The 120,763-nt window shown below is 53.0% G+C and overlaps 1 protein-coding gene and 2 long non-coding RNA genes across 3 annotated transcripts; 2 read left to right on the forward strand and 1 right to left on the reverse strand.

Moving 5' to 3' along the window:
- The first annotated feature begins 15,249 nt into the window (after positions 1–15,249).
- On the forward strand, positions 15,250–26,170 carry LOC140910919 (uncharacterized). The gene is made up of 2 exons (XR_012158795.2): positions 15,250–15,688; positions 24,944–26,170. It is a non-coding gene; the product is annotated as an uncharacterized LOC140910919 (long non-coding RNA).
- A 4,329-nt stretch (positions 26,171–30,499) lies between these two features.
- Positions 30,500–58,699, forward strand: LOC140910920 (uncharacterized). Its single transcript, XR_012158796.2, has 3 exons — positions 30,500–31,110; positions 56,913–57,384; positions 58,016–58,699. It is a non-coding gene; the product is annotated as an uncharacterized LOC140910920 (long non-coding RNA).
- A 6,810-nt stretch (positions 58,700–65,509) lies between these two features.
- On the reverse strand, positions 65,510–83,199 carry SPEF1 (sperm flagellar and cilia associated 1). The gene is made up of 7 exons (XM_073343071.2): positions 82,928–83,199; positions 80,416–80,527; positions 79,700–79,856; positions 72,227–72,275; positions 70,856–70,922; positions 69,383–69,494; positions 65,510–67,156 (listed from the first exon to the last, which is right to left on the reverse strand). Exons 1-7 carry the CDS (start codon positions 83,157–83,159, stop codon positions 67,049–67,051), a joined length of 837 nt encoding a protein of 278 aa, XP_073199172.1. The 5' UTR covers positions 83,160–83,199; the 3' UTR covers positions 65,510–67,048.
- Between the last annotated feature and the right edge of the window lie 37,564 nt (positions 83,200–120,763).

A 120,763-nucleotide genomic window follows, 5' to 3' on the forward strand; every position in this document is an offset into this window, starting at 1 on the left:
GAGAACCGCTGGCCTTACACATTCGTTATGTAGAAACTGATGTTCATCTCATTGTGATGACAAAGAAAACCCACGGAGAATGAACTAGTGCTGCGTAGTGGTTCTGTGTCTGCAAGGCTGCTGCTTGTATCTCTCCCAAGGCGCGGCACTGCGGAAGGAGCAAGACCCTGGGCAGTTACACTGCAGCTGTGAGCCCCAGGGAACAGTCAAGAATCCTGTCAGTTGCACTTAGCGGCTGCTTGGGCTAAAGCTGTGATCAGCAGTAAGGAGCACTTCAGCTGTTTGCGCGGGGTGGAGGAGCTGAAAACAGAGGCAGAGGAGGGATAGGGTACAGGGTAGACTATCAAACCTCTTTTACCCCGTGTCTATTTCCTACTCCTCCCACATTCCAAAAGTACCAGGGAGTCTTTTCTTTGGGGGTGGGGGAAGAGCCTTTTTCTCTTCCATCAACAAAACAGGAGCCCAGGGCTGAGGTTGTTACTTGCCAGAGGCCGATAGGAAAGGTGGAAGCAGTTGTGCACTGTCCTTTGAGAAAGCCCTGGTAGGAATCTCCGCACCCTCTCCTTTCCCAGGAGTAGGGGGGCACTGGGCTTCCAGGTCCCCTAGAGGTCCGTGCCAGTTCCTTCCATCATGTCTAATATTGGTCTTTGCTTTGCAGGCATCTTGCAATTTTTTTTGGGCCATGGACTGACATGTCCGTAAAGTGTGCAAGCTGTTTAAGCAGAGGTGATTGTCCCACAGGGAGGTGTGTTTGTGAAGTGCCTTGAGGTAAGGGGGGATATAGAAAGGTAGAATATTGCTCTTATTGGCTAGCATGTTTCTAAACACAGGTGATTGTCCAGGGATGTAATGCCAGTGATGTGGGGCAAGGTTGGGCCCCCGTAGTTCAGAACACAGAAACGCAGTGAAACACATTTGAATGGACAGAGTTTAGATCTTGTTGTTTATGAATAATGATGACTGTGTTGGCTGAAATAGTCATCTTATCTCCAGTCTGGGAAAAGCTGACACTGGATCTACTGTGAGGTTATCTAGAATGGGGAGGAGTCATTTAGTTTTTGTTCATCACCATACTTACCTGCTCATTATTGCGCTCAGCTAAACCTCTGCTCCCTGTTTGGGATACAACAGTCTCGTTCCCCTGTAAACGTTAACACTGGAGGCAAGTCCCAGGACAGGATCACGAATGAGCCAGCTAGCTGGGCCGCTGGGCTAGGTGGTGGGGGTCACCTGGTCAGAGTGCTTGAAGCAGGTTAAGGTGAGTCTCTGAGCCAGAAAGGGGAACCTGGACTTCCAGGGTACATCTACATTGCACTAAAAAACGTGCAGAACCAAGACTCAGCCCGGGTCAGTGAGCTGAGGCTCTGCGGGTTAAAATAGCAGTGTAAATGTTCAGGCTCAGGCTGGGCCTAGGCTCTGAGACCCTCCCCCTGTGGGTCTCTTATTGCAGTGTAGACATGCCCCTGGTTTCCTAGCGTTAAGGATCGGATGAGGGCTGCAGAGGGTCATGATGTTTGGTTTCTTACTGAGGTTTTGAATGTGTCCATTTCAGCCTTTTGAGATGCCGGGGTACCATGGTGATGGGCGTTGGTGGTGGGGGTGAAAGAGGTTGTAACAATAATATTAAAAAGGCAACACAATAAAATTCGAAAGATGGTGTGCAGGAGGTTTGGGGGAGGGAGGCCATGTCTGGGCAAACGGAGAATGAGTGAGATCTTATTTTAAAGGACACTTTGTAAAACTGCCTCCCCGTGTGAAACAGCGCCACTGAGCGGAACGGCGCAGGCCAGCTTGCCGTTCCAACAGAGCACATGGGACGGTGGGATTGCTTGATCAAGCCATCCTCAGGCAGCATGGTGTTCAACAGGTGCCAGATGCTCCACGCAGCCTGGATGCTCCATAGCAGAGGAGCGGGGAGGGGTGATCAGCACGTGCAGTATATGGCATTTGCACAGTTAATTGGCGGCTCACCTTGTCCCTCACTCCCTGAGCAAAGCTGGAAACGGGCCAGTTTTACAGAATTAGACGAACACTATCAACGTCTTGAGGCCAACATAGGGAGTAAACTCCTAGTGTCCCTCCCCGGAGCACGGTCGCTGCATCAACACAACTCTTTGGTGCTAAAGCTCCGGCAGTGGTCCCCAAATTGTGGGGTGCGTCTCCCTAGGGGGGGTGCAGAGGAATGTTCAGTGGGGTTTGGTGGGGCCTTGCCAGCACCCGTGGGGAGTGAGTGTCACCCAGCCCCCCTCCGCCCCCAGCTCTGCTCCGGCCCCGCCCCCAAATGCGGCTCCGCTCCGCGCTCCAGCCCCTGGCTGCAGCTCGGTTCCCAGCCCTGGTCCGGCCCCAGACCCACCCCAGCTGCAGCTGCAGCCCCAGCCTCAGCCCCCTACCGCTGTCTGCACACCCTTCCCCCCCAGAGGTATGGTCCCAGCCCCGAGGGGGTGGGGTGCAGACGGGTGAGGGGGGCACAACCGTGAAAAGTTTGGGGACCACTGCACTACGGCTAAGCAGGAGATGCCCGTTCCATTCTGAGTCACATTTTCACTTGCTCACAATGTTCTCAAACAGAATTCCTTTGGGGTTTCACTTCCCCGGGCTTGGTTTGGCCCACTGGAGATTTTTGTGAAGGAAATTTGGCACAAACTTGGTTGTGCTTCTTTTTCTGGGTTTATTCCAGCAGGACGAATGTGCGTTTTGGAAGGAAACTGTGCCAGCATTTTTCATATGGAGAATACTTAAAGTTGGCTTTATTGTACATTTTCTTCACTGACCTGTCAGCGAAAGGTCTTCCTTTAAGACCTCCTTAGGTAAGGGCACCTCAGCCAAGGCTGGCCATATCAAGACTATCTCAGCGGAGGGCCCTGTTGTAGTTATTTAGATGGATTAAATGAGCCAAAGCTGTTAATATAACCCAGGCACTGTCCAACCTTAAACAGTGGTAAATAAGGTCTGAGGTTTGGTACACAGACTTCAGCCTGCTTCAGAGCAGGGCAAACACATTACTAAAAGTCCTTCTGCCCTTTTATTATACAGAAAAGAAAGAAAACCAGAGAAAGCATTTGAAATGGAAAGTACTGAGTCAGGCTTTGATTTTAACACCATCCCTTGCTCCATTTGCCTTTAGCTGGAGAGAGTTTTCAGAAGGAAAAAGCCCCTTGACTGACAGTCTCTTAGTACTTACCAAAGATGGTAATAACGATTCTTGAGTGGAAAGAGAAGTGAGTTGAGATGAATTGGAGCTGTTGTTAAAGTCAGATCCCGTTTCATCACAGGTGGTGGCTGGGTTTCAGTTGGAGCCGGCAGAGGTGGTGATTCATCTGGGTCCCTCTCTCTGGCCCAGTCTGGCCAAGACATCCCTCCAGATCAGGAGGACAAAGGCCCAGGGTCCCAGGAGACAGTGGGGGTGGCAGCCATGATGGTGACACTCACTCCAGCAGCCTCCATCTGTTCTTCCCTAATCTCTCCCCAAAGTCTCTTTCTTGAAGGACTCACAAAGGGAATGGTGGGTGGAATAGCCTGGCCCCTCATTATTTTGTCCACGCGTGAAGCCTAATATCTGACACATCAATGCTGGTCTATTCATTTCCAGGTCCATATCTTCTCTTTTTACCCAGCATGGTTTCAACACCACTGTCCTTGAGTTATCATAATGTGGTCTCTTTTTAATCTGGGCTAATCCAGTCTCTCTAGCCAGTTCTTGTGCACCTGCTTATAACACAACACTACTGGCCCTACTGTCCATCAACACTTGCCTTTATAGGTTATGGTGACATCTCGTGAACTTTCATAGACTTTTTACAACTGAGCTCACCATTAGGGTCAATTTGTTAGTCCAATTATCACAACAGTCCCCATGGAAATATGCCTCAATCCAAGCCCTCCCTGTTAAGGCCACTGCCCTCAAGGACATGTTTCTTCAGGGCTCGTGTGCTCCAGACACCTCAGAGAAAAGTGATCTGCTAAAGAGGCTGAAGTGCGCCTACAGCATCTTTGATTTCGGACAATGAAATCTGGTAAACCAGTGGTTCCCAAACTTTTCAGGGTCATGGCCCCCCTTACCCCTCTCAATACCCTTTTCCTCTCCCCACCCCCTGAGACACAGACAGGGGTAAGAGGGCTCAGACTGGGGCTGGGAATGGAGCTGCGGCCAGAGACTGAGGGCTGGACTGGGGCCAGGGCCAGGGCCTGGTGCAGAGCTACAGCCGGGCTGTGGTCCGGGGCTGAGGCTATGGGGCCGGGATTGGGACCGGGAGCCGCGGATGGGGCCACAGCAGAGCTGGGAGCGGAGCGGGGCTGGGTGGCGCTCCCTCCACACCCCCTGTGGGGGCTGTCCCAGACCCCGTCGTGCCCTCTGAACGTTTCTCCATGCCCCCCCCAGGGGGGCGCACCCCACAGTTTGGGGACCTCTGTGCTAGATTGTGGAATAGTCCCCCATCGCTTGGGACGCTTAAGGCTGGACAAAGGCCTGGATCCTGGATTGTATGGAAGGATCCTGGCCTGGCCCGGCCCTGGGGAATATGGTCCAGACAGGCTCCAGCAAGGCATGCTCTGCTCTGCCACAGAGGAATACGCCAGGGGGTGAAGTTCTGTCATTCTCACCTGGCAGCAGCTTGCCAGCTGGCAAAGGGCTGGGGCGATGGAAACAAAGCCCCTTTCGGCTGCGGCCCAGAATCGATCCTGCCCATTAGCGAATTACAGACTCTGATTGAATTACCAGAGCTACCCTGGGATGCTCTCACCAACCAAGCTGATGGGTCTCTGGAAAGTGGATAGGTTTCATCCGTGGTCATAATTACTCCCAGCACCTGGTGGGGTTCTGGACAGTCACATGAGCTGACAGGCCCTGAAGCACAGAGAGACAAATACAACATGTCAGTAACAACCAGCCAGGAGAAAGATCACCTCGTTCCTGTGCCAAACGGCCATAAAGTCGCCTGGGAGAAGGTCGGGGTCCCAGGTGAGGGCTTTGGGCAGTGAAATATTTTAATGCCAAAACCAGCACATTTCAGAGGAGGGATTCTATGGTCATTGTTATTCCATCAATTCTTAGCATGATCGTCACACAAATCTTTCCCCACATGGTGTGTCAGAAACGTAAAGGTACCTCCCCCAGCTCCGAAAAGCCTGTCTACGTTAGACAAGACACAGGACAGCCATTCGGGAGGGGGATACCAAGGAGGGCTTCGAAGGACAGGAGAGCAGCATTCGGGGCTGCAGGACAGCAGGCGAGATGCTGAGCGCGGGAGAAGGAGAGGAACAAAAGTCGGGAGCAGGAGGGAGGGGATGGGAAATAGCAGTGGACACGTAGGTGTGGGGTAGAAAGCATGTGTGGGTGTGGATCCGACACAGGCAAAGAGAGGGAGCCCTGCAGCCAAGCACTCATGGCCAACCCTACGCCAACGAACCAGAAAGGGCGGGGGAGTAAGAAAATCAGATCGACTAGCCCCCTTGTTTCCAGGGATGTCAGCATTCACCTGCTGCGATAAAGAAGCAACACAGGGCCCTGGCTGGTGCCGGGGACGGGGGAGGTTCTCAGCCCAGTTCCGAGCAGGCAAACAGCCACATCACGTGCTAGTGTGTTTCCAGCCAATGCCTCTTATCCACCAGCAGCGACATCCTCCTGCACACGTGGGTGCCCTTTTCTCATTTGACTCTTCTTCCAAATGCCGTTTCTCCTCCCTCCAGCTAACATGACCAAAGGCCACCCCGGGAAGAAGTGTCTGGAGAGCCAGTCACAGCTAATTTGTCTGCAGGCCTCCTTGGGAACCTCCGACTTCAGAGACGGCCGCCAGCTGCTTCCTTCTGTAGCTTGCCGGACGGATGTCCCGGAGGGGCAACCGGAGACGTGGGGTTTATAGTCGAGCAAAGGGCAAAGCGGCTGCATGTACCATCAGCGTCCCTCGGTTACCATGGGACGCGTGGGCGTTCTCGCTGCGATGGCAGGACCTGGTGTGGAAAACAAGCAGTAGGAGGGATAAAGCGGGCAGGGAAAGAGACGCTGGTCAGGGTCGGGAGGCTCAACCCAGTTTTCTTCCACCCAGCTGCGGGATCTGTAGGAGTGATGTCTCCGTTCCCGCTCCCCACCCTAACAGGGAACAATGCTTTTTCTTCAACAAGAAATGGCGAATCAGGGCCCTACACACACGGCCCAACACACACCCCCTCCCTGTGCTATATTGCCCCGCCCCAGAGCGCCCTCTTGTGGCTTTCTAGACTGGCTCCTGCCTGTCATGTACGGCTGGTACAGGGCAGGTTGCTGATCAGGCACTTGTACCAGATGTGGACTGGCTCCCGGGCTTCCTTCCCCGAGGGACACACCGGGGACGTTTTCTCTGTATGGTCATGTAATGTACTGCCAGGAGTGGCTGTTGTGTGCTGATAAGGCATGTTACACTGAGCAGCTGAACGTATAGTCCAGCTTAACCTTCTATTATACTGCCACTGGGACCTGGCCCTCTGGCTAGAGACGCCTAACATCCGACCCTTCCTGAGTGACAGTGTCCTCCTTCCAGTCTATCGCGATGTCCTGCACCAGTGTTCAAGCCAATGTAGGAAATCCCAGCCAGTTTGCTGCCCCGTTAGATCCTCCCTCCAGAATTTGGCTACCACCAGACCTGTTTCTCTGCTGCTGTGTTTAAGATCTCCTCCTCCTCTGCCGTGCTCTTCGTCCTTTCCTCAGGACCTCTCATTCCTGGGACACCAACTGCTCCCCTTGAATCTGGTTGCTGTCCTTTCCTCCGGTCCCTAACTCACAGAGACTGCTTCCCTTGAGTTATGGGCCCATTCCAGGCATTGATCCTATCCCCTGCAGCCTCCTTTCTCAGTACTTCTGGATAGGGTCTGTGACGCTAGCAGACCAGCTCATGCCAAGGTCCCCATGTCTCAGCTGAACACTGACAAATACATGGCTGAAATCAGTCTGGCTCAGCTGTACGTTAGAATTGTTAAAACGGGGATTAGGGTTATAAGAAGGTGTTTAGTGCTGAGACTTTACTGAATACTTGTGAGTTGCTCTCTGCATTAGGCTCATATAACATCTGTATTCCACATTGTAAGGTACTATTTGAGCGGTTGTATTGTGAGCCTCTGTGACAGTGTAAATCATCAGACAGGAGAGAGACAGTAACTGGTGTGAAGTGCTGGTCTCCAGCAGAAGGTGTTACGTCCTGCCCAACAGGGAAGGGGCATTGACACCAGACAAACCATTGTGGGACATTAAAGAGGACAAAAGACATTGGCTGTTCTGCCCTCCCTCCATGAAGATGAGTTGTGCAAGTGGATTCCTTCCGTCAGCTGAGTTCTCAGCTCAGAGTACATGGGGGGAAGGGAATAAAAACCCTTAACAAGAAGGAACTGGATCTCTATGATGCCTGGACTCTGGAGTGGCAAGGTTTCTAGGCATAAGCAAGAGAACCCCAATGTGTAGCCTGAGTTAGTCCTAAAAGACATACAAAGCTTGCTTATCATAGAAGCTTTGTATTATCTTTTTAAATTTAAGATTGAACTCATTAGTGTATCTATGTTTACTTGCTTTAACCTTGTAAATGACTCTTTCCTTTTTAATAAATATGTATATAGGTTATCATAGGTTATCATAGGATTGGCTGCAAGCATTGTCGTGGGTATGAGATCTACAGTGCAACTGACCATTCCTTCGGGACCGGGAGTAACCTGGATGTTGCTGTGATTCTTGCTGTAACAGACCAGCTGTCACAAAGGCAGGCTCACCATGGGGACAAGAGAGATCAGCGAGGTTTTTAAGGTCAGGCTTGACAAAGCCCTGGCTGGGATGATTTAACTGGGAATTGGTCCTGCTTTGAGCAGGGGGTTGGACTAGATGACCTTCTGGGGTCCCTTCCAACCCTGATATTCTATGATTCTATGATTCTACCCAAGGGGATGTCTGTGACCCCACCGTTAGCTGTTATAGTGCTTGAAGCATTTACATTGGATAACTAGTTGGAATCTAAGTCCTGAACTGACAACCAGCTGGGTTTGTGCTCTGCTTCCTAACAGTCTGCCCCAAGGTTGGTTCTCATGCTCTTGTGCCCCTGCAGGACAGCATGACAGGGTCTGCTCTGACCTCATCTCCTAGGTAAGGACCCAACACTTCCTCACTCCTGGGCCTTCTTACCTTGACTGCCTCCACTTCCATCCATTTCCTAAATCCCCTCTTCCACCTGACCACCCCCTCCCCAGATGGTACAGACCAGGTGGATCAAGCACTCCAGATGGTCCACAAGCATCAGTTCCAAGCCGGGATTCCCTAATGAGCCCCAGCCAAGTCTAATTCCCCCATCCCTTCCTGTAGATGGATGGAGGCCCCTGAAAGGGGCCAAGTCACCCCATGACACTACCCAACAACAACAGATTGGTGCACACAATCCCGCACACGCAAGATAGCCTATAACAACAAACCGCTGTGTGCAGCCCACGGTCGCTGAGCTAACCAGCAATCCCCTGGCATCTATTTAAACCCTGCAAGCATGTTAATACATGCAATAGCCACCCTTCCCCTTCCCCTTCCAAGTGTAAAATATACCCAAAGGCTGAGAATTGGGTGGTTATGAGAGCAGGAGACTTTGCTGTTATAGTAAAAGCTAAAATGTGTTTGTTTGGGTAAAGTAGGAGGTGCTCGTGTCAATAACAGCAAGCGCTGTGTGAACTAGAAACCTGAGAGACAAGCTGAACTGTCGCATGACTCAGCAGCTCTGGGTTCTGCACACCGCTTTGTTCTCGCGGGGTCACTCACCAGCGCTGAGATGTACGTTCTTTGTTATTGTAGGGTCACTCCAAGCACTGGGCTTTGCACACTGGTTTCATAGAATCATAGACTATCAGGGTTGGAAGGGACCTCAGGAGGTCATCTAGTCCAACCCCCTGCTCAAAGCAGGACCGATCCCCAATTAAATCATCCCACTGTTGACTCATATCCAGCTTCTTGTCTACTCTTATCGTAGGGTCACTCCTGCATGCTGGGTTCTGCACACTGCGTTGCTGTTGTTGTAGGGTTGCTTATGAGTCCTGTACTACAGAATTTAAAGATAGAAAAAAATCCTCACAACCCCCCAAACTACCTGGCTAATGCAACAGGCGTTTATAGTCACTGAGGCCAGTCCACAGGAGGAGACATGTCCTGCTGTCTGGAGTGGCTCACAACCTCAGGCCAGGCTTCCAGAAAAAGACAGATCCCCCAAGCTGATGGTGAGTTCTATAGTTAGATTTCACCAAGCCAGTGACAAATGTGAACACCTGGATCCCTCTACCAGTCTTACCCTGGAGTCACAGACAGTCCTCTAAGACTCTCCAGTCTATCTTGCCACCCCGACAAACCGGACATTGTGATAAAAGGCAGTGGTGCAAGTAGAAATCATTTCTTGCCGGTACTGCACTCATGGGAGGGACACAATGGGGGGCACGTGACCTCCCTAGGTGACCCTCCCTGTGACTCCTCCCACCCTACCCCAACCAGGGGCCCCCACACTCTCCCCATCCCCTCCGACACCTCCCTTTGTATATACAAACATCAACATGCTTAACAACTCACTTTCCCCCCACATATGTAGTATTTCAGTCTGTTTATATGGAATATGGGGAGCTGGGTGAGGAGCCATTTCAGTATATGTCTGACTTCTTAAAAGACAAATTTTAAGAAGAACTGTATCCTAAACTGCTTTATGGTATTGTACCTAAACATTGCATTTCAATGGGGGATTCAACTTCCTTTATAGGAACAGACTCCTGAAACGCTTACCAGTCCACAAAAGTGGTCCATAGTCATGCAGATAGTCCCATTGTCTTCCATGGGATTGATCAAATGATGAAGGGTTTACAGTGTTAGGTTCCAAGTTTGTAAATTGTTCTGGATGAAACTGCCAATGCCTGGGCTCTCAGATCAGAAGGAGTGTCAGTCACGTAAAGGTGGGCAGATGTGTGATACGTCTTAGCTCCGTTGAGGGACATATTTTCAGCAAAGTTCTTGGCAGATTCCTGAGGCAGCCGGTTTAAGGCCCTCTGTGTCCGGCATTATCATCTTCACTTATAGTTCTCTCACCCACAAAGCTGGAAAAGGAGGCATTTGTTTTGCTGCTCCAGTTCCAGTTCACAAAATGCATGTTAGACTAGTTTGGCTGCAAAGAAGAATTCTGTGTACACTGAGGACAACACCTGATTCCCGTTGGGCTGCAGAACTGGGCTGACATCAGAATCCAAACATCCGCTGGTCAGTGCAGGCAGAGGCATTCCTCTGCTGATTTGGACTGGATGTGATGCAGTATGGGTGTCACGGATAATTCAGACCAATGGGGAGAAACAGAATCAAAACCACTATTTAAACACCTTCTGTCCGCCCCACCCCTCCCCTCTTGAGGACTCCTGACCAACTTAACAGCACAATACATATGCTAGAAAACTTAAACAAAGCCTTTGTCTAAGTTTGATAGCATATGTATTGTGCTCATAAAGCCATTTAAAGAATGAATGCCCTCCCTAGCTGTGTTCTGCTCCTTCAAGGAGCGGAGTGCAGCCCCCCCTAGCCTGCTCCGGAGCGGGGCCTAGCCCCAAGTCTTTCCCGTACCCGCTAAAAACTCTTGCGGTACTGCGTACTGGACGGTATCGCCCTACCAGAACTCCTGATAAAAGGTCACTTAAACAAAAATCCACACTGCGTCAGGTTGCTCCAAGACCCAAGAGACCAGTCACTTACCCCAGAGCAATCGGTACTCTAGATCTTACACCAAAGACAACGCTGACGGCCAATTCTATGGTAAACTAACTCAAGGTTTATTAGCTAAGAAAAGGAAATGAGGATTATTGAGGGGGTAAAACAGGTAAACTATATGCACAGGTGAGTCACAGTGTGTAATTCCAAATGGTGGCCGTGATAAAATAAACAGCCAGTTTCCAAAAAAGTCTTTTCAGGATACCCGGATTGGGTCTGGGGATTTCCACTTTGTATCTAGTGCACTTCCCTGTTAGAGTCCAGAGAGGCAGGATATTCTTATAGCTTCTTCTCACAGAAAAAAAGCGGACAGTGTCACTACCCACGTGGGCTTTCCCTTTGATGATGGTGAATGAGGAATGCACCTTGAGTCTCTGACCTCCGGTCATCACACACAATGGCCACTAGCTTTGAAATTAGCTCTTTTCTGTTAAAGCTCTTCATTTGCATTCAACAAGGCTTCTTTCTTGTCTGATGGGTTATTTAGTTACAGGGTCTACACAGTGTAAATGTTTGCTCCTATGTTATAATGGGATACAGATAAGTGAAAACAATGCAGGTAACATCCCACTCGTGTTCATGGCATTTAAATCCCAAATACACTCATACACATTTAACAATCCCTTTGAACTACACTAACACACAAGTGAATTGGCCTGGGGCTCTGGCCGGAGCTGGCACCCAGTCTGCCAGTGTCACAGGTGAGGCCAGCCCCTCGGAGACATGATCACAAGCACTATGCCAGTCTATTGCCCACGTATTGAGAGGATCAGGCTCTGAATGGGGACGCAGGAGCTCGGAGCTCAGGTTCTGACTCTGCCACAGACTCTCCGTCTCCGTCTTAGGCCAGTCATTTCAGCCCTTGTTACACTGGAGATGATAATCCGTCCTTTCTCCCATCTCCTCTTGGTTTAGACTGTAAGATGGCTGGGGCAGAGACTGTTTCATAGAATGTGTCTGACCCTGGCTAGGGCCTCCAAGAGCTTCTGGAACACAAGCAGTGGATAAAATATCTCCCAGTGCAGTCCCCAGAGCTGCTAGCAGACCCTCCTCCCCCTCAGCTGTCTGCCTTGTTCAACAGGATGCTGCCAAGTTGGGCCCTGAGCCTAGTGTGTTTTAAAGAGCCAAGGAATCAATAATCATTTGTGTGCCAGACTCTCAATTAACATCAGCTCTTGCTGCGAGCTCCTGAGGGAAGCTGAATATTTAAAACCTCCCCCTGGTTTTAATCACATTTCAGAGGCAGGCAGATACTGTTGGGCTTGTGCTGTTTATTGGAACAGACCAATGCAGATCACTCCTGAGCGGGACAATCGTGGGCTTACGGAGAAGCAATAATAACATTCTGCCCATCACCTTCCAACCAACAGCCTCCATGTGCTTTATATTCATGAATGACTGAAGCCTCACAGTGTCCCTGAGAGGTATCTACAGATGGGCAAACTGAGGCAGGGCGAGTGGCTGTGACCTTGCCAAGATCATGGTGAGTTGGGAAGAGACCAGACCTCTTGACTCTTCAGCTGCTGCTCTAGCCACAGGGCCACAACTCGACGCATTTGATAGTCCTCTTCATCCCAGCCTGCAGCTCTCCCCCGTCCGTCAGAAAGGACCCCGGCCCTCAGACCCTCTCCTTGCTCTTTCAGCATCAGATCTAAGCTGTGTCCCGACACAGGCCTGGGCATAAAGAACTTGCCTCATTTCTGAGTGGACACGATTGGGAAGGTCGCTGGCTCGGCAGGCTAGAGACAGGATGCCTGCACTAGCTGAGACAAGGGGTACCATTTACAAGGGACAGGCTAAGCTTGGGATGCAAGGCGAGGTGAACAGCAGGTGGTGCATGGCCAGAGCGTGCTGTGCAGAGATTGCGTCCTCTGGGTTGACCAAGCCAACCCCGAAGCGTGTGATGCAATGTGTAGTGAGCAATGTGGGTGGCGATGGTAAATATGGCTAGAAGTTGTTATGCTGGGTAACTCTGGCTGGGTGGTACGCCCTGTACCCACCCCCTGCGCTGGAGTGGGTCAATCCAGGATGGGCCTTTATGCCAGGGACTGTTTCCTGGCCCACTCTAGGGCCAAAACTTCCACCACTTCACTCAAGAGGCTATTTCCCAGTCTAGTAGACCTCCTGGCTGGGAAGTGATTCCTGACATTCAGCCGATGTTCTCCCGTTCCGAATGTCACCCCCTGACTCCGAGCCACAGCCCCTTGGAGTGCCCTAGGGAATTGCTCTCCCCCTCAGGCCTTCCAAAGCATGTGGCACTGGCGGTGGCTACCGTGATCGGGGGTCACAGTGGCCGAACGAGAGGCGGGAGGTCTGATCTTAGCTCAGACTTGGTGGTGCGTGACCTCGGGGAAGCCTCTCGAAAGGGGATAACGATACTTTTTGCTTATAAGGTGCTTTAGAAAAGGGATCTGGGACACACTAGAGTCCACAAACTATGGCCCTAGCCATAGAGAAACGGCAAGAGGCATGTTCGCCGGGTCTGACTTGCCGGGGAGGGAAGTGGGGGAGAGCCACTTGGATACCTAGAATTCAGCATCAATAGGTGCATCTCTCAGACACCTCCATGCTGACTGAGAAGAAGAGGGGTTAGGCAGAGATTAGACAGCTCAGTGCTGAGCCAGGCACCTTCCTACCTCCTCCTTTGCCTCAACCGGCGTTTCGGGGACTCACAGGTATTTTGGTGAGTACCCGCCTTACCCAGGCAGTGCCTTCTTGTGGCCTGCCAGGGCACAACTCACCCAGCGGCATGTCTCTGCGAGGTGTGAGGTGGCAGTGGGCCAAGGCCCACTTCCCACCAACGTCCAAAGGGAATCAGGAACCAAAACAATCCCACCGCTCCAAGCAGGCTCGTCCAGCGAATGTTCGCTGGGACCCCGCCCTTCTGTTCAGGGCTTGTCTCCAGGGTCCGGTTGATCCCCCTGGTAGGAGCTCATCAGGCTGGCAGGCGAGTGCAGGCTCAGGGCTGCAACCAGGATTCTCTCCCACCAAAAGAAATGGAGCGCTGCTCTCCTTCTGGGTCAGCCCTGACCTGGGATAGGTCACCGTCTTTTAACACCCATCTCCGTGGAACATAATCGGGTCCCAAGGCTCTCCCTAGCCCTCTCGCTGCCAGTGTGGAGCCAGAACCAGAGCCCCCCAGGGCGCGGGGCCAGCGGGCAGCCGGGGGACCCTGGGCGCGGGAGCTGAGGGAGGGCGGCAGAGCCAGGCGGCAGCCGGGGGACCTGGGGCTGGGAGCGGAGCCTGAGCCCCGGGCGGCGGGTCCTGCAGCCGATAATCAGCGGCAGGGCCAGAAGCGGAGCTAGGGGACCACAGGAGCGGAGCCCCGGGGCAGAGGGCGCCGGCGGCAGCCGTGGGGTGAGGGGCCGGGAGCGGAGCCGGAGCCCCCCAGGGCGCGGAGCCAGCGGGCAGCCGGGGGACCCTGGGCGAGGGAGCGTAGAGAGGGCGGCGGGGCCAGGCGGCAGCCGGGGCACCTGGGGCTGGGAGCGGAGCCTGAGCCCCGGGCGGCGGGTCCTGCAGCCGATACTCAGCGGCGGAGCCCCCCGACTGGCTGCCGGGGCCAAAAGCCTGAACCGCCCCTCGCCCCCACAAAAATGTTCCCCCTCCCCCGCTAGGGGGGGCCGCCGCACAGACTGGGGGGGCCTCTGCTGCAAAGCATGTTGTATGCTTCTGACAGCAGCTCCAGCCACCTTCCCACAGTGACACCTGCGGGTGCTGCACCCCCAGTACCCCACCCCTGGGTCCCCCAGTGAAAAGCGGCAGCCATTTTCTCTTGAGTGCAAACCAGCCCCCAGGATCCAGCCCGGCTCCGACCGGCCACCAGGTCAACCCCAAGGAAAAGTCCCAGGGAAAAGGTCTGGAAAGTTTCTCATTGCAAACCGGCCACCAGGTCAACCCCAGGGAAAAAGCCTGGAAAAAGTTTCTCATTGCAAACCGGCCACCAGGTCAACCCCAGGGAAAAAGCCTGGAAAAAGTTTCTCATTGCAAACCGGCCACCAGGTCAACCCCAGGGAAAAAGCCTGGAAAAAGTTTCTCATTGCAAACCGGCCACCAGGTCAACCCCAGGGAAAAAGCCTGGAAAAAGTTTCTCATTGCAAACCGGCCACCAGGTCAACCCCAGGGAAAAAGCCTGGAAAAAGTTTCTCATTGCAAACCGGCCACCAGGTCAACCCCCGCCGAGGAAAAGAGCTGTCGGACCCCACCTCCCTGGCGGTGGGGAGCAGCAGTTTCGCTCAGGTCCGTTGCCCAGGGCGGACCAGGCCCGAGGGTAGAGCGAAGGAGGGAGTCCCCCTAACTGGCTCCAGCGAAATCTGGGGGCGCCCTCCGCTGGCAGCACAGTTGAGGCCCTTCACTTTACAACTGCTGGTCATGATACTCCGGCGGGTGGACCGACGGCTCCACCATGGCCATGAGTCACCCCTCTAAGGCCCTGACGGGCGCAGTAGTGAGGATTACACCGCAGGGACCGGAATGTCAGCACGTGGGCTCTGCACTCGAACACACGCGCACGCGCAGTGCGTTACCCTCGAGAGCCAACACGCAGGCCGCCGGGAGCCTACGTGCCATTGACTGAGTCTGACCCCACGAGACCGAGGCCCCGCACGACAGGCCCAGCAACCCCACGCTGCATCCATGGTGGAGAAACCCCGGAGGTGTTTCCCCGACCACCTGTCCCTGCGGGAGGTTCCAGGTGGCCCTTAGCTGGTCAGCTCGGTGAAGGAGTGAGGAAGGGGGGGGAAGGGGAGGTGGACGAGGAGCACTCTCGGGCCCAGAAGTAGCTCCATCCCCTTCCTCACACCAAGCTCAGCATGCCCGGGACGCCGAGCCTGTCCCTGCACTGACCAGCTCGACAGCATCATGACAAGAACCCGCAGGAACCCGCACAAATGAGCCAGGGGAAAAAGGGCAGCCGCCGCTGGCCCCGGGAGAAGCGGCTTGTGAGCCCCGCCCTGTGGATGCTGTAGCTGGGTAAGAGAGGCAGGATCGAGCCCTTCGGGAGAACCACCTTCCCCGTTCACCGCAGCCCGGGTACTCTGCCCCCCGACCCCCAGTGGCCACCAGTCTGTATGGGGGCACAGGCTGGCAGGGGGGTGGCGGGGGAAGGTTCGGGAGGAGCGGGGCGCTGTCTGTATGGGGGCACAGGCTGGCAGTTAGGGAGGGGGCGGGGGAAGGTTTGGGAGGAGCGGGGCGCTGTCTGTATGGGGGCACAGGCTGGCAGTTAGGGAGGTGGCGGGGGAAGGTTCGGGAGGAGCGGGGTGCTGTCTGTATGGGGGCACAGGCTGGCAGTTAGGGAGGGGGCGGGGGAAGGTTCAGGAGGAGCGGGGCGCTGTCTGTATGGGGGCACAGGCTGGCAGTTAGGGAGGGGGCGGGGGAAGGTTCGGGAGGAGCGGGGTGCTGTCTGTATGGGGGCACAGGCTGGCAGTTAGGGAGGGGGCGGAGGAAGGTTCGGGAGGAGCGGGGCGCTGTCTGTATGGGGGCACAGGCTGGCAGTTAGGGAGGTGGCGGGGGAAGGTTCGGGAGGAGCGGGGCGCTGTCTGTATGGGGGCACAGGCTGGCAGTTAGGGAGGTGGCGGGGGAAGGTTTGGGAGGAGCGGGGCGCTGTCTGTATGGGGGCACAGGCTGGCAGTTAGGGAGGTGGCGGGGGAAGGTTTGGGAGGAGCGGGGTGCTGTCTGTATGGGGGCACAGGCTGGCAGTTAGGGAGGTGGCGGGGGAAGGTTTGGGAGGAGCGGGGTGCTGTCTGTATGGGGGCACAGGCTGGCAGTTAGGGAGGAGGCGGGGGAAGGTTCGGGAGGAGCGGGGCGCTGTCTGTATGGGGGCACAGGCTGGCAGTTAGGGAGGTGGCGGGGGAAGGTTTGGGAGGAGCGGGGTGCTGTCTGTATGGGGGCACAGGCTGGCAGTTAGGGAGGAGGCGGGGGAAGGTTCGGGAGGAGCGGGGCGCTGTCTGTATGGGGGCACAGGCTGGCAGTTAGGGAGGGGGCGGAGGAAGGTTCGGGAGGAGCGGGGCGCTGTCTGTATGGGGGCACAGGCTGGCAGTTAGGGAGGTGGCGGGGGAAGGTTTGGGAGGAGCGGGGTGCTGTCTGCATGGGGGCACAGGCTGGCAGTTAGGGAGGGGGCGGGGGAAGGTTTGGGAGGAGCGGGGTGCTGTCTGCATGGGGGCACAGGCTGGCAGTTAGGGAGGGGGCGGGGGAAGGTTTGGGAGGAGCGGGGCGCTGTCTGTATGGGGGCACAGGCTGGCAGTTAGGGAGGTGGCGGGGGAAGGTTTGGGAGGAGCGGGGTGCTGTCTGTATGGGGGCACAGGCTGGCAGTTAGGGAGGTGGCGGGGGAAGGTTTGGGAGGAGCGGGGTGCTGTCTGTATGGGGGCACAGGCTGGCAGTTAGGGAGGAGGCGGGGGAAGGTTCGGGAGGAGCGGGGCGCTGTCTGTATGGGGGCACAGGCTGGCAGTTAGGGAGGGGGCGGGGGAAGGTTCGGGAGGAGCGGGGCGCTGTCTATATGGGGGCACAGGCTGGCAGGGGGGTGGCGGGGGAAGGTTCGGGAGGAGCGGGGCGCTGTCTGTATTGGGGGCACAGGCTGGCAGTTAGGGAGGTGGCGGGGGAAGGTTCGGGAGGAGCGGGGCGCTGTCTGTATTGGGGGCACAGGCTGTCAGTTGGGAGGGGCGGGGGAAGGTTCGGGGCGCTGTCTGTATGGGGGCACACGCTGGCAGTTGGGCGGGACGGGGGAAGGTTCGGGGTGCTGTCTGTATGGGGGCACACGCTGGCAGTTAGGGAGGTGGCGGGGAAAGGTTTGGGAGGAGCGGGGCGCTGTCTGTATGGGGGCACAGGCTGGCAGGGAGGTGGCGGGGGAAGGTTCGGGAGGAGCGGGGCGCTGTCTGTATTGGGGGCACAGGCTGGCAGTTAGGGAGGTGGCGGGGGAAGGTTCAGGAGGAGGCGGGCGCTGTCTGTATGGGGGCACAGGCTGTCAGTTGGGAGGGGCGGGGGAAGGTTCGGGGCGCTGTCTGTATGGGGGCACACGCTGGCAGTTGGGCGGGGCGGGGGAAGGTTCGGGGTGCTGTCTGTATGGGGGCACACGCTGGCAGTTAGGGAGGTGGCGGGGGAAGGTTTGGGAGGAGCGGGGCGCTGTCTGTATGGGGGCACAGGCTGGCAGTTAGGGAGGTGGCGGGGGAAGGTTTGGGAGGAGCGGGGCGCTGTCTGTATGGGGGCACAGGCTGGCAGTTAGGGAGGGGGCGGGGGAAGGTTCGGGAGGAGCGGGGTGCTGTCTGTATGGGGGCACAGGATGGCAGTTAGGGAGGGGGCGGGGGAAGGTTCGGGAGGAGCGGGGCGCTGTCTGTATGGGGGCACAGGCTGGCAGTTAGGGAGGGGGCGGGGGAAGGTTTGGGAGGAGCGGGGCGCTGTCTATATGGGGGCACAGGCTGGCAGTTAGGGAGGGGGCGGGGGAAGGTTCGGGAGGAGCGGGGCGCTGTCTGTATGGGGGCACAGGCTGGCAGGGAGGTGGCGGGGGAAGGTTTGGGAGGAGCGGGGCGCTGTCTGTATTGGGGGCACAGGCTGGCAGTTAGGGAGGTGGCGGGGGAAGGTTCAGGAGGAGGCGGGCGCTGTCTGTATGGGGGCACAGGCTGTCAGTTGGGAGGGGCGGGGGAAGGTTCGGGGCGCTGTCTGTATGGGGGCACACGCTGGCAGTTGGGCGGGGCGGGGGAAGGTTCGGGGTGCTGTCTGTATGGGGGCACACGCTGGCAGTTAGGGAGGTGGCGGGGAAAGGTTTGGGAGGAGCGGGGCGCTGTCTGTATGGGGGCACAGGCTAGCAGCTAGGGAGGTGGCGGGGGAAGGTTTGGGAGGAGCGGGGCGCTGTCTGTATGGGGGCACAGGCTGGCAGTTAGGGAGGGGGCGGGGGAAGGTTTGGGAGGAGTGGGGCGCTGTCTGTATGGGGGCACAGGCTGGCAGTTAGGGAGGGGGCGGGGGAAGGTTTGGGAGGAGCGGGGCGCTGTCTGTATGGGGGCACAGGCTGGCAGGGGGGTGGCGGGGGAAGGTTCGGGAGGAGCGGGGCGCTGTCTGCATGGGGGCACAGGCTGGCAGTTAGGGAGGGGGCGGGGGAAGGTTTGGGAGGAGTGGGGCGCTGTCTGTATGGGGGCACAGGCTGGCAGTTAGGGAGGGGGCGGGGGAAGGTTTGGGAGGAGTGGGGCGCTGTCTGTATGGGGGCACACGCTGGCAGTTAGGGAGGTGGCGGGGAAAGGTTTGGGAGGAGCGGGGCGCTGTCTGTATGGGGGCACAGGCTGGCAGTTAGGGAGGTGGCGGGGGAAGGTTTGGGAGGAGCGGGGTGCTGTCTGCATGGGGGCACAGGCTGGCAGTTAGGGAGGTGGCGGGGAAAGGTTTGGGAGGAGCGGGGCGCTGTCTGTATGGGGGCACAGGCTGGCAGTTCGGGAGGTACTGGCGGAAGGTTCTGGAACAGTGGGGCGCTGTCTATATGGGGGCACAGGCTGGCAGTTAGGGAGGTGGCGGGGGAAGGTTCGGGAGGAGCGGGGCGCTGTCTGTATTGGGGGCACAGGCTGGCAGTTAGGGAGGGGGCGGGGGAAGGTTCGGGAGGAGCGGGGCGCTGTCTGTATGGGGGCACAGGCTGCCAGTTAGGGAGGTGGCGGGGGAAGGTTTGGGAGGAGCGGGGCGCTGTCTGTATTGGGGGCACAGGCTGGCAGTTAGGGAGGTGGCGGGGGAAGGTTCGGGAGGAGCGGGGCGCTGTCTGTATTGGGGGCACAGGCTGGCAGTTAGGGAGGGGGCGGGGGAAGGTTCAGGAGGAGGCGGGCGCTGTCTGTATGGGGGCACAGGCTGTCAGTTGGGAGGGGCGGGGGAAGGTTCGGGGCGCTGTCTGTATGGGGGCACACGCTGGCAGTTGGGCGGGGCGGGGGAAGGTTCGGGGTGCTGTCTGTATGGGGGCACACGCTGGCAGTTAGGGAGGTGGCGGGGAAAGGTTTGGGAGGAGCGGGGCGCTGTCTGTATGGGGGCACAGGCTGGCAGTTAGGGAGGTGGCGGGGGAAGGTTTGGGAGGAGCGGGGTGCTGTCTGTATGGGGGCACAGGCTGGCAGTTAGGGAGGTACCGGGGGAAGGTTTGGGAGGAGCGGGGCGCTGTCTGTATGGGGGCACAGCCTGGCAGTTAGGGAGGTGGCGGGGGAAGGTTCTGGAGGAGCGGGGCGCTGTCTGTATGGGGGCACAGGCTGGCAGTTAGGGAGGGGGTGGGGGAAGGTTTGGGAGGAGCGGGGCGCTGTCTGTATGGGGGTACAGGCTGGCAGTTAGGGTGGGGGTGGGGGAAGGTTTGGGAGGAGCGGGGCGCTGTCTGTATGGGGGCACAGGCTGGCAGTTAGGGAGGTGGCGGGGGAAGGTTCTGGAGGAGCGGGGTGCTGTCTGTATGGGGGCACAGGCTGGCAGTTAGGGAGGGGGCGGGGGAAGGTTCGGGAGGAGCGGGGCGCTGTCTGTATGGGGGCACAGGATGGCAGTTAGGGAGGTGGCGGGGGAAGGTTCGGGAGGAGCGGGGCGCTGTCTGTATGGGGGCACAGGCTGGCAGTTAGGGAGGGGGCGGGGGAAGGTTCGGGAGGAGCGGGGCGCTGTCTGTATGGGGGCACAGGCTGGCAGTTAGGGAGGGGGCGGGGGAAGGTTCAGGAGGAGCGGGGCGCTGTCTGTATGGGGGCACAGGCTGGCAGTTAGGGAGGGGGCGGGGGAAGGTTCGGGAGGAGCAGGGCGCTGTCTGTATGGGGGCACACGCTGGCAGTTAGGGAGGGGGCGGGGGAAGGTTTGGGAGGAGCGAGGTGCTGTCTGCATGGGGGCACAGGCTGGCAGTTCGGGAGGTACTGGCGGAAGGTTCTGGAACAGTGGGGCGCTGTCTATATGGGGGCACAGGCTGGCAGTTAGGGAGGGGGCGGGGGAAGGTTCGGGAGGAGCGGGGCGCTGTCTGTATGGGGGCACAGGCTGGCAGGGAGGTGGCGGGGGAAGGTTCGGGAGGAGCGGGGCGCTGTCTGTATTGGGGGCACAGGCTGGCAGTTAGGGAGGTGGCGGGGGAAGGTTCAGGAGGAGGCGGGCGCTGTCTGTATGGGGGCACAGGCTGTCAGTTGGGAGGGGCGGGGGAAGGTTCGGGGCGCTGTCTGTATGGGGGCACACGCTGGCAGTTGGGCGGGGCGGGGGAAGGTTCGGGGTGCTGTCTGTATGGGGGCACACGCTGGCAGTTAGGGAGGTGGCGGGGGAAGGTTTGGGAGGAGCGGGGCGCTGTCTGTATGGGGGCACAGGCTGGCAGTTAGGGAGGTGGCGGGGGAAGGTTCGGGAGGAGCGGGGTGCTGTCTGTATGGGGGCACAGGATGGCAGTTAGGGAGGTGGCGGGGGAAGGTTCGGGAGGAGCGGGGTGCTGTCTGTATGGGGGCACAGGCTGGCAGTTAGGGAGGGGGCGGAGGAAGGTTTGGGAGGAGCGGGGTGCTGTCTGTATGGGGGCACAGGCTGGCAGTTAGGGAGGGGGCAGGGGAAGGTTTGGGAGGAGCGGGGTGCTGTCTGTATGGGGGCATAGGCTGGCAGTTAGGGAGGGGGCGGGGGAAGGTTCAGGAGGAGCGAGGTGCTGTCTGTATGGGGGCACAGGATGGCAGTTAGGGAGGTGGCGGGGGAAGGTTCAGGAGGAGCAGGGCGCTGTCTGTATGGGGGCACACGCTGGCAGTTAGGGAGGGGGCAGGGGAAGGTTTGGGAGGAGCGAGGTGCTGTCTGCATGGGGGCACAGGCTGGCAGTTCGGGAGGTACTGGCGGAAGGTTCTGGAACAGTGGGGCGCTGTCTATATGGGGGCACAGGCTGGCAGTTAGGGAGGGGGCGGGGGAAGGTTCGGGAGGAGCGGGGCGCTGTCTGTATGGGGGCACAGGCTGCCAGTTAGGGAGGTGGCGGGGGAAGGTTCAGGAGGAGCAGTGCGCTGTCTGTATGGGGGCACAGGCTGGCAGGGAGGTGGCGGGGAAAGGTTCGGGAGGAGCGGGGCGCTCTCTGTATTGGGGGCACAGGCTGGCAGTTAGGGAGGGGGCGGGGGAAGGTTTGGGAGGAGCGGGGCGCTGTCTGTATGGGGGCACAGGCTGGCAGTTAGGGAGGGGGCGGGGGAAGGTTTGGGAGGAGCGGGGCGCTGTCTGTATGGGGGCACAAGCTGGCAGTTAGGGAGGGGGTGGGGAAAGGTTTGGGTGGAGCGGGGCGCTGTCTGTATGGGGGCACAGGCTGTCAGTTGGGAGGGGCGGGGGAAGGTTCGGGGTGCTGTCAGTATGGGGGCACACGCTGGCAGTTAGAGGGTAGGGGTAAGGTTCTGGAACAGTGGGGCGCTGTCTATATGGGGGCACAGGCTGGCAGTTAGGGAGGGGACGGGGGAAGGTTTGGGAGGAGTGGGGTGCTGTCAGTATGGGGGCACAGGCTGGCAGTTAGGGAGGTGGCGGGGGAAGGTTTGGGAGGAGCGGGGTGCTGTCAGTATGGGGGCACAGGCTGGCAGTTAGGGAGGTGGCGGGGGAAGGTTCGGGAGGAGCGGGGCGCTGTCAGTATGGGGGCACAGGCTGGCAGTTAGGGAGGGGGTGGGGGAAGGTTCGGGAGGAGCGGGGCGCTGTCTATATGGGGGAACAGGCTGGCAGTTAGGGAGGTGGCGGGGGAAGGTTCCGGAGGAGCGGGGTGCTGTTTGTATGGGGCACAGGCTGGAAGTTAGTGGTTTGGGGGGAAGGTTCTGGAAGAGTGGGGCGCTCTCTGTATGGGGGCACATGCCGGCAGTTAGGCAGGTACCAGGGGAAGGTTCTGGAGGAATAGGGCATTATTTTTCAAGTGGCACAGGCTGGCAGTTAAGGAGGGGGTGGGGGAAGGTTCTGGAGGAGCCATTGAGGCGTAAGCGTTGCAGTAAGAGGCCGTGAGTGTGTGTTGTTATTGTGTGTGCTGGTTGTATTGATTTGTGAATAGGGGGTTATGGGTGGGTTGCGCTGGCAACTTTGTGTTGGGTTGTACAGGTGGTGAATCAACCTTTGAAGAACTGTGGCAGCTGGACTAAGTAATCCCCACTCTGAGCAGTCCCCTTCATCGCACTGACTCCTTAGAACCGCTGAAACTGGTGCGTGCAGATTCGGTGTAATGTCAGTGTGGTGGTTGGTTGAGATACCTCTGTTAGCAGAATGGTTGAGGACTCTTGGCATGGCATAGATACAGGTCTTTACTTTTTTATTATACGGAGATTCTGTTATCAATTCAGGGAAGTCCTAGACTCTGTTATACTGGATGTCAGACACTATGATCACATTAGTTCCTTCTGGCCTTGGACTCTATAACATATTTATACTGGGACTGTCAGTTTCTTGGGACAAGAAACCTCTTCTTGTTCTGTGTTTGTGCAGCACCTAGAACAAGGGGCCCTGATCCATGATCGGGATTCCTAAGCACTACCACAGTATAAATCACAGCTTGTATTTACAAGGATAAATGTCTCCATTTCTAAAGCGTCTCCCTCCAGTATACTTCGGTACCCCCTGGAGTTTAAAATAAAGTAGCAAGAACACCACTCCATTCCAGGCACTGGTAACTTTCCTGTTACCCCAAGAATGGCTAGAGTCAATACCAACTGCTATAGAGGTCTTGAAAACATGCCTCACTGTGATAGACTATTATCCAAGAGAAGGTCAACAGGTGACTTGATCACAGTCTCCAAGAACTTACATGTAGAAGAGATTTCTGACAGCAGATGGCTCTATATTCTAGCTGCAAAAGGCAGAATGAGATCCAATGGCTGGAAGGTGAAGCTAGACGCATTCAGACTAGAAATAAGGTACTCATTGTGAACAGTGAAGGTAATCAATCATCACAACACCTTACCTAGGGAAGTGATGGATTCTTCACCACTTGGAGTCTTTAAATCAAAACTAGATGTCTCTTTAAAAGATATGCTCTAGCTCAAACAGAAGCTATGGGCTTGAAGCCAAAATTGTTGGGCAAGATTCTCCAGCCTGTGCTGTGCAGAAGGTCAAACTAGATGATCGTATCGGGTCCTTCTGGCCTTAAATTGAAAAGGATCCCAAAGAGTGTTCAACTCTCCAATGACTAGCTCAGTCGGCTTTCTAATGAAACAAGCAACTCAGTGGTCCAATTTTAGAGCCTAACCAGTCCCTCTTGCGTTAGGCCTCCTGGCAGACATTGCTGCAATGCACAAGACTCCCCAGAAGGCACACGTGGTTGGTATCGGCAAGCCCATCAATTTGGATATTATCCTGATTAGTTTAGCAAATTCTGCTCTCTTTTCAGAACATGTGCTAGTGCTCCTCGCTGATTTATTTTGACCAATTTCTCTCAGCTATGCAGAAGCAATTTACCACAGGAGCTTAGCACCGAGGAGGAAACAGCCAGAACGAACCACTGGCTTGGCAGCTCCCCCAGCGGCATTTTTCCCCTCGTTTAATTGAATTTGTTTTGGAGGGAGCAGCATCTCTGGAAAACCTAAATCCTGGGATTATCCTCAGGTCACGTATGGCACACACAGGAGCAATGGAATATTTACAGCCCTTACAATAGCTCTGACCTTTTCCAAGGCTCCTTTCTCCAACACTTTTCAATATGAAGAGTGACTATTTCTGTACCCCTGGGTATTTTATACTGGGCAAGCTTTATGAAAAGCAGCAGTGGTTGTTTAATAGCTGCCACCTTCTTCAGAATAGGCCACAAGCTGTTAACAATTCCCTTTGGCGAAGGCTTATCATCACACCCTACTCAACAACTAAAACCATATTAAAGATTTCCCTGTGAGCAATTGCTGGAGTTGGGACGATATGAGGGGAGGTGAATTGAGATATGGTGATAAAGCCTGGGAACTCCAGTTTCAGACCCCACAGCCCCAAGATTTCACGACGACGTGGGCCACGGAAAAACCTAGACAGAGAGTCAAATCATATTGGAAAATAAAATTCAACAAAAGTTTGTGCCAGACATTCAATGCTCTTCCAACAGACCTTTCTGCTACTGGTGCCTACCTGCAATAGGTCCAGGTCACAGGACCTAGGACACATCGTTAAGGGAAAACACATTGGACTCTTTGCCTTTCCTGATTATGATATAAATCAGATGCTTCAATGGGAAAGGTTAGGGTTTTTCAAATGCGTGCATAACGTTGGATTCCCTCCCTTTGATGGGGAGATTAAGAGCCGGTTAGGCCCCAGTTTCAGGCTCTGTTTAAAAATAGAATGTGAATTGATCTCTTTCCATTATTATTTGTATTTCAGTAGCATCTCCAAGCCTAACTGAGGTCCCAGCCCGATTGTGCTCGGTGCTGTACAAACACAGAGAGAGTTCCTGATCCAAAGAGCTTACGGTCTGAAGAGACAAGACAGAGGAAGGGTGAAAGAGATGCACAGAGTGTCTTGCCCAAGGTCCCACAGCAAGTCAATGGAAGATCTGGGGATAGAACGCCAATTTTTTGCTTGGCTGTAGCATCAGTAATGAAACAGCCTGCAAGTACCAGGGAACCAGAAACTGACCTTGCAGTGACGTGCTGTTGATATTCAACCTGGGCTGTGTGAGCTATGCAGAAGGACAATAAGGGACTGGAAAAATCTATTCATTTTCTTTACTCACTTAAACAAAAACCTCTTTTTTGTGACCACTGTCAAGGGAAGAGCCAGCACCTCTGGGACAAGGTGATTCCATTAACGCAACTTCCTCTGGCAACATTTCGACTTTTTATTGATAGCATAACAGCGTGTAAGATTTGGTGTCACCTGAAACAGGATGGAATTAAGGGGCTGGAAACTAAGTGTATCCTCCCCTGGCAGAATTTTGTGAAAAATATAGATTACTTTTTCATTCCAGCTGTAAATTAACCTGTGGAACTCCTTGGTACAGGATGTTGTTGAGACTTTAGGAAGAGTCAAAGCGGGATTGGATGTTCATATGGATAATAAGAATATCCAAGATTATAATACATAATGCTTAAAAAAAAGAGTATTGAAAGGGAGATAAACCGTTTTCAGGGCTTTAAACCCATCTTCTATTATTAGAGATCAAGACAAGACCTTCATGGTGGCAGATTCACCCAGCGGGGGAGGTTTAGGTTAGATATTAGGAAAAACTTTTTCACTAGAAGGGTGCTGAAGCACTGGAATGGGTTACCTAGGGAAGTGGTGGAATCTCCTTCTTTAGAGGTTTTTAAGGTCAGGCTTGACAAAACCCTGGCTGGGATGATTTAGTTGGGGATTAGGTCCTGCTTTGAGCAGGGGGTTGGACTAGATGACCTCCTGAGGTCCCTTCCAACCCTGATATTCTATGATTCTCCCATATCTGCCTAGCGATGGGGTCCTTACACCTTCCTCTGAAGCACCTAGTGTTGGCCCCTGTCGAAGGAAGAATACTGGGCTAGAGGAACACTTGTCAGATCCAGTCTGGCTGTTCCCATGTTCCTGTGAGTCAAGAATCTCTCTCTCTCACACACAATAAATCCAGAGGAGATGTCACTACTTCATAAAAGTTCATTCCTACTGCAACAGTATCTGCAAATGTAAATTCTAGGCGGCTCTATGGAGATGGCGTAAGTGGGGGGCAGGAGCAGGGGGGAGGGGGACACCCTGACATTAGCCGCCGTCATTCCTGCACAGCAAGCAGGAGGCTCCAGGGAGCAGCTCCAGGGCAGAGGGCAGGAGCATCACACGGCAGTGGGGGGAGGGACAGCTGAACTGCTGCCGCACAGGGAACTTAGGGGAGCGGGGAGCTGATGGGGGGCTGCCGGCCCACCATGGCTCTAAGACACCCCCCCCCCCAAGCTAGCTCCACCGGGCTGCTCTTCCTGCAAGCAGTGGATAAAGCAGGTGGCTGCCAAACCACGTTATAAGGGAGCAATGCGCAACTTAAACGAGCATGTTCCCTAATGGATCAGCAACGTAACAACGAAACAACATTAACCGGGACGACTTTAAGTGAGGAGTTATTGTACTTCATTAATGGAGCATTTCCTGAGCGGCAGGCTTGGTTATTTTAAATTTCACATACACAGGGGTCATATTATGCCACTCCAACCATGAAAGGATGCTCTACAAACAGAACGTTTCGCACAAGAAAGTTCTGGGTTCAAACCCTGCTGTCAACCCAGATGGGGGCGGAGGGAAGGTTTCAGACTGGAAATAAGGCATATGTTTTTAATGGGGAGTGTAATTAACCATTGGAACAATGTACCAAGGGTCATGGTGGATTCTCCAAAAAGAAAAGGAGGACTTGTGGCACCTTAGAGACTAACAAATTTCTTTGAGCATAAGCTTTCGTGAGCTAGAGCTCACTTCATGGGATGCATTCAGTGGAAAATACAGTGGGGAGATTCATAGAGAACATGAAACAATAGGTGTTATCATACACACTGTCACGAAAGTGATCACTTAAGGTGAGCTATTACCAGCAGGAGAGCAGGGGGGGACCTTTTGTAGTGCCTTCTTGTGGCCTGCCAGGACACAACTCACCCAGCGGCATGTCTCTGTGAGGTGGCGGTGGGCCAAGGCCCACTTCCCACCAACGTCCAAAGGGAATCAGGAACCAAAACAATCCCACCACTCCAAGCAGGCTCGTCCAGCAAATGTTCGCTGGGACCCCGCCCTTCTGTTCAGGGCTTGTCTCCAACAAGCTTCTGAGATCCCCCAGGGTCCGGTCGATCCCCCTGGTAGGAGCTCATCAGGCTGGCAGGCGAGTGCAGGCTCAGGGCTGCAACCAGGATTCTCTCCCACCAAAAGAAATGGAGCGCTGCTCTCCTTCTGGGTCAGCCCTGACCTGGGATAGGTCACCGTCTTTTAACACCCATCTCCGTGGAACACAATCGGGTCCCAAGGCTCTCCCTAGCCCTCTTGCTGCCAGTGTGGAGCCAGAACCAGAGCCCCCCAGGGCGCGGGGCCAGCGGGCAGCCGGGGGACCCTGGGCACAGGAGCTGAGGGAGGGTGGCAGGGCCAGGCGGTAGCCGGGGGACCCTGGGCCAGGAGCGTAGCCTGAGGCCTGGGCGGCGGGTCCTGCAGCAGATACTCTGCGGTGGGGCCGGGAGTGGAGCCCCCCGACTGGCATCTGGGGCCAACAGCCTCACCCACCGCCCCCCAAAAAAGTTCCTCCTCCCCCGCTAGGGGGGCTGCCGCACAGACTGGGCAGGGCCTCTGCTGCAAAGCATGTTGTGTGCTTCTGACAGCAGCCCCGGCCACCTTCTCACAGTGACACCTGGGGGTGCTGTACCCCCAGCCCCCCACCCCTGGGTCCCCCAGTGAAAAGGAGCAGCCATTTTCTCTTGAGTGCAAACGGGCCGCCAGGATCCAACCCGGCTCCGACCAGCCACCAGGTCAACCCCAGGGAAAAGGTCTGGAAAGTTTCTCATTCCAAACCGGCCACCAGTTCAACCGCCCCGGAGGAAAAGAGGTGTCGGACCCCACCTCCCTGGCGGTGGGGAGCAGCAGTTTTCGCTCAGGTCCGTTGCCCAGGGCGGACCAGGCCCGAGAGTAGAGCGAAGGAGGGAGTTCCCCGAACTGGCTCCAGCGAAATCTGGGGGCGCCCTCCGCTGGCAGCAGAGTTGAGGCCTGTCACGTTACAACTGCTGGTCATGATACTCCGGCGGGTGGACCGACGGCTCCACCATGGCCATGAGTCACCCCTCTAAGGCCCTGACGGGCGCTGTCGCAGGGACCGGAATGTCAGCACGTGGGCTCTGCACTCCAACACACGCTCACGCGCAGTGCGTTCTTCTCTAGAGCCAACACGCAGGCTGCCGGGAGCCTACGTGCCATTGACTGAGTCTGACCCCGCGAGACTGAGGCCCCGAAGGACAGGCTCAGGAACCCCATGCTGCATTCATGGTGGAGAAACCCCGGAGGTGTTTCCCCGAACACCTGTCCCTGTGAGAGGTTCCAGGTGGCCCTGAGCTGGTCAGCTTGGTCCTGGAGGGAGGTGGATGAGGAGCACTCTCGGGCCCAGAAGTACCTTCATCCCCTTCCTTACACCAAGCTCAGCTAGCCCGGGACGCCGAGCTTGTCCGATGCACTGAGCAGCTCGTCAGCCTCATGACAAGAACCCACAGGCACCCGCACAAATGAGTCAGGTGAAAAAGGGCAGGCGCCGCTGGCCCAGGGAGAAGGGGCTTGTGAGCCCCATCCAATGGATGCTGTAGCTAGGTAAGAGAGGGAGGCTCGGTCCCTTCAGGGGAACCACCTTCCCCATTCACCGCAGCCCCCCGACCCCCAGCGACCACCAGTCCCATCATGTCCGGCACCCACTGGGGACTGGGACTCGTAGTCTCCTGCATGTTAAAGGGACAGAGTCTCTCAAAGTTTTTACCCCCCTAAAACTGGGGGTCTTTCCTCGATTGTAAAGCCAGAAGGGACCCGTGTGATTAGAGCTGATGTTGGGGGAGGGAGCAGGGGCAGAACTGACAGGAGGGGGGACAGCTCTGATTTTAGGGAGCGGGAGAAAGAAGTGACGTATGTTGAGGAGTAGGAGGCAGCAGATCTGGTGCGGGCTTGTGGGGCACATCGGAGGTTTGAGCTGGGATAATTGTGGGTCTGGGGGATGGGCAGATAATTCGTTCATGAGAATGTTGGGGTTGGGGGGAATCCCCTTCCTCCATACATTTGGCAGAGTACACAACAGAGCCCTCAGCTGTGCGGAGGCGGGGGCTGAGCACCCAGGGAGAGGCAGGTGTAGGCAGGTGTGCACAGCTGTGCCGAGGATGGAGGTAAGCACCTGCCGATGCAGGCGGAGGACACACCTCAGCAGGGACGACTTGGGCTTTTCCGGACACACTTGGTGCCCAGTTACAGTGTTCGCAGCCGAGCATTCAGTCTGAATTCAGCAGAGGGGGACGGGAAGGGGCAGTGGGCCCAAGGGGGTGGGCTAGGTGAAGCGGGGGTGAGATTGGGAAGGAAGGGGGGGATGGGCAGTGGGCCCAAGGGTGGGGTGAAATTGGGAAGGAAGGGGGGGGATGGGCAGTGGGCCCAAGGGGGTGGGCTAGGTGAAGCGGGGGGTGAGATTGGGAAGGAAGGGGGGGATGGGCAGTGGGCCCAAGGGGGGGGTGAAATTGGGAAGGAAGGGGGGGGATGGGCAGTGGGCCCAAGGGGGTGGGCTAGGTGAAGCGGGGGGTGAGATTGGGAAGGAAGGGGGGGATGGGCAGTGGGCCCAAGGGGGGGGTGAAATTGGGAAGGAAGGGGGGGGATGGGCAGTGGGCCCAAGGGGGTGGGCTAGGTGAAGGGGGGTGAGATTGGGAGGGAAGGAAGGAAGGGGAGGATGGGCAGAGGGTGGGGAGGGACCCAGCCCCCAGGGAGTGGGGCCCCCAGCAGTACACGGCTGACTTAGGGAAGCACATGGGGTGAGTCCTGGCTGCCAGTCCCAGACTCACAGTCCCACCCCATGGGCTTGTCATTGGTCCATTCGTGACCCGTCGCCCCGCAACTGGGTGACCCCTCCCCCTAGGTCACGCCCCCCGTAAGGAGGGGCCGCCTAGTGCCCTCACAGGCCCCGGAACCGCCCTGGCCAATGAGCGAGCGAGGAGGCGGAGACGAGATCGGGCCAATGGGAGCGGGCGGGGGCGTGTCCGGAGAGCGGGTCGCGGGGGGCTTTGGGCAGCGCTGCGGGGCTGAGTGCGCCGGCCCCGCCCCTTCCCCCTCATGTACCCTGCCGGCCCCGCCCCCGCCCCTTCCCCCTCATCTACCCCGCCCCCTCATCTGCCCCGGTCTCTTCTCGACCCCCGCCCTTCCCTCTCATCTTCCCTGCCGGCCCCGCCCTCCCTTCCCCCCCCCGCCTGCTGCAGTCAATTCCCGCCTCCCCGTCCCCCCTCACCTGTCCTGGTCCCCTGGCCCCTTCCTACGCTGCCCCCCATCTACCCCGATCCCTTCCTGCCCCCTTCAGTCCACCCCAGCTACCCCAGCCCCCACGCCCCCTTGCGGCTGCCACCTGCCCCAGTCCATCCCCGCTGCCCCAGCCTCACCTGCCCCACCCCAGTCCCCCTGCTCCCCTAGCCCTGCTCTTGCCCCACTTCCCCCACCTGCCCCAGCCCCTTCCTGCCTCGTCCCAGTCCCCCAGCTCCCCTCCCACGCCCTGCTTCCCCCTAGTTGTTTCCTGCCTCAGCTCCCCCCTGCTCTGCCCCGACTCCTCTCGTCTGCTCCCCCTCCCTCTCCTTCTCCCCTTCCTCGCCTACTCCGCTGAATTCTTCCCTTCCTCTCCCCCGCCCCTCCTTCCTTCCCACCCTTGTTCGTTCCTCACCCCTTCTTCCCTGGGCATCTGTGGGGAGGGGAGTTTCCCCTGTGACACCCAGAGAAACTCTCTCTCCAAGGCAGGGTCGGTCTGTCTGCTGCGGGTTCCCTGGCTGGTTGCTGGGGAGGTTTTTCAGCGGGTAGAGGCAGCTGGAGAGTGGAAAAGCAAAGCAAAGTTCATGCTGCAGCCTCCGGTAAGAATGCAGAAGTGTGACCGCCAGCCCTGCTCTTTAGCTGGCTAATCTCCCCTGTCTCTAGTGGGTCTCTTGTCTCTGTACGTTACCTGCTCCTTGTGGGTTCTGCAGGCAGCCACTGGGCTGGAACTCATTGATTCAGCCGGAGCTGTGCTGAGCCTGGCTTGGCTGGGAGCCTCTCTCCCCACAATGAATATAGCCCTGCCAGGGAAATGTCTGTTGAGCGGCTGGGACAATAACTAGTGTGCCAGGGAAGGAGCAATGCAGCTGGGGTGCGTGGTGAGCTCTCCCCCTATATATATAGCCAGAGATGTCAAGAGTAACAAGAAGGGTTTCTTCAGGTATGTTGGCAACAAGAAGAAAGCCAAGGAATGTGTGGGTCCCTTACTGAATGAGGGAGGCAACCTAGTGACAGAGGATGTGGAAAAAGCTAATGTACTCAATGCTTTTTTTGCCTCTGTTTTCACTAACAAGGTCAGCTCCCAGACTGCTGCGCTGGGCATCACAAAATGGGGAAGAGATGGCCAGCCCTCTGTGGAGATAGAGGTGGTTAGGGACTATTTAGAAAAGCTGGACGTGCACAAGTCCATGGGGCCGGACGAGTTGCATCCGAGAGTGCTGAAGGAATTGGCGGCTGTGATTGCAGAGCCATTGGCCATTATCTTTGAAAACTCGTGGCGAACCGGGGAAGTCCCGGATGACTGGAAAAAGGCTAATGTAGTGCCAATCTTTAAAAAAGGGAAGAAGGAGGATCCTGGGAACTACAGGCCAGTCAGCCTCACCTCAGTCCCTGGAAAAATCATGGAGCAGGTCCTCAAAAAATCAATCCTGAAGCACTTGTATGAGAGGAAAGTGATCAGGAACAGCCAGCATGGATTCACCAAGGGAAGGTCATGCCTGACTAATCTAATCGCCTTTTATGATGAGATTACTGGTTCTGTGGATGAAGGGAAAGCAGTGGATGTATTGTTTCTTGACTTTAGCAAAGCTTTTGACACGGTCTCGAACAGTATTCTTGTCAGCAAGTTAAGGAAGTATGGGCTGGATGAATGCACTATAAGGTGGGTAGAAAGCTGGCTAGATTGTCGGGCTCAACGGGTAGTGATCAATGGCTCCATGTCTAGTTGGCAGCCGGTATCAAGTGGAGTGCCCCAAGGGTCGGTCCTGGGGCCGGTTTTGTTCAATATCTTCATAAATGATCTGGAGGATGGTGTGGATTGCACTCTCAGCAAATTTGCGGATGATACTAAACTGGGAGGAGTGGTAGATACGCTAGAGGGGAGGGATAGGATACAGAAGGACCTAGACAAATTGGAGGATTGGGCCAAAAGAAATCTGATGAGGTTCAATAAGGATAAGTGCAGGGTCCTGCACTTAGGACGGAAGAACCCAATGCACAGCTACAGACTAGGGACCGAATGGCTAGGCAGCAGTTCTGCGGAAAAGGACCTAGGGGTGACAGTGGACAAGAAGCTGGATATGAGTCAGCACTGTGCCCTTGTTGCCAAGAAGGCCAATGGCATTTTGGGATGTATAAGTAGGGGCATAGCGAGCAGATCGAGAGACGTGATCGTTCCCCTCTATTCGACATTGGTGAGGCCTCATCTGGAGTACTGTGTCCAGTTTTGGGTCCCACACTACAAGAAGGATGTGGATAAATTGGAGAGAGTCCAGCGAAGGGCAACAAAAATGATTAGGGGTCTGGAACACATGACTTATGAGGAGAGGCTGAGGGAGCTGGGATTGTTTAGCCTGCAGAAGAGAAGAATGAGGGGGGATTTGATAGCTGCTTTCAACTACCTGAAAGGGGGTTCCAAAGAGGATGGCTCTAGACTGTTCTCAATGGTAGCAGAGGACAGAACGAGGAGTAATGGTCTCAAGTTGCTGTGGGGGAGGTTTAGATTGGATATTAGGAAAAACCTTTTCACTAAGAGGGTGGTGAAACACTGGAATGCGTTACCTAGGGAGGTGGTAGAATCTCCTTCCTTAGAGGTTTTTAAGGTCAGGCTTGACAAAGCCCTGGCTGGGATGATTTAACTGGGAATTGGTCCTGCTTCGAGCAGGGGGTTGGACTAGATGACCTTCTGGGGTCCATTCCAACCCTGATATTCTATGATTCTATGATTACTGGGTATTAAGGTCTGATGGTGTGTTTCTTGGTAGCCTGGCTGTAGAAGTGCTGGGGCGAGGGTGTGATGAGAGAAGGGTAAATGGAAATGAGTAGGAATTCTGGATCATTTAGGTACCTGAGATACAGGGAACGCTGGTTTTGAAGCCAGTGGGATTGGTCGTAGACATGGCCCACAGCAGAGTCTGTGTAGAAAGGGGTTCTATGGCATTTAGACAATTCTATCAGCACTCAAATGCTGCTACCTTACTGGTGAGTCCGGGGCATGAACCCTTAGTTCCTGCAGAATCTAAGCTTTTATTCTTTTTTTAAAATAGCCCAACTTTTCCAGGACGCTGAGCTCCAGTGGAATTGGTGGGTGCTCAGTGCCTTTGAAAATGGTGCCCTATGTTTCTAGCTCTTCTTTTTAGGAAGAGAAAATTTCCCAGCATGACCTGATGTGGGGCTATCTGTGTGAATCTGGACACCTCCGGGACACCTGGTGCTGCTCAGGGCTCTGCTAAGGGGCAGCAGAGAAGTGGGGAAGACCCTAGTGATTTTCATTGCAGCCTTTGGGAACTTAAGGTGTGGCTGTGAAAATGTCAAAAACATGTCAAATTCATGCTTAGCACAGGTCTCAGCTGCTGCAGAGGCTGGTATTGGAGCTGTGTGGGAGGCAGCAGCTGCCCAAAATATGGAGCCTGGGGGAAGGGTAGAGTAGCAGACACCCTACCATGCAGCAGCCTCAGGAAGGGCAAGACAGCAATTCTCCGTTCTGGAGCTGGGTGTGTGTGTGAGAGACAGAGAGAGGAACGGGGAGAAATGATACTTCCTCATGTATCGGATGCCTACAGGCCAGATACTGGAAATGAAAAACAGAGCCCTTGAAAGTACTCCGCTAGCCTTTGTTATGCAGGAGGTCAGACTAGATCATAGTGGTCCCTTCTGGCCCTAAAATCAATGAGTCTAGATGCACATTCAGCTAATTACTATACAAAATAATAAAGCTGGGCCAATATTAACAGTAAAAGTCGCCCACTTCACGCAGACCAATAACTGTCCACTCTTGTCTACTCAGAAAACTTCACACCTCGTCCCACGGAGTAGGTCAGAATTGATATCCCCATTTAACAGAGTGGGAAAGCGAAGCACAAAGTGATGACATGACTTGCTTGAGGATACCTAACAAGCCAGTGACAGGACTCCTATCAGTGGGATCACTGATGGGGAGTTCATACAAGAATCAAGGGGCTGGGGGAAAAAAAAAACAAAACCTCTCATGAGGAAAGACTGAAGAGCCTGGTCTTGTTTACCTGAGAAAGATGATGAAAGAGAGGAGATAAAAGTCTGTATGGTCCAGTGGAGGTAGATTGGGAGCATCTGTTCTCTGTCTCATAACACAAAAACAGAGGGTCATTCATTGAAGTGAAAAGGCTGGAAATTCAAAACTGATCAAAGGAAACACATTTTCACATGGTGAATAATTACCCTGTGGAACCCACTGCTACTGGATGCTGTTGAGGCTAAAAATGTAGCAACAAAAAGGGACTGGACATTTATATTGATAACAAGAATATGCAGAGCGATAATAGTTAATGCTTCTGTTTCAGGGTTTAAGCTGATCTCTCACTGTTTAAGCTGGTGGCTGCTCTCATGCTTTTTCCAAAAATACTTAATTTAGCTTTAGGAAAAACAAATAAATATACACGGCCAAATCATTGTAATTTGTTTATTGCTAGCTGGCAAAAGTGATATTAACAAACATAGAAGTATCACTATTCACAGCAGACTTACTCAGCCCTGTCAACAAGCCTGGGGACAAATTAAGCCCTAGATGGGGTGAGGGGGGGGAAGGGGTCCGGGGAGGCGGGTATGGGGAGGCAGTGGAGGGCTGGAGCCCAAAGCCTGAACCCCACCGCCCTTGGGAAGGTGGGAAACTCACCAGCTGCTTGGTCCTCCAGCGTTGTGCCCCAGGTATCTCCACAGGGGGAGCAGGGCCCAACCAGTGCTGGTGGCCCCAGCAATCGACACCAAGACCAGGCATCCAGGAGCAACAGGAAGGGGCTGCTATTTTGCCCCCGCCCCCCATAACAGTCCATGAGGCTGAAGCCGCAAGAAAAGCCCCTGGTGACCGCGTTTGAGAACCGCTGGCCTTACACATTCGTTATGTAGAAACTGATGTTCATCTCATTGTGATGACAAAGAAAACCCACGGAGTATGAACTAGTGCTGCGTAGTGGTTCTGTGTCTGCAAGGCTGCTGCTTGTATCTCTCCCAAGGCGCGGCAGTGCGGAAGGAGCAAGACCCTGGGCAGTTACACTGCAGCTGTGAGCCCCAGGGAACAGTCAAGAATCCTGTCAGTTGCACTTAGCGGCTGCTTGGGCTAAAGCTGTGATCAGCAGTAAGGAGCACTTCAGCTGTTTGCGCGGGGTGGAGGAGCTGAAAACAGAGGCAGAGGAGGGATAGGGTACAGGGTAGACTATCAAACCTCTTTTACCCCGTGTCTATTTCCTACTCCTCCCACATTCCAAAAGTACCAGGGAGTCTTTTTGCGGGGGGGGGGCGGGGAAGAGTCTTTTTCTCTTCCATCAACAAAACAGGAGCCCAGGGCTGAGGTTGTTACTTGCCAGAGGCCGATAGGAAAGGTGGAAGCAGTTGTGCACTGTCCTTTGAGAAAGCCCTGGTAGGAATCTCCGCACCCTCTCCTTTCCCAGGAGTAGGGGGGCACTGGGCTTCCAGGTCCCCTAGAGGTCCGTGCCAGTTCCTTCCATCATGTCTAATATTGGCCTTTGCTTTGCAGGTGTCTTGCAGTTTTTTTTCGGGCCATGTACTGACATGTCCGTGAACTCTGCAAGCTGTTTAGGCAGAGATGATTGTCCTACAGGGGTGTGTGTTTGTGAAATGCCTTGAGGTAAGGGGGGATATAGAAAGGTAGAATATTGCTCTTATTGGCTAGCATGTTTCTAAACACACGTGATTGCCCAGGGATGTAATGCCAGTGATGTGGGGCAAGGTTGGGCCCTTGTAGTTCAGAACACACAGACACAGTGAAACACATTTGAATGGACAGAGTTTAGATCTTGTTGTTTATGAATAATGATGACTGTGTTGGCTGAAGTGGTCACCTTCTCTCCAGTCTGGAAAAAGCTGACACTGGATCTACTGTGAGGTTATCTAGAAGGGGGAGGAGTCATTTAGTTTTTGTCATCACCATACTTGGCTGCTCATTATTGCGCTCAGCTAAACCTCTGCTCCCTGTATGAGATGCAACAGTCTCCTTCCCCTGTAAATGTTAACACTGGAGGCAAGTCCCAGGTCTTAGACAGGATCATGGATAAGCCAGCTAGCTGGGCCACTGGGCTAGGTGGCGGGGGTCACCTGGTCAGAGTGCTAGAAGCAGGTCAAGCTGAGTCTCTGAGGCAGAAAGGGAAACCTGGACTTCCAGGGTACATCTACATTGCAATAAAAAACCTGCAGAACCAAGGGTTCAGAGTATCAGCCGTGTTATTCTGTATTCGCAAAAAGGAGTACTTGTGGCACCTTTGAGACTAACAAATTTATTTGAGCATAAGTTCCTTCTCCACTCTGAACTCTAGGGTACATGAAAAACCCCCTAAGCTTATTTTTCCAGCTTAGGTTAAAACTTCCCCAAGGTACAAACTTTTTTACCTTTTGTCCCTCGACTTTATTGCTGCCACCACCAAGTGTCTGACAAATATATAACAGGGAAAGAGCCCACTTGCAAATGTCTTCCCCTCAAAATCCCTCCAAGCCCTACACCCCCTTTCCTGTGGAAGGCTGGATAAAAATCCTCATCAATTTGCATAGATGAACACAGATCCAAACCCTTGGATCTTAAGAACAATGAAAAAACAATCAGGTTCTTAAAAGAAGAATTTTAATTAAAGAAAAAGTAAGAGTCACCTCTGTAAAATCAGGATGGTAAATACCTTACAGGGTAATCAGATTCAAAACATAGAGAATCCCTCTAGGCAAAAACTTAATTTACAAAAACACACAAAAACAGGAAACTGCATTCCATCCAGCACAGCTTATTTTATCAGCCATTTAAACAAAACAGAATCTAACGCATATCTAACGAGATTGCTGTGACGCAGCAGGGAGGGGGGGGAGTGTTGACCTGGGAATGTGGCAGGGGGGTTTCACTAGGGATGGGAGACTTGAGAGCCTGTAACCTGAGCCAGGAGGGGGAGGTAACACCTCTGCCTGGGAAACTGGACAAAGGCTGCAGGAGAGAGCCTGCTGGGGGGGGGGGGGTTGGTTTCAGTTTGGTGCTGGGTGGTGGAATGCAGGGAACCCCAGGGCTGGGGTCTAAGCTCGCTGCCCCCCAGAAGGACTTGACTGAGGGGTCCTGGTGGTACCCACAAGCTCTGTTTTAGATGTGTTCCTATTGTCCACTAAACCTTCCGTTTTACTGGCTGGCTGAGAGTCACAGTGAATCCCAGGAAGAGGGGTGCAGGCCACGGACTCCCCCACACTCCGTGACAACTGGTGGCAGAGGTGGGATGTACTGCACCCCGTGAACGGCGCTTCCTGCAGTAAGTGACTGGGAAACAGTAAAACGAAGGGGGATTGATGGGGACCAGGTGTGCTGAAGATTCAGAGAGAGACAGTTTCAGGGGGCGGTTAACCCCTGGGAGTGTGTGACCAGAGAGAAGGACTTTTGCAGTAACAGGGTCCCCCGGGGGATTGCAGCGAGCGGTCCCAGGGGTGGAGAAGTCTGCAGCTCAACCCTGGCAAAGAGGGGGTGACCTCAAGAAGTACTGGCACCCTTGGGGTTCTTCCTGGAACCCGTGGAAAGCTGCCCGGCCTGCGAGGGGCCAGCAGGGAGATGTACGCTAAACGCTTTAAGAGCAACCTGGTGGAGCTGTGCAGGCAGAGGGGGCTGCACATTGGGAGGTCCACCAAGGAACAGCTGATTGCCCAGTTGGAGGAGAAGGATCGCTTGGATGACCAGGTCCCTGTCCCTGAGGGAAGCCGCCTGGTAGACGCAGCGTGGGCCCTGGGGCCTGACCGGGTTAGGAGGGTTCAGACTGCTGCCGAGGACATCCCCGCGACCCTTCCTACCTATGCCTGGGGAGGGGTTGGGGAAAGCCCAGCAAATACCGAGGGCATCCTGACCCCAGGAGCCAGCAGGGGATTCTCCTGGCGGAGCTCCCCATCCCTGGTGCGGAGGCGGCTGGAATGGGAGAGGGAGATGAAAATGAGGGAGCTGGAGGATCATGAAAAGCAGCATCAGCATGAGCAGGAGGAGAGGCAATGTCAGCATGAGCGGGAGGAGAAGGAGAAAGAGACAGCATGAGCTGGATCTGGCCAGGCTGAGGAGCAGTGGGGCCCTGGCTGCAGTGAGTAAGGGGGGACCCAAGACTGCAAGGAGCTTTGATAAGTGCTCCCTGGCCCATCATAAGGAGGGGGAGGACATAGATAGCTTCCTGGCGGCCTTTGAGAATGCCTGCGAGATGCACAGCGTTGTCCCTGCCGACAGGCTCCAGTTTCTCACCCCCTTACTGGACCCCAAAGCCGTGTACAGCCAAATGACAGGGGCAGATGCAGGGGACTACGAACTGTTCAAAAAGGCCCTGCTCCGTCAGTTTGAGCTGACCCCTGAGATCTATCGGAAAAGGTTCCGGAGTCAGCGTAAAACGCCTGAGGCCACATACCTACAACTGGTCAACCGGATGCAGGGATATGCCCGCAAGTGGACAGCTGGGGCCCAAGCTAAAGAGGACCTGCTTGACCTAATTGTACTGGAGCAACTGTATGAACAGTGCCCTTCTGACCTGAGGCTATGGTTGGTGGACAAAAAGCTAGAGAATCCCCAGCACGCAGGGCAGCTGGTCGACGAGTTTGTGAACAGTCGATCGGGGTAGCAGGGAGGAGTCCCAAAAGAACAGGCCCCCCCGATGCAGAGAGAGAGAGAGTCACCATGGGACCTCCCAGCGGGGAAATATGGAGAACCCTGTCCCAAGGGGAACGCCTGGCGTCAGGACCATTCGACCCGCTCGAGGGGACCAACGTGACCTGAGCTGCTATCACTGTGGCCAGAGAGGCCATGTACGGACCCAGTGCCACAGGCTCAGGGACAGACTGAGCAGACCCAACCGATCCAGGGTTAACTGGGTAGGGACTCAGCTGGACTAGGGGCAGACGGCCCAGGCAAGGGGGGCTGCCAGCTTACCACCTGCTCAGGAGGGAAGAGTACCCCAGGCCAGCTCCTCCGGAGGGCTGGATGCTCTGGACTCAGGGTTCTTGGTTTACAGGGTGGGCGCGGGGCTGTCCCTCTGGAGAAAGTGCCTTGTTCCCCTTGAGGTGGATAGGAGGAAGGTCAATGGATACTGGGATACGGGCGCGGAGGTGACGCTGGCCCGGCCCGAGGTGGTGGCCCCAGATCGGGTGGTGCCGAACACCTACCTGACCCTGACTGGGGTGGCTGAGACCCCATTCAAGGTGCCTGTGGCAACGGTACACCTGAAATGGGGGGTTAAGGAGGGCCCCAAGGACGTGGGGGTACACCACCATTTGCCCACTGAGGTTTTGATGGGGGAGACCTAGAGGACTGGCCAAGCAACCTCCAGACCGCCCTGGTTGCGACCCGTAGCCAGAGCCGGCGAGGGGCACTGTGCCCCGACCTTGGGGAGGGTACCACACCGGAGGCGCAGGACCCTACCCTGGTGGGGAGGGAGCGCCGAGGGGCACAGCTCAGAGAGGCTGTGGCCTCAGACCCGGCCAATGAGAGGGAACCGGGCCCCATCCCTTCCCCAGCCGCTGAGTTCCAGGCCGAGTTGAGGAAAGATCCCTCCTTGTGGAAGCTCAGGGACCTGGCCGACCTCAGTATGGTACGGACCATGAGGAGAGGCTGCCAGGAGAGGTTCCTGTGGGAGAAGGGGTTCCTGTACCGAGAATGGGCTCCCACAAGGGAAGTAGAGTCCTGTGGGATCAGGAGGCAGCTGGTGGTCCCCCAGAAGTATCGCCGCAAGCTCCTGTCCCTGGCCCATGACATCCCCCTCGCAGGGCACCAGGGAATCCGGCGCACCCGGCAGAGGTTGCTACAGAACTTTTACTGGCCCGGGGTCTTTACCACGGTCCGGCAGTATTGCCGATCCTGTGACCCCTGTCAGAGGGTGGGGAAGGCCCGGGACAAGGGGAAAGCGGCTTTCAGACCTTTGCCCATCATAGAGGAGCCTTTCCAGAAGGTGGCCATGGACATTGTGGGGCCTCTCAGCAGGACGACCCGGTCGGGGAAGAAATACATTCTGGTGGTGGTAGATTTTGCCACCCGCTACCCCGAGGCAGTGCCCTTAGCTTCCATTGAAGCAGACACCGTGGCCGATGCGCTCCTGACCATTTTCAGCCGAGTGGGGTTCCCCAAGGAAGTCTTGACAGACCAAGGCTCCAACTTCATGTCGGCCCTGCTCTGGTGCTTATGGGAGAAATGTGGGGTCCGGCACAACTGGGCCTCAGCTTATCACCCCCAGTCCAATGGGCTGGTGGAGAGGTTCAATGGGACGCTAAAGATGATGCTGAAAACCTTTATGAACCAGCACCCACAGGATTGGGACAAGTACTTACCTCACCTGCTGTTCGTGTACAGGGAGGTACCCCAGGAGTCTACCAGATTTTTGCCTTTCGAACGGTTATATGGAAGGAGGGTAAGGGGCCCCCTGGACCTGATGAGAGACAAATGGGAGGGGAAGGCCACTCCCAATGGAGAATCAGTGGTGGAGTATGTCCTGATCTTCCGAAAGAGACTTCCTGAACTCATGGGCCTGGCCAGGGAGAATCTGGCCAGAGCCCAGAAGAAGCAGAAGGTCTGGTATGACCACACGGCGTGGGCCCGTGCCTACGCCACCAGGGATCCAGTGATGGTTCTCATTCCCGTGAGAAAGAACAAACTACAGGCCACCTGGGAAGGCCCTTTCAAGGTTGTCAAGCAGCTCAATGAGGTAAACTATGTGGTGGAGCTGTCTAACCGGGCGCACCACCACCGGGTGTACCGTGTGAATATGATGAAGCCATATTATGCCAGGGGGAATGTGGTGTTGGCCGTGTGTGGACATTGGGAGGAGCAGGGAGATGACCCTTTAGTAGATCTATTCCCAGAGCTGGTTCCCCCCGGAAACAATTCCCCTCTCGGATCAGCTAACCCCTGCCCAGCAAGCTGAGGTCAGGGGGGTGCTGCATCCGTACCGACAGCTGTTTTCCAACTAGCCTGGACGCACTAATCTGACTCTCCACTGGTGCAGACAGGGTCGCACCCACCGATAAGATAGGGCAACAAAAATGATTAGGGGACTGGAACACATGAGTTATGAGGAGAGGCTGAGGGAGCTGGGATTGTTTAGCCTGCAGAAGAGAAGAATGAGGGGGGATTTGATAGCTGCTTTCAACTACCTGAAAGGGGGTTCCAAAGAGGATGGCTCTAGACTGTTCTCAATGGTAGCAGATGACAGAACGAGGAGTAATGGTCTCAAGTTGCAGTGGGGGAGGTTTAGATTGGATATTAGGAAAAACTTTTTCACTAAGAGGGTGGTGAAACACTGGAATGCGTTACCTAGGGAGGTGGTAGAATCTCCTTCCTTAGAGGTTTTTAAGGTCAGGCTTGACAAAGCCCTGGCTGGGATGATTTAACTGGGAATTGGTCCTGCTTTGAGCAGGGGGTTGGACTAGATGACCTTCTGGGGTCCCTTCCAACCCTGATATTCTATGATTCTATGATTCTAAGATGCTCCCGCTTCCGAGTCACAGGGAAAACTGCTCAGGACCTGGAAAGAGAGGTCCGGGATATGCTAGCTTTGGGGGTGATCCAGCCTTTGGGCCTCGCCGGTGGTGCTGGTCCCCAAAAAGGACGGGTCAGTCCGGTTCTGTGTGGACTATCGGAAGCTCAATGCCATCATTGTATCGGATGCCTACCCCATGCCCAGGCCTGATGAGCTCCTAGACAAGCTGGGAAGAGCTCAATACCTTACCACCATGGATCTTAAAAAGGGCTACTGGTAAGTGCCACTGGATGCAGATGCCTGGCTGAAATCGGCCTTTATCACCCCTCTGGGGCTCTGATTTCCTGACCCTACCTTTCAGCCTCAAGGGAGCGCCGGCCACCTTCCAGTGCCTGGTGGATCAGCTACTGAAGGGGATGGAGAGTTTGCCGTGGCGTATATTGATGACATCTGTGTCTTTAGCCAGACCTGGGAGGACCACGTGTCCCAGGTTAGACAAGTGCTGGACCGACTCCAGGAGGCGGGGCTGACCATAAAAGCTGAGAAGTGCAAGGTGGGGATGGCTGAAATATCTTACCTGGGCCATCGGATGGGGAGCGGCCGCCTAAAGCCGGAACCAGCTAAGGTGGAGGTGATCAGAGACTGGCCCGCTCCCCACACCAAAAAGCAGGTCCAAGCCTTTATTGGGTTGGCAGGATACTATCAAAGGTTTGTGCCCCGCTTTAGCACCATAGCAACCCCCATCACTGAGCTATTCAAGAAAGGGAAGCCAGACAAGATGGTCTGGACCAAGCAGTGCCAGGAGGCCAGATGCTGGAGGTGGCTCTGGTCCGTGGCCCAGTTCTGGCAAACCCAGACTTTGACAAGCCCTTTATGGTGTTCACCGATGCCTCAGACATGGGACTACGGGCGGTGTTAATGCAGGAGGATGAAAAGGGAGAGAGACACCCCATCGTGTACCTGAGCAAGAAGTTGCTACCCCGGGAGCAACACTACGTGGCCATCGAGAAGGAGTGCCTGGCCATAGTGTGGGCCCTCAAGAAACTAGAGCCCTATCTCTTCGGGCGACACTTCACCGTGTACACCGACCACTCTCCCCTGACCTGGCTGCACCAGATGAAAGGAGCCAACAGACAGCACCCCGCTCCTCCCAAACCTTCCCCCGCCCCCTCCCTAACTGCCAGCCTGTGCCCCCATACAGACAGCGCCCCACTGTTCCAGAACCTTCCACCAGTACCTCCCGAACTGCCATCGTGTGCCCCCGTACAGACAGCGCCCCGCTCCTCCCAAACCTTCCCCCTAGGCAGATATGGGAGAATCATAGAATATCAGGGTTGGAAGGGACCTCAGGAGGTCATCTAGTCCAACCCCCTGCTCAAAGCAGGACCTAATCCCCAACTAAATCATCCCAGCCAGGGTTTTGTCAAGCCTGACCTTAAAAACCTCTAAAGAAGGAGATTCCACCACTTCCCTAGGTAACCCATTCCAGTGCTTCAGCACCCTTCTAGTGAAAAAGTTTTTCCTAATATCTAACCTAAACCTCCCCCGCTGGGTGAATCTGCCACCATGAAGGTCTTGTCTTGATCTCTAATAATAGAAGATGGGTTTAAAGCCCTGAAAACGGTTTATCTCCCTTTCAATACTCTTTTTTTTAAGCATTATGTATTATAATCTTGGATATTCTTATTATCCATATGAACATCCAATCCCGCTTTGACTCTTCCTAAAGTCTCAACAACATCCTGTACCAAGGAGTTCCACAGGTTAATTTACAGCTGGAATGAAAAAGTAATCTATATTTTTCACAAAATTCTGCCAGGGGAGGATACACTTAGTTTCCAGCCCCTTAATTCCATCCTGTTTCAGGTGACACCAAATCTTACACGCTGTTATGCTATCAATAAAAAGTCGAAATGTTGCCAGAGGAAGTTGCGTTAATGGAATCACCTTGTCCCAGAGGTGCTGGCTCTTCCCTTGACAGTGGTCACAAAAAAGAGGTTTTTGTTTAAGTGAGTAAAGAAAATGAATAGATTTTTCCAGTCCCTTATTGTCCTTCTGCATAGCTCACACAGCCCAGGTTGAATATCAACAGCACGTCACTGCAAGGTCAGTTTCTGGTTCCCTGGTACTTGCAGGCTGTTTCATTACTGATGCTACAGCCAAGCAAAAAATTGGCGTTCTATCCCCAGATCTTCCATTGACTTGCTGTGGGACCTTGGGCAAGACACTCTGTGCATCTCTTTCACCCTTCCTCTGTCTTGTCTCTTCAGACCGTAAGCTCTTTGGATCAGGAACTCTCTCTGTGTTTGTACAGCACCGAGCACAATCGGGCTGGGACCTCAGTTAGGCTTGGAGATGCTACTGAAATACAAATAATAATGGAAAGAGATCAATTCACATTCTATTTTTAAACAGAGCCTGAAACTGGGGCCTAACCGGCTCTTAATCTCCCCATCAAAGGGAGGGAATCCAACGTTATGCACGCATTTGAAAAACCCTAACCTTTCCCATTGAAGCATCTGATTTATATCATAATCAGGAAAGGCAAAGAGTCCAATGTGTTTTCCCTTAACGATGTGTCCTAGGTCCTGTGACCTGGACCTATTGCAGGTAGGCACCAGTAGCAGAAAGGTCTGTTGGAAGAGCATTGAATGTCTGGCACAAACTTTTGTTGAATTTTATTTTCCAATATGATTTGACTCTCTGTCTAGGTTTTTCCGTGGCCCACGTCGTCGTGAAATCTTGGGGCTGTGGGGTCTGAAACTGGAGTTCCCAGGCTTTATCACCATATCTCAATTCACCTCCCCTCATATCGTCCCAACTCCAGCAATTGCTCACAGGGAAATCTTTAATATGGTTTTAGTTGTTGAGTAGGGTGTGATGATAAGCCTTCGCCAAAGGGAATTGTTAACAGCTTGTGGCCTATTCTGAAGAAGGTGGCAGCTATTAAACAACCACTGCTGCTTTTCATAAAGCTTGCCCAGTATAAAATACCCAGGGGTACAGAAATAGTCACTCTTCATATTGAAAAGTGTTGGAGAAAGGAGCCTTGGAAAAGGTCAGAGCTATTGTAAGGGCTGTAAATATTCCATTGCTCCTGTGTGTGCCATACGTGACCTGAGGATAATCCCAGGATTTAGGTTTTCCAGAGATGCTGCTCCCTCCAAAACAAATTCAATTAAACGAGGGGAAAAATGCCGCTGGGGGAGCTGCCAAGCCAGTGGTTCGTTCTGGCTGTTTCCTCCTCGGTGCTAAGCTCCTGTGGTAAATTGCTTCTGCATAGCTGAGAGAAATTGGTCAAAATAAATCAGCGAGGAGCACTAGCACATGTTCTGAAAAGAGAGCAGAATTTGCTAAACTAATCAGGATAATATCCAAATTGATGGGCTTGCCGATACCAACCACGTGTGCCTTCTGGGGAGTCTTGTGCATTGCAGCAATGTCTGCCAGGAGGCCTAACGCAAGAGGGACTGGTTAGGCTCTAAAATTGGACCACTGAGTTGCTTGTTTCATTAGAAAGCCGACTGAGCTAGTCATTGGAGAGTTGAACACTCTTTGGGATCCTTTTCAATTTAAGGCCAGAAGGACCCGATACGATCATCTAGTTTGACCTTCTGCACAGCACAGGCTGGAGAATCTTGCCCAACAATTTTGGCTTCAAGCCCATAGCTTCTGTTTGAGCTAGAGCATATCTTTTAAAGAGACATCTAGTTTTGATTTAAAGACTCCAAGTGGTGAAGAATCCATCACTTCCCTAGGTAAGGTGTTGTGATGATTGATTACCTTCACTGTTCACAATGAGTACCTTATTTCTAGTCTGAATGCGTCTAGCTTCACCTTCCAGCCATTGGATCTCATTCTGCCTTTTGCAGCTAGAATATAGAGCCATCTGCTGTCAGAAATCTCTTCTACATGTAAGTTCTTGGAGACTGTGATCAAGTCACCTGTTGACCTTCTCTTGGATAATAGTCTATCACAGTGAGGCATGTTTTCAAGACCTCTATAGCAGTTGGTATTGACTCTAGCCATTCTTGGGGTAACAGGAAAGTTACCAGTGCCTGGAATGGAGTGGTGTTCTTGCTACTTTATTTTAAACTCCAGGGGGTACCGAAGTATACTGGAGGGAGACGCTTTAGAAATGGAGACATTTATCCTTGTAAATACAAGCTGTGATTTATACTGTGGTAGTGCTTAGGAATCCCGATCATGGATCAGGGCCCCTTGTTCTAGGTGCTGCACAAACACAGAACAAGAAGAGGTTTCTTGTCCCAAGAAACTGACAGTCCCAGTATAAATATGTTATAGAGTCCAAGGCCAGAAGGAACTAATGTGATCATAGTGTCTGACATCCAGTATAACAGAGTCTAGGACTTCCCTGAATTGATAACAGAATCTCCGTATAATAAAAAAGTAAAGACCTGTATCTATGCCATGCCAAGAGTCCTCAACCATTCTGCTAACAGAGGTATCTCAACCAACCACCACACTGACATTACACCGAATCTGCACGCACCAGTTTCAGCGGTTCTAAGGAGTCAGTGCGATGAAGGGGACTGCTCAGAGTGGGGATTACTTAGTACAGCTGCCACAGTTCTTCAAAGGTTGATTCACCACCTGTACAACCCAACACAAAGTTGCCAGCGCAACCCACCCATAACCCCCTATTCACAAATCAATACAACCAGCACACACAATAACAACACACACTCACGGCCTCTTACTGCAACGCTTACGCCTCAATGGCTCCTCCAGAACCTTCCCCCACCCCCTCCTTAACTGCCAGCCTGTGCCACTTGAAAAATAATGCCCTATTCCTCCAGAACCTTCCCCTGGTACCTGCCTAACTGCCGGCATGTGCCCCCATACAGAGAGCGCCCCACTCTTCCAGAACCTTCCCCCCAAACCACTAACTTCCAGCCTGTGCCCCATACAAACAGCACCCCGCTCCTCCGGAACCTTCCCCCGCCACCTCCCTAACTGCCAGCCTGTTCCCCCATATAGACAGCGCCCCGCTCCTCCCGAACCTTCCCCCACCCCCTCCCTAACTGCCAGCCTGTGCCCCCATACTGACAGCGCCCCGCTCCTCCCAAACCTTCCCCCGCCACCCCCCTGCCAGCCTGTGCCCCCATACAGACAGCACCCCGCTCCTCCCGAACCTTCCCCCACCCCCTCCCTAACTGCCAGCCTGTGCCCCCATACAGACAGCGCCCCGCTCCTCCCAAACCTTCCCCCGCCACCCCCCTGCTAGCCTGTGCCCCCATACTGACAGCACCCCGCTCCTTCCGAACCTTCCCGCGCCACCCCCCTCCCAGCCTGTGCCCCCATACAGACTGGTGGCCACTGGGGGTCGGGGGGCAGAGTACCCGGGCTGCGGTGAACGGGGAAGGTGGTTCTCCCGAAGGGCTCGATCCTGCCTCTCTTACCCAGCTACAGCATCCACAGGGCGGGGCTCACAAGCCGCTTCTCCCGGGGCCAGCGGCGGCTGCCCTTTTTCCCCTGGCTCATTTGTGCGGGTTCCTGCGGGTTCTTGTCATGATGCTGTCGAGCTGGTCAGTGCAGGGACAGGCTCGGCGTCCCGGGCATGCTGAGCTTGGTGTGAGGAAGGGGATGGAGCTACTTCTGGGCCCGAGAGTGCTCCTCGTCCACCTCCCCTTCCCCCCCCTTCCTCACTCCTTCACCGAGCTGACCAGCTCAGGGCCACCTGGAACCTCCCGCAGGGACAGGTGGTCGGGGAAACACCTCTGGGGTTTCTCCACCATGGATGCAGCGTGGGGTTGCTGGGCCTGTCGTGCGGGGCCTCGGTCTCGTGGGGTCAGACTCAGTCAATGGCACGTAGGCTCCCGGCGGCCTGCGTGTTGGCTCTCGAGGGTAACGCACTGCGCGTTCGCATGTGTTCGAGTGCAGAGCCCACGTGCTGACATTCCGGTCCCTGCGGTGTAATCCTCACTACTGCGCCCGTCAGGGCCTTAGAGGGGTGACTCATGGCCATGGTGGAGCCGTCGGTCCACCCGCCGGAGTATCATGACCAGCAGTTGTAAAGTGAAGGGCCTCAACTGTGCTGCCAGCGGAGGGCGCCCCCAGATTTCGCTGGAGCCAGTTAGGGGGACTCCCTCCTTCGCTCTACCCTCGGGCCTGGTCCGCCCTGGGCAACGGACCTGAGCGAAACTGCTGCTCCCCACCGCCAGGGAGGTGGGGTCCGACAGCTCTTTTCCTCGGCGGGGGTTGACCTGGTGGCCGGTTTGCAATGAGAAACTTTTTCCAGGCTTTTTCCCTGGGGTTGACCTGGTGGCCTGTTTGCAATGAGAAACTTTCCAGACCTTTTCCCTGCGGCTTTTCCTTGGGGTTGACCTGGTGGCCGGTCGGAGCCGGGCTGGATCCTGGGGGCTGGTTTGCACTCAAGAGAAAATGGCTGCCGCTTTTCACTGGGGGACCCAGGGGTGGGGTACTGGGGGTGCAGCACCCGCAGGTGTCACTGGGGGAAGGTGGCTGGGGCTGCTGTCAGAAGCATACAACATGCTTTGCAGCAGAGGCCCCCCCAGTCTGTGCGGCGGCCCCCCCTAGCGGGGGAGGGGGAACATTTTTGTGGGGGCGAGGGGCGGTTCAGGCTTTTGGCCCCGGCAGCCAGTCGGGGGGCTCCGCCGCTGAGTATCGGCTGCAGGACCCGCCGCTCGGGGCTCAGGCTCCGCTCCCAGCCCCAGGTCCCCCGGCTGCCGCCTGGCCCCGCCGCCCTCTCTACGCTCCCTCGCCCAGGGTCCCCCGGCTGCCCGCTGGCTCCGCGCCCTGGGGGGCTCCGGCTCCGCTCCCGGCCCCTCACCCCACGGCTGCTGCCCTCTGCCCCGGGGCTCTGCTCCTGGGGTCCCCTAGCTCCGCTCCTGGCCCTGCCACTGATTATCGGCTGCAGGACCCGCCGCCCGGGGCTCAGACTCCGCTCCAGGCCCCGGGTCCCCCGGCTGCCTCCTGGCCCTGCCACCCTCCCTCAGCTCCCGCGCCCAGGGTCCCCCGGCTGCCCGCTGGCCCCGCGCCCTGGGGGGCTCTGGTTCCGGCTCCACACTGGCAGCGAGAGGGCTAGGGAGAGCCTTGGGACCCGATTATGTTCCACGGAGATGGGTGTTAAAAGACGGTGACCTATCCCAGGTCAGGGCTGACCCAGAAGGAGAGCAGCGCTCCATTTCTTTTGGTGGGAGAGAATCCTGGTTGCAGCCCTGAGCCTGCACTCGCCTGCCAGCCTGATGAGCTCCTACCAGGGGGGCCGACCGGACCCTGGGGGATCTCAGAAGCTTGTTGGAGACAAGCCCTGAACAGAAGGGCGGGGTCCCAGCGAACATTCGCTGGAGGAGCCTGCTTGGAGCGGTGGGATTGTTTTGGTTCCTGATTCCCTTTGGACGTTGGTGGGAAGTGGACCTTGGCCCACTGCCACCTCACACCTCGCAGAGACATGCCGCTGGGTGAGTTGTGCCCTGGCAGGCCACAAGAAGGCACTGCCTGGGTAAGGCGGGTACTCACCAAAATACCTGTGAGTCCCCGAAACGCCAGTTGAGGCAAAGGAGGAGGTAGGAAGGTGCCTGGCTCAGCACTGAGCTGTCTAATCTCTGTCTAACCCCTCTTCTTCTCAGTCAGCATGGAGGTGTCTGAGAGATGCACCTATTGATGCTGAATTCTAGGTATCCAAGTGGCTCTCCCCCACTTCCCTCCCCGGCAAGTCAGACCCGGCGAACATGCCTCTTGCCGTTTCTCTATGGCTAGGGCCATAGTTTGTGGACTCTAGTGTGTCCCAGATCCCTTTTCTAAAGCACCTTATAAGCAAAAAGTATCGTTATCCCCTTTCGAGAGGCTTCCCCGAGGTCACGCACCGCCAAGTCTGAGCTAAGATCAGACCTCCCGCCTCTCCTTTGGCCACTGTGACCCCCGATCACGGTAGCCACCGCCAGTGCCACATGCCTTGGAAGGCCTGAGGGGGAGAGCAATTCCCTAGGGCACTCCAAGGGGCTGTGGCTCGGAGTCAGGGGGTGACATTCGGAACGGGAGAACATCGGCTGAATGTCAGGAATCACTTCCCAGCCAGGAGGTCTACTAGACTGGGAAATAGCCTCTTGAGTGAAGTGGTGGAAGTTTTGGCCCTAGAGTGGGCCAGGAAACAGTCCCTGGCATAAAGGCCCATCCTGGATTGACCCACTCCAGCGCAGGGGGTGGGTACAGGGCGTACCACCCAGCCAGAGTTACCCAGCATAACAACTTCTAGCCATATTTACCATCGCCACCCACATTGCTCACTACACATTGCATCACACGCTTCGGGGTTGGCTTGGTCAACCCAGAGGACGCAATCTCTGCACAGCACGCTCTGGCCATGCACCACCTGCTGTTCACCTCGCCTTGCATCCCAAGCTTAGCCTGTCCCTTGTAAATGGTACCCCTTGTCTCAGCTAGTGCAGGCATCCTGTCTCTAGCCTGCCGAGCCAGCGACCTTCCCAATCGTGTCCACTCAGAAATGAGGCAAGTTCTTTATGCCCAGGCCTGTGTCGGGACACAGCTTAGATCTGATGCTGAAAGAGCAAGGAGAGGGTCTGAGGGCCGGGGTCCTTTCTGACGGACGGGGGAGAGCTGCAGGCTGGGATGAAGAGGACTATCAAATGCGTCAAGTTGTGGCCCTGTGGCTAGAGCAGCAGCTGAAGAGTCAAGAGGTCTGGTCTCTTCCCAACTCACCATGATCTTGGCAAGGTCACAGCCACTCGCCCTGCCTCAGTTTGCCCATCTGTAGATACCTCTCAGGGACACTGTGAGGCTTCAGTCATTCATGAATATAAAGCACATGGAGGCTGTTGGTTGGAAGGTGATGGGCAGAGTGTTATTATTGCTTCTCCGTAAGCCCACGATTGTCCCGCTCAGGAGTGATCTGCATTGGTCTGTTCCAATAAACAGCACAAGCCCAACAGTATCTGCCTGCCTCTGAAATGTGATTAAAACCAGGGGGAGGTTTTAAATATTCAGCTTCCCTCAGGAGCTCGCAGCAAGAGCTGATGTTAATTGAGAGTCTGGCACACAAATGATTATTGATTCCTTGGCTCTTTAAAACACACTAGGCTCAGGGCCCAACTTGGCAGCATCCTGTTGAACAAGGCAGACAGCTGAGGGGGAGGAGGGTCTGCTAGCGGCTCTGGGGACTGCACTGGGAGATATTTTATCCACTGCTTGTGTTCCAGAAGCTCTTGGAGGCCCTAGCCAGGGTCAGACACATTCTATGAAACAGTCTCTGCCCCAGCCATCTTACAGTCTAAACCAAGAGGAGATGGGAGAAAGGACGGATTATCATCTCCAGTGTAACAAGGGCTGAAATGACTGGCCTAAGACGGAGACGGAGAGTCTGTGGCAGAGTCAGAACCTGAGCTCCGAGCTCCTGCGTCCCCATTCAGAGCCTGATCCTCTCAATACGTGGGCAATAGACTGGCATAGTGCTTGTGATCATGTCTCCGAGGGGCTGGCCTCACCTGTGACACTGGCAGACTGGGTGCCAGCTCCGGCCAGAGCCCCAGGCCAATTCACTTGTGTGTTAGTGTAGTTCAAAGGGATTGTTAAATGTGTATGAGTGTATTTGGGATTTAAACGCCATGAACACGAGTGGGATGTTACCTGCATTGTTTTCACTTATCTGTATCCCATTATAACATAGGAGCAAACATTTACACTGTGTAGACCCTGTAACTAAATAACCCATCAGACAAGAAAGAAGCCTTGTTGAATGCAAATGAAGAGCTTTAACAGAAAAGAGCTAATTTCAAAGCTAGTGGCCATTGTGTGTGATGACCGGAGGTCAGAGACTCAAGGTGCATTCCTCATTCACCATCATCAAAGGGAAAGCCCACGTGGGTAGTGACACTGTCCGCTTTTTTTCTGTGAGAAGAAGCTATAAGAATATCCTGCCTCTCTGGACTCTAACAGGGAAGTGCACTAGATACAAAGTGGAAATCCCCAGACCCAATCCGGGTATCCTGAAAAGACTTTTTTGGAAACTGGCTGTTTATTTTATCACGGCCACCATTTGGAATTACACACTGTGACTCACCTGTGCATATAGTTTACCTGTTTTACCCCCTCAATAATCCTCATTTCCTTTTCTTAGCTAATAAACCTTGAGTTAGTTTACCATAGAATTGGCCGTCAGCGTTGTCTTTGGTGTAAGATCTAGAGTACCGATTGCTCTGGGGTAAGTGACTGGTCTCTTGGGTCTTGGAGCAACCTGACGCAGTGTGGATTTTTGTTTAAGTGACCTTTTATCAGGAGTTCTGGTAGGGCGATACCGTCCAGTACGCAGTACCGCAAGAGTTTTTAGCGGGTACGGGAAAGACTTGGGGCTAGGCCCCGCTCCGGAGCAGGCTAGGGGGGGCTGCACTCCGCTCCTTGAAGGAGCAGAACACAGCTAGGGAGGGCATTCATTCTTTAAATGGCTTTATGAGCACAATACATATGCTATCAAACTTAGACAAAGGCTTTGTTTAAGTTTTCTAGCATATGTATTGTGCTGTTAAGTTGGTCAGGAGTCCTCAAGAGGGGAGGGGTGGGGCGGACAGAAGGTGTTTAAATAGTGGTTTTGATTCTGTTTCTCCCCATTGGTCTGAATTATCCGTGACACCCATACTGCATCACATCCAGTCCAAATCAGCAGAGGAATGCCTCTGCCTGCACTGACCAGCGGATGTTTGGATTCTGATGTCAGCCCAGTTCTGCAGCCCAACGGGAATCAGGTGTTGTCCTCAGTGTACACAGAATTCTTCTTTGCAGCCAAACTAGTCTAACATGCATTTTGTGAACTGGAACTGGAGCAGCAAAACAAATGCCTCCTTTTCCAGCTTTGTGGGTGAGAGAACTATAAGTGAAGATGATAATGCCGGACACAGAGGGCCTTAAACCGGCTGCCTCAGGAATCTGCCAAGAACTTTGCTGAAAATATGTCCCTCAACGGAGCTAAGACGTATCACACATCTGCCCACCTTTACGTGACTGACACTCCTTCTGATCTGAGAGCCCAGGCATTGGCAGTTTCATCCAGAACAATTTACAAACTTGGAACCTAACACTGTAAACCCTTCATCATTTGATCAATCCCATGGAAGACAATGGGACTATCTGCATGACTATGGACCACTTTTGTGGACTGGTAAGCGTTTCAGGAGTCTGTTCCTATAAAGGAAGTTGAATCCCCCATTGAAATGCAATGTTTAGGTACAATACCATAAAGCAGTTTAGGATACAGTTCTTCTTAAAATTTGTCTTTTAAGAAGTCAGACATATACTGAAATGGCTCCTCACCCAGCTCCCCATATTCCATATAAACAGACTGAAATACTACATATGTGGGGGGAAAGTGAGTTGTTAAGCATGTTGATGTTTGTATATACAAAGGGAGGTGTCGGAGGGGATGGGGAGAGTGTGGGGGCCCCTGGTTGGGGTAGGGTGGGAGGAGTCACAGGGAGGGTCACCTAGGGAGGTCATGTGCCCCCCATTGTGTCCCTCCCATGAGTGCAGTACCGGCAAGAAATGATTTCTACTTGCACCACTGCCTTTTATCACAATGTCCGGTTTGTCGGGGTGGCAAGATAGACTGGAGAGTCTTAGAGGACTGTCTGTGACTCCAGGGTAAGACTGGTAGAGGGATCCAGGTGTTCACATTTGTCACTGGCTTGGTGAAATCTAACTATAGAACTCACCATCAGCTTGGGGGATCTGTCTTTTTCTGGAAGCCTGGCCTGAGGTTGTGAGCCACTCCAGACAGCAGGACATGTCTCCTCCTGTGGACTGGCCTCAGTGACTATAAACGCCTGTTGCATTAGCCAGGTAGTTTGGGGGGTTGTGAGGATTTTTTTCTATCTTTAAATTCTGTAGTACAGGACTCATAAGCAACCCTACAACAACAGCAACGCAGTGTGCAGAACCCAGCATGCAGGAGTGACCCTACGATAAGAGTAGACAAGAAGCTGGATATGAGTCAACAGTGGGATGATTTAATTGGGGATCGGTCCTGCTTTGAGCAGGGGGTTGGACTAGATGACCTCCTGAGGTCCCTTCCAACCCTGATAGTCTATGATTCTATGAAACCAGTGTGCAAAGCCCAGTGCTTGGAGTGACCCTACAATAACAAAGAACGTACATCTCAGCGCTGGTGAGTGACCCCGCGAGAACAAAGCGGTGTGCAGAACCCAGAGCTGCTGAGTCATGCGACAGTTCAGCTTGTCTCTCAGGTTTCTAGTTCACACAGCGCTTGCTGTTATTGACACGAGCACCTCCTACTTTACCCAAACAAACACATTTTAGCTTTTACTATAACAGCAAAGTCTCCTGCTCTCATAACCACCCAATTCTCAGCCTTTGGGTATATTTTACACTTGGAAGGGGAAGGGGAAGGGTGGCTACTGCATGTATTAACATGCTTGCAGGGTTTAAATAGATGCCAGGGGATTGCTGGTTAGCTCAGCGACTGTGGGCTGCACACAGCGGTTTGTTGTTATAGGCTATCTTGCGTGTGCGGGATTGTGTGCACCAATCTGTTGTTGTTGGGTAGTGTCATGGGGTGACTTGGCCCCTTTCAGGGGCCTCCATCCATCTACAGGAAGGGATGGGGGAATTAGACTTGGCTGGGGCTCATTAGGGAATCCCGGCTTGGAACTGATGCTTGTGGACCATCTGGAGTGCTTGATCCACCTGGTCTGTACCATCTGGGGAGGGGGTGGTCAGGTGGAAGAGGGGATTTAGGAAATGGATGGAAGTGGAGGCAGTCAAGGTAAGAAGGCCCAGGAGTGAGGAAGTGTTGGGTCCTTACCTAGGAGATGAGGTCAGAGCAGACCCTGTCATGCTGTCCTGCAGGGGCACAAGAGCATGAGAACCAACCTTGGGGCAGACTGTTAGGAAGCAGAGCACAAACCCAGCTGGTTGTCAGTTCAGGACTTAGATTCCAACTAGTTATCCAATGTAAATGCTTCAAGCACTATAACAGCTAACGGTGGGGTCACAGACATCCCCTTGGGTAGAATCATAGAATCATAGAATATCAGGGTTGGAAGGGACCCCAGAAGGTCATCTAGTCCAACCCCCTGCTCGAAGCAGGACCAATTCCCAGTTAAATCATCCCAGCCAGGGCTTTGTCAAGCCTGACCTTAAAAACCTCGCTGATCTCTCTTGTCCCCATGGTGAGCCTGCCTTTGTGACAGCTGGTCTGTTACAGCAAGAATCACAGCAACATCCAGGTTACTCCCGGTCCCGAAGGAATGGTCAGTTGCACTGTAGATCTCATACCCACGACAATGCTTGCAGCCAATCCTATGATAACCTATATACAGATTTATTAAAAAGGAAAGAGTCATTTACAAGGTTAAAGCAAGTAAACATAGATACACTAATGAGTTCAATCTTAAATTTAAAAAGATAATACAAAGCTTCTATGATAAGCAAGCTTTGTATGTCTTTTAGGACTAACTCAGGCTACACATTGGGGTTCTCTTGCTTATGCCTAGAAACCTTGCCACTCCAGAGTCCAGGCATCATAGAGATCCAGTTCCTTCTTGTTAAGGGTTTTTATTCCCTTCCCCCCATGTACTCTGAGCTGAGAACTCAGCTGACGGAAGGAATCCACTTGCACAACTCATCTTCATGGAGGGAGGGCAGAACAGCCAATGTCTTTTGTCCTCTTTAATGTCCCACAATGGTTTGTCTGGTGTCAATGCCCCTTCCCTGTTGGGCAGGACGTAACACCTTCTGCTGGAGACCAGCACTTCTCACCAGTTACTGTCTCTCTCCTGTCTGATGATTTACACTGTCACAGAGGCTCACAATACAACCGCTCAAATAGTACCTTACAATGTGGAATACAGATGTTATATGAGCCTAATGCAGAGAGCAACTCACAAGTATTCAGTAAAGTCTCAGCACTAAACACCTTCTTATAACCCTAATCCCCGTTTTAACAATTCTAACGTACAGCTGAGCCAGACTGATTTCAGCCATGTATTTGTCAGTGTTCAGCTGAGACATGGGGACCTTGGCATGAGCTGGTCTGCTAGCGTCACAGACCCTATCCAGAAGTACTGAGAAAGGAGGCTGCAGGGGATAGGATCAATGCCTGGAATGGGCCCATAACTCAAGGGAAGCAGTCTCTGTGAGTTAGGGACCGGAGGAAAGGACAGCAACCAGATTCAAGGGGAGCAGTTGGTGTCCCAGGAATGAGAGGTCCTGAGGAAAGGACGAAGAGCACGGCAGAGGAGGAGGAGATCTTAAACACAGCAGCAGAGAAACAGGTCTGGTGGTAGCCAAATTCTGGAGGGAGGATCTAACGGGGCAGCAAACTGGCTGGGATTTCCTACATTGGCTTGAACACTGGTGCAGGACATCGCGATAGACTGGAAGGAGGACACTGTCACTCAGGAAGGGTCGGATGTTAGGCGTCTCTAGCCAGAGGGCCAGGTCCCAGTGGCAGTATAATAGAAGGTTAAGCTGGACTATACGTTCAGCTGCTCAGTGTAACATGCCTTATCAGCACACAACAGCCACTCCTGGCAGTACATTACATGACCATACAGAGAAAACGTCCCCGGTGTGTCCCTCGGGGAAGGAAGCCCGGGAGCCAGTCCACATCTGGTACAAGTGCCTGATCAGCAACCTGCCCTGTACCAGCCGTACATGACAGGCAGGAGCCAGTCTAGAAAGCCACAAGAGGGCGCTCTGGGGCGGGGCAATATAGCACAGGGAGGGGGTGTGTGTTGGGCCGCAAGCACATCCTGTAGGGCCCTGATTCGCCATTTCTTGTTGAAGAAAAAGCATTGTTCCCTGTTAGGGTGGGGAGCGGGAACGGAGACATCACTCCTACAGATCCCGCAGCTGGGTGGAAGAAAACTGGGTTGAGCCTCCCGACCCTGACCAGCGTCTCTTTCCCTGCCCGCTTTATCCCTCCTACCGCTTGTTTTCCACACCAGGTCCTGCCATCGCAGCGAGAACGCCCACGCGTCCCATGGTAACCGAGGGACGCTGATGGTACATGCAGCCGCTTTGCCCTTTGCTCGACTATAAACCCCACGTCTCCGGTTGCCCCTCCGGGACATCCGTCCGGCAAGCTACAGAAGGAAGCAGCTGGCGGCCGTCTCTGAAGTCGGAGGTTCCCAAGGAGGCCTGCAGACAAATTAGCTGTGACTGGCTCTCCAGACACTTCTTCCCGGGGTGGCCTTTGGTCATGTTAGCTGGAGGGAGGAGAAACGGCATTTGGAAGAAGAGTCAAATGAGAAAAGGGCACCCACGTGTGCAGGAGGATGTCGCTGCTGGTGGATAAGAGGCATTGGCTGGAAACACACTAGCACGTGATGTGGCTGTTTGCCTGCTCGGAACTGGGCTGAGAACCTCCCCCGTCCCCGGCACCAGCCAGGGCCCTGTGTTGCTTCTTTATCGCAGCAGGTGAATGCTGACATCCCTGGAAACAAGGGGGCTAGTCGATCTGATTTTCTTACTCCCCCGCCCTTTCTGGTTCGTTGGCGTAGGGTTGGCCATGAGTGCTTGGCTGCAGGGCTCCCTCTCTTTGCCTGCGTCGGATCCACACCCACACATGCTTTCTACCCCACACCTACGTGTCCACTGCTATTTCCCATCCCCTCCCTCCTGCTCCCGACTTTTGTTCCTCTCCTTCTCCCGCGCTCAGCATCTCGCCTGCTGTCCTGCAGCCCCGAATGCTGCTCTCCTGTCCTTCGAAGCCCTCCTTGGTATCCCCCTCCCGAATGGCTGTCCTGTGTCTTGTCTAACGTAGACAGGCTTTTCGGAGCTGGGGGAGGTGCCTTTACGTTTCTGACACACCATGTGGGGAAAGATTTGTGTGACGATCATGCTAAGAATTGATGGAATAACAATGACCATAGAATCCCTCCTCTGAAATGTGCTGGTTTTGGCATTAAAATATTTCACTGCCCAAAGCCCTCACCTGGGACCCCGACCTTCTCCCAGGCGACTTTATGGCCGTTTGGCACAGGAACGAGGTGATCTTTCTCCTGGCTGGTTGTTACTGACACGTTGTATTTGTCTCTCTGTGCTTCAGGGCCTGTCAGCTCATGTGACTGTCCAGAACCCCACCAGGTGCTGGGAGTAATTATGACCACGGATGAAACCTATCCACTTTCCAGAGACCCATCAGCTTGGTTGGTGAGAGCATCCCAGGGTAGCTCTGGTAATTCAATCAGAGTCTGTAATTCGCTAATGGGCAGGATCGATTCTGGGCCGCAGCCGAAAGGGGCTTTGTTTCCATCGCCCCAGCCCTTTGCCAGCTGGCAAGCTGCTGCCAGGTGAGAATGACAGAACTTCACCCCCTGGCATATTCCTCTGTGGCAGAGCAGAGCGTGCCTTGCTGGAGCCTGTCTGGACCATATTCCCCAGGGCCGGGCCAGGATCCTTCCATACAATCCAGGATCCAGGCCTTTGTCCAGCCTTAAGCGTCCCAAGCGATGGGGGACTATTCCACAATCTAGCACAGAGGTCCCCAAACTGTGGGGTGCACCCCCCTGGGGGGGGCATGGAGAAACGTTCGGAGGGCACGACGGGGTCTGGGACAGCCCCCACAGGGGGTGTGGAGGGAGCAGCTCCCGGTCCCAATCCCGGCCCCATAGCCTCAGCCCCGGACCACAGCCCAGCTGTAGCTCTGCACCAGGCCCTGGCCCTGGCCCCAGTCCAGCCCTCAGCCTCTGGCCGCAGCTCCATTCCCAGCCCCAGTCTCAGCCCTCTTACCCCTGTCTGTGTCTCAGGGGGTGGGGGGAGGAAAAGGGTATTGAGAGGGGTAAGGGGGGCCATGACCCTGAAAAGTTTGGGGACCACTGGTTTACCAGATTTCATTGTCCGAAATCAAAGATGCTGTAGGCGCACTTCAGCCTCTTTAGCAGATCACTTTTCTCTGAGGTGTCTGGAGCACACGAGCCCTGAAGAAACATGTCCTTGAGGGCAGTGGCCTTAACAGGGAGGGCTTGGATTGAGGCATGTTTCCATGGGGACTGTTGTGATAATTGGACTGACAAATTGACCCTAATGGTGAGCTCAGTTGTAAAAAGTCTATGAAAGTTCACGAGATGTCACCATAACCTATAAAGGCAAGTGTTGATGGACAGTAGGGCCAGTAGTGTTGTGTTATAAGCAGGTGCACAAGAACTGGCTAGAGAGACTGGATTAGCCCAGATTAAAAAGAGACCACATTATGATAACTCAAGGACAGTGGTGTTGAAACCATGCTGGGTAAAAAGAGAAGATATGGACCTGGAAATGAATAGACCAGCATTGATGTGTCAGATATTAGGCTTCACGCGTGGACAAAATAATGAGGGGCCAGGCTATTCCACCCACCATTCCCTTTGTGAGTCCTTCAAGAAAGAGACTTTGGGGAGAGATTAGGGAAGAACAGATGGAGGCTGCTGGAGTGAGTGTCACCATCATGGCTGCCACCCCCACTGTCTCCTGGGACCCTGGGCCTTTGTCCTCCTGATCTGGAGGGATGTCTTGGCCAGACTGGGCCAGAGAGAGGGACCCAGATGAATCACCACCTCTGCCGGCTCCAACTGAAACCCAGCCACCACCTGTGATGAAACGGGATCTGACTTTAACAACAGCTCCAATTCATCTCAACTCACTTCTCTTTCCACTCAAGGATCGTTATTACCATCTTTGGTAAGTACTAAGAGACTGTCAGTCAAGGGGCTTTTTCCTTCTGAAAACTCTCTCCAGCTAAAGGCAAATGGAGCAAGGGATGGTGTTAAAATCAAAGCCTGACTCAGTACTTTCCATTTCAAATGCTTTCTCTGGTTTTCTTTCTTTTCTGTATAATAAAAGGGCAGAAGGACTTTTAGTAATGTGTTTGCCCTGCTCTGAAGCAGGCTGAAGTCTGCGTACCAAACCTCAGACCTTATTTACCACTGTTTAAGGTTGGACAGTGCCTGGGTTATATTAACAGCTTTGGCTCATTTAATCCATCTAAATAACTACAACAGGGCCCTCCCCTGAGATAGTCTTGATATGGCCAGCCTTGGCTGAGGTGCCCTTACCTAAGGAGGTCTTAAAGGAAGACCTTTCGCTGACAGGTCAGTGAAGAAAATGTACAATAAAGCCAACTTTAAGTATTCTCCATATGAAAAATGCTGGCACAGTTTCCTTCCAAAACGCACATTCATCCTGCTGGAATAAACCCAGAAAAAGAAGCACAACCAAGTTTGTGCCAAATTTCCTTCACAAAAATCTCCAGTGGGCCAAACCAAGCCCGGGGAAGTGAAGCCCCAAAGGAATTCTGTTTGAGAACATTGTGAGCAAGTGAAAATGTGACTCAGAATGGAACGGGCATCTCCTGCTTAGCCGTAGTGCAGTGGTCCCCAAACTTTTCACGGTTGTGCCCCCCTCACCCGTCTGCAACCCCCCCCCCTTGGGGCTGGGACCATACCTCTGAGGGGGAAGGGTGTGCAGACAGCGGTAGGGGGGCTGAGGCTGGGGCTGCAGCTGCAGCTGGGGTGGGTCTGGGGCCGGACCAGGGCTGGGAACCGAGCTGCAGCCAGGGGCTGGAGCGCGGAGCAGAGCCGCATTTGGGGGTGGGGCCGGAGCAGAGCTGGGGGCGGAGGGGGGCTGGGTGACACTCACTCCCCACGGGTGCTGGCAAGGCCTCACCAAACCCCACTGAACATTCCTCTGCACCCCCCCTAGGGAGACGCACCCCACAATTTGGGGACCACTGCCGGAGCGTTAGCACCAAAGAGTTGTGTTGATGCAGCGACCATGCTCCGGGGAGGGACATTAGGAGTTTACTCCCTATGTTGGCCTCAAGACGTTGATAGTGTTCGTCTAATTCTGTAAAACTGGCCCGTTTCCAGCTTTGCTCAGGGAGTGAGGGGCAAGGTGAGCCGCCAATTAACTGTGCAAATGCCATATACTGCACGTGCTGATCACCCCTCCCCGCTCCTCTGCTATGGAGCATCCAGGCTGCGTGGAGCATCTGGCACCTGTTGAACACCGTGCTGCCTGAGGATGGCTTGATCAAGCAATCCCACCGTCCCATGTGCTCTGTTGGAACGGCAAGCTGGCCTGCGCCGTTCCGCTCAGTGGCGCTGTTTCACACGGGGAGGCAGTTGTACAAAGTGTCCTTTAAAATAAGATCTCACTCATTCTCCGTTTGCCCAGACATGGCCTCCCTCCCCCAAACCTCCTGCACACGCCCAAAACACCCAGCGCTGCAGGTTCCAGTCACTTCATCCATTAACTGCCCTACTGTAGCAGTCACGAAGGGGTTAATGGATGGAGTAATTACTCCCCCAGCTGTGACTAAGTAGCTGCCTACCTGGGAAATATGGTTCTCAGGCAGCATGGGGCAGCTGCCGGAGAGGCTGAGGACTATCTCGGGGAGGTTCCTTGTCAGTATCCTGGAAAGGAGCCACCCAAGAAGTGGACCCAGAGGCCCGCCCTGCGGAGTAGAGGGTAAGACTGCTGGGCTGTAGCAAAAGGATGTTTCTTTCCCTCCTACAAGGTGAGGAGGAGAGTCCAGGTTGCCGGAGGCCCCTGTTGCCAGGCCATATAGAGACTGCTGGATAGAGTGAAGGAGACCCGGCAAGCTGGGAGACTGGGCTGTGGAAAGGCCAGGGTGTCCTAATGAGCCCTTAGATAAGGAGGGGAGGAACGGCCCCCTTTGTACACCAGCACCAGAATGTAGGGGAAAGGAGAGGAACTGTGATGGGCTGGTGGACTTTGTACCGCTAATGTTGGGATGATGTTACGTTCACGAGGGAGGCGTGTAGCACCATGCGGTGGGTGGCACTCACTGGCGGTGTCACCTAGTGGTTAGGGTACTAGGTCTCTAGTCACCTGGCCTCCAGGATCTCTCACTAGCCACCATCTTGTGCCCTGACAGTCCGCCTTTTGGTGGCTGACAACCCAGCCTGCCGCTCAGGTTCCCAGTTAGCCATATCCCAAGGAATACGGCGGATCAGCACTCTGCCGAAGGGCAGGCATGGCGGGGAAGCACCTTCAGTCTGTTCAGTGACCCCTGGAGGTGGCCAGTCCCAGTTGTGCAGTTTGCAAAGTCTTTATGCTCTCGGGGTTTCCCCAAGGGGGCATCCGGAAGAGAAGGTTCTTGTATGCTCTGTAACAAGGTGGTTGGTAGAGGAGCCCAGGGCCTCCACTGGGGTCCTGCCCAGGGCCATGTGAGAAGCTACAATGTCCAGGCCCTGGGAGTGCTTTATGGCTGCCTCCCGGGGCTGCTTCCTACCACTCCCTGCCCCACCAAAGTCTTACAGTTTGATGCAGTAGCAAAGAAAAGGCGAGGAACTGGACCCTCAGCTGCCCGAGCACACCAGGCAGGCAGGAGTTCCTCCTAAGGAAGGGTTTCTGCAGCACCCATATCCAGGAGCTCTCAGGGTCTGTTGCTCTCCCTGCCCTGGCAGGTCCCTTCTGAGATGTCTGTCTCCCTTCTGAACAACACCTTCAGCTGTGGCATCCTCAGCAGGTGGGGATGGGCAGGGCCGGCTGGACCCGGACTTGCTCCTTAACCCCTTCAGATCCAGTGTGGGGTTTACACCCTCCAGCACATACTGTTAAGCTAAAATGTGTCCAAAACGGGGTGGAATGCCAGAGCCGCAGTGTCCTGCGCCCTGTTCCCGGAAGCAATGGAGCTGTGCTATGGGATCACAGGTGGCCTGGCTGTGGTCATCCACGTGCAATGGAAGCAGAGTGTGATGGGCTCTGGGAGGGCTCCTGCAGCAGGGGCATTGGGTCAACAATTTAGAGAGGCTGGATTGTGGTCAAAGTTTAATGAAACCCTCCTGTTTATCACCTGTCCCTGCACCGGGCTTGTCCCCTTCTCAGCCCAGCCAAAGCTTCATGGTAGCTAGTTCCATCTCAGTGCAGCCTCCGACCTGGTTTAGTTAGACCCTGAGCTAATCAGCAGGGTGATAGTTTCCTACTCACAATTGGCAGTTGTAATTAACAGAGCTGCAAACTATGTCTTTCCCACAGGGGGGCAGCACAGCCTCTTTTCTTTACCACCACCACAGCGGTTACAAAGTCCTGTTCAATCAACTGTCCTTGGACTGCCTCTGGGAAGAGTGCCATACACGTCCACTAGGCCAGGTCCCACAGTCGCCCCCTCCCGGCTGCAACTGCAGGCCTAGGGTTAAAATCAGCCTTCTGAACGAGATGAGAGATTGGGGGTTATTTACCTTCCCCTCTCCCCCAGGAAGCTAGGGTACCGTATAATACGGGAACAGGGCCGGAAACGCCCACATCTTGGTGGGATTAATGTCACAGCACTGCCCTGTGAACCATGGGATGCTTCTGGGAATAGCAGGGAGACGGCTGATCAATACCGGGATTCTATCCCCGGCATGCTGCCATCTTCTGGGCATGACGGTGCACAGCAGGCGGCCTGGGTTTGGGTATGTGGGAAGCCAGATGTTTCCAAAGCTTATTGCCCACCCCACCCACTACTTGCCAAGAAATCCTGACTAACAAGCAGAGCATTGCTGACTTCACATGGAGACCCAGCTGCTGAGACATTTGCAAGCATCAGGTTTTACTCTCAAATGTCTGCATCGACTCACTCTCTCACACACACACACACACCCCCACACATCAGGAGGAAAGGAAATAAACACTTTTAGACTGAAAATGATACAGGGAACCCTTATACCCATAACCCCCTGGGTTATGCTGACAGCAGAGTCCACACCAAACAGCAACACAATAATCTAAACAGAGATTGGTAAATAAAACAATTAAAAAATCATCAACAATGAGTAACTGCCAGTGCCAGTCTGGAAAATTAGCACATGGGTGCTGATCAGCTAGGAAGGTGGAGCTAGCAGAGAGCGCCAAGTCTTACAACCCAGAATAACCTAACCCTCAACTGTAGCATCTGGTCTGCTATGCTCCATTGAAATAGCAATGGAACATCATGAGATGATAAGGTATACATATGGTTGCTACTGCGGTCCATATTGTACATAATGAGGTCCATATGGTAGATAACTGGGGGGGAGTCCCCTTGGCAGGTGTTGAAATACATACCCAGCTAGGTTTTGCCCCCAAGCATCTGATACCTGGATATTGGTGGAGGTGACCAACAGGCCTACCGGCAAAGTGGATAAAATATAGGCCACAAATTATCTCCCATGCTTTGCTTGGTATTCTGCTATTTCAGCCTGCATGATGCAGAGGTATCGACTGCCATGGTAGGATGCACAAGATGGAGCAGAGATTAAAGATAAGAGGAGATTTTCCTCCACCTCCTGTTGCCTTCCATCCTCCGGTGCTTGCAGTGCTGCCAGCAACAGTGATGCAAGGAGAGGGTGCAGGCGTAGACTGACTCCAGAGAGGCAAGGATCCTGATGCAGCACCCCTAGTTACAAAGCACAAAGGGACGATGCTTCCCTCGCCACACAGGAAATACAAGGGAAAGCAGCAAAGTGACTTCCCTGGCTCAGTTTAGTGTTGGCTTGACAGCCCTGGTGGCTGAACACCCCAGCAGCAAACTTCCCTGCACTGTCCCAGCCAGAACGGGTGTCCAGGGAATTCAGTCTTCTTGGCTCATTCAGTCAGTGGTCCCTCTGAGGCTGCCAACAAGGGGACCAGTTAATGGTGGCTGCCCTGGCCCTGATGGACCCCCTCCATTCGGAACTGGAGCGGGATCCTGAGGGGCCCAAAGTCTGTTGATGTCAGTGGGAAGAGTCCCAATGACACCAGTGGGTGCCGGATCAGGGCCTGATTGGCACTGGGTGCTCATCAGATGGGAGCCACTTTTGGGCCCTACCAGTGAGCAGGATGGTTCCTAACCTGAGCGTTCCCATCAGCTGCTGCTTAATGGTATCCTTATGCTGCTCCTGCCTTGGAGAAACACAGGGCCAGACTCTGCTCTCCCTGACCCTGCTGCAAACCAGGACTAACTCCCCAGAGGTCAATGGGGCATTCTCCCTCCCGGGGGAGTCACTGGGCTTGCATGGGAATTCAGCCATTCTCCAGGACCAAAGGAAGCTGAAGGCAAATGTGTTGTGCCAAGCGATAGTGCAGCGAGGTCACTGGCTGTAGAGAAGATAACAGAGCAGGGCCTGAACCCCAGCCTCTGACCCCCATACCTCAGAATTTCAGGAGGTGTCAGTCTGAACCCACACACAGGCTCCCTTTGGGTCAAAGTGCAGCTCTTTATCCAAACACCCTCCAGCTCCCACATGTTCAGAATGCAGGGCCAGCTTCAGCAGCTCGGTCCCATCCCTAGCTAGAAGAGCATTTATGGGCCAGATTCCCCACTGATGCAAGTCAGCATCGCTTCACGGACTTCAGTACAGCTACTCCCCTTCACAGCAGCCGGGACCTGGCCCATTGACCTCAGTACAGCTTCTCCCCTTCACAGCAGCCGGGACCTGGCCCATTGACCTCAGTACAGCTTCTCCCGTTCAATGGGCCAGGTCCCGGCTGCTGTGACAGTACAGCTTCTCCCCTTCACAGCAGCCGGGACCTGGCCCATTGAACGGGAGAAGCTGTACTGAGGTCAATGGGCCAGGTCCCGGCTGCTGTGACAGTACAGCTTCTCCCCTTCACAGCAGCCGGGACCTGGCCCATTGACCTCAGCACAGCTTCTCCCCTTCACAGCAGCCGGGACCTGGCCCATTGACCTCAGTACAGTTACTGCCGTTCACAGCAGCCGGGACCTGGCCCATTGACCTCAGCACAGCTTCTCCCCTTCACAGCAGCCGGGACCTGGCCCATTGACCTCAGTACAGCTTCTCCCCTTCACAGCAGCCGGGACCTGGCCCATTGACCTCAGTACAGTTACTGCCGTTCACAGCAGGTGAGGGGCTGGCCCTGAGTTTGGAGCTTTCATGTCTGAGCAGCGCAGCCCCTCCCCAGCAGGGGGCCTCTCTGTGGCTGTGATTGGTCAGCCCTCCGCCTGTTGCTATTATCAGCCCTTGGACTACTAATCAGGCAGCCTCTGAAAGCCACCCAAAGGCAGGGGAACCCCAACAAACTGTAAGGAGCAGAGAGCCAGGAGCTGAGGGTCTTTTCATGCTTGTAGCCAAATGGAGCCCAGAGTAAACTGATCAATGGGTGGAGGCGACTGATCTCCACCGGGTCTGATCCCAGAGGGCCTTCCTCAGGGTGTGTCTACACAGCACCAGCTGGGCATGACAGAGCGGATGGGGCATCAGCCTGGGTAGTGCTGCCTGGCACAGAGCCTGGCCACGCATTCTGCTCCGTACCCTGTGCTGTGTTGGCTTCATGGCTGCGTTACCTGCGCTAGCTGGATTCAAGCTGGCTCAGGTAGGCTGCCCTGTGCACAGCGTTAGCTGCGTAGACAGATCCTTACCCTTCAGTGGGAGTTGTCCCTGAGTGAGGGCTCCAGGATCGCACCTGTCGAAAAGCATCCTTGTGAATGATCCATTCCTTCCCCATGCATCTCCAGCCAGCTGTCACCCAAGAGTCACCCGATGGAACAAGAGGGGGTAGTTTGGGGCTCTTTAAAACAACTAACAAGCGAAGGGGTGGCCTGGTACTAAAGCACAGAAAGCAAAAGGAGTCTATATTCAGCAAAGTCGCTGGATTTGGTTGTAGATAGAAAACCTGGCACTCAAAATACTGCCTCAGCCCGAGCACATTTGTGAGCGCACATTTGCACTAGCATTTCTTGCAGTTGTATGAATGCATGCACAACTGTGGGTCCCTGTCCATAACTGCAAAGAATGCAAAGCCGACTGATTGCAGCTGCATGTGCGTGACTAACAAACGCATGCGCAATCACCGGTGCACTTAGACAACTACCACACCCTCGTGCACAATGGCAGGTGAACTTCTAGATCTGCCTTTGCCACCTGTGCTTGTGCATTTCTCACTCTTGGACTCTAGGCCTTATTTTTTCCCCTCAGTCTTGCCCTTGGATTGTAAGTAACTGGGAGCCCTGTGTCATTATTCAGATGCAGACCTCTACCAGTCCTGCCTGTGATGGCTCGGTCTCTCCAAGCCCAGGAGCAGCGATTAGCAGTGGGAGAGGCACAGGAACGCCGGCTCTCACAAATGTGCCTGTGAGAAGTTTGAGGGTGAGAGAGTCGCAGGGAAACCGAGCCCTGCCTCATTTCTGTTTCTGCTCCACTTGCTGGAGGCGCCTCGTGAGGTCGTCAATCCGAACGTTCTTTAGGTGGAGCAGGTGTTCCAGCCGCCGCACCTTCATCTGCAGGATCTGAGCAAAGGGAAGCACATGCTGGCTGGGGTGATCGGCCTTTTTTAAAGAGAGGGGCCCAAACCAAGCCCTTTATTCCAGCCCCATGGGCCTTGCAGGCTGGAGCCAGTTCTGAATTCTGCAGCTTATGCCTGTCTCTGCCTACTTTTACATGTGTCCTCTTTCTCCTACCTAGCTTTTAATCGAGGACTTATCAGTAGACCTCAAAGCACTTAGCAAAGGAGATCAGTATCATGATCCCCATTTTATAGATGGTGAAACTGAGGTATGGAGAGGGGCAGAGATTAGCTCAAGGTCACCCAGCAGGACAGTGGCAAAACCAGGACTAGAACCCAGGCCTCCTGAGTCAAGCGCTCTACCTACTAGGCTATACCGTTTCTCATGAAAAAGAATCCAGTATTTTTTTTTATGTCTTGTGCTTTAAGCCAATGGCAAGATCTAACAGGATCTTTGGGGCTGGCAGTAATGACTATGTTCTTCTTCTTTTGATCTCCCATCAAACATGCAACCAGACCCTGGTGAAACACTGGAATGCGTTACCTAGGGAGGTGGTAGAATCTCCTTCCTTAGAGGTTTTTAGGGTCAGGCTTGACAAAGCCCTGGCTGGGATGATTTAACTGGGAATTGGTCCTGCTTTGAGCAGGGGGTTGGACTAGATGACCTTCTGGGGTCCCTTCCAACCCTGATATTCTATGATTCTATGACCCTTGTTTCTACCTCACATTTCCATCAGTCCCCAGTAAGTGACACAAGATCAGTAGGATCACCCAGCTCTTGGGTATCAGATACTGTCATAACATCACTTGTTCTCACCACCTTCAAAGACGGCCATAAAACACACCTTCTTCTGCAGAGCTTTGCAAGAATGGCCCAGGCAGGACTTCACATTGTCTTCACCCCCTTGGGACCGTGCCATCACCTGGGGGCTTATGCTTGTCTGAGCTGTTTTGTCTGGGTCTGAACCGGACTGCAGGCTTCTTGGAGCTGCGGCTGCATCTCATATGCAAGTACAGAGCCAGGCTGACCAGCAGGCCATGTGGCTGCACAGGGAGCCCTGCACACGAGTCATGATGGGCTATGGCTTGCTGAAATCTTGGCCTTGTCTACACTAGACTTACTGTCCTATCATTTCCCACCATTGCAAGCCCCAGCACAGCAGTCTATGGGACCCTACCCATCCCCAGCATTTTAACCACAGTGGGTCTGTCTCCACTCCAATCCACTAGCTTTTCTCTAGCTTGCTCACATACCAACAGCGGCCAAGCCCCAGCAGCACGGGTGTCGAGTGGCTAACCTGCACCGAAGCCCATGCTGCCATAAGAACATAAGAATGGCCAGCCTGGATCAGACCAAAGATCCATCTAGCCCGGTATCTTGTCTTCTGACAGTGGCCAATGCCAGGTGCCCCAGAGGGAATGAACAGACCAGGGCATCACCACATGATCCATTCCCTGTCACCCGTTCCCAGCTCCTGCCCTGGTTTCACTGCTGGTGGTACCCGAACTACATGGGCTGCAGTCACTCATCTGAGTGCAGTGTCGACATACTGTGAATCCTCACCCAGGGTTCTTGAGCCTAGACCTACGGGGCCCTGGGCAGGTGGCATCACCAGGCAGCCTTGGGTGCATGGACCATGGCTCTGCCTACATCCTGGGAGACCAGTCACTGCAGGAAGTGCTGCCCTGGTAGAAATGACTGGCAGCTCCTCCCATGAGCAATCATTTGCCCAGACCTACTATTTAAGCCTGGAGAGAGGAGCAGGAAGCTGTCTGTGCAACAAGGAGGTCTGACTTGCAGCCAAGATAGACCCAGCCTTGTTCCTCACTCCTTGCCCTGACCTCTGGTTCATGGCTATTGATTCTGGCTTGACCTTTGGCTCCAGACCCCAGCTACCGACTCTAGGTTGACCCCTCAAGCCTGTCCGCCTACAGCTCCAACCGCTGGACCGACATGGAGCCGATTAAGATCCTGGCAGCTAGTCTATGCTAATGGTCCCACCATTGCGACTAGTGGAGGTGCTGAGTTGGAGGCAGGAAAGCCAGTCTTGTGCAGTCACCTCCACGCTGGCTGAGGACTCCCGTCCCGTGGGCATCATGGGAAGTGGGTATTCCCTACCCAGAGGGTGGGGTGGGGTGGGATGAGCCATGGAGGTGGCTGTGGGCAAAGCCCGGCATACTTTCAGAGGATGTCTTGCTGTTCCACGGACAGCATGCGAACTGTCCTCACCTGGACCATCTCTTGACACGCCAGCAGAGCCTGCTCCCTCTCCACTAACTGAATGCGGAAGCTGGTGTCTCCCTGCAGTGCCTGGGCATAGCCTTGCTGGTCCTTGTTCATCCTGGGGAAAGAAGTAAAACCAGAGATATACATGTAGGAGGAGGAGAGACTTGCCCACAGTGAGCTCCGTCAGATCGCAGAGGGTCCCCTATGGAAGGGGTGGGAGCCCCATCATGGGGGCCATTGAGAACTAGGCTGGATGCAGCGCAGGGGACTGGACTGCCCTCCATCAGCCACTTGCTGGACTAGATGGGCAACAGTGTCTCAAGGGAAGCAGTGGATGTGCCATTGTCTGGGCATTTCAGACAGACTGGAACGAACAACAGGCCCCATCTCTCCTTCCGCAGGTCATACTCAGCCTTGGCATCAGAGCGCCTATCTCCCACTGGCCTGAATGCACCGGGGCCGAGTGAATTGATGAGCCTGATTCTCCCCTCCCATGCGCTGATGTAAGTCAGGAGGAACTCCAAAGCCATCAACAGGGTTACACCAGGTGAGAGGAGATTCGGGCTTTGCCTCTCTCACTTACATAAGCCACCCTGGGATAAACCCTGGCCCACTGGTAGACATAAGGGAGGCCAAGGCAGACATCACGTTCCCTCTTCCTTCCTCGGGACATCACAGGTTTAACCATCTCAGTGAGTGGCAGGATGGTCCTTGGATGTTTTGCTTTAGGAACAGTCCCTGCTGCTCACTGGGATCTGGGCTGGCAGCAGAGAGGGCTGCACACAGCAGCGTGAAGGGGTGAAAGTGCCAGGCCTCTGCCGAGCGGGGGTTAGGTTGGCACCACTAGAGTGGCCCAGGCAAACTGAAAGCCCAAGCAGGTGTCCGATTCCCCTGTGCTCTTTGTTGTGAGGCTGCAGGGCGGCTCAGCTTAGACAAACCCTGGTAGCAGCAAGAGGCAGAAGGTGTGCAGGGGCACTGAGCAGTGCTGGGGGTGGGCGCGTCCTGGCACACGCTAAGGGCCCGATCCTCAGCTGGGGTAATTCAGCCTCGCTCTGTGGATGGTAGTGGAACTTCACTGACTTACCCCCGCTGAGGATCTGGGCCTGTGTGCAAATATGCGACAAAAGTACCATGGAGATTTCCTCTTTGCTCAGGTGGGCCGTTCACTTCCATAAATCTCGGGGGCAAAGCTGTCCCGGCCAGGAAGGGTTTGCATTTCACTTGCCCTTTGGGAAGGGTTGGATTGACAGTCCTGTGAAGCGGGGGGCCTCCATTTTTCCCTAGAGCAGTAGAGCCCAGAGGACAGAAGGGCCAGCTACCTGCCGCTCCCCCGGACCCTTGTGGAGCACCTGAGCATTCCTTGGAGGGCTCCCAGCCAAGTAACCAGGAAGGGGCTGTAGTTCTAAAGGGTCATGCGGGGACTGTATCAATAAACACTGTTGTCAGTTTGTGGGGTGATCCTAGGGCAGACTTTACCTTTCAGCTCGTGGGGACTGCTGCACGTAGATCCCTGCTGCATTGGTCTTTGGCTTTGACGAATAGCCTGGTAACACAAACCACGTTCGGTTACAGCCGCAGATCAAGCCCTCTGTTACCCCAGTGTAACCCGCTTCCATGGGAGCCTCAGCAAGGGCAGAACTGAGCCTTAGCTGAAACTGGGAAAGTGAGGCCTTAGGACCCTGGGCAGCTTAAACACTGGCTGATTGGCTGGGCACGCCCAGCCAGTTCTGCGACAGGCGCATCTGGCCTCTGCGAGCAGGGTCAGGTTAGAACTACTGTCTGGAGCGAGGAACTGCTGTCACTGCAAGTCCCATTGACTCCCCCAGGGAGCAGCGGAGAGGTGCCGCGCACACATGCTGGGGTAGTTTACTTGTGTGCCAATCTCACCTCGGGCTCTATGAGCTCACAGGTATGGGCTGGGAGTCGTAAGGCTTCAGAGGGGGCAGCTCTGAATTCCAGTGGGGCTAACAGGAAGGGTCTCATGCTTGAGCCCACTGGGGAAATGGCACCTTGCTAGCACCGTCCATCTGAAAAGCTCATGTACGCCTAGTGCTGTCAGTCAGCCTTGCCATTATCCCTGCCTTACCTAGCACATGGAGAGGGGAAGTGACTTGCCACAGCAAGTCCATGGCAGAGCTGGTTCTGAACCCCAGATCTCCTGGTTTACAGCTTTGTTCTTTAATCCAAGACCATCCTTCCTTCTGCTAGCTGGTCCCCTTAGAAAAAGCTACAAGGACTTACAGACTCTGCAGATTCCTAGAGGCCAAGCAGTTGGTGAAGAAGCCACTTGACCTATGAAATCTCTGCAGGTATTTCTAGAGCTGCAGCATCATAATAGCTGGACTCTCCAGCAACGGTAACTAACGTAGCTGGTTTTGTGGTTAAGGCACTGGGCTGGGACCAGCAAATCCAGCTCAATTTGTGGCTCTGTCTTGGGCCCTGGGTAAGTCACTCGGGCCCAGATCCTCCAAGGTATTTAGGCTCCTGATGTCCATCAATTTTAGTAGCCGTTACGAGTCCCTCTCTGTGTGTCAGCTTACAGGAGAGAATCTTCCCATTCTCCCATTCCTCAGCTGTTGTGTCTTTGAGTCGACACTACATCTGTACAGCATCCAGCACAATGGGGCCGCAAACTCCATCAGGCCCTCTAGGTGCTACTGTAATGCAAATCATGTATCTTCTTCACACCCCTGCAATGCAGGACAGCACATCCCCATTGTACAGGTGGGAAACTGAGGCACAGGGAGACTGAGAGACTTGCCCAGGGTCACAGAGCCACGTGGCAGGGATGGAAGCTAACTCCCCCAGAACACACATACTGCTCAGAGAGACTCCTGTCACTCCTACCTGTTTCCATATGGCCATTCTCATTGAGTGCATAGCGTGTGCCCAGCTCCTGCACAGAGAAAACACATGGTTCAAGTGAAAATGCCTTGCAATCCACTGTCAGCTTCCTCCCAAGAGAGGCCTGGCAAGACTTCCATAGGCGGCAAGATGGCAACGATCAGGATATTGCAGAGATGAGTGGGTCTGAGTGAAGGCAGAATACAAGGTGGCACACAGGAAATGACATGGGCGGAGCAGCTCTGATCCCATCCAGTAGGGGGCAGTGGCGCATCCCCCCCAGCCAGTTCCTGGTACAATATCTGATAACAGGGGGGACTGGAACACTTGGGGGCCTTAGGCCGAACTTGCAGTGCCCTGTCAGTGGAAACATGGAACAAGTCTTTAGGAAAGACACTGAGGATGGGGGTCCCTATGAACTCAGTACTGTGGGGTTTCACAGGTCAGACAGGGCCATTATGACTATCTAGTCGGACACCGCGGAAAGGCCCGCACCCAGTGATTTCTGCATCAAGCCCAGCCCTTCTGTTGGAGCTATAGCCCAACATATAGAAAGACATCCAGCTGGGATTTAAGGCCCCCGAGTGATGGGGAACCCACCACATCACTAGGGTAGGTTGCGACAACAGTTAGCCTCATCATTTACAAAACGTACACCTTATGTCTAGACGGCATTCGTCTAGCTTCAGCTGCCAACCGCGGGGTCTCATTCTACTAGATTAGAGCCCTCTGCTATCAGAAACCTCTTCCCCAGGAAGGCCTTGCAGGGTTTTGTACAGTTAACTAGACCTATTGGTCAGAGAAATCTGGTCATCAGTTGAAATCCCCTTTTTTCTTTTAAGTCTAATAAAAATAGGTCTGGTCTAGTCTCAGTCCGGTTGCTAGGACACCGGTGTCCACATTTCCAAAGCACCATCACCCTGGCACAGATCGGCCACCTCACTGCCAGTCTCAGCAGAGAGGCGGCGCATTGATGGGCCATGGAGACAACACTGTCCTCACCTTGGTGGGGCGGGGTCCCTCTGACACAACTTGCCCTGCTAACGCCTGAGCTGTAGCCAGCAGCGCTCACTCGCTGGGGCCGTCACGCTCGCACTGAAGAGGGGACAAACCGCCGTTGCTGGGATTATAAAACACTAAGTCCATGTGGCTGATTACAGAGCGTGGGTGTATGGGGAGGGAGGGAGCGGCCACAAAGATTCTGCAGTCCGGACAAGCAGGGAGAGAGGCGTCACCTCTGAAACACCAGTGAGTGGAGCGGCCAAGGTAGGGCAATTGCATGATGACTGGTGTATTAGCCACGCAGATGATGTGCATCTCACAGCTGTGGCTAGGGGGTAACATGCAGGAGCGGGTGACGCTCAGCCATAGTCTGCTCCGCTGCAATCACTCCACCCCAGGAGGGACCGGACCAAGTTCCAGCAGAGCAACTCCACTGGCTCCAGCAGAGTTATTCCGGGTTTACACGGGCGTGACGGAGAAGAGTCTGGCCCACTCTGTATACTGGTGTCTGCCTAAGGCCCATGAGTAAGAGCCATCTCTCTCCAGCGGCTGTTCTCCGGCAGGAAATTCATAGATTCATAGATATTTAGGCCAGAAGGGACCATTATGATCATCTAGTCTGACCTCCTGCACAATGCAGGCCACAGAATTTCACCCACCACTCCTAAAAAAGACCTCACACCTATATCTGTGCTATTGAAGTCCTCAAATTGTAGTTTGAAGACCTCAAGGAGCAGAGAATCCTCCAGCAAGTGACCCGTGCCCCATGCTACAGAGGAAGGCGAAAAACCTCCAGGGCCTTCCAATCTGCCCTGGAGGAAAATTCCTTCCCGACCCCAAATATGGCGATCAGCTAAACCCTGAGCATATGGGCAAGATTCATCAGCCAGATACTACAGAAAATTCTTTCCCGGGTAACTTGGATCTTACCCCATCTAAAAACCCATCACAGGCCATTGGGCCTATTTACCATGAATATTTAATTACCAAAACCATGTTATCCCATCATACCATCTCCTCCATAAACTTATCGAGTTTAATCTTAAAGCAAGATAGATCTTTTGCCCCCACTACTTCCCTCGGAAGGCTATTCCAAAACTTCACTCCTCTGATGGTTAGAAACCTTCGTCTAATTTCTAATCTAAATTTCCTAGTGGCCAGTTTATATCCATTTGTTCTTGTGTCCACATTGGTACTGAGTTTAAATAATTCCTCTCCCTCTCTGGTATTTATCCCTCTGATATATTTATAGAGAGCAATCATATCTCCCCTCAACCTTCTTTTAGTTAGGCTAAACAAGCCAAGCTCCCTGAGTCTCCTTTCATAAGACAAGTTTTCCATTCCTCGGATCATCCTAGTAGCCCTTCTCTGTACCTGTTCCAGTTTGAATTCATCCTTCTTAAACATGGGAGACCAGAACTGCACACAGTATTCCAGGTGAGGTCTCACCAGTGCCTTATATAACGGTACTAAAACCTCCTTATCCCTACTGGAAATACCTCTCCTGATGCATCCCAAGACGACATTAGCTTTTTTCACAGCCATATCACATTGGCAGCTCATAGTCATCCTATGATCAACCAATACTCCAAGGTCCTTTTCCTCCTCCGTTACTTCTAGTTGATGCGTCCCTAGCTTATAACTAAAATTCTTGTTATTAATCCCTAAATGCATGACCTTACACTTCTCACTATTAAATTTCATCCTATTCCTATTACTCCAGTTTACAAGGTCATCCAGATCCTCCTGTAGGGTATCCCTGTCCTTCTCTAAATTAGCAATACCTCCCAGCTTTGTATCATCTGCAAACTTTATTAGCACACTCCCACTTTTTGTGCCCAGGTCAGTAATAAAAAGATTAAAGAAGATTGGTCCCAAAACTGATCCTTGAGGAACTCCACTGGTAACCTCCCTCCAACTTGACAGTTCACCTTTCAGTAGGACCCGTTGTAGTCTCCCCTTTAACCAATTCCCTATCCACCTTTCAATTTTCCTATTGATGCCCATCTTATCCAATTTAACTAATAATTCCCCATGTGGCACAGTATCAAACGCCTTACTAAAATCTAAGTAAATTAGATCCACTGCGTTTCCTTTATCTAAAAAATCTGTTACTCTCTCAAAGAAGGAGATCAGGTTGGTTTGGCACGATCTACCTTTTGTAAAACCATGTTGTATTTTGTCCCATTTACCATTGACTTCAATGTCCTTAACTACCTTCTCCTTCAAAATTTTTTCCAAGACCTTGCATACTACAGATGTCAAACTAACAGGCCTATAATTACTTGGATCACTTTTTTTCCCTTTCTTAAAAATAGGAACTATGTTAGCAATTCTCCAATCATACGGTACAACCCCTGAGTTTACAGATTCATTAAAAATTCTTGCTAATGGGCTTGCAATTTCTTGTGCCAATTCTTTTAATATTCTTGGATGAAGATTATCTGGGCCCCCCGATTTAGTCCCATTAAGCTGTTTGAGTTTCGCTTCTACCTCAGATATGGTGATGTCTACCTCCATATCCTCATTCCCATTTATCATGCTACCATTATCCCTAAGATCCTCTTTAGTCTTATTAAAGACTGAGGCAAAGTATTTGTTTAGATATTGGGCCATGCCTAGATTATCCTTGACCTCCACTCCATCCTCAGTTTTTAGCGGTCCCACTTCTTCTTTCTTTGTTTTCTTCCTATTTATATGACTATAGAACCTTTTACTATTGGTTTTAATTCCCTTTGCAAGGTCCAACTCTACTTGACTTTTAGCCTGTCTCACTTTATCCCTACATATTCTGACCTCAATAAGGTAGCTTTCCTTACTGATCCCTCCCTTCTTCCACTCCCTATATGCTTTCTGCTTTTTCTTAATTACCTCTCTAAGATGCTTGCTCATCCAGCTTGGTCTACAACTCCTGCCTATGAATTTTTTCCCCTTTCTTGGGATGCAGGCTTCCGATAGCTTCTGCAGCTTTAATTTAAAATAATCCCAGGCCTCCTCTACCTTTAAACCCATAAATTCTTCAGTCCAATCCACTTCCCTAACTAATTTCCTTAATTTTTGAAAGTCAGCCCTTTTGAAATCAAAAACCCTAGTTGCAGATTTATTTTTGTTAATCCTTCCATTCAGTTTGAACTGAATTAGCTCATGATCACTTGAGCCAAGATTATCCCCTACAACCATTTCCTCTATGAGGTCCTCATTACTCACCAAGACCAAATCTAAAATGGCATCCCCTCTAGTCGGTTCAGCAACTACTTGCTGAAGGAATCCATCAGCTATCGCATCTAGGAAAATCTGAGCCCTATTATTATTACTAGCACTCGTCCTCCAGTCTATATCTGGGAAGTTAAAGTCTCCCATGATCACACAGTTTCCATTAGTATTTACTTTATTAAAAACATTAAAAAGGGCTCTATCTATATCCAAATTAGATCCCGGCGGTCTATAGCACACCCCAAGCACTATCCCAGGGGAGGCTCTAATAGTTTTCTTCCCCAATTTAATTGTTGCCCAGACAGACTCAGTCATATCCATTTCATCGCTTCTTATTTCTTTACATTCTATCTCATCATTGATATACAGTGCTACTCCACCACCTTTACCTTTATTTCGGTCTTTCCTAAACAGCACAGACCCTTCAATACCTGTAGCCCAGTCATGACTACTATTCCACCAGGTCTCTGTTATACCTATAATATCTGGTTTCACTTCCTGCACCAGTAACTATCATCATCATCATCATCCCCGGTGACCAGCCAGGAGAAGAGTCACCAGCCAGCCCCCAGTCCCTGCTCTGATTTACACTGGGTAAAACCAAAGCAGCTCCATTGCAGACTATGGGATTACTCTGGATTTACACAGAGAGGCGTGAGAGAAGAATTTGGCCCCGTCTCCAGTCCCTTGTTGAAGCTGTTTTGCATAGTAACTTGCAATCAGGTCGTCTTCGAAGACCAGCAGCACGCTGCAGGCCCCTGCTCTCTTTTACTGGGGCAGTCTGGTGCAGCGGCTCAGCATGCGAGGCTGCAACTGCCATGTACTGCAGGTTTTCACATATTCCAAAATCTGTCCTCACCTTGTCCTGTGTCTTTGAAAAAGCAGAATCATGCTTTTTCCACACTGCCCCACTTTCCCAGGGCCTTACCGATCCTTTCGGACTATTCACCTTGAGGCCTCTGTTCTTCATCAAGAATCTGTCTCTGTAAAAATTCTCCCTGCTTTGCCAAAGCAGATGCTCAACTGTTTCTTTACCTTCGCACAACCCGACTTTGTGCACGTTGAGCAGAACTTAGGAGCGCTTCGCACTCTCCAGGTAATTACTGTGCAGCCATAGCTGTGAAGGATAACTGCATCCTCAAGGTTCGGGCACATTTCATAGACCCTTCCTCCTTTTTCCTCTTTGCGCCATAGTTCTTGCTGTGCCTTCGCGAGTTCTCCCTTAACCACACTTTTGCATTCCTGTTGAGGCAGAGCTTGTCTACGCATACAGCACTGCAGGCTTAGGAGGAGACACGACCTCACCGACGGGGAGATTCTCCCATTGGTGTAGGTACTCCACTTCCTCGAGAGGCAGTAGCTATATTGACAGGAGAAGCACCCCCTTCAGGGGGGCCAGAACTGGGGAGGGGGGCATGGCCTCCCCCACTTTTAAAAGTGAGAGGGCCACTGAGAGGGACCGGGCCTCATTCCCTCCTCCCCACCCCCACTTCTACTGGGGTTCTGGTGCTCCTGCCTCAGGTCGCCGTAGCGCTGTCTGCAGCAGCAGTGTGGTCGGTAGAACTGCATCGCCCAGAGGGGCGGATTTGCCCGAGCGCCGAACTTACACCGACACGAGTCTGTAGCATAGACCGAGCCTCGGGGGACTCGGTAGATCAACCGCCTTGTTTTCTAAGGTCCTTTTTGATGCTTTATCGCCCATTTCATTGCCTGGCATCCCGACATGGGCGGCAGCCCATGCCATTCCTATACGTGCACCGACACTATCAGCCCCGCGAGGCTTCCCTCGGAGCCTCGTCATGAGGCACAGCAGGGACGAGGGGTGCGACTGAGAAGGGGTTAAGGGTGAGCGGCTGGAGGTGGGCTCACGCTGAACGAGGAGGAGAGACCTCCCCGACCCATGCCTGAGCTTCAGAACAGCTCCACTCACCTGGCTTTAGTGCCCCTTCATTAGCCCTTCGCCACTCAGTTTCCTCCTTCCTGTGCATCTATCCCAACATCAGCGGGATCAGCTAAATTGTCAGCTCCATAGAACAACACTGATGCCCTCTGACGACTGAGGGATAACTGGTATCTTGACAAGACCTGCCTCTCGCCCCATACCCAGTCTGCTAGGGTCGGCTGGGGCACTCCGTTCCTAGCCCTGAACTCTCAGCACTGGTAGCTGGGCTCTCCCTCGACCCTAGTGGTCCGAGTCCGACTACCACACTGCATGGAGTGCTGCTTGCATGGAGCTTTGAATGGATGGTTTTTTCTATTTGATTTCCATCACTCGCTGGCCAAGAGCGCATTTCTGGTGGCAGGCATAACCATTTTATTCGCGGCCACACGCTGTGAGCTGCTCAGAACAACAATTGTGCACTTGTTTAATGCCTTCTATCTGAGGATCTCAAAGCCCTGTACGTACACATGATGGGGTGTATAAACCACACACAGATAGATGAAGGGTTAACGGGAGCTGGTGGGCCCAGTTAGCTCTCCCATTTCCACCTGGGGGAGAGGGTGTTCGGCATAACTCATAATCAGACCCAGCTGATTCCCTAAGGGAAGAAGCTCAGAATAGGGGAAGAAGAGAGCCAGAAGGGGGGAGACATGGGAGTGAGAGACCCAGCAGCAAAGGAGTCTGGGGTTCCTACTGCCTGGGAAAGGAGCCAGGGGGAAGCTACAGTGGAGCCCTGTGGTGGGCCCTGAAATAGGGGAAAGGCTCCAGGGCGGTAACCATGTACATCAGTGTATGTGACTGGGCTGAGTGACTAGAACCAGACCACCATAGGGCCTGAACGGCCATCAGATGGAGAAGGGGAAGGTCTTGCAATGGCATGAACAGCCACAGGGAGACGCGCTGGCTGGTGAGTCACTATTCTGCAATAAATGAATTAACCCCCACCCACTCGCTGGGAGGGTCTAGCAAGACCATTTTGAAAACGGGGAAACTGAGGCACACAGCGATGAAGTGACTTACTCAAGGGCACACAGCACATCTGTGAGTCAGAAACAGAACTCATGCCTCAGTCCCTGTGATGACTCCTACACTTCCTGCACTTTAACCATGCTCCTTCTGAATGCAGTTTAATGGCTCTGTGTTTGTAAATTACACCTAGTTGTCACAGCTGTAGGCCAAGCTCCAAAGTGCTCACCCAGCATTTGCCCCCAAGGCAGTTTGCCTGAGCAAGGACCTCAGCACATGGCCCATATACACAACAGGATCCTACACCACGTTTGACCATCTGAGGTGCCCGCCGTCCCTCAAGCACCGCTGACCTGATATGTGCTAGGTGCCACCTTGCTCCGCTTCTGCTTGTCCTCGATTTTCTGCCGCAGTGGGAGCAGCACTAGCTCCACCATGCCGGGCGTGCACTGTACGATCTTCCGGATCATGTCTTCCGGGATGGAGAAATTCAGCTTGTTCAGCACCTTCCTGCAAGGGTACAAACCGCCCCCCAGGTAGGGGAATGGTCAAACCACAGTACAGGCACCCACTCTGCAGAACTGGCTTGAGTTCCTAGAATAGTCTCATGTGGAAGTATCTCTCCTGGACTAAGGGGCCTGATCCTCAGCTGGGGTAAGTGGGTGTAGCTCCCTCAGAGACAATGTAGCAACACTGATTTACCCCAGCGGAGGATCATGCTCAGCATGTAGAGGAGAACATTGCATAATGTCTAGGATCTCGCTGCTCTAATTATTTGTTTCCAGTTGCATCCACACTGCCCCAGAAAGAGGGGTCTGAGCTCAGGAAGGCTGCGCAGGACTTGGGGGGAGATCAGAGGTATGAAGTCCAAGCCACTGTTTGGCGTTGGCAGAGGGTGTCAGAGCAGAAAAGCTGCATGGTATTGTCAGGTGGATGTGAGGTCAGAAAGATGCAGAGGAGTGGGAAAACAACAAGGAAACTGAATCACTGTTTTCCCTATGCACCCGCAGCTCCATGGCCCGACCTCCCCAGCACCATGCTGCCTGAGGGGCGCTGGGCACATGTTTACCTGTTGAGATGGCCCCAGTTGGAGAGTTTCTGTTGCGTTGAATTAGCTGGGACATAATTGTGCATTTCCACCATTTTGGGAAAGTAAAATTTCACCACTTCTGCTGCTAGAACTGCATAGGAAAGAAGAGGAGGAATCAGTGACAATGCAGTGCTCGGAGAGGTCAGATGAGCATCACACCATGATCTGCATAATGAAAACAATGACACGCCTTTATATATATATATATATATATATATATATAATGGATGCTCAGGAAAGATACTGTATAAACCACAGCCAGGACTAGTCATTGTCTGTCAGAGATTCCAGATCTAAGTGAAAAAGAAGGGTTCCTTACCTCATAGCGACTGTGATTCTACTTCAAGTACTTGTCCAAGTGGATCCCACTCTGGAGCAGATGAGCTCCATGCAGGGAGTGCATGCAGTGGTAGATTAGCCACTGGGCCAACGGGGCCTGTGCCCATGGGCCCCAGTCTATAGGGGGCACTGGAAAAAAAAGTCTGCCACCAGGCGGTGGAAGCCCGGAGCCCCGGCAGAAGCACCAGGTGGGCGGGTGGGGCGGGGCGCTCCCCAGCAGAAGCACGGAGCAGCGGGGGAAGCGCCAGAGCCCGGACCCCAGCTTCAGTCCAGGGACTGGAGGCACTCTCACTCCCCACTGCAGCCCCAGGGCTGTCGTGGGGGGGAGGAGGGACAGAGCTTCTCCAGTGGAGGGGGGCAGAAAGGAGCAAACAGATTGTGGGCTGCAGGGGCGGGGGCAGAATGGGGCAGTACTGTGAGTGGAACAGGGGTGGGAAGAGGCAGAACAGGCTGGGGCCATGAGCAGGGCTGCAGGTGGAAGGGGCAGAATGGGAGCAGGACTGCAAGTGGAAGGGGTGGGGAAGGGCCACTCACTTGCTCTGGCCCAGGAAACCTTAATCCACCTCTTGAGTGCACGCATGGGACTCATGCACTTCAGAAGCGAGAGACACTTGGACAAATACACAAAGAAGAATTCATCTCTTCTAACCAGCAACCCTGCAAACTCGCCCTGGGATCAGAGAGGCATCCAGGTTATTTCACTTCCATGCATAATCCACAGCAGTAAACAGCATTACCACACAGTCAAAAATCATAATCCAGACCCAGAAAAAAATTGTAAGGTTGGCTTTTAAAAAAAAAAATTCAAGATTTTAAAAATAAATGTTGGCTCTTTATTTGCCTTGGGGGGTTTTTTGTTGTTGGTTTTTTGGGAGCCTTTAGAACTCATGTTTTCAAGCTTTTTTCTGTAACCAAGAGAGCTAGAGACCTACTTTCCTATTTTTGAAATGAAAGCTGAAGTTCTCACATAGTCAGCTGACTTCAGCAGCTGGGGCTTTAAGGAAAACATGAAATATGAGAGTTGTGATAAGTGTGCAAAAGTTGGCAACACCACCTGGTTCTGCTGGCCAAAATTTACCTTTAGTAACACCTGTGTACCTAGGGTTACCAGATGTCCTGATTTTATAGGGACAGTCCTGATTTTTGGGTCTTTTTTTTATATAAGCTCCTATTACACACACACACACACACACCCACACACACCCACTCCCTGTCCCGATTTTTCACACTTGCTGTCTGGTTACCCTATGTGCAGCTTCTCTCTTTAGGCATTGTGGGCAGCTGGCATAAATTGAGACCGCTATCAAGGATTTGGCTAGATGGCTCCAGGATTGGGGGGCATAGAGGAGACTTAAATCCACCTTTGCAAATAATCCTGAGTTGTGCGGTGTGCAGTTTGGACACAGAAACTAGGAATTTGCAGTCGCTCATTCACCTCTTCCTTATTAACCCTAGAGCAATCTTATTTTAAATTTAGTTTTCTTCTCTGTGAATATTGCTTGATTTTTAAAAACAAACAAATACAAACTTGTTTTTTAACCAGGGGGTGAAATGGACATTTACCAACCAGTGCAAACCTGACACACTCCCCCCACATTTCCCACAACCCCAATCTGCAAATGGTAAAGGAGGCCCTGTCTGTGGAGTTCAGAGCTGGATCCAAACTCTCCCAAAGTTCACTGCATCCCAAGGGTGGATGTGGCCAGTTATAGAAAGAGGGGTCAGCTGTAAAGATCAGAATTGTGTCTAGACTCCCCCAGAGCACTGGCTATTTGGATTCAGGATCCCAGGTCAGTCCCATTACAGCGAGAGAACTTAAACAGCAGAGTCTGGATCCAGGTCTGGACTCCGCCAGAGCTCAGGGTATTTCAATCCAGGATCCCAGGTCAGTCCCACTGCATTCAAAGCTCAAGCCATCCAGTCTGGGTCTGGGCTCTCCTTGAGCTCAGTGAATTTGGATCTGGGATCCCAGGTCGGTCCCATTGCATACAGGGCTCAAGCCATGCAGTCTGGATCTGGGTCTGGGCTCTCCCCAAGCTCAGGGTATTTGATCAGGATCCATTCCTGGGTCACTCGTAGGCCTCAAGCTGTGAAGTCTGGACCCCGGCCCGCCGGCGGCCAGCTCCAGGAGCTTGGGCTCTGGCTCCCCAACCTCCATCGCTGAAGTCCCGGGTGATGTTCTTCTTGGGTCGGGACAGGGGGATGGCATCCACCCAGCTGTAGAGCTCCTGCAGGCTCTCCTCGTCCAGCTCCCCGTTCGCCATCGGCTCGGCCGCCAGCTGGGCCCAGGCCAGGCCTCTCCACCCCCACGCCTGCGGGGCACGGCCAAGCTCGCCCCTGGCTCTGCCTGCCCGCAGGGCTGGAGGCAGCCATAGTGTTTTCATAGAACCATGGCAACGGCCAGCTAGCCAGGGACACTCCAGGGATTCTGGGAGTTGTAGTCCTCTGCCTCCTGAAGAGGCTAGGGGGCAACTGTTGCCAGACAACGAGCTTGCCTAGCAACACAGCTAGGGCACAGCATGTGAGCTGCACTGAAAGGATGCAGCCGATAACCAGTGCACGGGTCTGGGGGATTAATTATTAATTGCACCACGGCAGCACCGCCAATTGCTACCGCCAGCCGCCCACAATCAGGGGTTCTGCTCGGGGCCCCGGCGTGCCCCGAGAATTGCCACGGTCCTTGAACAAAGAGGCCGGGCTGGGGTGCGCAACGGGTTGGGGCCTAGTGGCTCAGGGCCTGGAGACTCCCAGGGACAACGCTGCGATCCACAAAGGGCCAGTGGCTGTTCCACGGAGATAAACACACAGCGTCGCTGGGCTGGGGGAGATGCTGCAGCCTCCCACCCCTGGTCCTGGTCCCCCCGCCCCAGCTGCTCTCTCACTGGTGAGCCACCATGGAGCAGCTTCACCAGGAGAGACTGCGAGATTCCCCGCATGGGAATAGCTCCGTGGTTGGGGCACTGTCCGGAGAGGCGGGGGACCCCTGTTCAAAGCCTTTCTCCCCAGCTGGCAGAGAGAGGGAGAGTTGAACCTGGGTCTCCTGCATCCCAGGTGAGTGCTCTAACCGCTGGGCTGAACAAGGTGGGCACCGCCCCCATCTCCTCCTCTGGCTGGCTGGGGCTGGATGCCTCTGAGCACGGATCAGGTCTGCGTGTGACTGACCTGGGCACCCGAATGCCTGTCTCTCTCCAATTCATAGGTCGCTCTTGGGCTCCCGGGGGAGATAGGGGGCCCACCCAGTGCCTGGTGGGAGGCAGCAGTGCGCATGTCTGAAGTCAGAAACAGGTGGGGTGGGAACGCCGAAAACCTAGACACAGAGTGAATTTAGGCACCCACAGGGTTTGGGAAGAGAGTTTTGTGGATCACAGGGGAGCCAAAACTGGGACTTAGTCACCTAAACCCTGGCCTGAGGCACCCAAGTACCTTTGTGGATCCCACCCCGTCTCTAGCCCTGTGGGTTGTGGACAAAAGTTTTACAACGTGAGCCCTAAAGTCTCGGAACAGGAGGCAAATAAAAAGGCCTGTCATGGTGTGGGACTCACCCCTGCAGCGCCTCCTGCTGGTTGTCTAGGGAATTAGCTCTTTTCAGCCAGGAGCGCCCTCTGCCAGTCGATGTCTCGCCTGCCGCTGGCCCCATGCCCCTTCCGGACCCCAGTGTGCTTCCAGATTAGGGTTCTGCCCCCTGGCAGTACCCCCTCAGTCTGGGTCTCCCCTCCCCAGGGTAACCCCCAACCCTCCCTTGCCTCAGTGGCTACTGTCAGTCATCGTCTAGCCCGCACCCCCTGGGGCAGACTTCAGTCTGCGCCACTCATCATCAGCAAGTCGGGGGGGGGGGGGGGGGAGGGGTCGAACCAGCTGCCTCTGTCTAGGTCTGGGCTGCTCCTCTGCAGCCTTAGTTCCCTTTCGTGGGCCTTTACCTCGGCCTGGGGCTCTGCTCAGCTGGAGCTCCCCAGCTCCCTCTACCCTTCCCCAACACTGCTGTACCCTAGGTACCCTCCTTAGCTTCCCAAACAGCCAGGTCCTCCTCTCTCCATGTAGCTAGACAGAGCATCTCTCTCCTTCTGGCCCACTGCCCCCTTATAAGGGCCAGCTGGGCCCTAATTACACAGGCTACAGCTGTAGCTGTTTTCCCAAACAGCCCAGCTTTTTCCCTCTCAGCCCTCTCCCAGGGCTGTTGTAAGCCCTTCAAGGCATGGTGGGGGGGCACCCCGCCACAAGGCCCAAAGTGTATTATTTTTAATATTTCATTATTTTTGAGCACTTCGGGTTAGCAGTACTGCAGCTCCACTCTCTAGCTGATCAGGGCCCCCTTGTGCTGGGCTCTGTACATACACCTTGTGAGAGACAGCCCAGGTCCTGAAGAATTTACAGTCTAACTGATTATTATTTCTAGCTACAAAGTGCTACCTCCATCCCTGATTGCAAAGCCCATAGTTACCAGGCTCTGATGTATGTGGTTGACCCTCTGAAGTGCTGTCAGCTTGGCTGCTAAGAGTATGTGAAGAAACAGGATCAAAACCAGGAGGTTTTAAATGAATAGTAAAATGTTTGGTTAACTGGTCATTCCCTCCTTACCCCACTGATCTGCCCTCTGCTGTTCTGGCTGAGAATGGGAGCAAGGTAGCTGATGTAAATGATCTTCTCTTACTATTTCTGGGGTCAGGCAGAAGCAGGAAGTACCTGAAATCCTACAGAGACTGGATTACAGCCTATTTAACCAGCTGGTCATCTGTCTGTTGCCTCAATTTCCCTCTTAGGTTCCCCATAGATGCCTGCGGACTCTGTTTGCTACTGCAATATATGTAATAGTAAAGGTAGTTTGTGCCCCCAAATGAGGTTTGTGTCTGTAAAGTTATAATCCATCTTTACTTGTTACAATCCAGATATAAAGTTAACTGGGTTTTGCTATTTAAAAAAGGGCTTTTTCTCAAAGCCCAGGATTAATAGAAATGCTGCCCTTTCTCTCAAAGTCCTTGAGAATAAGTGTTTTGTTTGGATTGACACATTCCCCCTAAAGTGTTTGCAACCCAAAGAGCTATTTATAGCTATTTCTATGCTAGTTATCACTGCCATATCTGAACTCCTCGCAAATATTAATGCCTTTATTTCCCCACCACCCCTGTGAAGTAGAGAACTAGCATTATCTCCATTTTACAGAAGCTCACACTCAGAAAGATCAAGTGACCTTTCCCAGGGCCACCTAAGGAGTCCATGGCAAAGCCAGAGAAAACATTTTTTCTGGTTCCCAGTTTTGTTTCTGAACTATCAGATTAACCTTGGGCTGACCCAGGAACAGTGAAGCTGATCCAAAACTGACAGGAAACAACAGTGAAACTAACTGGAGTTTCTCTTCATCGCCCCAAGCTGAAAGGATTTTACAAGAAACAAACAGCACAAAAGCAGGTGCTGTTATTAATTTCTTTAATGCTTTTAATTTCAGTGCCAATTTTGCAGAGCACAAATTCCAGAAGTAGTCACACAGCCCTTGCAGTTTATAACCTAAACGATGCTTAAAGGCATATTTAATTTTTTAAAAATACAATTTTATTTTAGTAAAATAAATAATAACACAGGTAAGGCCATTTAATTTATAAAATACCAATTTTAGCCTGAAAATTCACCTTTAAGTAGGGTTGCCAACTATCCTGGTTTCACCGAGAGTCTCCCAGAATCAGGCTCTATCTCCCGGAGGCTACTGAAGCCAAACCAATAGATTTTAGGCTGCTAAAAGTCCAGCAGCTCAGTGAAGTTAAGACAGGCTCCCTGCTTGCCCCGGCCCCACACTGTTCCCTGAAGTGCCACCCGGCTGGAGGCCACACCCCTCACCCAGTCCCACAACCCAGAGCTGGCACCTATGCCCTCAGCCCCAGCCCTGAGTCCACACCCCAGCGCCCTGCCCCAGGCTGGTGAAAGTGAATGAGGGTGGGGGAGAACGAGCGACAGAGGGAGGGGGGATGGAGTGAGTAGGGCGGGGCCTCAGAGAAGTGGCGGGGCAGGGGCAGGTCTCAAGAACGGGGCAGGGCATGGGTGTTTGGGTTTGTGTGATTAGACATTTGGCAACCCTACCTCAAAGCCCCAATGCGCCAATCACTGATGTGCTTAATTTTACTTACACAAGGAACCCCAGTGACTCACATGAGTAAATTTAATCCCTAAGTCTTTGCAGAATCAGGGTTTGTATATGCAAAAACACAGCACACCAGGCGGGTGCTAACATACTTTGGCGCTTTCCCAGAGAACCTGGCTGTTACCTTGCTATTAAATAAAGTATCTGGAAATCTTTCTGAGCACCACTAGAGGGTAATACAAGATCCCCCAATTTCCTCCCGCGGGGAAAGGAAGAATTCTGCTGGAATCTGCTGCTGCTTGGTAATACACAGCCAGGTTTTTGCTTTGCAAAGGCCTGAGGCAGAGAGTGAAAACCCTGGCTGGCTTTTGCGGACCTCAGGAAGATGGAAATTTCACACCAAATAGCAAGCAACTGATGCCCAGCTGCCACAGGTTGCAAATGGGACAGTCAGGCTGCCCCAGCAGAGAGAGAGAGGCCCTGATCCTGCCTCTGGCGAGCTGACTGGGACCTACAGGCCAGTCAGCCTCACCTCAGTCCCTGGAAAAATCATGGAGCAGGTCCTCAAAGAATCAATCCTGAAGCACTTGCATGAGAGGAAAGTGATCAGGAACAGCCAGCATGGATTCACCAAGGGAAGGTCATGCCTGACTAATCTAATCGCCTTCTATGATGAGATTACTGGTTCTGTGGATGAAGGGAAAGCAGTGGATGTATTGTTTCTTGATATTAGCAAAGCTTTTGACACGGTCTCCCACAGTATTCTTGTCAGCAAGTTAAGGAAGTATGGGCTGGATGAATGCACTATAAGGTGGGTAGAAAGCTGGCTAGATTGTCGGGCTCAACAGGTAGTGATCAATGGCTCCATGTCTAGTTGGCAGCCGGTATCAAGTGGAGTACCCCAAGGGTCGGTCCTGGGGCCGGTTTTGTTCCATATCTTCATAAATGATCTGGAGGATGGTGTGGATTGCACTCTCAGCAAATTTGCGGATGATACTAAACTGGGAGGAGTGGTAGATACGCTGGAGGGGAGGGATAGGATACAGAAGGACCTAGACCAATTGGAAGATTGGGCCAAAAGGAATCTGATGAGGTTCAATAAGGATAAGTGCAGGGTCCTGCACTTAGGACGGAAGAACCCAATGCACAGCTACAGACTAGGGACCGAATGGCTAGGCAGCAGTTCTGCGGAAAAGGACCTAGGGGTGACAGTGGACGAGAAGCTGGATATGAGTCAGCAGTGTGCCCTTGTTGCCAAGAAGGCCAATGGCATTTTGGGATGTATAAGTAGGGGCATAGCGAGCAGATCGAGGGACGTGATCGTTCCCCTCTATTCGACATTGGTGAGGCCTCATCTGGAGTACTGTGTCCAGTTTTGGGCCCCACACTACAAGAAGGATGTGGATAAATTGGAGAGAGTCCAGCGAAGGGCAACAAAAATGATTAGGCGACTGGAACACATGAGTTATGAGGAGAGGCTGAGGGAGCTGGGATTGTTTAGCCTGCAGAAGAGAAGAATGAGGGGGGATTTGATAGCTGCTTTCAACTACCTGAAAGGGGGTTCCAAAGAGGATGGCTCTAGACTGTTCTCAATGGTAGCAGATGACAGAACGAGGAGTAATGGTCTCAAGTTGCAGTGGGGGAGGTTTAGATTGGATATTAGGAAAAACTTTTTCACTAAGAGGGTGGTGAAACACTGGAATGCATTACCTAGGGAGGTGGTAGAATCTCCGTCCTTAGAGGTTTTTAAGGTCAGGCTTGACAAAGCCCTGGCTGGGATGATTTAACTGGGAATTGGTCCTGCTTTGAGCAGGGGGTTGGACTAGATGACCTTCAGGGGTCCCTTCCAACCCTGATATTCTATGATTCTATGACTGCTGTGCCTAGGGCAAGACCCATTGACTTCACTAGGCCAGCATGCTACATGTTGCAGGACTGGGGCAGTAGCTGGGATAGATATGCGGGGTGTCATGTGGATATCAAGGTAGCAAGTGACTAAACTGCCAGGGGAGCAATGGATCGGAGTGAATCCCCTTAGACTGCTCTGCTCCTTGAGCACAGGGAATGGGGTCAGCAGCTGATATGAATGCTCCCCAGCTTCCTCTCTGTGTGCTAGGGTTTATCTGAGGCTGCAGCCTTTCTGATTTACGGCTGCTTCATTCCCATCCACCCCCTTGGGCAGCTTAACGCCCTGCAGTATCATGATAGGGCAGCAGGGATAGGGACCCCAGCACAAAGGTCAGGCAGGTCTTGTATGTGTCCTGTTTTCACAGGCCAGATCCCCATTGGAGGTGTTATAGAGAATCCCGGCCTGCTCAGAGCTAGCGTGAAACCAGCTGCAGGGCTGGGGTCCCCGTGCAGGCTCAAAGCTCAACCTGCATCCAAGGCAGGCCCTCCACTCCCCACTCCTTTTGGCTGCAGGGCTAGGGGGGAGGAGTCCAGCTCTCAGCCTAATTCCCCCCTCCCGCCCCATTACAGCAGTGGGACCAAACCGGGATGCAGTTCACAGCCTATTCGCACCCCAACCCCAGCAGCGTCTCTAACTAAGGTATTTACATGCCCCCTTACTCTTGTTAGCAACACCCTATCAGGTAGGGCTGGGGTGTTATCCCCACTGTATGCTGGGGTGTACTGATGCCCAGGTCCTCCAAGGCAGGCAGGCACCTAAATACCCTGCAGGAACTGGGCCTGAGTTACTCACCCAGGGTCGCAGAGGAAGCCTGTAGTGGTGCAGAGAATTGAACCCAAGTCGCCCCAGTCCCAGGCTGCCACCCGAACCCCTGGGCCAGCCTCGCTCTGCTTCACACCCTAAGAATTGTAAGCCAGGCTCTACGCTTGTCCCTGGCTCCCGGTCCTGCGCTCAGACCCCTCTTCACACTGCAATGAAAGGTTGTTAGCGTGACCCTTATCAGCGTAGTTAATTCCCTGATCCACTTTCCACCCAGTCTTGCTTCCTCCCCTATGGGCTGCATCTGTGCTGCCGCACCCCACACCCCAGTTAGTAAGTGACACCTCTCCCCTGAGCTGTGAAAAACATCACACACGCGCCCCCCCGCCCTGCCCAGGAAACTAAACAACAGGCCCCCGGATCCAGCTCCTGTTGGACTCAGTGGAAACCCATTGAGTTCAATGGGCAATGGATCAAGCCTCTAATGCTGGCAAGGTGACACTTCATACTAGAGATGCCTTCAGAAGCGTCTGTAAGCCATTTAGGATTTGCATTTCTATCTGGCTTGGTCTGACCCTATAGCATGCTCTGTAGATGCTATTTTTGCTGTTGGATTTAGCCCCATCGTAGATTTCATATTGTTGTAAGAGCAGGAGTTAAAATGTTCACCCACGGATGTGAGCAAGTGTTGAAGACTCCCGAGCACCATCGTGTTCGTGGGGCCTGGCAGAATGTATGCTACCTAGGAACACCGGACGCAGGACGGGAAGGAACCTCCCAGGTCTTTGAGTCCAGCTCTTGCCATCGCAGGCAACCCCCTCCCGTTCCGAAGCTTATCATGCTCCATCTTCAGACTAGTTAGGTTGTTTGCCTATTGGGTTAGAAACCTTCTTCTCGTTCCCAGTCTAAACGTATGCCCGGCCAGTTTATCCTCACTGGTTCTTGGGCCAACATTGTTCTTTAGCTTCAGGAGTGCTTCGCCCTCTCTGGTGTTTACTCCCCCAGCCCCATGTCTTTACAGATCCCTGCTCACCCTGCCTTTTTGCCAGACTAAACAAACCAAGCTCCTCTAGTCTCCTCTCGTAAAATCCGCTCTCCATTCCCCTGATCATCCTGCTAGCTCTTCTCTGCCCCGATCCACTTGAAATAGTTCTATAATACCGAAGGGTGATTATTTGTTACTCTGCTCATCATCTGGAATAAATAAATCATTTTTGGCATGAGTTTAAGTGGTTTTGATCTAGTCAAATTTCACAAACAGCAGGCATGCTGTTAGTGTCTCTACTTCACCATACCCTTGTTCCCGCATTTGGAAAATAAAGGGGGATAATGAATGCTTTGAGACCCACAAATGAAAAGTTCTGTGTATGATCATTCTTGATGTGTGGTGGGGTGTTAAAAACTGGGTTAAAATGGAAGACTGTCACTATGCATTTCGGAGGGATTTCCTGGTCCAGCTTGTTCCAGGCTAAGGGGCTCTATAGAGAAGTGTGGGATCTGGGCCTAGCAGCAGTCAGTTCTGCAGACAGGCAGGCAGCCACCAGTAAGGTGGGGCAACTTGTGCCTCGCTGTTTAGAGAGCAGCCTGGTTTTTCTCCCTCTGTTTTTGGTTCTGGTGTGTTATTGTTCTGAATTCTAAAGAATAAAGTCCTGTTATGTTGCAACCTTCCAGCGAGAATACTGATGGTTTTAGCTAAATTCTCTGCTTTTATGTCTTAAACATAACAATGTAGGGCCTGGCAACACATACTAGGACACAGGAGACCTGAGTTCTAGTCCCAACTCTGCCACTGACCTGCTTGAACAGATCACTCAGTGCCTCAGTTTCCCCATCTGTAAAATAGGCATAATGACATCGCCCGTCCCTTTGTGAAGTGCTTGGAGAACTTTGGGCAGAGAGAGTAAGAGTAAAATTTCAAAAGTGATGAAGGAGCCTAGTTTATATTTTCAAAGCGATTCAGCCATGAGACTGCGGCTTCTAGGGCCCAGATCCTCGGTGGTATGTAGGTGCCTAACTACCTTTGTGGATCTGGGCCCTAAGTGTCTACCTCACCTCTGAAAATGAGCCTTAGGCTCCTAGTCACTCAGGCCTGGTCTACACTGAAAACTTAGGTTGACGTAGCTCCAGCACTCAGGAGCATGTAAAATCCATATGGCAATTTAGCTACGCTGCACTAACACCCAGGGCAGAGGCAGCTAGGTTGAGGGAAGAATTCTTCTGTCCATCTAGCTGCCATTGGCTGGGGAGGTGGAGTTTCCGTCAATCTCTGTAATCTGCATCTACACTGCTGGGTTATAGCCGCATAGCATGATACCCCAGCAATGTAGATAAGCTCTCAGATACTTTTGAAAACTTTACCCTAAGGGACGTACCCAAGGTCACACATGGAAAGTCTATCTGAGCTAGGGATTATTGCAGTATAGTCACCAGAGTGCTCCGGGACTCCTTAATCCGGGTCAGGGTTTAGGGATGTTTTCAGCTGATGGCAATCAGCCTGTCTCCACTGAAGTCAGTGCTGGGAATCTGACCCCCCAGGTGCAGGGGCCCCTGGCAGCGCAGCCTGCGTTTGTCCATCTGGGAGCAACCGCGTCTGTCTGTGTCCTGCAGCCTCACGATAGAATCCCCCGTTTATACTCAGCCCAGCCCAGGCCTGTCTCTCCTCTACCAAGCCAGACGCTATAGTCTCAAAAGGGCTACAATAGAGCAGTATTCGTAGCTGGCGAGGACAAGCCTTCCCTGCAGCAAGCGGCTCCTTAGGCTGCACAGACCCAAATTTCAAACACAAATGTTCCAGTCTACCCTTCAACATCTGCCTGGCCAGACCCTCCCAGCCATCTGACCCACACTTGCCTTTGTCTCCTGGACAACTCCCCACACTCTGCCAAAGGTCTCCCATCCCCAGAGGCACCACGGCACCAACGGGAAGCAATGTGCCCATCTGCCCTCCTTGAGGAATCACTGTCAGGCGGGAAAAGCAGCTGGGGGGGCCGCCCTGAGAATGAGCCGGGTGCTCAGGAGAGAGTGGAGACGCCAGGGAAAGAGAGGCTGTTGCTTTATCGCTAGGGAATGAAGATGGGAACTCCTTGCTTTATAAGCAGCATAGAGCACGACAGCACCCATAACAGAAGCCACCTGCATTCACATCTCATAGGCAGCAAACTAACCTCCCATCCTTCTGTTCAAAGTGACTTACAAGGGGAAATCAACTGGAGCTTCTGCCCTATTTTGCTTCCTTAGGATGGCTAAAGGAAGCCTGGAAAGTTTGGGGTTTTTTTCATTTTTTCCTATTCGTTTTTTTACTTTAAAAATATCAGGAATAATAAGCCTTGTCTTCCGGTTTATGTTGTTAGTGAATTGTTTAGATGACTCAGAAATATGGCTTGGGACCTTTCTTCGCCTTTAATACAAGTGATATGAGTGCTTAATTTTTAACAAAGAGAGCTTTTCTCCCAGCTGTTTGTTATACATTTGTGTTAGTCTGACCCAAGTAAATAGATTCTAGTAAAAACCCCTCCCACGCTCAATTAACCAGACTTCACTTCCTTGTTGTGTCTGAGCTCATAAACCTGTTGGTTCTCCAGTCATCCATCCAGGGATACAGAAAGCATGAAATTTGAATTTAAAAAATGAGCAGAAAAACAGTGTTTCTTTCCTTCCTAATACATAATAAAGAAGCAAAAAAGGGTACACACACCCCGCTCCCCAATTTCTCTCCTGCTAAACTCTGCTTTTTGGCCTTAAAGTCTGCACTCCCAGCTTCTGCCTCACACAAGAGTTTTACAGAAACACTAGAAGGCTTCCAGTCTCAGAATGGAAAACAGACTAAGGGCTTGTCTACACAGAAAAGTTGCTTTGGTTTAGTTAAATTGGTGCAAATCCCTGTGTGCGTGCTCTTATTTTGCTTTGTGTTAGTTCATTTCGGTCTAGTTTAAACCTGTTCCCACTCTATTTAACATAAACTGAAGTAACCCATGTTTAAACTGAAATAGGCATGTCCACACAGCCTTTTGCCCTGGTATAACTAAGTAGGTTTAAAATCATGCCTTCAGTTAAACAGGCAGCTCTGCCAACAGCAAGCTCTAAAGTGGCTAGTAAGGTTTTAAACCACCCCCTCTGGAAGATGGGGCTAAGACCTGCTTTCCTGGCTTTGGCAGATGCTGGCAAATATCTCCTGTCATAAGGATTCCAAAAGCAATTTGAAGCAAGTCAGTACCATCTTTGTTTTACAGATGGGGAAACTGAGGCAGAGAGAGGGGACGTGACTTATCCATGGCCAAACAGTGAGTCAGCGGCAGCATCCTGATTCCTACTCAGAGCACTAAACCTCCTGGAGGACAGGTATGGATGGTGCATACAAGGCAAAGGAAAGGTGGGGCACTTAACACAGCCTAATCTGACCCCAGCAGTCAGGAACTAACTCTTGGAGGTCTGAGTTTACAAGGCAGCCTTCGTAGGGGACAGGCCCTTTTATTAGGCAGGAAGAAGGGGAAAAACCCCATTATCGTTAGATCATGCTGCAACATTACAGCGTTAGATCACAGCTGACAGACAGCAAGGGGCTTTTGGTAGCTGAATTAAACATGAAACCTTAGCTGTGCCCCTGCCAGGGTTATGGGACACATGCATGGAAATTGGGACTGACTGGGAAAAACCACCCGTCTTCTAAACACAAAGCCGTTCCAGCTTGGGCTGGGACAATGAAGCAGGGTCAGGCTTAGTGAGCGCTCAGTAGGGGAGCTGCCAAGGAAAAACAAGGTGGTACAGGAACCAGTAGATAAGTGGCACCCTTTCCTCTGTCCGTGCTCTGTCATGGTGGTTAGGGATGCTGAGTCAGTGCTCGGTCATGGTGCCAGCTGGTGCTGTAGGTTGCTAGGGGAGCTGGGAACTGGAGATCTGGATTAGAGCTGGGTAAACACTATGAATAAATTAATCTGGAGAATTGGTTTGAATTTTTAAAACAAACCTGCTCTGCCTCTGTCCGTGTCTCTTTCATGCTCACTTCCCGCAATTATGCTAGAGAGTGAGATTGTCGGTGGGAACAATCCTTTGCCAAGGCAGCAAACTTTTAAGTCACTGAATGCAGCAGGATATTGGCAGGAACCTCTGGGATCGGCGGGGATCCTACAATCCACTGTGAACGTTACCCAGAATGCACAGTCTAGAGAAGAAAAAAGAAAAGGAGTACTTGTGGCACCTTAGAGACTAACCAATTTATTTGAGCGTAAGCTTCCGTGAGCTACAGCTCATCATCCGATGAAGTGAGCTGTAGCTCAAGGAAGCTGATGCTCAAATAAATTGGTTACTCTCTAATGTGCCACAAGTCCTCCTTTTCTTTTTGCGAATACAGACTAACACGGCTGCTACTCTGAAACCAGTCTAGAGAAGCAGCGCTTAGTCTCCCGGGATACATACCCGGAGTGAAATGCATTTCTCTCACTGCCGCGCTGCACTGGCTGGACACCATGCTTCTGAATGATGGCTTTTAAACCAGTGCATGCACAGCAGTGTGGGCTCACCCAGTTGGTGTCATTACATCCATTTAATTACAATAGTAGAAACTATCCCATAGATTCATAAATTCCAAGGCTAGATAGGACCATTGTCATCATCTAGTCTGACCCCCTGTGCAACACAAACCATAGGACTTCTCCAGAATAATCCCTGGAGTAGATCATTCAGAAGAACATCCAGTCTTGATTTAAAAATGGTCAGTGATGGAGAATCCACCAGGACCCTTGGGAAATTGTTCCAATGGCTAATTACTCTGCTAAAAATTGATACCTTATTTACAACTTTTGCAGGTAGATTTGGCCTTACACTCATCCAGTAAGAGAACAGAAATGATAGTGTGTGAGCTGAGCGTCCAATCAAAACAGCTTGAATTCTGAATCCCAAATGCTTACGGTGAACAAGGCACCGACCAAGAATCGTACATGACAATTATTCCACAAATAATTTCCAGTTGCAATTGCAACTACACTTGCATTGATCCTGATCTATTCATGGACAATTGGCTCACAGAAAAAGAGGCAAAGGGATTGTGCCTGTCCATCTTGAGTTCTTGACTGTTTGTTGTACTTGAAGATCTTTTAACACTTTTTGCAAGGATTGGGTGTATACTGGCTGAATTCCTGGCTGGGTATCTACACTCCATCTCCATAAATTCCTCCTGTAGGTACAGCTGGCTGTGGTGTTCTGCAACTTCCTGCCCTAAACTAACTTTTATTACCATTGTGTTGTTGATGGCTGTTAAATGGCACTGAGTTCCGCCCTGGAGATGGTTGCATTTCAGTGCTAGGTAAGGTGATCCCTCTGTGTGTGTGTATTAAATGGCAGAGATAAAGCTAAGGAAAAACACCCTGAGGTAAGTAAATCCAAGTTAACCACTTTGAGCCAGCTGGTGTTTGTCTTCTGACAGCTCTTGGAGGAAGCCCCAAGAGACTGGAGAGACGCCACCATCCATTTAACCTCTAGTCCAATCTTGCTAAGGGTAACATCTGCCTCTTGGTGAAACAAGCCTTCTCAGGGGACCTGCATATTCTGGTCCATTCCACATTCTCTGATGATGAGGCTGTGGCGACGCTGTGGTGATGGGCACAGTATCAGCATAGATTAGATTAGTGTAGACAGACCCTCCTCACAATCAGCCCATAGTCTGGCAGGCTGTGATACTCCAGTGCTCAGTAAACTTTATCTTCCCTTTTCCTGGGTGTTTTTCTTTTTCTTTTTTTTTTTTTTTTTGGAGAAAACGGGCACTAGAAATTAAAAATGGTTCCCGATTTTCTCATGGGCCTTTTTCAGTCCCTTACTCCCTCTGGGAGTCTGTCGTCCAGCAGCACCAGGATGACAATCGTAATCTCTCTTTCCTCCCCGCTCCCCTTGTCTGTTTAGGCCCCAATCCTGCAATAAGCTGCCTGCAGGCACAGGAGTTGTCCATGCACATCCCCCTGCAGGATTGGCGCAGGGACCGTCTCTCACCCTGACCTTGGCTGGGGCCTCGAGCTTCTACGCTAATGCAAATATGAATCAGTATAAATCTGACAAGACTTCGGGAGCGTTCCACCATTCCCCTCCAGGATCTGCCATATACACAATCCTTCCGTTTATCCGAAACCCTGTTATCCAAACTTCTGCATTCTCCCGCTGCCTTCCTTGTCCCCCAGCATGAGATACCTGCCCTTTGCAGCTTGGAACAGTTCTGGAAGATTGAGAGAGATCTCCTGGCTCACTCTGGTCAGGGTACAGACCGAGATCACATCACTGCCGCCTCCAGCTCTGGCTGAATCCTGAACATCACCTGGGATGTGAGACTAGGGGCTTGCTGCTACAGACACATCAGTGTAGACACCACCTATGCCGCTGCAGGAGGTGGGTCTCCTGTCGGGGTAGCTAGTCCACCTCCCAGAGAGGCAGTGGCTACGTCAGTGGAAGAATTCTTCCATCAACCTAGTGCTGTCTACACGGGGACTTAGGTCGGCTTAACAATGCCACTCGGGGGGGTGTGTGCGCGCGCATTTTTCACACCCCGACCGACATAGTTAAACCAACCTAGTTTTTTTGTTTAGACCAGGCCTGTAATACACACCGCCCTCTACATGTCCTTTTCTTCCCCCCCCCCCAGCAAATTATTTCTTCTCTTTCCCCTTTTGCCTACTCAGCCAGGATTTCACATTTTGCCACGCTGCTGTGAGCCTGTGGCCAGGAAGAGGCAGCTGAAAGCAATGCCCTGAACAGCCCGATGCTGGTACGGGTTTGTGAGTCTCGGCGTGGCCCATCAGACCATGCGCTGGGCCCGAGTTTTTCAGCAGTGACGCTGCAAGCGATAAGCAGCACTAGAGACAGACGCTTCATTTTCTCCCTTTGCTGTTCTTTTCTCTTCCCTTTGGCATGCATTTGCCTTGTTTTTTCTCCTTAGGATCAGACTTTAACAAAAGCAGCAACAATGACAGCTCCAGCTGCTCTCAGCTAACTCCTTCTCTAGTCCCCAAAAGCCCAGTTATCTCATCTTTGATACCCTCTAACACACTGTCAGACAAGGGGCTTTTTCCTTCTCAAAACTCTCTCCAGCTAAAGGGCAAGGGAACAAGGGATGTTACCAAGGCTTCCGTTGTAACACTTTCCATTGCAAACGCTCTTTCTTCTTTTCTGTATCTTTAATAGAAGTTAAAAGGATTTTTGCTAATGTGTCTCCCATGGTCCTAAGCAGGCTGAGGTCTGTGTATCAAACCCCAAACCTTGTTTAACACTGGACAGTGATGGGGTGATGTTAACACCTCTGATGCCTTCTAAATCAATACCGCACACCCGTTGGGACAGTTGGGCCAGATGGGGAAAGAGCATTTGCTGCTGACAATAGCCCTAAAGAGCATCCTGAATTAGGCATCTGTCATGGATCCCGGCCTCTGTGATCTGCTGCAGGAAGCAATTTTCACTGCATTTTCTTTAAACTGGCAGCTGATTAATCATCAATTGGCTTTCTCCCCTCTGCCTCTTCCCCCCCCCCCTTTATATTAATACCCTGTGCACCCGGCCATCCTAACCATGTCATAGCAGGGCCCAATCCCACACAGAGCCGTTCTAGGCTCTGACCCCCATTTGGCAGAGAACCTCCTGCTTTCAGTTGGGGGAAGAGGATGCTCAGTATCCCAGGCCAAGTCAAGATCACCCCTTTACAGCCAAAGGATGCAAGACCAGTGTCACCAGCCCCAATTTACAGGTAGGGAAACTGAGACAAAGGACTGCTGTGGCTCACAGAAGGCAGCCCTGCGAGTCAATGCAGTAGTTGGGGACAGAACCCAGGAGTCCTGTCTCCATCTTGTGGCATAATGTGCTTCCAGCCACCCCCAAAAATTAAACCCATGCCTCTCTCAAATTGCGAATCAGTGTTAAGACTCTTACAGAATAAGGTTATTAGTAACGTGGGTGAGAAATTCTCTTTTTAATCTAACCAGCTCCATTCTCTCTGCATGTCTGTCCTAAAGTTTTCCAGCACTCCAACCATCTCACCAGTCCTTTCTGACCCGGGTGATTCAGCATTAGCACCGTGGCATGTTAAAGGTGTGTGGGTGTGTGGGGGGGGCAGGGTTAGCTTCCTCCATGGCAGTAAACCCCCCCTGTTACTCCAGACTCCCCAGCGGCATTTTACGACCAAAGGATCTCTGTAGGATTAAGAGATGAACTGGAGAGGAGTGGGAGAAGCAGGGGTGCAGGGTGGATACCCGTTGCCACACCCCCACCAAAGATGAATTCAGAGCAGAGAAATAAGGCTAAGGGAAAGGCAGGCTAGTCATGTGGTTAAGCTGGCTAGCACCCGGGAGACCTGGCTTCTACTCTCGGCTCTGCCACAGACACTTTGTGTGATCTTGGGCACATCACTTACTCTCTGTTCAATGGAGATTGTGATCCTTCCTTTGTCTGTTAGATCAGTGGCTCTTGACCACTGTACCCCTTTCAGGAAGCTGATTTAACTTGTGTACCCCAAATTTCACCTCACTTAAAAACGACTTGCTTACAAAATCAGACCTAAAAATACCAAAGTGTCCCAGCCACACCGTTACTGAAAAATTGCTCACTCATTTTTACCATGTTATAAAATAAATCTCTTGGAATATAAATCTTGTACTTACAGGTCAGGGTATCGTATATAGAGCAGGATAAACGAGTCATTGTCTGTATGAAATTTTCGTTTGTTCTGACCGTGCTAGTGCTCTTTATGTGGCCTGTTGTAAAACTAGGCAACTCTCTAGAGGAGTTCCTGTCCGTCCCCCCCGGAAGACCCCCACGTAACCCCAGGGGTACACGCACACCCTGGTTGAGAACCACTGTGTTAGATGGGGAGATCTGAGGGCAGGGCCGGTTCTCTGGATGTGCAGCGCTTAGCACGCTGGGCCCTGATCCGATTGGGGCTGCCAGTAGAATTCAGCCTGAGGCTACACTGTTCCCCGACCCCACCAGCTCCTTCCTAGTTAGCGAGGATTGCCCCTTTGGAGAGGCCCTGGCTTGCCTCCCATGTGGTTTTCCAGCAGGAGCGGGCAATGGGGCCCAGAGGGATTCAAGAGCCTGAAGCTAAAGGAAACTCTGTTTAAGAAGCAGATTCCTCTGCAAAGCCTGTGTTCCCCCACCCAGAGGGGCAGAAGGCCTGCACCTGCCCTCTGACCCCTCCAGGTGCCTTCCTAAAGGAGGGCCAGATCATCACCCAATCTGGCCTGCAAAGAGCAGCCTAGGGAGAGACGCCATTGTCCTGGGCCCTGCTCTGCAAACTGCTCTCCCCCACTGGCTTCGCTGCAGCCGAATAAGAAGCAGGGGACACTGGCGGGGTTGTGCACGCAGGAACGTGGGGTGCTGGGTGGTGCGGAGACCTGCTGGTGTGTGGGCTCCCATCCTGGAGGGAAAGGGAGCTGTAGGGGCTCGGCACGCCTCAGGATCAGGCACTGGAAAGAGGCCACCCTACTTTGCCGGCGGAGCAGAGATGGGCAGCGACAGCTGGATGTGCATGGCCGCCCGCCCAGAGCGGGCGCTGGGGGCGAGTGGAGGGCGCTGGGAGGCCATTGGCGCTGCTGCCCCCTCGCTAGGGCCGGTCACAGCCACACATTCGCCCAGGAGCCCGCAGCCTAAGCCCAGCTTATGAGCTCGGCAGGGGCCACGTGAGAACTGCCTGGAGCTGAGCTGCAGGCAGCTTTCCACGCCGAGACAGCAGGGGGTGCTCACCCCGGACACGCCCACTGCGAGCTGGGCAGGTACAGGCAGCCAGTTGTGCGTCCCGCACTGTGTCTGTGCGATGCTCCTCTGAGCAGGGCGAGCACTTCCTCGCTGGGGGGGGGGCATGTCTCTGTTGCACGCTGCCTCTGCTCTCGACAAACATCCCCTGCCTGCTGACGCCTTCCTCACCTGCGGAGGCTTCTGAACCGCAAAGAGGCCGCTGGTTTCCTGAGCTGGCACAGGGTGGTGTCCTCAGGGAGGGCTCCGCTCTCCCCAAGGGGACTGACACAGCTGGTGCTGCTTATCGCTACTTCCTCCCCCAGTGACAAGGCTCCCGCTGCCTGGGGGCGGGGCGGGGGGGAAGGGGAGGCCCAGGCCCCTGCAGGGAAGGCTAATCCACAACTTAGCGTGCTCACTGGGGGTGGAAAAAAGCAGGGTTAAATTCCCTGCTCTGCCACAGACCCCCTGTTTGAGCTGAGAAGGTCACTTAGTTGCTCCATGCCTCAGTTTCCCCAACTGTGCAATGGGGATAACAACACTGCCCTGCCTCCCAGGGGTGGTGGTGATGAGCCTAAATATATTAATGATTGTGACAGGCACTGAGGTAATAGGGGGTAGATAAGTACCTTAGGTACATACACTTGTTTGTCTCCTTGGCAAAGCTCCCTAAAATATTCTCTCTTGTCTCTGAGCCCATAGGGGGTGTGTAGCAAAGCAATGACTCACCACCACAGCGCCTCCTACTGGTCATCTCAGGAATTAGCTCTCCAGCATATGGAGCGCCTCCTCCTGGCCAGCATCTCACCTGCTGCTGGCCACCCATGTCCCTCCCAGACCCTAGTGCCCTTTACTTTGGGGTGCTGCCCCCTAACAGTGCCCCCACACTCTGGGTCTCCCCTCCCAGGGGAGACCCCAACCCTCTATCCCCACCTTACCCTAGTGACTACTGCCAGTCATCACCTAGCCCCCACTCACTGGGGCAGGCTGCAGTCTGTAAACCACTCATCACTTGCAAGGGGGGGTTGGACCTGCTGCCTTTCCCTGCAGCCCAGTACCTCTCTGGGGCCTTGCACAGGGCCTGGAGAGTTGCCAGGCTGGAGCTCCCCAGCTCCTCTTGCCTTCCGCTAGCACTTCTCTACCTCTGGTACCCTGCTCCCAGACAGCCAGGTCCTTCTCTCTCCACTGCCTGGCTCACAGCCCTTTTATAGGGCCAGCTGTGGGCTGATTGGGGCTTGGCCCCAGCTGTGGCTGCTTCCCCATCAGCCTAGGCTTTTCTCTCAGGAGCCAGGTAACGGCCCCGCTACAGGGCGCTACGTCCTGCTCTCTGTGGCGCGGTGCCAGACGTCCTGCCTCCAGCTCTGCGCTAGACAAAAGTGTCCAGACAGACCAGGTGTCAGCATGAACCGTTCAGCCTGTTCACACCAGCCCTTGCTGAGTCTGTTTGGGAACCCTGGCACTTTTGCCCCATATCCACATCAGCGCTGTCCTGAGACGCGTCAGCTGCAATGCCCTCTGCTCACCTATCCCAGAGTTCTCGGCACGGCTCCTGGGAGATTTCAGGCAGCCACTCTGGTGCACTGCGGAAGAGTCACGGGTAGACGAGTTTAACCGTTTCCGCTTGTCTGTGTCTGGGGCTTACTCCGTTCACAATAAACCAGTTTAGACTGAGCTGGTTCTCAACCTGACTGACAGGATCGACGCCAGCCGGCTCTGAGCAGGCCTGTAAACTGTGGCTTGTGGCTGCTCTTTTGTGGGTGGACGCAACATGTGTTACAAGAAGTGTGAGGAGGTGACTAAAGACAAAGCCTTGGACCACAATCCTGCCATCTGCTCCACATAGGCAGACCTTGTGTATATTCAGAGTCCCGCTGGTTAAAACTGAAACAGCTTTTTCACATGATTTAGTTAAACGAGTGCACACCCCTCTGTTCACGCTCTTATTTTTGGTTTTAAAAGTGGCTTATTGCAGTGTAGCTTAAACTGGTAAGGAAACAACTTAAGCCAAATTGCCACAAAGCACTTTGAAACCGGCATAGGAATTCCACGCACAAGTCTGCGCGGCTTTCACTCAATTGTTGTCAAAATACTCCTAGAGCTACATGGTTGCAAGTTTGGGCAGACAATTGCTTAGAGCCCCTAAACAGTTTCACTGTGATGGTTTTTTGGTGTTTTGTTTAGTTTTTTTGTGCACCAGCTCAGTGTTTGGGTTGCAGGAGGCACAGGGGAATGGTTACGTGTTTATATTACAAATTTCATCCACTGCAACTTAATCCTTTTTAAAAAACTCAGGAAATCCTTCTAGTGGTTTTCGGTTTTGTAAAAGCTGATTTGAATAAACAAAAACTCCACTTCCACCAGCTCTGAAAGGCCTTTGTTATGCCTTACACCAACCAGCTGCCTTTCCTGGAAATCAGCCCTTTTACATTGGGCTGGGGCTCCTGCTGGGAAGCACAGTAAAATGGCAGCTGTTGCAGAGAGAAACCCCCAGTGCCACTGGCAACTGTGGCGAGAAACAGACAGGTGTTCTAAAAAGAAAAACTTTTGAAAAATGACTTTTCATCGTGTGTATCGGCACTGCTCTCTGCGGGATGGATCAGCTGTGTTTCATAGATCCTATACTGCTAGTAGCTAATGGAGATTCTCTTTTAGCTCCAGCAGTAATGCAGGATCTGAGTTCTATTTTTGCTCTTTCTAGGAAGTTCCAAGGGTGCAGCACCACCATGAGTGCCTAGGATCTGTTGCAGTATCTTAGACTTGGTCGACATTTACAAGACTTGCTACGTGGCTGCATCAGTCAGGGGTGTGCTTTTTTTGCCCCCGTCCACCATGGCTAAAGCAACAAATCCTGTAGTGTAGACACAGTTATAGCAACAAAAGCTTCTTTTGTGGGTAGAGTTTACTCCATGCAGGGAACTGGTTTAAGATATACTGGCAAAAGAACTAGTATATCCCTACTATGTCTCTAGTATAGATCTATGAAGGCAAACAGTGTAGACATGGCCTTACTTAGTAAATATCTAACTGCCTACAGTTTGATAACTAGTCCTGCAGTTTTCCTTTAAAAGAGCTTGAATGAATCAGTTAAAAGGAAAGAGACCTGGCCTCTTGGTTTGCCAATCACACATTCACCAGACAAAACAGCCCCATTGCATTTGCCTCTGCTTAGCCCAGGAGCTCCGCCCAGTCCTGCCATCTGCCACTGTGATATCTGGGCCCACACACGCACACACTTCCCCTCTGCCCATTTCAAAGAAGCCCAAGGCTGCTTGAAATTCTCATCAGGGAGCCAGTGTGCGGGAAAGCCTCTGATCACACTCCCAGCAGTGCAGCAACCTTGCCACAGTGGCACAAAATGAGGACACATCAGTGTCCCCTAGGGTGACTAGATAGCCCAATTTTATAGGGACAGTCCCGATTCTGGGGGGCTTTGTTTTATATAGGTGCCTATTACCCCCCACACTTTGTCCCAATTTTTCACAATTGCTGTCTGGTCACTCTAGTGTCCCCCCAACACACACTCGCACTCAAACAACAGACTGAAAGCAACAGTCTTTCCAAATCTGGGGGCTGTTTTCAGTGTGATGTGCCCAGCTCCAAGGACAGTGGCAGCTGACACATGGCAGACTTTACTTTGGGAGCGTTGCGGGCCTGTATGGCCCATGAAGCAAACAGTGGGAGATCATTCTCCATAGTCTGACCCAACTAAGATAGAAGGGGAGAAATTGTGATGCAATCGGAATACAGACAACACACTGGGTCCTGGAGCCTGAAATAATGAGGCCTAACTCCCTGGATCCTCCTTATGGAGTCTCCTCTCAGCTTCCTCCTATGTAAAATGGGAACAATAATAATGCCACTTGTCAATATTATTATTTGTGTCCCAGTTGCACCCACAATGTGCTAGGTGCTGTCCATATCTGAAGGGCCCTGCCCACAAGAGCTTGTAACTTTGAGCTACAGGAGAATCATTATTAGCACTCCGTAGTATAGGGCCTATGACTCATGGTTGAGCAGCTCCAGTTCCATCCAGTAGATGGCACTCGGAACACATACACATCACCCAGCTCAAGATTCTGGAGTGAGGTGAGTTAGAGGGATTAATTAGTTAATGTCTGTAGAGTGCTTTGAAGGTGGAAGGTATAATGCTCTGTAAGTGCTACTTATTCAGTATCCTACCAGGAGTGTTTCTGCTGGGTGTGATCATTGCATGGGCATTGTAAGAGAAAGTCCAGATAACAGAAGCACAGCATGCATGAGAATCTGCTCTCCTAGGGATGGTCCACAGTAGAAAATTAGATTGACCCAGCTACATTGCTCAGAGGTGTGGTAAATCCACATCCCTGAGGGATGTAGTTAAGACAACCTAACCCCCAGTGTAGACAGCCCTAAAATTCTTCCTTCGACCTAGCTACCGCTCGCAGGGAGGTGGATTAGCTACGGTGACGTAGAACCCCTCCTGTTTGAGTGGGTCGTGTCTACACTGAAGCACTACAACAGCGCTGTGCCGTGCACCGTTTCAAGTGAAGACAAGCCCCTCGTCTGCCTGGGAACTGGAAAGTGAAACTGACTACAAACAAAAATGAAGCTGACCAGTCTAGCTAGCAAAGTGCACACAGCAAACAAATGGCCCCTGTGCTTTTTAAAGGAATGGGGATTTTTCCAGTGATGGGAGCTGCATCAATGCAAGATAGTCTCTGTAACTAGAGCAAGGACAGCTGTTGGCAAGGAACCATTCGGCACACTCAGTCACTTTTCCCATGTGTGGATCATCCAGTAACAGATTTAAATGTTCACACACGGTGGAAGCAAAGTGATTCCAGCCTCCTGGGTCACTCGCAAACAATTTACCAGGACTATTGCTCTGAATTGTCGCGATCAATAATGTGCTATTCACGCGGCCCACCTAAGTCACCTGGCATTGTTTCCACTCTCTGGGTGGATGACCCCCAAACCTACAAGAAGTCTTCAAACTGGCTGCCTGAAGACTTCCCATGTGAACACTCATGAGAATACAGGTTTGCACAAGCATTCATGGGCCAAATGCATTTGCACAAGTATCCGCCGCACCTTCCCTGTCCTTGAAACAAATGTTTGCTTGTGCCAACGTTCCTGGAAAGTGAATGACAGGGGATCACAATTTATTACTTCACGGCTACTTTTTACAGTACGTGTTCAACTCTGCAAACAAGGAAAGTTACTATGAGAATTAAATACAGGATTTTTACCCTGAGTCTCAGCCACTGTCCTGCTGAGTGAACTTGGGCAAGTCATTTCACCACCGTGTGCCTCAGTTTCCCCATCTGTGAAATGGAGATAATGCTACTGACCTGCTTTGTGAAGTGCTTTGATACCTGCTGATGACACATGGTCTACAAGAGAGAAGTGTTCTTGTTATTATCAGTGGGTATGCTGTTCAGCATGGCTGTGTTCGTAAAGTGGGTCACTGTCTGTCTGTCTTTCTCTCCGTCTCTCCATCTCAGGGCCCGTTTGACCAGGTGTCCATTAGCGCTCTGGCATGGAGGGCAACCAGCAGGTGGGCTGAGGGAGCTTCAGCCAAGTGGCCATGTTGGTTTTGTTAAGATACACATGCTCAGAGTGGAGAGGATGTGGGTTTGATCTGAAAGATCCACCCACAGCAAGTGCCTGGCGATCCATTAGCCCAGCGCAGAGGAACGCACAGTTGGGCTGGCCCTGCTGGGATTTCAATCCATGTGGGTTTCTTACCTGGCAGTTCGATGGCTGAGCCACCCCGTTTGGGAATGCGGAGGGATGAACCTTGCCCTAGTCTCTCCAGACAGGTGCTGGGCTGGAAGGCAGAAAATATTCCCAGGGCCCCATTGCCATTAATTAAACTAATTGTTATGGCAGCTCTCCCAGCGCAGCCATTAAAGTGAGACCAGCTCCCTCTGGACTGAGCACCCTCCCTTCCCACTCTCCTGGGCTGCATTCCCTCGAGGAGGGCAAGGGAGGGTTCTGCCCTGACCCCATGGCCAGTGCAGTCAGGGAAGGGATCTGGACGCTGGGAGGGAGCAGGTGGGAAGCTCAGGGTTGCTGCGTGGGGATCCACCCCACACCCTCGGGGGCCCACTCTGCCCCTAGCCCCATTTCAGTGTGGGCTGGGCGACTGCTTCAAAAAATAACCTCAAACCCTATCCAGGGCTTGTTGGCTGATCCTGGTTTGTGGCCCAGCAAGTGTCTGAGCTTGGCTGCAAGCTGCTTCCTGCTGGCTGAGAGAGCTCTGTGGGGCTGAGAACTGGAGGCCTCCCAGGCATGTCTCCCCCGTAACTCTGCCTTGCCTGGGGCACGGCCCAGTCTCCCCCTCCTCCCACTGGAGCTCCTCCATTCAGTCCTTTCTCAGCTGCCCAGCCGAGTTCTGGACACACACAGAGCCTCTCCCCTATGCACACCCTGGAGCTGACCTGGTGCAGGGGTGCAGGCCTTTCCGGAGGCCCCTGGCTTTGCTCGAATCAATCCTGCTCGCACCCATCCCCAGCTGAGTTAACTATAAATCAGTCCTTTGATCTAGGTCCTCATCTGGCCCCCAGTCAGTACCACAGTATCTGAGCACGTCGCAGGCATTAGTGCATTTATCCCCACGTGCCTCCGGGAGGCAGGGCCATGCTGTTCGCCCTGATTTACAGATGGGGGACTGTGGCCCAGAGAGGTTACATGACTTGCCCCAGGTCACACAGGGTGTCTGGGGCAGAACTAGGACCTGAGCCTCGCTCTCGCCAGCCACGGGCTAGCACCCAAGTTGCTGGACCGGCCTCGCTCCCTGACCGGGCCGGGTCTGAGTTCTTTGGACGCGAACATCACAAAGTGTGACACCGCCATGGAGCGGCCCATCCCCTGGGAGCAGCCGGATGGGCAGCAGCCTGGCAGCAACTGCTCTCCAGGAGCACATCCCGGGGACCCCAGGAGGGGAAGGCCCCCTGGTTTTGTGATTGTTTATGGACACCAGGGAGCGGACCGGACCGAGACCTCCCCCATCTCAGCTCCTGGGGGTGGCGGAATAGCGCCTGGACCAGGGCAGCTTTCGGTCCCTCCCGAGCAGCACCGGAAGTGGAAGCGGTGGCCTCCGGGCGAAGGCGCCTTCTCTCATCCCATCCCCCCATCAAGCTTTTGTTTATTAAACTGGAAGTAATTAAACCCCTCGCCAGCAGAATGAGAATGCAGCCAGCTGGCTCCAGCGAGTTTTAAGGACCCTGGGAGGCCTTAGCCCTGGCACGGCAGCCCTGTTGGATGGGGCCAGGCAGCGTGCCGGGGACAGAGCTCTGTTTGCTTGGCTCTGAGTTTTGACCATGGAAGGCCCCCGCCATCCCAAGTCACCTTTGGTGGCCAGAGCTGCTTGGGAATGCAGCGGAGGCTTCTTGCACTGGAAAGTATGGTGCAAAGCCTTCTGGTGCTTTCTGCTCTCGCTTCTCTGGGCCAGATCCTCCAAGCGGCGTCAACTTGACTGGAGCTGCACTCATTGGCGCCAGCTGGGGGTCTGGCCCCCAGGGCTTTCTGGCTGGCTGGACTACAAGAGGGGCCAATCAGGAAGGGCAGATGCAGGACCAGGGCAATATAATTCATCACATCCTGCTAAGTGCCCAACGGGTGCCTGGCCTTGTGATAAACGAGGGCCGTGCGCCCCAGTGTCCGAGGGGCCCCCAACCAGTCATTAAGTCAGTTCCACTCCGATCTTGTTGCTATCGGGAGTGATGAACCACGTCCCTGCTGCCAGGGAGATGGCCTACGCTGGGGGACTACATTACTTATGTTCCTCCCTCGCCAGGGTTGCTCCGGCTCCCACAAGCCAAGCACCTGCCACCCTGTGCGTAGCCTCCACCAACTCCACACTGGGGCTGGTCGGTGTCAAGTGGGGTTTCATCAGTGGCCCCGCTGCCTGTCACCGCGGCAGAGCCTCAGAATAAGAAGCCTCCCTGCGATGTTCCCTGCTCGAGCACGAACGCCCTTCCAGAGAGCCGGTGGAGTGCCATGATCCGGCACTCGCTAGTCACGGATGTGGCAGGAAGCTGGGTGAGGACAAGACCAGGAGACACCAGGGGTGCTGGGGAGGGGAGGGCGGAAGGAATCAGTGACAGCCTGACTCCTTCGGGAAATGGGGAAGGTGTTGGCATATTACTGAATTTTAATATTCAAACCTAGCTCAGTGTGTTAGGTAAGCAAGGTCCTGTCCTCGTGGCTCCTGGCACACAGAGTCTGTCTGGCTCCAGCCCTGCTCCCAGGAGTAATAAAGAAACTGGGCCAGATTTCAGTGACGCTGGTGTCAATCCAAAGTGTCCCCCTGGGCTTGAGTTTCTCTGGAGTTAGGGCCGATCCCTGGCCCTATCCAAGTCAATGACTTGAGAGCAGAATCTGGCCTTTACCCCATGTCCCTGATCGAATTTGGCCCACTGTCTATTCCCCATGGAGCAAGTGATCTCACTGACCTCTCTGTCTCCTTCCAACCTCCCCCGCTCAGCTTGGTGAGCTGAGAGGTTCCCCTGTGGTCTGTCAACCCAGCTTGCTGGTCCCATCCTCCATTCACAAGCACCCGGCTCCCCACTCCTGGCCCCAGCACAAAGCAAGGCTCAGATCTCCTGGGCAAAGGCAAAACAGATCCCGCCCCTCTGTTCCCCTTTGGGTCCCCCCCTCGAAAAGAAAGAATGAAGCCCTCCCTGACACTGGCTTGAAAGGAATGCCACCCCCAGCCCTGGGGAGCCCTTGGAGAGCCGGGGTCAGGGCAGTGGAATGCGGATAACAGCTGCTTTACATGAGAAAGCTCCTCACCATTCAGCCCTGGAAACCTCCCAAGTCACACAAGCTCTGGCTGGCGTTGACAGGTGGGCCCCGTCCACACTAATCCCAAAAGCTTTGCAAACGATAAGGCTGTGTCTTCACTTACACCGCAGCAGCGGCAGGGCTGCAAGAATTCTTCCGTCAGCCTGGTGCTGGCTGCACCGGGGTTTAGGTTGGCTTAACTCTGTCGCTCAGGGGTAAGGATTTTTCACCCCCCTGAGCGCCGTAGCTGGCTTGACCTAACTTTTTAGTACAGACCTGGCCCAACCCCGCAGCTTGGAAGGTCTTGAGCTTGCAGGAGGCCTGGGCCTGGCCTCACACAGAGAGCATCAGAGGCATTTGGACAAGGGATTGCCAGTCATAAGGATGGCGTAAAAGGGTGTCCAGTGAAAGTAAAGGGCAACAAACTCAGGCCCTGATCCTGAACTCGGTTCCATGTGGTTAGACCCCTGCAATGGGGCTCCACACAGGCCCGGGATCCTCCTGCATGGGTTCACCTGCAAGATCGGGGCCATAGAACTGATAAAAGGAAATACTGCATTACATGCAACAGCCATTAGACTGTCAGCTCTTTCGGGCAGGGACTGTCTCTTACTCTATGTCTGTCCAGCACCTAGCACAATGATTGAGACACAGATAATAACAGTAATTAACAAGAATTGTCCTATGGAACCCATCGCCACAAGATATTCCTGAGACAAGAGCTTTGCAGGGGTCCAAAAAAGGATGGATAGTGGGAACAGCCAGAGTCACGCTCGATGGGGTTACAAACTTTCCTACTCTGGGGCTGAAGCTACCCACTAGGGCGCCATCTGTAAAGGGGTTTTTGCACCCGCGTAGTTCCCCCAGTGCAAATCCCTGGTGTAAAATGTGCTGCAGCTGGCGGAAAGCGAAGCTTGCGGAGAGGTGCGCCTCACTCTGCTGTCAGAGCCGCCGTGGGAAAGCTCCGTGTCAGCAACACATCCAGATTAGGGGTTTGCACCAATATATCATTAGCACCACCGTGTTGGTGCAGCTACACTAGTATGAAAACCCCCTGGCTAGATGGGGCCTCACTGGTGGGGGGTGAGGAAATTTGCCCGGTAGGCGGGTTATTGTCCTCTTTCAAGCCCATAATGGTCCACAAATGGGTTTCTTTGCACCTTCCTCTGAAGCAGCCGGGACTGGCTGGTGGCCTGATCAGATACAGCAGTTGCTCTGTTCCTATGCTGATTGCACTCATTGGCCTGCACTGGGGTTGTTAGCTCAGGCCCCACTCAACCGGTGTCACCTGCAACAACTCCCCTTTTGTGGGGTCTGGATGCAGAAGAGCAGGAGCGGCACCAGTTCAGCCGGGCCAGGCTGCCCAGCTCCCCAACAGGACTCGGTACTTTCTATGCTAGCCTAGGTAGGTTTTCATACCACGCTCAGCGTCGTAGGATGAGCCTTGCAGTCGTGCTCAGCCACATGACCACACATCGGTCACGTGCTGTTTGCTCTCCCATCCTCTCCAGAGAGAGAGGCGTGTGCCGCGGACTGTCTGGTTTTGGTAGAATGTGTCTCCTGGCGATTTTGTTTAATATAAATATACCTGTTGCTACCTGTTGATAGTAGAGAGGGCAGGTCAAAGAAAGGTGACTTGCACTTGGAGCGGGAGGAGATGAGGTTTGTGATAGTCCTTAGCTCCTGGGGGAGTTCATGCCACAATCTCAGCCCACCCCGGAGGAGGTTCTGTCTCCTGCACAGACAAGCTTTGCCCTCATGGTAAAGTTCTGCTGAGCCAGAGGAGCAGAGCTGTCAACCACCTTCGACCCAGACCTTTGGAAAGTCTTTTAGGTATCCTGAGCCCAGGCCATGGAGCGCCTTGCAGATAAGGGCCGAGATCTTGAACTTGAGCAGAGGACAGGTCTGATGCACCCACGGTAGCCCGTGTTGCTGAGGAGACAAGCCGCAGCGTTCTGTTCTAGCTTGGACTTTCCTAAGCACTGCGGGTTTCATGCTCAGGTATATGACGTTCCTGGAGCCCAGCTGCGAGGTGGTGAAGGTGTGAGTAACTGAGGCCAGGTCATTGTCCACCAGGGTGGGATGGAGTCTCTGAGCAACCAGAGATGTTGTAAAGCGTAACTCAAGGATGCTGCTATGTGCAAGCTCAGCGTCAGCGAGGAATCCAAGAGTACTCCTAGACTCTGGACTGAACTGATCAATTCCGGGGGTGTATCTTCAGCAGCAACTGCGGCGTGGCCGCGAGCTCTTCCAAATACTTCCCTCTGCCCGTCAGCATTGCCTCTGTCTTGCTTAGGTCGGCTTCAGCCAAGAGCTGGTCTCATGCAAGCACCGGGCCATCTTGGTGGCAGTGGCGTGGTCGGACGTGGTGAAGGATAGGTAGAGCTGCGCATCATCTGCATATTGCTGGCACGTTAGTCTTTGTCCTCTGAATAGTTCACCTAGCGGTTCCATGTAGATGATGAATAGGACTGTGGAGAGAAAGGATCCTTCCGTGGTGGAAGTGCAGTTTCCCGTAACTTCTTTTTGGGTGTGTCCCTGCAAGAAGGGCTCAAACTATTTTAACGCATTATCCTAGACCCCTGCCACCTCCCTCAGGCAGGTCAGCAGCGTCCAATGCTGCAGAGACGTCCAGCGGGGCGGGAATGGATATCTGCCTTGTCTATTGAGAGCAGAAGAGCATCCCTCAGTGTCACGGAAGCCGTTTCAGTTCTGTGTCCTGGCCTGACTCCTGACCGTGCTGTTGGAAATGTTTGGAGTTGGCCTTTCTGGCTTCTCCAGGAGGTTAGACACAGGGTGGCAGTGGCCTAGGACTGAAGTGTCCAGGGTGGGTTTCTCCAGTGGTATTTGGACGGTTGTGTGTTCGAAGAAGGAAGGGAGGATTGGCTCCTTGGCTGTCGTGGTCAGGACCGGCACCAGTCGTTATGTGACTCTCTTTCACCAGCCAGGCAGGGCGTGTGTGGGAGGCGCACGTCTTAGGCCAGGCCTCCTTTAACGCATGCCGAAATCTCTCAGGAGCCGGAGGGTTGAGCTCTGGGAGCTCAGGCAGGCGGGTGGTTGGTGGGGAGAGTCAGGACGGATCCCGGCTGGTTGAGGCGGCTTCTCAAGCGTGCATGATCTTTCCCAGCATCTTTTCCTTAGCCTTTGGGAACTTGCCTCCACAGCCCTGCTCTCGGCACCAGCGCTTGGCCTTGTGGGATAGCTGCTGCAGGAGCCCCACAATGCACGAGGGCAGTCGCCCATGTTGGGGCCAGATTTGTACCAGTATTTTGGTGCCTGAAGAGGCAATTTGGTGGGATTTTCAAAAGCCGCTGGGCGCCTAACTCCCCTGATTTCCCAGTTCGCTGTGGGTGCGTGTGAGGCACTGAGCAGCGGAAGGATGAACGCCACAGCCAGCCGCGTCATGCAGTGTCCCCACAGGCGTCCTCATGAGGGCCTGATCCCACGCGCATTGATGCCAGTGGGAGCTTTGCCATTGACCTCAGTGAGCTTTGGATCAGGCCCTGGGTGCAGGCGTATCCACAAACAGATCACCCAGCACCCTGAGGACAGGACACTGATACATCCCAGCTCAGACACCACAGCGACGGACACGGTAGAGATAGATAGCGGGGTGTGGATGGATGGATGGATGGATACAGACTCAGTTTTTAGCTCAGTCCTTACTCATTAAATACAATAATAATTAATAACACCTTGCTCTTATATAGCGATTTCTATCAGTAGATCTCAACATGCTTTACATGGGGGTGGTCAGTATCATTAGCCTCATTTTACAGATGAGGAAACTGAGGCACTGGGAGGGGAAGCGACTTGCACAAGGCCACCCAGTGAGCCAGTTATAATTTATTGTTATTGTTAATTGTTATAATGTATTTGTATTACAGTAGCACCTACGAGCCCTGGTCATGGCGCAAGCCCCATTGCGCTCGTCGCTGTACAAACAGAATAAAAAGACAGTCCCTGCCTACAGTCAGCCGGTCTCATCTCTTTATGTCCCTGGCCCCTGGATCCCCTCTGGAAACTGCAATCCTGGGCACAGTCTGTTCCCTGAGAGAGCTGGGTTTACCCCTGGGTCCTTTCTCACTCTAGTTACCTCCAGACCCTGGGGCCGCACCTCAAGTCCACCTGCAGGGGACTGACAGAGCCAAGGTCCAGAGCCCCTCTCAGGGCTGTAGCATACGTCTGCCTACGCAAGGGAGGGAAGGCGAGTGGGCTGGGCTGGGCTCTCTTGCAGCCTCTCTTCCAGCGCAAATTTCTCTCCAACTCTGTGGCCAGCTTCACCTTCTCAAGCTCCCCTTCTCCTGATGCAGCACGCTCTGCGGGTGCGCCGAATTGGCACGGCCAGAGTGCAAGGATGCTCCTTGGATGGATGGCTGTCAGGCACGGGGGCGTGTCCCACCACGCTGCCCCCAGCAGCTGACAAGCTAAGTACAAGACAAGAGGCGACAGATGGAGACAGCCAGACAGGGGAGTGCAAGGAAACCATGAGACAATACAGCTCAGCATGATCAGCCGGGGTCTCAGCACAGCCGCAGCCTAATCGGTGCCAGTGTTTTTGTTGGCGTGGCGGCAAAGGAGAGTTTTAAGGAGGGGTTTGGAGGAGGACGATTAGCATTGTGAATGTTTACAGGGAGCTCCTCCCAAGCGTGAGGGTCCTGTGGGAGGAAGCGTGAAGGGGCTTGTTTGAAAATGTAACAAGTGGGCGATGGAGGCGGATCAGAGGTGAGGATCCACAGCTTGACAGCGAATGAGGGATGATAGGTACGGTGCGAATAGACTGTGAAGTGCCCTGAAAGCATAGTCTCCTTGTGATCTAGGTTCAGTGCCCTATCCACTAGGCTATACTGCCTATAAGAGCGTTTGCCTGTGCACTTCAGGCTCTGACCCTATGCGGCGGAGAGGTGTCTACACTAGGCTTTTTGCCCCCCCCCCCCGAAGTCTCATCACTGCTACCACCAAGTTCAGCTCCACTGGTGACTGCAATTTAAGTCTCTGGGTGGCCTCAGCGGTTTCAGGCACCATGCCATTTAACCCCGCTCAGACTAGGCCGGTGTGATGTGGCGGTTCGAACACCAGCAGCCACCTGAGCCCCCCGCCTACACTGGAACTGCCATTGCTCTTGCTGTCACGGGTGGAGTTGAACTGGTGGTAGCAGTCGTGGGATATTCAAGCAAAGACCTCCTAGTGTAGGAATGGCCTGGAGTGTTGTCTGAGTAACGACTGGGTAAAAATGAAAGGAGGACTCACTCCTAATTTGTAGGATTTTGTCTACACTGGGAGTTGTGCCCAGATATCAGTCACCAGTGCAGCTGCACTGGTGCATCCATCAGTGCAGACAGGCAAAGCCACTATTTGCACAGCTGCAGGACAGGTTACCCCCTATTTCAAGAAGGACTAAGCACCATCAGTGCAAATCGTCACTTTGCCTGTCTACACTGATGCTTGCACTGGGGCAGCTATACTGACGGCTGAGATCCGCGTAACCCAGTGTAGACAAGGCCTAACTCAGGGTGCATAGGTTGTTAGAGGCTACAGAAATGTCAGGGGGTCAGGCAGACTTGGACTCTGGTGGCTAGCCCGAGCCACTGCCCAGGCCACGGTGTCCACACGGCTGTTGTTAGCACGCTAGCACTAGCTGAGCTAGTACCAGTCTGTCTACCCATGCTGGGAATCACACCTGTGAGCTGCCGCATAGACATGCCCTCTGCGCCCAATCCAAACCTCACCCAAGTCAATGGGAGCCCTTCAATTGATTCCAGCAGGCAGCTGATCTAGATCTGTCTGGACACTGCAATCACCCCAGCTCTGCAGAACAGTCATGATTAGATCACTCTGCCCTGGGAGGCTTGGACCAGGGATCAGCCCAATTCTCTTCATAGGTTCAAGTCACAGCTGGGCAGTCCTTGATTTGTGATAACGATGTTTCTTAAGTGTTCATTCACTGGGCAACTGCCTCCACTTTATGAGGAACATAAATTTCCTGAAAACTGGTTGCAAAATGCAGCTATTATCCCTCGAGATTCAATCTGCAGGCGCATTTGAGCAAAGATAAATTCAGGGGGATAGTGTGAAAACTTTCCAGTTGGACAAACCATGTAGAAAGGCCAGCTGTCTTCTGAGCTCCTTCATTAGAAAAATAATCTTCAGCCTTTCTACAGCACTTGCCATCAAAGCACTTCACACATGTAAATTAATCAGTCTCCAGATTTGCCCTGTGGGATGGGTCAGCATCATGATCCCCATTTTACAGCTGGGGAAACTGAGCTCACCCTGAGGTGCCTGAGCTCACCCAGCAGCTGGACCATATAAACCCACCCATCAAAGGGGAAGTGGCGTGGAACAACAAATCAGACACAGCTGCAGTCTAGGGTTTATCTTCTTTTAGACTATAAGCACTTCATGTCCTATATGTTTATACAGCACCCAGTACGCTGGGGCTCAATACAGACAAAACCCCTAGGCATTACTGTAATATACAATATATACAGTATTGCCAATGTCAAAGGCTCAAAAATCAGAGTAAGGACCCCACAAAATCAGGTTTTTTACAAAAATGAACATTGGGTCTTTTTATTTGCCTGTGGGTTTTTGAACCTTTGGGGTAGGTGTGGGACTGGTCATGTTTTCGAGCTTTTATTTGCAGCCATGACTCCAGAAACTCACATTTTAAAAAGTAAAAGCTGAGACTCGGTTAACGCCATGACTACAGGAGCTGGGGATTTAAGAAAACCATGACAAGACTTTAGAAAATGATTCAGCAAAACATCCAGATATCATGGGAGTCACAACGAAATCACGAGAGCTGCTGATGAGACAAACGCTCTAGCTCGAGCTGAATCCCAAAGGAGTGGAAGCACTGGGAAAATATCAGCAGTGTTGTGGCCGTGTGCACACTCCCGCTTTGTCACACGCACCCAGCCCACCCACCGTACATTGTTCCGTGGGGTTATTTTTTTAATCAGACACGTTTTAAAGCAAATTCACTCCCAACACAGCTGAAAACTCTAACACTTTAGCATATTGCTACTAACTTTGAATGAAGTGGGGTGTTTTCACCCTCTTCTTGTCTTTTGAAGACTAGAATTTGCCTTCACCATGCTTTCCCTAATCAAGATTACCTTCCCCCCGTCCCCTCCCAAGATTCCTATTTTGAGGACAAACAAATAACTGAAAGCAGGCACTGGAGAGAACATTACACTAACTGCATTTAAAATGTCCAGCCTCCTTTCCCCCCTGCTCCCCGCCGTGGCTTCTCCTTCCAAAGGAATCCAAAAGCTCTGGGATATAGCGCAGGCCCTGAGCTCAGCATGAGTGATTTCAGGGTGATGCTTGCTCTGGCTAAAAGAGCTAGTGGGATCCTTACATGTATAAGAAGTAGAAAGGAGGGAAGAGACCTTGCCTCTGTACACTGCGCTGGTAAGACGGCTACTCGAATGCAGCGTCCAGTTCTGGTGTTCAGGCTTCAAGAAGGATGGGGAGAGAGTTCAAAAGGAGAGCTGCAGACATTATCACAGGGCTGGAAAAGAAGCCTTGCAGTGGTGGAGGGACTCCATCTATTCGGTTTACGGAAGAGCGGTTGAGAGGTGATTTGATCCCTGGGTATATGGACTTGCACGTGGACAAGAGATCTGATAGTGGAGGGGCTTTGCAATCATGTTGACAAAGGCATAACAAGAGCCAATGGCTGGAAGCTGAAGTTAAACAAATTCAGCCTTGAAATAAGATGCAATTTCCTAGCAGCGAGGGGTAATTAAACATTGGAACAGCTTATCAGGGGCGTTGGTGCACTCACCATTGCTTTGGGGTCTTTAAAACAAGATTAGATATCTTTCTAATAGATAGGCTTTAATCCAGCTCCGGGAAGGATTCTCTGGCCTGCGTTATGCAGATTGGACTAGAAGACCACAGTGCTCCTTTCTAGCTTTAGAATCTACGACCATTGGCTGAATGTTTCTGCTAAAGTCGTCACTAGCGAAAAAGTACATTGATATTCAAATGGTCATCATTATGTTTCAGAGTCAACACCCCAACTGATGTGGATGGGGAAGTAGATCACATTTCCCTTAGCTTCCCTGGGACTGGTGGCCCCCTAATTGATTGACACTAATGTCAATCGGGAGTAACTCCACTGACGTCAATGGGATTTCAATGCTATAAGATTGGCATAACTGAAAGGAGAATCCTCAGACCTATAGACTCTGTCTTAAAACTCCAGGGTGTGCCAGAGACCTGTCTACACTAGCACTCCCACCATTGGTGCCCAAGGGTAGCAAAGATTGAGATGTCTGGCAAAAAAGCCTTATGTAGACAAAGCCCTGCACTAACAATCACTAAAACGGACCAGCCCTCCTTGGTTAGCATGGGATAAATGGGAGAGCTGATGTGGTTGAAAGGGCAGCCTGGCATGTCTGGGCCCTGGCAGTTGACAGCTGTAGCTCCCTGGTGAAGCTCACGCTTGCTGTGTGACTCTGCTAACGTGGATGGAGTCACACCAGGGGCGGATATGACCCGGCGTAGCACTCTGCCCCTCCCAGCTCCAGCTGAGCCTCTCAAAGCACTTCTCGCACATTCATGAATTTGTTCTGGGAGGTGAGTCAACTTCATCATTCCCAGAAGGAGAAACTGAGGTACAGAGAGAGGAAGTGGCTCAGCAGGACAGTGGCATAGGAATAGACTCCAAGTCTCCTGATTCCCAATCTGTGTTGAATCCCCTCTACGCTAGTCCACTAGACCCCACTCCCTTTTCAGAACTGGGATTATAGCCCAGGAGTCCTGATTCTTAGCCCTCCCCGCCCTCCATCTCTGGCCACTAGACCCCACCCCCAGAACTGGCATTAGAACCCAGGAGTCCTGACTCCCAGCCTCTCTCTGCCCTAGCCACAAAACTACACTTCCTGCCTAGAGCCCTTCCTGAAATAACACCCAGTAGATTTGTAGATTTCCTGTTGAAGAAACCACCATGAAACAGACTTATGAAACAATTTAGGCCCCTGTGACCTCCGTCTGTGGCTGCTGCAACTCCATGGAATACAACAGCCCTTACACCAGGGTGAATTTGGCCCAGAATGCTCATCTTAAATCAGAGGTGTTTTTCAGCAGTAATTAACTCATCCTAGGACACAATCTGCCTCCCGCCCTCCACCATTGCCTTCTCTGCTGTGCCATGCACAGCTGAATGGATAACCCCGGGACGGACAAGGCCTTGGTTGTTACCAGTCCATATTCACCCTTCTGGGTGCAAAATTCAGCCGGCCCAGGGGAAGTGAAAGGGGAGTGAAAGGGGGCAAATGCCCACTCGCAGGCTTGCTCCCTGATAACTGCTGATCCTGTGGGTGGCAAAGGATGGTTGGGGGGCCCCTTTGTCGGGATCCACAATATGATCCCCTGTGCCCCCTCAACCCTACAGCGATGCCAGGCTGAGCCTGTCCAACTGCTGTTGGAGTTTGCATGGGATGGAGGTATGGGGAGAGCCCCTAGGGACCTGGGGAGCTGGGAGGCAGGGTGGAGATGGCCCTGGCATGATCTCGGAAGCTCTGAGGTTGTGGAAGGTTGAACCCATTGCTAGTTCCGGGTTGGAGGGGACACGCCAGATTACAAAGTGAACTGGAAACAGGAGGCAATTTCAACCAAGGAGGGTAACTTTACTGGAGATTGCCCAGGGGTATGGCACGCGCTCTAGCTGCAGCACAGGTGATGGGGCTGGACGCTGGAATCTCTGGGGGTGGGTCTCTGGCCTGTGCTACGCAGGTGCTCAGACTGGATGCTTATAACAGTCCCTGCTGGCCTCAACATCCTTGACTACGAAAGGACCCAGGTCAAAAGGTCCAGCCGCAACGTGCTACAACCATAACCACGTTCTCGAACGGGGTCTGTGTGTCCAAAGCATGGCACAGCCATGTTCTTAGTGTGCCATCATCACGGGAGCCCCCCAACATGTCTGGGGCTAATATGAGTGTGAAGGAGCTGGGTGTTACAGGCGGGGAGACTGCTGATGGGGGAGGCTGGATTGGGGGGATCCTGGGGGAGGGTAAGACGAGGAACGGCTGGAACTGCAGGAGCATATCACAGGATGATGAGTGGGGATCCCGGGAACTTCCACATGGGAATGTGGCTTCAGGGTGTCTGCAGCAATCCTGGCTATTTAATGTTTCCCACAATCCACGCTGTCACGGTAAAAATACACACAGGTGTTATTCGGATTTATTATTTGTATTATCACAGTGCCGAGGAGCCAGGACCCCGCTGTGCGGGTGCCGGACAAACACAAACCAAAGGGCAGCCCTGTCTGCTTGCAAAGGTAAGGCCACCCGGGTAGTGCAGGTGGGGAGAAAGCCCAACACAATATCTCTAGGGAGAAGGTGTGAACCGACCCGTTCAGTTCAATGGGGTATTGGGGCAAAAATGACCATTTCAGTGTCAGCCTTGTTAAGTCCCTCACTGCTAATTGGTCTCAGCGGAAACATCCACCTAATGTAAAGTGCTAACCCAGCAGGGGCTGGGTAGACCATTGCACAGGGTGAAAAGAACAACTCTGAAAGAATGCAAATATTCTCTTTACTTCTAATAGGATTACTGGTGCAGGAGTGTAGGAGGAGCCCTACTCATGGGACTAGCTGCTGTACAAACCCAGGACAAAAAGATGGTCCCTGCCCCGAGCAGCTTCCAATCTAAGTAATAATTTGTTCTGGGTTTGTACCGCACCTAGCACAATCCTAATCCATAACTGGGGCTCCTATCTGCTACATAATACACATATCTAATCTAATCTATCTATCCCCATCCACCCCCTGTATCATCTATCTAATCTCTTTAAACTAGGAGCCTGAGAAATACCTCAAAACCTGTCTTTAGGGGGCAGATCATTCTCAGGGATGTGGTGTGAGCGAGTTTGATTTTTAACAAGGCTGGGTGAAATAAAAAAGCAGCTTTTAAACAAACGACTAAGGAAAGTCACAAACAATGTCCGTATGCCATTTATGAGTGTTTTCAGATGTAGTACAAGGGAATTGCCTTTGGGCGGGTGGGGGGATCTCACCGTTTTCCCAGGGAATCTATGGAATAAACCCTTCAAACTATGTGGTAAAATGTACCTGGTTTTGTTTATGGCTGTGTGGAAATTCCCCATAGCATGCCTGAGTCTGAAAATTGCGGTGGGTTTAATATTTAGGTTGGAGGCAGGGAGGCAAAAAGATAAAGAACATGTTGTGGGCTTTTGATTGAACAGAAGAAAAAAGAAAGAAAAACAGAAAACAGCCAAGGAGCAGAATTCCCCTTTCTCTGCACATGCAGGAACCCCGGGAAGGCCTCATGCTTTGAAATGGCACCTTTAACCTTGCTTCCTTTAGCTGTTTGCATCCGCTGTTACCTTCAGAATAGCTCTTCTAGCCCGGGTCTTTCCCTGAATACTTAGGGGCTCATTCTGCACCGAGGGGCTGCAGTCTCCAAAGGGTTAATGGACGGTGCACTGGAGTATGAGTTCTTACTCCTGGCGGGTATCCATGGCAAAAACCCCATTGATTTCAACGGGGGCAGGGCTAGGCCTTCACTGCACAACTTCCTGGTTCATTTTTTGCTTGAGAAAATAAACAACCAGTTTTCTCAGCCACCGTGCAGGGGTCTGGCCCCTGAATCTGCACGGTCACGGAGCCCATGGACACTCCCCGAACTTTCCCTTGACCTGCCTGACCCAACTGGCCTCCTCGGATCCAGCCAGGATCCTTGCTCCGTGGTGGGCTGGCTGGGTGGCTCGGAATGGTGCCCTTGTGTTAAATTCACCCTGGTGCAGG

The sequence above is a fragment of the Lepidochelys kempii genome, chromosome 4 (assembly GCF_965140285.1).
Source record: "Lepidochelys kempii isolate rLepKem1 chromosome 4, rLepKem1.hap1, whole genome shotgun sequence".
NCBI lineage: Eukaryota > Metazoa > Chordata > Testudines > Cheloniidae > Lepidochelys > Lepidochelys kempii.

Excerpts from the sequence above, each read along its gene's own strand:
- SPEF1 (XM_073343071.2), bottom strand. The coding sequence starts at position 83,159 with ATGAAAACACTATGGCTGCCTCCAGCCCTGCGGGCAGGCAGAGCCAGG. Across the intron at positions 72,276-79,699 it reads TGGCACCTAGCACATATCAG|GAGCTGGGCACACGCTATGC; the intron begins GTCAGCGGTGCT and ends TTCTCTGTGCAG. Across the intron at positions 67,157-69,382 it reads CGTGTCAAGAGATGGTCCAG|ATCCTGCAGATGAAGGTGCG; the intron begins GTGAGGACAGTT and ends CCCTTTGCTCAG.